This window comes from Ochotona curzoniae, unplaced genomic scaffold, assembly GCF_017591425.1.
Source record: "Ochotona curzoniae isolate NIBS_2020 unplaced genomic scaffold, NIBS_Ocur_1.0 contig_1274, whole genome shotgun sequence".
NCBI lineage: Eukaryota > Metazoa > Chordata > Mammalia > Lagomorpha > Ochotonidae > Ochotona > Ochotona curzoniae.
Window position 1 is genome coordinate 10,031,608 of NW_024465023.1, and position 144,179 is coordinate 10,175,786.

The following is a 144,179-nucleotide window of genomic DNA, read 5'->3' on the forward strand; positions in this document are numbered from 1 at the left end:
ATTTGAGAGGGAGGGAGGGAGAGAGAGAGAGAGAGAGAGAGAGCAAGAGAAATCCCATCTGCTAGTTTATTCTCCAAAGGTCTCCACTAGCTGGAGTTGAGCCAAGCTGAGGGCAGGATTTGGGAGTTGCATCCAGGTCTCCCTTCCCTGCAGCAGGGGACCACTTACTTAAGCTCTCCCTGCTGTCTCCAGAGCTCTGGATTAGCAAGAAGCTGGAGCTAGGAGCCAGATCTGGTATTTGAATCCAAATCCTCCACTGTATGATGAAGGCATCTTAATTGGTGTCTTAACTGCTTATTAATCCTGCCTTCAGTTTATACCATGCTGGAATGCAAGTTACAAAGAAAAGTGTGATCTAAATTTTGTTGAGTAAAATATACATGTATGAAGTGTCCAGGAACAATTTCTAAAATGTTGACAGTAGTTATCTTCGAGTGGAGACCTCAAATCCCTCTTTTTGCTTTTTACCTTCTAACATTAAGTCTTAATTATTTGTGGATTAGGAATGAAAAACTACGAAAATGAAAAACTAGTGTCGCACTGAGGCCGAGGTGAAGAGGCTGTCAGCAAGGTGTGGATGAAGAGGGTCTTTTGATGTGGTTTGCACGAAGGAGACAAACCAGAGCTGAGATATCCCATTTAGGGGGAATGACACAGGTTAATGCTGGGAGCATTCCAGACCCAAGGCCATCCCTACGGGGTGAACATGGCAGCGCCTCCATGACAGCCATTTGCCCCTCAGCCTAGAACATTCACATGCAAGGCAGGGGGACAGGCTGGTGGCTGGACTGTCACTGCCCTGTGCAGTCAGCTCTATGTGCAGCTGACAACTGCTGTGCATGCCCCCCCAACCACACCCACCCAAACCATAAACTCCTCATTGGCCACCACCTCCCTGCTCCCATCCATCACTTCCTCTTTGATTAGCACTTGAAATCTGATGGCCAAAGGGCTTCTGTTGCAGGGTTAACAGCAGCGATTCCAGCAGCAGCATTGGGACAACAGGGAGCAGCTCCCTGTGGTTTGGCAACTCATGCTCAGGCCCCGCTCCCATAAGCACCCAAATGAGGCCACAGATCTGCATGGTAGCATACTGAGACACTGCTGTGATGTTCCAAAAGCAAAAACTGCAAACAACACTTGTTGCACTCTGGTCAGGAGGGTAGGAGACTCAACCTTTGAGTCCCCTCTCCACAGGTGTAATGCTGAAACTACGAGGCTGACTTGCAGGCAGAAATCAACAGTGGCAAGAGAATGGGCCACATGGCGTAGTAGCAGCGGAGAACTAAGTCCCTGGTGATTGGTCATGATCCTTGTAGCTGCAACAGTAGCACACTCGTCTGGACCACTTGTGGCTTCTATCTCCAACTCCCCCAACAGACATCACGCTGTCTACTGTCACATGGTGCTTGCGGCAGTTGAATGAGAGGCCTGCTGTTTTTCAGTCGAAGAGTCCAAAGGGCTCCGCAGGTGCAGCCCATCCAAGACTTGCTGTCCCATGAGCCTCCTTGCTCTGCCCTGAGGATGCAAGTCAGGGCTCGGGGCAGAGGTTTCTTTGACTGGCTTCACAGGAGAGTTTTTATTCTCAAGGAGGCAGGGCAAAGAATTCACAGATACCTCAGCTGGGACCTCCGCAGGGCAAAGAATTCACAGACAGATACCTCAGCTGGGACCTCCACATCTTTGCTTCTGCTCCAGGGAAATCACTTTGTGACACGTGGGTTTGTCGGATTAAGTGAGGAAGGCCAGGTGTTCAGGCACAGGTACTGTAGCGCTGGGGAGAGCAATCTGGCCAGGGTGTGACCTCACACTTCTTACAGGGATCACTTAGTGTGACAGGTCTCTGGGCAGGTGACCCTGGATGACGTGAGGAGAATGGCCACATCCTGAGGGCCAGAGTCCTGCCGTGCAACCCCATTCTGTTCTGTTGCTGCGCCTCTGCTGCCCGAAATCACTTTTCCTGCTCCTGTCCGCTCTAGGGAACAGGAAAACGTCAAGGCTGTTCGGCCAGTGGCAGACAAGGGCGTGGTCCTCCAGTGGCCGGAGTGGGGTCATCCGGAGGCAGACCTGGGTCAGGCTGGAGCATCCTGAGAGAAGGGGCATGGCTCCAGTATGGAAAATGACCTGCGGTGCTGGCTTGGGAGCCAGGATGCAGATGAGTAACCTCTGGGAAGGGAAGAAGTTTTCCTGAAGGCTTCCGCTCAATCAGAAGTCATTCCAGGTTCCAGGAACTGCAGCTGCCCTGGCAGAATCTGTTGGATTTTTTTTTTTTAATCAAATATGTCCCTTTAAGGAGAGCAGAATCCTGCCCTCTGAGCAGATCATCAGTGAGCATATGGCCTGCCAGAAAGGCCTTGGAGCCTTGAGGGAAGTTTTTGTTTTGTCTCCATGACTGTGGGACAGGAGCCAAATGAGTGCTGGGTTTTTGATGCGCATTGACAGGCAGCAGGGCACCAGGTACCAAGCACATGTCCTTGCAGGGTTCTTTCACTGCACATATCTCTTGTGCTGGGAAATAATTGTGAGATCCACCAGACAATTTCCATTTCAATCTGCACCTTTTTCTTCTTTCTTTTTTCATTGGTCAAGTTAGCTCACTCACGTTTCCCATGTGGGGTTTGCGAAGCCGGTATAAGACATCTCCTGGGACATTCTAGGATCAGAGCCTGTTTTTACTTGAACATTTGCACAAAGAATTATTTGGCCACTTGGCATTGCGTGTACATGTGTGAATGATGGTCAGGTTTAAAAGGACTAGTGTACTTATTTCCAAAGGGGAGGTGACCTGGTAACTTTTTCGGACATCACCGGGCAGGATAGGATTACTGAAATGATACAGGCCCGAGGTCATCAGCAAAATCTCGGTAGGTAAAGCACCTGCTCTTTGGTTTTTAGCCACATACTCCTCGTGTTTTGAATTGCAGGAACAAGTGCTTGCCAGGAAGGAAGAGAACCTGAGGCATTGGATGTGTTTTGGAGCTCAGAAATGAAGAAATATGTGAAGGAGTTTTCCCAATCCTCCCTATGCCTTTGGGATCTACTAATCCATCAGACCGGAAGGCTCAGCTGCACCTTGGGCCTCAGTGCACTGGATTCTGCCACAGCCAAGGACCACTTACTGCAAGTGGCCGCTGTTCCTGTCCCAAGGAGCCTCTCTGGAGCACCAATCCCAGGACTAACATGTGGCAGGCACCTGGAGAATGATGCTGGCTTCTCTTGTCCTCTCCCACACAGTGTCAGCTGCTAGATGTTTTCATATTGTGGACTTCCATTTTGCCATTGCCCAGCAAAACGGTTGCTTCTGTTTGGCAACTGACTTATCCAGGATCACCTTTTTATATCCAGACACTACATATTTGAAAGCAGAAATTACCCTTCATATTGAATTGGGATTTTTTTTCTTCTCTATGCTTTTATTATTCTTATTAATTTATTTTTATAGCAAAGTCAGATATATACAGAGAGGAGGAGAGACAGAGAGAAATATCTTCTGTCTGATGATTCACTCCCCAAGTGACCATAGCAGCCGGTGCTACGCTGATCCGAAGCCAGAAGCCTGGAGCTTCTTCCAGGTCTCCCGCGTGGGTGCAGGGTCCCAAGGCTTTGGGCCATCCTCGACTGCTTTCCCAGGCCACAAGCAGGGAGCTGCATGGGAAGCAGGGCTGTTGGGGTTAGAACTGGTGCCCATATGGGATCCTGGTTTGCAAGGCAAGGACTTTAGCCGCTAGGCTACCATGCTGGGCCCCTGGGTCATGGTTCTTTTTCCCCTAGCTGAGGTATAACATTGTTGTAAGAGTCCCTGACACCTTCCTATTTCTGGGTGTTTTTCTCCTGCAATGAATGTGGGGACAAACCCATGCCAAAGGCCATTAGAGAAAGATGTATGCAGCTTGAGATGGAATAAGAAAGTACATTGGGAATCTTAGAATGGGAGTTTCCTGTGGTGACACCACAAGACAGTCTGCGATTAGCAAAGCCAAGCGCACAAGACCATGGCATGTGACAAAGCTCCTGGTTGACAAAGTCAGGCCAAGGGGAGGGGGGCAGTCTCAAGATAGTAAGCTCAAAGAGTTTGCCCAGCTCGAGGTATATCCTAGCTCCTCTCTTGAGTTCTGCAGTCATGTGGTGGCTCTGAACACGCGTCAGCTCTAAGGCTGCCAACGCCTTCCCTGAGAATAAAAGAGCCAGGCAGAGCTGAGAAGCAGTCTCTTCTTGAGCTTGCTCAGACACTTCTAGAATTCTGCTTCAAATCTAATCTTATTTCCTTTCTTAATTGCGTGCCACTCGCCCTTCCCCCCGTACATTGCCATGTGGGTCGCAGCAGACACATGAGGCGATGTTCCGGTCACGTTCCATCCTTTGAATGGCATATATTCCTGCAGGGCAGGCAAGGCCAGTCAGGAGTGTTTCCCTCCTGGTAGGCTGGTGCTGCTCTATTCGGCGACCACCCCTGTGGATTTCCACAGACGGGAGAACATTCAGCACCAAGTGGAGCTGTCATAGACGATGGGGCTGCTACGGGTTGACTGTGCACCCACAGGGTTCATGAGTAGGAAACTCAGTGTCGAGAAGTGGAGTCTTTAAGACATGATTTTATTATTAGGGTTTGTCCTCATGAATGGATCAATTTCATTCTTGTAGAAGTGGATTCTCTTTTCATCATTGGTGAAGTGTTCTCATGATGGTAAGAGTTGTCTTGTTATAAAACTGAGTTTGCGTCCCTCATGTTCCTCCTCCTCCTCCATGTTCTGAGCTCTAGTTTTTAGTCTCACTACCGCTGGAAAACTTTCAAGATCTGTGATTTTCAGTTGCATCCATTCTGTTGCCAAAAATAGGAAACAACTGGAAATCATTATGGTAAGTAAAATAAATACCATATATATGATCTAATCTGAGGAAGTTAAGATAGAATGCAAAACATGTGTAGAAATGGAATGATTATTTTTGGATCTGATTGTTGTGTTTGGTTCTTGTTTATACTCCTGTGGAACTGGGATCAGCCTGGTTTTTACTTGTTCAAAGTAATGATTTGTGCAGAATTAAACCTGGACGTACAGTGGCTTAAAATTCTGTCTCAGCAAAAACTGATGAAGAGAATTTTAAGAATACGAAATAATAAATCAGCAAAGGATTTTAAAGATAATGTGGATAAAATGGTCCTATTGTTAGAAATATACACATTACCAAAACCCATTCAAGTGGAAATAAAGAATATGATTACAGATATTGAGTTAATAGTTAAAATTCTTCCCCAAAAGTTCAGGTTCAAATGGCTACATAGGCACATTATATGGGACTTTTTTTTTTTTTTAATTAAGACTAATTCTCAGGAACTTTCTGGAATAAGACAAAGGGACACTTTTCAACTGATTTTATGCGACCAGTATTACTTCGTATGAAAACCAGACAAGCACTTTACAAGAAAGAACACATTGACTGATATCCTTTATGAACAGAGATATAATGATCTTCAACAAAATACAAAATACTGATTAAATTCAGTAATGTATGAAAAAGATGTGACCCAGGGTGTCCCGAGAATGTAAGATTTGGGATGGGCGTTTGGTGCAGTGGTTAAGACACAGGTTGAGATGTTCCATCCCATATCGGAGTGCCCGTCTGATTCCCACTTCAGGCTAATGTGCACTTTGAAAAGCAACAGTGATGGTTCAAGCCGCCCACAAGGGAGATCCAGATTCAGTTTCTGAGGACGTTTGGAGATTCGACCAGCAGATGGCGCTCTCTGTCTATTTTCTGACTGTCTTAAAAAAAAGTACATCCACTAAATCAGGATGTAATTTTTAAAAAAGAATGCACTGCTGATTTAGCTGCTGAAAACCAATTAACATAACAAGCTATATTAATAAGATAAAGATTAAAATGTATAATCATCTCGATAAACACAGAAGACTTTTGGTAAAATCAAATACACATTTGCGATTTTTTTAAAAAAAAGTCCAAAATGCTCAAAAACTAGAAATAGAAGGGAAATTTTAACACCTGTGAAACAACTACAGCTACAATCACATTTCATGTTGAAAGCCAGAATTTTTTTAGCTGAATTGGAAACAAAGCAAGAATGCTTACTCTAACCACTTTATTTAGCATTAACTGAGGTTCAAGCCCCTGCAACAAGGGAGAAAAATGAAAAGTATCTATATTGGAAAGAAAGCAGTAAAATTGTTGGTCCTGGAGCGGTGGCCTAGTGGCTAAAACCTTCGCCTCGCATGTGCCAGGATACCCATCCAGTTCTTATCCCGGCTGCTCCACTTCCCATCCAGCTCCCTGCTTGTGGCCTGGGAAAGCACTGGAGGAGGGCCCAAAGCCTTGGGACCCTGCACCTGTGTGGGAGACCTGGAAGAGGCTCCTGGCTCCTGGGTTAGGATAAGCTCAGCTCTGGCCATAATGACCACTTGGGGAGTGAACCAGTGGATGAAAGATCTTTCTCTCTGTAGATCTGACTTTCGAATAAAAATAAATACATTTTTAAAAAGAAGCAAAATTGTCTTTATTTGCAAATGATATGCTCCTGTATGTGAAAAAATCCAGGATTTCATAAAAACATTTGCTAGACTAAATGAGTTGAGAGTAAGGTTGCAGGACAGAATATCAATACCAAAAAGTCCGTTATATTTCTATATGCTAGTAATAAACAAAGAAAATGTAATAAAACAATTCCACATTGGCATGAAAAGCAGTAAAACACTTAGAAAGAAATGAACCTGAATAAGTACACGAATTGTGCTCTGGGAGTTCAAAGCACTGCTGAGAAATTAAAGCAGAGCTAAGTAAAATGAAGATAATCTCTTGTTCATAAATTGAAAAACCAAACACCATTAGTTACGCATATAGAATGGTATAGGTATTGAATAGGTGTGTAGATTCAACCAACATTTCTAAGTATCATAGTTTTTTTTTGAGAAGTTTAAATGCTGACCCTAAAAGGAATAATAAAAGATATTTTTGAAAAAGAAAAATGTTGAAAGAATTTTACTTCTGAGCATAAAATTTTATTATAAAGCTGCAGTAACCAGGACAGTGTTAATTAAAGGATGTCACTTTTTCAGCTACACAGTGGGAATAAATGTAAGAAGCCTGTGGTAGAACCTAGTGATTATAATTAATAAGACTGTGTAGATTACTCAAAAGTTACTGAGAGTGTATTTTAGACAGTCTAACCACAAAGAAATGCTGGGCATGCAAAATAACTTATATGTTAATTAATTTCATTTAGCCATTCCACAATGTATACATATTTCAAAACATCATATTGTATACTAGAAACATATGCATTTTTATTTGTCGATTAAAAACTAGTGAGGCGGGCCCGGCGCGGTGGCGCAAGTGGTTAAAGGTCCTCGCCTTGCACGCCCGGGATCCCATATGGGCGCCGGTTCTAATCCCGGCAGCTCCGCTTCCCTTCCAGCTCCCTGCCTGTGGCCCGGGAAGGCAGTCGAGGACGGCCCAAAGCTTTGGGAACCTGCACCCGCGTGGGAGACCCAGAAGAGGCTCCTGGCTTCGGATCGGCATAGTATCGGCCCGTTGCGCTCACTTGGGGAGTGAATCATCGGACGGAAGATCTTCCTCTCTGTCTCTCCTCTCTGTATATCCGCCTTTCCAATGAAAAAATAATAAAAATAAATCTTTAAAAAAAAAAAAAAAAAAAAAAAAAACTAGTGAGGCACAAATATTAATTACTTTGAATTGATCTCTATATATTATATACATGTATTAAAATATACTGTATTCAACAAACAAATACAATTATTGCTAATCAAGATACATTTATTTTGGGACATTGGGTTAAGCCAACATTTGAGATGTCTTTATCTCTTTTTTTCATTTTCATAGGCCCTGGGATTTCTCCTACCTCTTCCCATAATCCCATTCCCCCCTCCACTGAGTTCTCCCGTATCCTTACAACAGCATAGTTCCTGATGACAAACAGTCATAAGTCCATCATTTTAGGCGTGGACAATGGCAGAGTCCAGCATCCTGTTGTCAAGACACATTTAACTGTTTCACTGGGAGTCCATCCTCGATCTGGAAGTAGAGATGCACAGTGCACAGTATCCTCACACCTGGATATATCAGTCTCCACTACACTGTCACTATAAATCCCCCCAAGTGAAAAGCTACAAAACAAAATCAATAACAGGAAGAAAAACAAAAGTTTACAATGCGGTGTAGTTAAGCAACACGACACTGGATATGACAGTCTCCATTACACAGTTACTATACATTGCCTTAAATGAAAAGCCACAAAACAAAATCAACAACAGGAAGGAAAAAAGGAATTAAAAATGCCATGAAGTTAAATAACATGTTACTCAATGACTAATGTGTCGCTGATGGAATGAAAATCAAGAATCTTCTCGAAGCAAATGATACTGGTGTATGATTTATGAGTCAATGAAGAATTTAATGAGAAAAAAATGTCTTGAAGAGAGGACACTAAAAACAATCACAATTCAAGAGATATAGTTCCCGCTGATCTTTGTTGGTGGAATGTGTCTCCTGTAGGCAATGGATAAATGTTTTATTAATCCAGTTTACTAATCTATGATGTTTGATGATGAGTTTAAGCCTTTTACATTCAGGGTTAATATGAATGGGGGATAACTTGATCCAGTCATTTTAGCAATAGGTTGTTCATTGATTTAGTCTTCTGTTGTCATTTTACTGGGATGTTCTTCACATTTGCCTTTGGTTTTGGTGGGTGCTATTCCTCTTCTCTGTCAAGAGAACATCTTGAAGTATGATTTGTAGGGAGCACACTGGGAGTAGTCTCTCTCTCTAAATAAAAAATAAGGAATGCATTTTTTTTTTGTTTCTTGTGTCCAGAGTCTTCAGATTTAAAGACCTTGTGGATAAAAGTAAATTCCCACATTGAATAAGAAATTAATTAAAAATTTAAAATATTCTAGAAAAAGAGGAAAAGGCAGTATAGTATTATCCTAAGAACAGAGTATGGCATAGGAGTGAGAGTCTAGAAATGAACTCTTACATTCATGATCAGTTGATTTTTGGTAAAAGTGCCACAGACAAATCAAAGAAGAAAGGATGAACTTATCTATGATAGTGCGGAGACCAATAATTTTCTATCCTTATCTCACAGCATACACAAAATTCACTAAAAACGGATTATAGAGCTATATGTAAGCTAAAACTATGGAAATTCTGAAGGAAAAACATAAGAGAGTATCTTGATGACACTGGGTTAGGTAAAAAAAAATCTCTTAGATACAATACTAAACATGTAATGCACAAGAGAAAAAGTTCACAAGTTGAACCTCATCAAAATAATAAAACTTTTGTACTTTAAAGGACACTGTTATGAAAATGAAAAGGTAATCCACAGTTCAGAAAAAAATACTTGTAATTCACATTCCTGGAAGGACCAGTTTCCAGAATGTACAAAGAACTCTTGTAATTCAGTAACAAGAAGGCAAACAACTCAATTTTAAGAATGGGAAAAATTTGAGAATACACATTTCAACACAGAAAATATGCAAATAGCAGATAAGTCCATGAGAAGTTGCTTTATGCCATTTATCTTTAGGAAAATGCAAATAAAAATCACAATGAGACACTGTTTCATAACTATTAGAGGGTTGGTGAGCATGAGGAGGAACAAGAACCTTTGCTCATTGTTTGATGGGGAATGTAAAATGAAACACCTGCTTTGGAAAAAGTTTTAAAACAATAAAATCCAGTTATTCTCCAGGTATCTGCTCAGTGGAAACGTAACATACAAAGCTTGTACACCAATGTTTGTTGGAACAGTACTTAGAGTAAGCAGAAAGTGGAAAGAATCCAGAGGTCCTTCAACTCATAATGGGTAAACAAAACATGCTCTTTTCCAATCAGTGGAATATTGCTCAAAAAACTACGATTTGGCAATGAAAAGGATGAAATATCGATACATTCTATAATTTGGTTGAATTTCAAAAACATTGTGCTAGGGAAAAGAAGCCAAGAGCAAAAAACCACCTGTTATGTGGTTCTAAAAATGAAATGTTCGTAACAGGGAAACCTATGGGGGCAGAGAGCGTGTCAGTGAATCTCCAGATTGGGTTGGGATGTGGCATTGCAAACGTCATGCAGCATCTTTTTAGAGGGCTAGAAATATTTTTTTAAAAAAAACATTGGGTTGTGCTTATGGTTTCCCAACTCTACAAATGTATTAAAAATCATTAAATTGTACTCTCAAATGTGTGATGTAGTAGTTATGTATTAATAATTTTTTAAGAAGTCAAAGAGTGTATGGTACAAAGTGCTTGTGAGGAGACAGAGAAATGCGCCAATAAATGTGATCTTTTCGTTTAGCTTCGTTTACAGAACTGTGGCAACTGTTAGCATAAGATAAAACCGGAAATCATTTGTTGTGTTTGAGTGCTTTTGTACAAGCGAACAAATCATCCTGGTTATTCTCAGTCTTTTCTGGGTCAAGGAAAGATGAACTTTTGGGGTAGAAAGTTCCTAGACTGAAAGAAATGTGCATGATAAAGAGAATAAAGTAAATATTCCAGGGAAGAGAAATAGTTATGGGGGAAGAGTTTGACTCTGTGGTTGTTAGGCTATGTGGGCAGAACAAATGCGTTTGCCTGGGAAAGCTTATTCCACAGCAGAGTTTAAGGAGTGTGTGTAGGATGGAGAGGATTTCAGTTGAAGAGGACCTGGAAAGAACCAATTTGGAATTTGGTTGAGATTCGTCACGAATTTCAGTACACGTGACTAAGCCACTGGTTGAAATTGTTTGCAGAATTTGTTCACTGACTTCCTACAAATCAGTTTTTCGAAGAGTCTGGACACGGCAGAAACATGTGGAGTTTACAATGCAAGGATGAAGGCTTGCAGTTCAAAAAGGATAAGTCAGATTTTACCACTGCGATCTTATAGGCTTTCACCCGCCGCTCCAGGGATTTAAACGGTTTTTCCATTTTAATCATAGGATTTAATCATGGGATTGAAACTAATGACCCAGAAAGGTAAAAACCTTTTATGCGAGACGGTAGGCTTTCCCATCCAAATTCTTCCTTTCACAGTTTGGTCTGATTAGTGTATGACATGCATTTTCACATTGATTGCAGAGAGCAGAGGGTGAATGTAGCCACACAGGGGCAGCAGATACCTGGCTTACTAAACTTGGTTTCAAGGAGCTGTGCTAAGAAGGGAGAGAAATTTCATATGAAACTTTTTGGTCTAAAATGTCTTTTCCAGACTACCAAATGGTAAGAGAAGTAACTATCTTTAAAACACTAACAACAGAAAGCTCACATTCTAATCAGAAGTTGGCAAGGGCTTGCTGTGTGTGTGTGTGTGTGTGTGTGTGTGTGTGTGTGTGTGTGTAAAGGACCATTTTGTAGACACCAGGATTTCCTGGGACAACAAGAAGGCCTGCCATCCAGTGAGAGCTCCATCAGTGTTCCTCCAGGAGCTGGCATTGTGGCACAGCGGCTTAAACCACCATCTGTGACATTGCCATCCTATATGGGTGCGGTTTGATTTCTGGCTTCTCCACTTCTGATCCAGCTACCTACAAATGCACTTAGCAAAGCAGCGGAAGGATGGCCTGAGTGTAAGTACCCTGTTCACTCACATGACTCAGGTGGAGTTCCAGATTCCTGAGTTTGATCTGGCCCAGCCTGGGGCTGCTGTGGCTATTTGAGGAGTGAACCATGGTATGGAAGATGTCTCTCCCACTACCCTCCACCCTGGCCACGCCTCTCTTTTGCACTTTCTCATCTTTCACCCCTCACTCATTAACTACTCTTCTAATAAATAAATCTTTAAAAAGAAAGAAGAAAGAAGGGAACTCTTCCAGGTTACCAAAGTGCATTCTGGGGGTCCCAGACTGTCTCGGGCACCATCCCACTCACCTTTCTCTGTGTTGGGATGGTGCTTCACGAAGCCTGTGTTTCTGGTCTCTGTCCTGAATACCCTTTTTTTCCCTCTCAGCTTGATTCCTGTGAATGTGTCTACCATCCAGTTCAAGGCACGCCCATGTTCTGGAAACGCCAGTACAATTTCGATAGCTCCACAACCAATCTTCTCTCCCGCACCTGGTCTTGTCCTCAGTGTGCTGCAGTGCTTACAGACTTCTGCTTTTCTTGTGAAACTATCAGCTCCCTGAGAACAGCACTCCATCACTCTTGGCTTTGCACCCTCAGAGCCAAGAAGAGTTTAGGCACGTGGGAGTTTGTGAAATGAACAAATGAACTAGCCCATAAATCCCGATATGAGATGTCTCTCTTTGCTTCCGTTTGCCTTCATTAAAATGCTTTCTGGGAGAAAAATCTCTCTTAAGAAATTATTTTCTTTCCTTTTTTTTTTAGAAATTATTTTCAAAATAAGCAGTTATCTTCTATTTCCTATGCGAGGAATATCAATGAATATGAACGAGCCATCAGTCACAAGTGGGATCTGCTGGAGGGGGAATTTTTGGAGTGTGAACCTCTGTCAACATCCTAGGTCCTGTGGGGTCTTCTGGGGATGTGAGTTGAGCTCCAGGCATCTAGTTCTGAGAGATGCAATAGGCAATGCTAGTAGCATGAAGGTGAACAGCTTGCAGAAGGCTCCCTGTGTTCTAAGGATGCTCGCAATTTTTGTGAAGAGTAAAGGTAGAGAAACAGAATTCCTCTCCCCCTCTCTCATTTTCTCTTTGGAGTTCGAGGGTAAGAATCCAGAGAAAAGTTAAGTGAATTGCCTAACATCACTTAAAAGAGAACAGTTAAGCCAGGACTCTGTCTGGTGCTCATTCCATAAATCTGTGCTTCCTGTAACTTAAACAGGTCTGCGTTTTAATTAATTCATGGCATATGGGCCACAATAATCAAAGCGACTGGCATTTCCTGGAATTTATGTTCTAGTGGGGAATAGGTTGTTTTCTACTTTTGAGTGACTTCTCACATGCCTTAGCTTTGGAGTTAAGAAACTTGACATTAAGTGAAAAAAGCTTCTGAAATAAGTAGCGCTTCTTTTTCTCTCTTTCTCTCTCTCTGTTATCTGTATCCATATCTCCTTCCCTCTTCAAATGTCATCCCCACCCACAAGCTATCATCATTGCTCCTTTCCTGGCGTTTTAAGAGTGAGTGACAGCATAGTGTGCTCGAAGTGTGTCATGGGAGAGGAAAATATTTTGTTTGCTATCTTCTTCTTGGACAGAGAGACATTCACAATCCTTCATCATCCATCACCTCTGGTGACCTACTGTTGTTAGATGCCTGTCTGTAGACAATAAGCTTTCCTCTTGACCAGGATTTGTATTTTGATTTCCAAACAGCCTTGTTGATCTAGCTGCCAGTGAAAATCTGTGAATTCAGAAACAGCCAGACCAACATGCTTGCTCCCTCTCCACAGAGTCTTCCAGTTTTCCTTGAATGGGAGACTAGCAGGTGGTTTACCCGGGATCTATTTGATCCCATTTGCTGAGAAAGTCACCATGGAATATTTTTTTTTTGTGGGTATTTCATTTGTAATGAACGTTATTAGCAATTGATAGCAGCGAGCTTAGAGAAACACCCTTGCCATCGGTGGTAATGTGTGTGATGTTCTCCAAGTGAATTGGAGTTCTCCCAATGTCCAGCAAGTCTCTGGTTGCAATGGATGGCGCTTTTTTAAGGACCTCAAACTATCTCTTAAGGAGCCTTTGCCATGCTTCCACCCCACTTCCTAAGGTCTTATGCATGCCATTCTTGCTGGTTTATAAGAAACCTTTAAAATGGAATTCCTGAACATTTCTGTGAAATGTATTCTTTTTCTGAGACAGACTGTCATTGGAGCTATTTGGAGCCCACATCACTCAGAGCTACACGGCTGCACGATGAACTTTTCCAAGTGTATCCTTAACTCAAACTGTAAAGACTTCAGCTTGCTGAGTATTTTCAAACCCCTGGGCAATGTCAGCCAAATGTAGATCGTCAAGGTCTTCTTTTGTGCTAAAAGCCTTCCAGAAGTACCCCCTAAATTTCTAGAATAAGTTCTCAGTACACCAAAGGCCCTTGGCAGGTCCCTGGGTTCACTGGCATTCAAGGAAGGTCCTTTTCTCTGCATGGAAGTTATCCCTATAACATGCTAAAGTGAAAACGTATGGAATTTCCAAGCTAATGTATTAACAAGGAAACCTCTAGTTTCAAAGATCTCTGTTTAAATGTAAACATTGGGAAAATGAAGTCCCCTGGGTTTTGGATTCATTACAGATGTGCAAGTCCTGGGGTACCTTGGGGATTCACAAAGTCCTCTTCTTATTGAGAGGGAAAACAAGAAGAGCATGTTCCCAGGGACTCAATCAGGGAAGGTACACAGTATCTCTGCTGGACTGCGTGAGTGCTTGTTGAGGCAAGAGTGTCCCCATGGTAATTGCATGAAGTTAACTAGCTGTGACAGGGGAAAGTGATAGCCACGTGATTCATGAATGTGCAGGACCGAACTGTCCCAGGCTGGCTCATGGATCACATAAAGACCAGTGCCTGAGGTCAAATTTCGGGTTGCTGCATGTGCTATCCTGTAAGCAAGAGCGAAGAGAAACAGTAAGCGTCAACTTGAATAATATGCTTGAAAATGCTTGATTCATCACTAGTTAGGAAGGGAATTTCTAGAGGCATAACACGAAAACACTTTCCCTTCTGCTGCTGCATGTGAATGGCCTAAGAGAGAAAGAGAAAGTGCCTAAGTTTGCTTGGATTTCATGAGTGTAGGCTGGCATCATTTAATTTATTTGGATTTTTTTTTAAGTTTTTTTTTTTTTTATTGGAAAGGCGGATATACAGAGAGGAGGAGAGACAGAGAGGAAGATCTTCCATCTGATGATTCACTCCCCAAGTGGCTGCAACTGCTGGAGCTGTGCCAATCTGAAGCCAGGAGCCAGGAGCCTCTTCCGGGTCTCCCACGTGGGTGCAGGGTCCCAAGGCTTTGGGCCGTCCTCTACTGCTTTCCCAGGCCACAAGCAAGGAGCTGGATGGGAAGTAGAGCAGCCAGGATTAGAACCGGCGCCCGTATTGGATCCTGGACGAGTTCAAGGTGAGGACTTTAGCTGCTAGGCCACACCACCGGGCCCCAAAACAACTTCTTGAATCCTACATGACCCAGGGAAAATGTATAATTTTTTTTTTTTGCATCAGCATTTCAAAACATTTAAGCTTCTGTAATGACTGTATGATTTAATTCCAAATGCATTACCTCCTACAAAATAGAACATGAGAGCAGGAATTAACCTGGTAAATAGTATAGATCAAATGATGGAGGTCCAGTGACTTGCCTAAATTAATTAAGTGGTAACCCCCAAACTAGAACATCAGAATGCATGGCTTAGTCTCCTAAACAAGACTGCTTTGGTTTTACCTTCCTTTAGCCACACCCCCAGCAAACAGTGTTACATTTTGAGTTCACACATTTAAAATCTAGCCATTCAGTAGCATTTTGCTCCTTTTCTTACAGTCAATAGTACAGCAAAGAACTGCTGAAATTTTACTCTCTGCTCTGCAGTTCATATATTACATCACTTGAAGCATGTATACAATTAAAGAAGTCACTTTTGTGCACTTTTATAATGTTAGGTTCTAAAAATCTTAGTGGGATAGATATGCTTGTGTTCTTGAAATATTTTTGAATTTAGCTACTTACGTGCTGAGGAACTACTGTTTAAGGCAGTATTTGATAAAATTTGATTTCCTATAGGCACACAGGCTTAGAAGAAGCTGAAGCCAACGTGGGGCAGATTTAGCAGCTGAAGTTCAAGAGGCATTGTTGATCTAATTTTAGCATGTTTCTCTTTTGACAGTCACATGTATACATTATTTACTTTCATGCAGATTCCAATTAGGCTGATCTGTTACTTGAGACTGTTTCACCCGGTAGCGTAAGTTTTGCTCTTTGCATTCAATTAGTCCCACGGCTGATAGGGAATGTCCTCATTTATGCTACAAGACAATTTATTTTATTTTTTTAACACTTACTTTGGTATTTTATGCGTGCAATAATATGATATTTTTGCTTACTGGAGGAATTGTCAAATGCCCTTTATCCTTTGTCAGAGCAGTTCAAAGAGTAGTTCTTTTGTGGGGTATTATTGATTTCTACTCTTCCACAGATATCAGAATAAATTCCTGCCCTTTGGACATTCTCAAGACTATTTAATTATGCCTCTGTGCTATTAGTAAAACATGCTTTCTGGATTCATTTGTTTGTTGAATATCTCCTATGTTCTAGGCACTAATCTAGGCCTAGGGATAGAATAATGAACAAAATAGACAAAGTCTTCTTCCCAGAAAGATTATCTTCTAATGCATATAGACAGACAATAAAATGAACAAGTAGGGGAATCAGGGAGTGCCAGGAAAAGGTGGCTTGCCACATTGTATTGTGGAGTTAGAGGATGCCTTGCTGGGAAAAGGACATTTGATCAGAAACTATAAAGAAAGGAGGGAGTGAGCTATGTAGATCTTTTGGGGGAAGGACATTGCAAGCAGAGGGAATAGCAACCACCAAGGCCCCGGGGCAGGATTCTGCTTGGCAAGCTTGAGGAATAGCAATGTAGACAGTAGTGTGCAGGGAGTGAGGGGTAAAACAGAAGGGGATAAGACCAGACTATGGAAAGGACTTGGGATTTTATTCGCAATAGAGAATGAAGTCATTGGATGGTGTTGAAGCTTCAGTGTTGAAAATGCAGCATGAGTGAGCAAACTGGAAAGAGGAGATAATGGTGATTTGCCCAAGGGAGTGATGAGAAGGGTTCACATCTTGGGTAGATTCTGAAGGTAGAGCAGAATTGCATAATGAATTGGGCAGGGGGAATTGTAAGTCAAAGATGGCTCCAATGATTTTGCTCTAAGTAGCTGGAAAAAATGGAGTTCCTAGATATCAATAAAGGGAAGATGGTATAATGAGCAGACAAGGGGAGAGGTGACAAGAGCAGTCATTTTTGTTTGTAGATTTGGGGGGAGTGGTATTGTGGCATAGTGGGTTAAGCCACATCCTGTGATTCTGGCATCCCATATGAGCACTGATGTGAGTTTTGGCTGCTCCATTTCTGATCCAGCTCTGGGAGCTGGATGAGAAGTGGAGCTGCCGGGATTAGAACTGGCGCTCATATAGGATCCTGGCGCATTCAAGGCGAGGACTTTAGCCATTAGGCCACCGTTCCGGGCCCAGGCTTCCTTCACTTCTTACATGTTGCTATCATGGACTTCATGAAGATGGCTGTGATGAACAGGCTCCATGGGTGACAGGTGGTTCATGGTTGCCATTGGAGTTTGGTTTTAGATGTTGATTTCCTTCAGAATTCTCCTAAAGATGAGTTCTGACTTGAGTTTTGTGCTACCTAGGTTCCTTCCTGTAAAATTAGGTCTCTATGTGAGTAATCAGTCTTGATTTTATGTATCAATGATAAATAGATTTTATATATCAATGATGGAGAGTTGGCTTATAGGGGAGTTTTAAGGAGGATACAAGAATTTTCTCTGTCTCCCATGCAGATGATCTCCTTTTAATAAAAGTTTCTTGTTTTTGCTTGAAAGACACAGTTCCAGAGAGGAGAGACAGATAGAGATCTTCTACCCATGGTTCACTCCCCAAATGGCTGCAGCCACCCAATCTGGGCTGGCCCAAACTTGGAAGCCATGAGCTTGTTCTGAATCTCTATGGGTGCAGGAGCCCAAGGACTTGAGCTATTCTCCCCTGCTCTCCCATGCCAAAAGCTGGGAGCTGGATGAAAAGTAGAGCAGCTGGGACATGAACTGGCACTCACATGGGGTGCCTGTGCCACAGGCAGAGGTTTAGCTTATTATGCCCTGGCACCAGCCATGAAATGATGTCTTAATAATGGAACAGTAATTCCTTTCCTTTGTACGATGTTGTCACTCTTTCAAAATAGCACATTCATAGATTAAATGAATTTTATTGACAAAATATTTCTTGCAAAAAAATAGTTCATGGTAGATGTATTCTAACTGCTTTTAGAAATGACTTTTCAAATATCCTTTGTTTTGCAAATGTTTTCTCACATATTTTTGGCCTTTTAAGTTTTAAGGCAAGTCTCAATAATTAAGGTACTGTGTAATATTTATTTCTTGAGGTAAGGCATACTTAGGGGAACATTTGGGCAGGGACAAAGTATATTCAGGTCAACTGATTTAACATAGGTTAATAATTGTTAATCTAGTTGTACAGATAACAGGCATGTCTCCATGTAACTTATATTCCAGCGGGAGTAGAAGGACACAGAAATTTAAGAAGCGAAACTGAAGAACTCTAAGTGCTAAAGGAGATCAGAATATATTACACTTTCATAAGCATTATTCAGAGTTGAAGGCAATTGAGAAACTGAATACACTAGAGGAACTCTGTGCCCTCCCCCTTTCTTCTTAAGAGTATGGCATAAATTTCCATTTTGAAGTCATGTCTCAGGGCCAGCACTGTGGTACAATAGATTGCACCTATGATGCTGGGCATCCTACATGAGCTCAGCTGCTTCACTTACGATCCAGTTCCATCTGCCTGGGAAAGTAGTAGAAGACGACCCAAGTGTCTGGACAACTGCCATATAGGAGACCAGGATGGAGTTCCAGGATTCTGACTTTGGTGTGGGCCAACCTTGGTAGTTGTGGCCATTTGGGAAGTGAACCAGCAGATGGAAAATCTCTCTCTCTCTGTTTCTTCCTCTGGATGTATTTTCCTCTCTCTAACTCTGCCTTTCAAATTAATTAGTATTTTAAAAAGATCTCTCTCTCTCTCTCTCTCTCTCATAGCAGGAAAAGAATGGTTCTTATTGGTGATGGCATAGACTTGAGACTGTATAACAACTGGACCAAAAAAATTTAGTTTCTATATTCCCACAATTTGCTACCCCCAGGAGTTCAAACCCTCTTACCTCCATCTAACTATTTCTCCGTAATTCATCACATCTTTGTTAAAGCCCCCAGCTCTAACTGCCTCAATGAAGCTTTCCCTAACTCCCTCAGGCTATGCATTTAAAGCTAAAAACACTGATTAAATGTGCATGTCTTTTTCTCCTAAAAATGTCTTTTGTCATTTAAATTCACAGTTCTCAGTAAAGGAAGAGTTTTTTCTTCCCTACATTAGTGATACCCATTATGAAGAAAACAACAAGAAGAAATGAAATAGTGGGTTAAAGAAGGTGATTTAGGATAAGTTAGGGAAATGTTGCTGCTGCTGGTCCATGGAGTGCTCTTTGGGAACTACTGTTAAGCTAACAGAAGGACATTTAGATTTTATTTCAATCAATTTATCTCAAGCAGGATTTTAAGCAGGCTTAAAAGTATATTTTTAAGAGGTTCAGAGCATGTCACAGCAAAATATGTCACTCTAGCATATTGATTATTTTGAGCTAAAATGTATTGAGAACCAGCCAAGGGGAAAAAAGTTATTTACCTCCCCCTTAACTTCTTAAAATAAAGTATGAAGTCCCTCTTTGGAAAGGAAATTAGTATTTATAAGGAAAACTTCATTGGTAAAGTATCTACCCCAGGAAGAGAATTACTCCTAGAGTGTTTTTCTCATCTAAAAGATTCTCATTTACATCACAAGGCAACTTTTATGCACCATTTATGTTCTCCATTCACCCACTCCTAATTTGCTTCTACCTACCCATGTCTTAACCTATTTTCTGATGCTGTAACAAAATGCCTGAGGCTGCATACCATATGAAGGAAAGAGGTTTATTTAGCTCATAGTTCTGTAGATTCAAGAGCATGATGTTGGCATCTGCTTGGCTCTGGTTAGGGTTAATGGCTAATGGCATCAGAATGGGGGAAGCACACATGGAAGAAACCACATGGTGAGAAATGAAAGAGAGCAAGCTGCGAACAGCTGAAATGGCTGAACTTGCTTTATAACAATCCATTCTCATAGGAACTAATCCAGTCCCATGAGATTTGCATTAATCCTTTCTGCATAAATGTGTCAATGACTTAATTACCTTCTTCTCCCAGGCCCTACCTCTGAATGGTTCTACTACTTCGACACCACTACACTGGAGAACAAACAACCAGCACATGAATCTTCAGGGAACACACTCAAAACATATCCAAACCATAACATTCCAAAAGCTGCAAATCTATGTTCCTTTCTATAGCCTAGGATAATATGCAAGCCTTAATCAGTTCTCCATTTCCTGAAGTCTTATGTATTTGTGGAAATGATGTGTGCAGTTATAAAGCTGAACTAATTGTTCTCCTATTAAATTGTCTAATGTCAATTTAATTTGTAGACCAGCCAAATGCCCTAGGAGGGTAGAAGGAAGCAACTTTTCCTTCCTTAGGGTTCAAGTGGCTACAAAGTCCTCCCTTTGCTGGTGTTTGGAGAACATATTGCAAATGGAGAAGAAAAAAAAGCAGAGACCATCATATTTAGTCTTGGATGAACTTCAGGTAATTGAATTTGAGGTTTTTTCCTACTATTGTTAGAGGCAGACTATAGCTGGATATAATTAAAGTGGCAAAACCAGATTTTATTCATGACTATTACAATAAGGGAAAAGAGACCTCAGCATGGGACTGGACTCAATTCTAAACGCAACAAGGAAAAGTTGAAGGTACAGGCAAAGAGCACAGACTAACAGAAACGACTAACAGAAACCATTAGGGGTAAAGGGAATTTTGGCAAAATTGACCTAGCAGGATTCTTGCTGAAGGGTGAAAAGACATTACCTGGGAGGTGGTGGAAGAGAGGTACCATACTGATAATAAGGTGGATCAGATGCAGGTGATGGGGAATTCTGGTCAAACTACTTAGCAGGATTCTTGCTAAACGGTGTGTGTGTGTGTGTTTGCTTGTTTTATTTTTTAAAATGGACATGAAAATTCAAGAGTCAAGTGCTGAGAAGAGTATTCAGAGGAGCCCTACTAAAATTTAGTTAAGAGAGATTTTATGTTGCTAGAGAAGTACAGATTCATGGTAAAAATAAATAAATAAGAAACTTCCTTTCTCCACAAATACATCCTATCAAACTAAGCACCTACCAAACTAAGAATCTGCCTACTTGCCATCTGAACCACCTTGCATGATAAGTATCTTTAACTTAATTTCAGTGAACATATCTTGAACTTTTGCTATGTCTTAAAGGATGAAATAACTGGAGGACAACTCGAGTGAATATAGGCAGTTGTGGTATAAGCTACCTAGTCATTTGTATAAGCTACCTATCCATTTCACCATAGTATTCCCTGTATAGCTTAGTATCAAGCATACAGTAGCATCACACTATTTGCTGAAAAATTCCATGAGTAAGTACTGACCTTGGAATCACATGAACTATGTTCTCATCCTATTCTGATACTTCTTGAAAGAAACCATTGATACCACCAAGTCTTAATTTTCTACTTGAACATTGAACATCACAAATAAAGCCTTTTCAGTGGGTTAAATTATCTCTTGTATGTGCTGGAACTGGAAGCATTTGAAGTCTTCATGTTTATTAGCAAAGGTTACATTTCTGGCTGCAAAAAAGAGGAAATCACGAATGTAGTTGTGGAATATGGTAAGTCAAAGACAGATACAAGGAAATGAGAAGGAGGAGGCAGGGAGAGTTGAAGGCAGAGATGGTTTTATAAAAATTAAACATGTGTTAAATTGAGAACCCAACTTTGTCCAGAGGTTAGATTTTTCAGACTGAACTTGAACTCCTTAATCTTGAATTCACTTATTCATGGACTTGTATCACTTTCATCTTTTAAGAAATAACTCTGTTCAATGCTCAAAAGGCTTCTGTCAGAAGAGACCAGTAAGCAACTCCTAAAGCTTTTTTGAAGTAGAAATTATTAGGATTAGCCAAGATTTTACCACCAGGGGAGAGAATTTAGTGAGGCTCACATTAGTGGCTTTTGATTATACCCCTAATGCTGATAGCAGCTAGGAATGTAAAGATATTTGATAATAATGTAGGTATATGGGAACAGTCAGTATTTGTCTAATTTTCCTTTTTAAAGATTTATTTATTTATTTGAAAGGCAGAGCTACAGAGAAAGATGTAAAGAGAGATCTTCCATCTGTTGCCTCATTCCCCAAATGGCTACAACGTCCAGAGCTACACTGCTACCAAGCCAGGAGTCAGGAGCTTCTTCTGAGTCTCCCCAGTTGAATTAGAGGGGCCCAAATCCTTGGCTTGTTCTCCTCTGTTTTTCCAGGCACATTAGCAGGGAGCTGGATATAAAGTGAAGCAGTTAGGACACAAACCTGTACCTATGTGGTATGCCATGTACCAGCAGGTGGCTTTACCTGCTATCTCACGGTGCCAGTCCCCATCTAATCTTTGATAACACAGTTGAAAAAAATGGATGTGGAAAAGAGGTAGGTGTGTGTGTGTGTGTGTGTGTGTGTGTGTGTGTTGTCACGTATGTGCAGGCTACATCTGCTTCTAGTCCTGATGCCAGTACGAGGAAACCTACCTGTTCCTTTTGGAAGATGAAAGTGAAGGTGGAAGTTGAATATTTCTGTCTTCTGAACACCAGTCCTCACATATTTCCAAGGGCAGACAAGCTAACACTGTAATAGTTTTGTGCTTAGGAAATTCTTTGGTACCTTGGGTTAGTAAGAGATTAGTGGTAACCCTCCAGTGTCTTGTGTTTGATTTTTTCCAAGCTAGAATTGGATGACAGAACTGGATGACAGTGGAATTTTCTTTGAAGATTTCAAGGAAAGAGTAGTTTCCTTTTGTACGGGAATAGGATCTGTGTTAAGCTTTATGGTGTAGGCTATGTCACGATTTAGAGGTATATATAAAGTGGTTTGTCCAACATTAAAAGAAAAATGTGTGTGGATAGGGTGTAAGGGGCAGGACTGAAAACGACCTTTCTTAAGTATCCCTTAATGAAATTTAAATATCCTTGGAGTGAAACCATGGAAAACACAGAAATCCCCATCCCTTGCTAAGCAGAAGATTTCCTGAGGCTGCCTAACATTCTAACAGCCCTTAATAGTCATTGGCCTATGTGTTGCCTAGTAACATCAATCCCAGAATAGTTGTCTTCACTTAAAAAAAAATGTAGTGAGCTATTTTTCCAGAGTTCCTGATAAAATTGGGTAGAACTGGCTTCAGCCTACCTGTAGCTGGCCTGTGCAGATGGATTTAGACTAATGGGAGAGTTACCTTGTGATTGATTGTGATGCTAAAGGACAAACTTGCAATGATGTTTCAGTAGCCATCTTTGAACATAGCATGCATGAAAAGAAGCCATGTGCTCAGAGGACTTTCCTCTGTATTTATCATTTTTCTGTCACTTTGTTTCATCCAGTTCTACCTCAGTTACTCTAACTGCATGAATTCAAAACCTGTCTAAAAGGGGAGATTGAGTTGGGCTCTGACATGGCCTCCATGCCGTTTCTCTTACAGATCTGTGGTAAGTAAAACATAATCTGTTTCTTAGAAGGTGAATTTAGTGTTCTAATATCAGTTATAGTGTACACACAAGTAGGAGGGCATGCCATCTGATGACAAAAGTCTGTCATACAATAAATTCTGATTAGGTAATAGAGATTGAGATTGGACATTTAGAACGGGCATAGTGAGAACCCATGAAGAGAAAATGGGCTCATATCAAGAGTGGTCAGTGGTGCTAAAGGACAGACTTGGACTACTTCCAAGATTGGCCTGGAGCTCTCTTCTTTACCTTGAAATTGGCAGACTCTACATGGTAATGAAAGAAGCTTTATATAGTACCCAGTTTGTTGAGATTGGAGACTGTGACTCCATTGTGATGCCATGTTGATCAAACTTTTGTTGTTGTTTTGCATTGAATAGAATACATATTTACCCAATCTGTTTTCTCACTATTGAATACTTTCCTGCCTATTAAACCTTGAATTCTAGGATTCTCCTCAGGCCTCTTCTGATCTCCTTTCCTGTTCTCAATTACCAAAGTAAAAAGAAAACGAAAACGATATTGAAAAAGAGCTTTTCACAGTGAAATTGGGAGGCAGCAGGACTTATGCACGCCTTCAGTGTCTGCCTGGAATGTGAGCTTTGGTCACCTCCACCTTTTGACCATGGACATCTGAAAGTGACCACGATGACTGGACAGTTGCATTGCCCTCAGAGGATCAATATGCATACCAAGAGCTTATCAGACTCTTGTTTTCTGAACATTTCCATTCTATTTATATATTCTTTATGTTCCATCAGTCACATAGCCTTTGCTCCTTCTCAACCATCAAATAGCTCAACCATCAAATAACTTCTGTTTTCACCCCTCTTTCTTGGAACATCGATTCAGAGCTATCTGAATCTGTGCCTCTTGAATTGCAATCCCTAAAAATATAAAGAAACCGGGCCCGGCGCGGTGGCGCAAGTGGTTAAAGGTCCTCGCCTTGCACGCACGGGATCCCATATGGGCGCCGGTTCTAATCCCGGCAGCCCCGCTTCCCTTCCAGCTCCCTGCCTGTGGCCTGGGAAAGCAGTCGAGGACGGCCCAAAGCTTTGGGACCCTGCACCCACGTGGGAGACCCGGAAGAGGCTCCTGGCTTCGGATTGGCATAGTATCGGCCCGTTGCGCTCACTTGGGGAGTGAATCATCGGACGGAAGATCTTCCTCTCTGTCTCTCCTCTCTGTATATCCGCCTTTCCAATGAAAAAATAATAAAAATAAATCTTAAAAAAAAATATAAAGAAACCCCTTTGGCGTCTATAGTTTCTGACTTTAAACTGATTGATGCAAGACTTCACTGAGTCAACTCTTGGAACAGGGGAGCCACCATGAAAAGGTCAGGATGGGAAAACCTGAATGGCAGGCACAGCAGGTGAACTAGGGAGGTAGTAAATGTAGGGTAGGAGATATCTTTTTCCCTACAGCCTTCTATTTTTAAAGGTTGGAACTTGCAAATCAAACTGATGACAGTGATTAAAAAGAGAAAAAAAGTCAATTTACATTCTTATGAGCGTTTCACAAAGAAATGAGAGTCAAGGAGGCAGTCAGTTATTGAGACTTATATATACTATCTGGCTAAATAATGGAAAAGGAGTTTTGAGTTTCTGGGTAGGGGAGGCATATTAAGAAAAAATGAGGGGGAGAACAAGGAAAACAAATAAAGGTTGTCTTGTTATGCAAATGGAAGTTTCTTGTTTAATAACAGCTGCCTCCTCTAGAAGCTCTCTTTCTTAAAAGAGGTATCTTCAAAATTGGAGATGTCTTTTGTAAGTGTAAAAACATCTTTTAAAAGGGGAAATTTTGTTCTAGTTTTAGAAAGGAAAAGGTAGAGAACTTCCCCTGCATCTGTTGGGTGTCAATTATCTTTGGCTCAAAATAATTTATATGGCAAAAAAAGTATACTTTGGGTTGCCAGTTTCTGGTAACTTTACTAGAAAAAGAACTTATGCTGCAGAGTTGAATAAAAAAAATTTAGCTCTGTGGTTACAGAGTCTGTGATATTGTTGTGTGTGTGTGTGTGTTGGGGGGGCTAGTGAATCCTCTTATGAAAGAATTATAGGAGGATATATAGAGAGGGTTGAACAGGAAAGCAAGATTTATTTAAAAGCAAAGGGAAGGGGATGGGAGAATCACAGAGCCTATGAATCTGTGTCACAGAATGCAATGTAATTAATAATAATAATAATAATAAAGCAAAGGGAAAATACACACTCAAATAGGAATACAGGCAAGCTCAGAAAAGAGAATGAACTGCAATCAGCAAAGTTCCTGGCCATTTCTTTATAAGTTAGGGGGTGGTGAATTGAGTTTGGTTTAATTGAATATTTAAATAAGTGCAGCATTTTAACAAGGCTTGAGAGTATCACTTGGAGCCTTAGCTGCTCCACTTCAGATCTAGCTCCCTACTAATGTACATGGGAGAGCAGTGGAGGATGGCTCAAGTACTTGGGTGCCTGCATCCATGTGGGAGAACTGGAAGAAGGTCCTGGCTCCTGATTTTAGACTGGCCCATCTCTGGGCCATTGTGGCTATTTAGGGAATAAACCAGCAGATGGACGATTCAGTCTCTCTCTGTCTTTCCAAATAAATAATTCTTAAAAAGCCCAATATAACTGACTAATTGAGGGAGGGCCATGAGCACTACAGATCAATTCTTGCCTGGTAACAGGGATCCCCAGCTGGATTTATTCCAAGTTTTAGTCTCAGCATGAGAAGAAAATTCAAAGGTGCAACAATGAGAGCAACACTTAGAGATTCAATAAGTGTGCGCAGAGATGAATGTGGCCAACCCCACGAGGGAGAATCAGCATTGCCTCAGTTCAGTCACTCCTTTTTTCAAGTCTCCAGTTTAGTCACTCCCTTTTTCAAGTCTGTGTGGTACTTTAACTGAACACATATGTTATGGAGTTTGAGTGGGGTTCAATGTGTCGCAGTCTCTGGGAAGTTTTCGTGTCATCTCCATGTTCAGCTCAGCACACTTGGACTCACTATGGCAACACTGGAATGATGGAGGAGGCTTAGGTGCATCATGGAAAAATGGGTGTGTTGAATTGGCATGAAACTGGATGGGAATTTAGTGAAGCAGTTCTGTGGCAAGGAGACAACCGGCAGCCTCTTAATTCCTTTCTTTACTAGGTAGCTCCCCTCAAAGCCAGGAACTTGACATGTGCTGGACATGTAACACTCAACCACAGCTTCAATCTTCAGAACCTCCACCACTAACTCCTCCAGAAACTTGAGAATTAGGTGATAACTATCTAGCTTCTTACTCAGTGCTTTGCAATAAATATCTACTTTTTATCATTGCCCTAGTGTCAATCATTGGTCTGCAGTGTGAAGGGTGAAAAGATTCAGTTTTGAGGATTCTATAGCAATTCAGTTTTGGGGGTGTTCTACAATAGCAATAACTGACTCAAAGGTCAAAAACCAATTGTTCCTTTTCTTCTGTGGGAAAGTCATCATTTGATCAGGGAAAATTTTAAAAATGCTTTTGAAAGGAATACAAAAAAGACTTTTGTGTTGCTTCAATTCTTTTTTTCAACTGTAAAAATAATAAATGCTCATTGGAAAAATTTTGAAAATGCTGTCAAGGACAAAATGCACTGAACAATTAAGGAGATGATTTTATTCAGCTATTGCAGTGGGGAGGGGAATATTTATTGCTTAACTTTTCATCAGGAAAGAAGAACACCTGAAATTACTTTTACAGGCAAAAAAGAAAGTCATTAGATTTATACAGGCAAGTAGAAAAGGAAGTCACAAGGAAGAGTGAGCAGGGAATTTTGTGGAAGTCATGAGCAAGGGTAGGGATGGGTCTTATTTCTGTAGAGCACTGCAGATATACATGGTAACAAATTCCACTTGTTTTTCTCTGGTGAATCTGTCTTTTGTTACAAGAGAGTTCCATTAGGAGTTATGAGGGTAGGGAAAATTTATTTTTTTCTATCTTAACAGCGTTGCTTTGATAAAACCAGATGGGGATGTGATGGGGATGGTGAGTTGCTTCAGTTTCAAAGATCAGGCCTTTCAAAGGAGGGATAGCTAAAGTGAAAAAGAGGAGCGCTGGTATGAAAATAAAGGTTATATTAACCTAAAGAATCAGGAATTGAAACTGAGGATAGCCAGTACATTGGATTCTAAGAAATGGACGAAGGAAAGTCTTCAGTTCCTTAGGACAATTGTAATTATTCAAAAGCATTCTTTGTTGGTATCTTCAATGGAATTAAGATGTCCGATAAGTTTGAGGGAACAGCAGGTAGGGCTGTGGTTTTTGTCTATCATACATGCACTTCTCCTGGAGGCCAAAATGGAGCAGTAGTCGGTCAAAACTGAGTAGCAGTTGGAAAGAAGTTTGCTTTCTTGAAGCTCTTGAAGCTATGGTGTCTTCTTGGTGATTTTTGTCCATAGTCTTGGTTATTTCTCACATAAGAGCTTGCATAACCTAGGCATGTCCTTGAATTTCTTGATGATCCAGAGGATGACTTGCCCAGGTACAATTCTGACCCAGGCAGGGTCCTCTGTGGTAGTGAGTCCTCTGGGGCTTCTATTCTGTCTTTGATAGTTAACCTGCATCAGCCTGCAATTTTTGGGTCCTAGGGAAATGGGGACAGCTGCACCAGATCTTAGAACTTCAATAAGGATCTGGACAGTCCGGTTTTAATCCTTAGTGACATTGAGTCAAACAAGAGGGAGACAAATTAGAAATGTGTGTTTGGATGGTTGTAATTCCAGATATTGAAGACAAGTGAAAGAATTAAAAATTGAGTAAAAACCCCAACTGGTTTTGTCAGAGGAAGAAGTCAATTGAATCTCCCTTTAGACATCAGAACTGGCATGCCTGTGAGTTTGCTGAAATTTACAAAGATGTGCACAGTGGTTCAAAGACAATGAACAGAACTGGAATCCAATATCCCAAAAGGGTATGTAATTGATGATGTATAATTTTCCATTGAAACAAAATTTTTGTCTCCAATACTAAAAAAAGTATTCACTTGCCAGTTACTGTGAATATTTTTCATGTAGTTGAGATGCTAATGAATATTCAGCTCAGTGTTCTAACTTATTTTTATGTTCCCTTTTCTCAATTAGAAAGGAATTCTTTAGAAGGGGAAATGCTATATATGTGCAGAATGGCACATTACTCTGAAAACAGAATTTGTTTTTTAGTGCCAAAAAATTAGCAAATGAAGTTCAAAAATCACCATGATATGAATAGAGAGGAATAGAGAGCAAGAAAGTGATAGTACAAAATGGCTAATATTTATGGACTGGACTCTTGGGCGTGACTTTCCACTTATTTGTTTTTGTAGTTCTCAGCAGGAGCATGGACATCAGTCCTGAGAAGTTCATTATTGAAGCACAGGAATGATTGTGTTTGAATCCTAATTAGAAACAGTGTTTGTCTGCTTTGTTGAAAGGAGAAACCGAAGAACACAGCAGTCATTGTTCCTGATAAATCAGCGTTCTGATCAGCAAACTACAGCCCCTGGGCCAAATCTGGCCTGCTGCCTGCTTTTATAAATAAAGTTTTATTGGAATACAGCCGTGCCTGTTTGCTTATATATATGTATTTCCCAGGCTGCCAGAGAGCATAGGGTTCACAAAGACTAAACTGACTATTGTTATTGAAAACGTTTACTGATTCATGATTTTACAGTAGGGACACATTTTGAAACTGAGCCCCTACACAGTGCCTTGAATGCAGGTGATAGATACTATGAGGCAATGGTCTCATGTTCTCCTATCCTCCCTCTCTTAGTTTAGTGTCTTTGTCTTGCCTTAATGATGGCAAAGCAAACACTCAGATCAGCTCACTGAATTGAGGGAGTGACACAGTTAACTTTACAAAGAGCCTTCATTCCCACCCTCAAGAGGTCATTGATTTCTTCTATAAAACATCTTCAGACTGACTGGAGTCCATTTTGCCATCATTGAAATTTTCTCTAAAGACCGCAGTATTACTGACCATAGGAAGACCACAAGCAACTGCCATTTAACCATATTCCTGGATGGCACTGAGCATGCATCTCTCAACTCCAATTTCAATCTACAAGAACCTTTTCCCCTAGCCTCTCGGAAAGCCTGGGAATTATGCAATAGGTGCCTGGTTTCTTGCTTTGCAATCAGCATTTCCTTTCTTTCACCACTCTGGTGTCAGCAATTGGCCTGGTGCTTGGTCGGCAAATAGATCCACTTCTAGGGGTTCTATAGTAATTTCTCCCACCAGTTTGGGGGATGTTATACATCAATTTTTTTTCCTAAACATGAAAAGCTACCATGGATAAAAGCAAGTATACAAAGATGTATTGGACAGTCTGATCATTGATTATAAATTTCAGTTTAGTGCCTACTTCTCTTGAAGTCTTAGTAAGTGCCCAACTCCATGCTGGCAACGGTCCCTGGGCCCACCAGGGGTTTTTCTATCAATATGTTTGTAATCTGAGGCAGCTGATGGAAGTACTGGGACTGAGAGGCAGTCATGCAGGGGATGAGGCTGTGAGGATTATCAGAGAAGGATGGTGAAGAAGGAAATAATAGTACATAGGTAAGTCTGGGAATAAAGGACATGCCACACATTCATTCAGCAAATGTTTATGGCATACCAAATAAATTTTGCTTCTTTATGGAGCTTCTGTGTTAGACAGTATTAAGTGATTTGAAGTGAAAACTGCCTTAGTAGGAGAATGTAAGGCATTTTAGAGAGATAGTACATTTTCTTCTGGTATGAAAAGTAAACAAGAGGTCAGATCCTGCAGGGCCTTTAATGCCAAACCAACAAATGTTGGTTTTTTTTTTTTTTTTTGTCTTGTAGAGTTTTGTTTCTCTCTGGCAACAGAAACTACCGAAGGTTTTGGAGATGGTCTGTGTGCTTCATGGCAAAAGAACACAGTGCTGTGGGAGAGAAATTCCAGCGTAATATGTTAGAGGATAGGAAGCCCTGCAGGGAGGGAAGAAAACTGCTTCAGAGGCAAGAGTTAAGAAGGATCTGAACTAGGATATGAGTAACTGCAAAGGGAAAGAAAGGGCGGGGGGGGGAACCACAGAGACAGAATTACAGTAATTAGCGATTGGTAGAACATAGAACTGTTTCAGTGGTTTCAAGCCAAAGAGAAAAATTACTGCTTTTGAAAAGAGTGGAAGCCTGGAGAGTGAAATTGATGTGTGTCAGGTAGGAGATTATCTCCCCTGCCTCCCTCTCCCCCACCAGAGGACAATCCAGAACGTCACAGTGCCACAATGTGAGCTTTACCTGGATAAGTCCATTAAACGAATTGCTTTTTCTAAGTGATTTGAACAAGCTGTTCTCATCTCTGATCTTGAACTTCTGAGCCTAAAAAAAATGATTTTAATCATTCTCACATATTTAGCAGTTTTGAAACCTATACTTTTCCATTTTAATTTAAAATAAAACCAGTTTTACCAGTGCTTTTAGAAATGGAATACAGTAGCCAATAAAAAAAAAACAGCACTCAGTCACAGCTTAAAACATGGTGAATTATATAGGATTGGCTTTGAGTTCTTTTTTTCACACTGATATTTTGACTTCTCAAAATGAAAAAAAATTAACTCGGTGAGTTTTGGGATGACACTTTCCTATGCTGGATGAGTTAAACATGATATTGCACGTTGAATGTGTGTCGGGAACAGCTTTGTGGACCTGTGAGGGAATAAGCATAGCCGAACACAGGGAGGCAATGTTGCTTAAGGGGAAGTGTTAGGAAGGCATGGAGATCTGCTACTTCTAGCTGTTAGCCTCTGTACAATTGGCCTGACAGGTCTCCTGAGGCTGCTTTCTTCTCATCTTTAAGATGAACCTAAATATCTACTTCAGATGGTAGTCACCAGAGTTAAGTGAGAAAGTGAAGATCAAGCAGCTGGTTCAGGGTCTGGCCTAACCATGACCCCATTTCTGCTGGTTGCTGTTAGCCAATGGGTTGAGAACCACTATTGTTTTTATTTTATTTTTTTTAACTCATTAGTGTAGTGATGCTAAATCTTAGTGTGAATGCCAAAGCTCCTTTTAGAGACATCACCCTTCAAATTTTCATTTCCTTGATTAAGAATACCATGTTAGGGACTGGCATTAAGCTGCCACCTGCAATATGGGCATCCTATATGCAAGCAATGGCTCAAGTCCTAGCTCTTCCACTTTTGATCCAGCTACCTTAGAATGTGGCTGGGAGGCAACAGATGTTAGCTCAAGTGCTTGGACCTCTGCCATCTACATGCAAGATCCAGATGGAATTACTGAGTGCTGGCTTCAGCCTGCCCAGCCCTGACCATCATGGCCATTTGGGGAGTAAACCAGTGGATCAAAGGTCTCTCTCTCTCTCTCTCTCTCTTCATGTCTCTCAGCCTGTATCTCTCTGTCTGCCTCTCTCTCTCTTTAATTCTGCCTTTCAAATAAACATTTTTTTTAAAGGGTGCTCTTCTGTCTCTCTTGGGAAAGATTGTTTAGGTATGGAAGAGAGAGATTTTGTTTTGTTTTGGTAAGACAGAGATTTTGTTCAGTAGGGTATGGTTTCCACATTTCCAAGTATAGTTAACCATTCTTACCAAAGCTCAGATTATACAGAATGTAAGTTTGGTGCTGAGGTCAGGATGAGATAGCTACTGACAGTTGTTTTATCGGAGACTGCAAGTTTCTATGTCATCCCTATGAGTATTGGAAAAATTCGAATCAACCCCTTCCACTATGGAATTTAGAGGATGCTCTTTCAAGAGTATGTAGATCACCAGGTGCTATAGAAAAAAAAATACTGTTACTGCTCAATAAACGCATTGGTCATTTAAGTGGAAGGGCTTTCTAGTTTCAGTTGTGTGGGTTTGATGGGAGAAAATGATCCCTTTAAATAAATAGTTGATAGCTAACAGAAAAATCTTTTTTTCATTCCCCTCCATTCCTACCCACACAAGAAAATAGTAGTGCTAAATATATACATATATATACGAAAGGGAACCTGTTCTGTTGTGCTTTTAAAAATTGTTTTAAAAAATTTAACAGAAATATAAAAATTATGTGGTTGTGAAGTACCATGTGATGCTTCAATATATATATACATTGTGCCATGTGCAATCACAAGGCAAACGTTTTCACAATGTAAACATTTAACATTCTTTTTTGCATAAATATCCCAAATCCTATCTTTACATCTTTTTTGTTTCCATACAGAAATATATAGTCAACCTGTGGGGGAGTGGACTCACTGAACTTTTTATTCTTGTCTAGCTATAATTTAATAATCTTCTAGTTCCTTGGATTCTTTTGGCCTTGTTTTTATGGGATTTGGAAGTTTGTCAACAAACAGGCTAGGGTTATTTGCTTTGGGCAATTACTTGTCCTCTTGTACTTGTGAAATGAAGAATGAGGGAGAATAGAGAAAGGGCTGTGGCCTTGCAACCATCTCACTTTGTAAGTGGGATGATTCTGGTCCAAGCCCAACTATTAGGAAGGAAAAAGACGGATTGGATGTTGGAACTGCACCTTTAATTAAAATGAATCTTTCTCCACATTTGGAGAAACAATTCACATGACCATTCATACAGGCTCCAGTTGTCCATTGAAGTAGTGTTGTTGCCTGTGTATTCTCCCCATCACTCTTTCAGAGAACTAGAAAATTCTACCTTCTTGTGGATCACTGGCCTTTGTGATAGAGAAAAGATATGTGTCTAGACAGTATGTAGAAGTTGCATTTTTAAAAGTTTATTTGTTTTTATTGGAAAGGCAGATTTACAGGGAGAAGGAGAGACAGAAAGATCTTCCAACCACTGGTTCACTCTCCAAGTGGCTGCAACAGCTGGAGCTGAGCCAATCTGAAGCCAAGAGCAAGGAACTTCTTTTGCATCTCCCACACAGTGCAGGGTCCCAAGGCTTTGTGCCATCCTCTACTGCTATCCCAGACCACAAGCAGGGAGTTGGAAGTGAAGTGGAACAGCCAGGATGTGAACTGGAACCCATATGGAATCCTGGCAGGTGCAGTGCAAGGATTTAGCCGCTGAGCCATCATGCCAGGCCCAGAAGTTTCCTGTTTTGTACCTGCTTTGAATTCATAGCACAATGTATTTGAGAATGGTTAGCTGAAGATTTGTAAACTTTGTTCTTCACTCATTTCTTATTTTGGCACAGTTTTGAGCATGCTCTTCACTAGGAATTCTTGTTACAGAGCAAAGCAGAGTGTCTCTGTTCACTCTCACATGCTTTAATTAAGGTGTGTTTAGCTTCCAGACAATTCTCATCACTGAGCTTTGACGCCAATATTAGTTGGCCCATTGCAGCAATTGTACATATTCATTTTCTCTTCCAACATGATTCCATTTGCATTTTGTTCTCCCGCATGAGTATTCTCGAAGGATGACATTGCCTCGAAGACTCCTTATCTTCCCAGGCACTTCTGTGTGAATTAGCTAAACCCATGTTTAACTCAACAAAACACTTCAGTTGATTTGCCTAATTGTATGAAAATAGCTTTACTCTTTCTTGGTGAGAAACATTCTTTCTCCAACTCTTCAATTTAATATCCAATTTTATTATTAGTTTCTCTGTTATTGTGCAAAGGCCTAATGAATGACCCAGCGAAAGCTATTCTTGAGAGTGAAGAGATCCAATCTTGTCAAAGGTATCTCAAGTGAGGGAAAATCTGACATTCTCCCCTAAGCAGTCATAGTTCAAACATGTTGGTTTGTGTTCCCTGAGATCTGGTTTATTTTTCCAGTTTGTGCAGTCTGTAAGCATTCCTCTCAGTTCATGTATACATGACATGTACGCAGACACCCCAAACAATGCAAGCTTCCTTACTTGGCTAATAAAATTAAGTAACCGACAGAATTTATTTTTCAAAGTTAAGGTAAGCTGACTGATACTGAAAGGGAGGAAAGGGCAGCTACTGTGATCTGTTTGCTGGTCAAAGCCAGGCATGAGGGAACAGATCCCATAAGCACACGGCAGCCATCCTGACTCTTGCTGACACATGTCACAGACTTCAGCAGGAGAAAAACTTCTCCTTGGGGTGCTCTGATAATGCCTGACAGCAATTGAGGAATGGTGAAATAGAGAAGCTCCTTTTGTAGTCATTTCTTTCTCTCACAGAAACAATACATCCAATGGTTAATGGAGTATATCAGTCTTGATTTGTACAAGACACTGTGATGCATTAGCTCAAAACAGGCATTTCCCAAAATAGACAAGGTCAACCCTTACAATAAAAGGAAATTGTGCTAAACCCACTGTCCATATTTTGACAGTTATTTGACTTAAATATTGACATTTTGGACTACTGAATGTAAATAGAAGCCAATAACAATGTCATTGGCAGAGATCACATATTTCTATTATTATTTTTAACCATTTCTAAAACATGACTCCTTTTAGTTTATCTCATTAATATTGCTTATGTCAGTAATATATGATAACAAAGTTAAGTTCATGCTTTCTATACTTTGTAAAACAGAGCTCTCCTCTGCATATGTACTGACTATTTAGTCAGAATTTTACCTGACAAAATCTATTACTTTTCTCAATTCATTCACTCAATGACACTTTCTAACCAACTACTATGGTGAGGCAGAGAACCAGGCACATTAAAGGATGCAATTTGAAGTTTCTATTGTCTGTTCCTGGAACATACCTTGTCCTTTTCTATTTTAATGATTTCTCTTAACTCTGTCTTGTCCACCTGTAATGACCCTCACCTATCTATTTATTTTTGTTTTTTTATTTGAAAGGCAGGTTTTACACAAAAAGAAAATCTGCTATCTGCTGGTTCATTCCCTTGATGTTCTCAATGGCCAGAGCTGAGCTGATCTGGAGTTGTGAACCTGGAGTTTCTTCGTGGTCTCCCATGGATGCAGGGTTCACAGGACTTGGTCCATCCTCTGCTGCTTTCCCTGGCCATAAATAGGGAGCTGCATTGGAAGTGGAGTAGTTGGGACATGAACTGGTACCACTGGGTGAAGGATTAGCCTGCTAAGCCGTTGTGCAAGCCCTACAATCTCCACCTGTCTAAATCCTACTCATTCCTGTAGGCTAAGTGTTGGCTTGGCAAATCCTTTCCAAAATGATTCACGGGCTCAGTGATTTGTCCCTTTGAAAAACTCTTTGGCAATCAGCTAGTGATTAGTTCTTATGCATTCATTACTGATGACATTTATTTTACCTAATACATGAGAGGACTTTAAAAATAGAACTAAAAGATGTTTGTTTTGGTGCAAATAAATTTGAAACCCATTGGTGATTTTTTCACAATAATACTCTTTCTGTGCACATTTTAAAGATCCCTTGCATTTGTTGTTTTGTTTAATTAAATAAATAGGGAGTCCTGTGGGCAAGGTGGACTTGAGGTCAAGGGTAGAAACAACAGCTTTTATTGTGTTTCTCATAGTGGCTTGTCCCATAAACATTGCCCCCTCAACCACCACCATCACTAAGAAGTAATTTGGGAGTTCAAAGAAAGCAATTAGTCCTGGGGGTAAAGTTAAAGTAGGGTTCAAGAAGGTGAGACTTGAGTTTTATCTTGTAGACTAGGTAAGAGTTAGGTAAGGCGAGAAGGCGGAGATGATATTTCCAAAGGATGTTGAGCGCAGGGCAAATGTGAGTGAAAATAAGGATGCAAAGTGCATCAACCAGAAATGAACACTCTTGAACAGCTAAAGCCTGACAAGAAGATGGGTAGCTTATGGAACACATTGGTATATTAGCTTCCTGAAGTGCACTGCTTAACCCCAGTAAAGGAAAAATTTCCTGATCTGAATAAAGAATTGGGAAACAATACCCAGGAGGGACACAGAATTCTTAACAGGGTTGACCAAAGGTATCTTCACCATGACACATGATCATCAAGCTCTCTTCAATCAAACAAGGATCCTTAAATGTGCACGTGGAAAAAAAAAAACTGACATAGAGGAATGGCAATCAGACTCTCAGCTGACCTCTCCCAGGAAACTCCACAGGCCAGAAGAGAATGGAGTGACAAATTTCAGATTCTAGAAGCAAAAAATTGTTGGTCCAGGATAATGTACCCAGCAACACTTTCCTTTGTCTTTGAAAATGAAATAAAATCCTTCCACAGTAAACAAAAGCTCAAAAAATGTACTTCTTCTAGACCTGCCTACAAATGATGCTTCAAGATGTTCTCTTGACAGAGAAGAGGAATAGCACCCACTAAAACCAAAGGCAAATATGAAGAACATCTCAGTAAAATAACAACAGAATACTAAATCAATGAACAACCTATTGCTAAAATGACCGGATCAATTAGGTTGATGGTGGGGCTGATCTTGCTGGAACCTGTTGGCCGTTAAGTCTGAGGTTCACCTAGATCTATTTTGAGTCACAGAATATGATAGTGTGTATTATTTTCACTGCAGCACCACACTGTTGTCTCCACTGCTTTTCTGTTTCTGTGGATCTCGGGGTGCCCTCTGCTATCAGCCTGTCATTTCCCATTTCTTGGAGTGTGCCTTATCCGCTTCAGCCTGGGTAATGATTCTTTGTCTGCTTAAACGTGTTCTTACCTTATTCCACCATTTTGATTCTCCCAATTAAATAATTAAAAAATACATTTTTCCTAGACAACAACTTTTTAATAAAGCTGAGTTGCATGCAATTCATGTCTGTTATGTATTCATTCAGTAAATATTTATTGAATACTTACTGAGTATAGGCACTCTTGTTTTTTTTAAAAAAATAGATTTATTAGAAAGACAGATTTAATGAGAGAAGGAGATATAAAGAGAAAGATTTTCCATCTGCAAGCTCATTCCCTAAGTGTCCATAATGGCCAGAGTTGAGCTGATCTGAAACCAGGATCCAGGTGCTTCTTCTGTGTCTCCCACATGATTGTTGGTTCCCAATCCTTTATGCCATCCTCTACTGCTTTCCCAAGCTGTAAGCAAACAGCTGGATGGGAGGAGGAGGAGCTGTGACATGAAGCAGTGAGCATATAGGATCCTGACACTTGCAAGGGGTGGATTAGCCAATTGAGCCATCGTGACAGGTCCAGACGCTGTTTTGGGAATATAACAGTTAGAGAAGAACTGCGCTTACTTCTAAAAGGGGGAGGCAATTGATAAAAGCAAAATTGAATAAATACATACTATGGAGCTAGTGCTTTATATTTTTAAACAAGAACAGAAAAAGTGAAGAAATAAGGTATTACATAATAAAGAAACAAGATTTTTTTTTGTGATGGATGGCCTCATCGAGAATATTTGAGATGGCAAACACAGCATCATAAAATTTTAAGTGAACAGTTCATAAGAATGTTGTGCGAATCAAAACACAAACATTGAGTCTTCCCATCCATTAACTTATGGTATCTGTTCTCTCATTCAGATGTTCTTTGATGAAATTTGTTACTATCTTTAATATATGACTTATTGATTTTTGGTCAAAATTATACTTAGGTTTTAAAATGCGTTTGCTTCCAGTGTGAATGGAGCCTTCTCCCCTTGTAGTTTCTCTTTGACTAAGATTGACATGGGAAGGCTATTGATTTTCTAATGTTTATCTTGTGCAGCTTAAGAGTTATTTAACTGTCTTCTACCTGGTCAGTTTTGGGAATTTCTAGGGAGATAATCACATTGCTCCATTTTTATTGCATTGACTGTATTCCCTAAGAGCAAAATGGACTCTTAGCAGTCATGATGATCATCTTTCTAAAGCCCTGACATTAATGGGATTCTTCCTTCCAATATTTATTTCACTAGTCGGTGATGCTTTCCGCTGCTTGTTTACATATGAACCTCTTTTTCTGAGTTCTTTCAGTTATGTAATTGTTCATTTGCTAAGAGTTTTATCAGAATTCACTGGTAATTGTTTTTACCATTATCTTTTGGTGACTTAACATTGACATGAGATTTTTTTTCATCTAATGTATATGCAGTATGAAATTAGAAAGCATGGTTGCTTTCATGGGATAAATCCTTTTGCATATATCAAAATGGATTAATTTTGTAATGTACTTGGCACTGTATCTATATCATCTGTGTTCATTAGTAAGATTGGTATATAATGTTTGCACGTGCATGTGCATTGGTGTGTGTTCATTCATCTTATATGGTTTTCATGGCACAATTTTGCACAATGTAGGATGGGTTGTATGACTTTCAGTATTTGATTTCCCAATTGAAACTGGGACTTCTTGAAATTTTGATAGAACGTGCCTCTGAACTCATCATTGTCTGGTGTTGTTGCTTTTTAAAGAACACAGTAACTTCAAATTTTCCTGTGGTCATTAGGAAACACTGTTGCTCTGTCTCATTTCCAGTCAGTATTTGTACTTTGAATGGAAAAGGTTATTTGTAAACATACGCAAATAAATATAGCAGAAGAGAAAGATTGGCAGACAGAATATATGAACAATGCTTCTAGTGGTTGTCTTGTTTAATCTGGTTTTATTCTGACTCAACTTTATTCAAATGTTTTATTCAAATGTCTTTATTCAAATGGTTATTCAGGCTATTCAGAATTTTACCAAATTCACAGTTATGATTTTTCTCTGGGGATACAGGAAGTGAGAAGTGGAGATGTGCATCCTGCTTGTTTGGACACATCATCATTTACTTGGTCTTTATTTGTAAACAATGCATTTTCTCAGTTTCTGTTTTCTCTTAAACTTGAGTTACTCAGCAGAGTTTTAAAACGTAATAATTTCCAAGTGCATCACCCCCTTTTGGCTATTCTTTTGTTGTTAGTGTCTAGTTTCATTGCTTGTTGTGAAATTTTGAGCCTGCATTATATTGATATTTTGGAATCCGTTGGGATTTTCTTCGAGCCATAATGTGTGGTTTGTTTCAGTGACTGCTTCATTGATTGAAAAGAGTAAGTAGTCTCTCTTTGTTGGATTTAATATTCTATGCAGGTTTGTTAAGTTAAACTTGTAGTTGGATTCAAATCCTTCATATTCCAATGTATTTTATGTTATTCAATCAGTTAATGTATGAATGAGGTTGTAAAGTACCTATTGAGATTTACTTCTTCATTCATAAGATATTCATCAAAGATCTGTCATGTGTTCGGTTGTTTTAGGTGCTGGGTAAATAGCAGTGAATGAAACAAACTTCATACTCTTGAGAAACTTACCTTCTTGTTGGACGTAAGTGAATAACATTTTATATATATATATATATTGCTTCAAGTAAGAAGACAGTAAAAGGGATGGTCAATGACAGTGATGGTAAAGCTGGGGGATGGTTGCTGTTTTTTCAGTGTGGGAATTAAACCTCTTTGATTAGATGACATTTGAGTAGGTGGGTAAGAGAGGTGGGGAATCCAGCAGAAACAGCTGACTCAGCATTCCAGATGGGGCTCCAAAAATTATAAAGGGGCAGGCTTTAGGCACAGAGATTGAAAGACCTGCATTCTTAATCAGAGTGAACAGAACGTTCTGTTCCTCATTCCAGCTCCCTGCTAATGCCCTGGGAAGAAATAGATGATGTCTCTAGTACTTGAGACCTTGCCACCCATGTGAGATTGCCTACATTGAGTTCTAATCTACTGGCTTTCATCTGGCCCAACCTCATCTAATAAGTGTACTTGAGGAATAAGCAACAAGATGGAAGATCTTTGTCTGCGTTTCAAATAAATAAAACTAAATAAATTTAAAAATTGAATACCCATGAAAATCCCACAAAATTATTTTTACTTCATCTGTTTGTGCACCACCTTGAAATTGTTTCAGGGGTCCTGTACTTGAGCAGGGGTCTGAATGAAGGGAGAGGACAATACATGTAATTATTTGGAGGAAGTATGGGCCAAGCAGGGAAGGTAGACTGTGCAGAGGCTTGTGAAATGACAGAGTCAGCCACAGTCAGGAAGTGGTAGTTCAAGGTCCCTAGGGTCAAAAGCAAAGTCATAGCTTTGTTCTACTGTTGCCAACTGTTTGCCTTGTATCAATCAGTTTTTATATTATCTCGTTCAATATTCATTACTCTTAAAAATCCTTCTTGATCTCCAAATACAAATTAAAGACAGTTATAGCTTCTTAGTCAATTGTACCTTTCTTTTTAAAAAGCTATTTGTTTTTGAGGGTGACAGAGAAAGAGATCTACCTCCTGGTTCACTCTGCAAATGGTGCCAATACCCAAGGATGGACCAGAATCCTGAGACTCCATCCAGATTTCTCACATGGATGGCAGGGGCACTATTTGGGCCATCTTCCACTGCTTTCTAGCACATTAACAGGGGAGCAGAGCAGGCAGGACTTGATCGAGGGCTCTAATATGGGATGCTGGTGTTGTATTTGAAGGTTTAACACATTGTGCCACAATACTAGTCCCCAACTGTACCTTTTAAAAATACAATTCTTTTTGTTTAATACTTTTCTAGTCAATTTAATTTTCTGATATTGTATTGATAATACTTTAATATATTTTTCATGGTATAGCTTTAACACTTATTTATTATTGACATTTCTGAAATTTTCCCAGAAAAATGTTCAGGTTCTTTGTTCAAGTTTAATTACGTTATTTTTTTTAAGATTTTTTTTTTATTTGAAAGCCAGAGTTAAAGAAAGACAAAGGGAAAAACACACAGAGAAAGATCTTCTATCTGCTGGCTCACTCCTCAAATGGCTGCAACCGCCAGAGCTGAATTAATCTGAAATCAAGAGCCAGGAGTTTCTTCCTGGTCTCCCACTAGGGTGCAGGGGCCTAAGGTCTTGGGCCATCCTAACTGCCTTCCCAAGCCATTAGCAAGGTTTTGGGCCGTCCTCGTTGCTGTCACTTGGGGAGTGAATCATTGGAAGCAAGATCTTCCTCCCTGTCTCTCCTCCTCTCTGTATATCTGACTTTGCAATAACAATAAATAAATCTTTTTTAAAAAGCCAATTAGTAAATTTGTTAGGTATCTTAGTGATACACAAGGTGACATAAATGATAAAAGAAAATGAAATTAATTTCTTTTTAAAATGTTTGTGATAATGGTTGATTCATATGGGATTTTAAAAGATAATACAGAGAGAAAATCTGCATACCCATTACCTACTTGCATTCATGATAAAATCTTGCAAAACTGTGATAAAAATGAACAAATTCATAGGGACAAAAATGTACAATAAGGTTACCAGGGGCAATAGGGATTAGAAAATTGGGAGTTATTACTTAACGGTAAAACAATTTTGAGTGGTGGACAAGTTTTAGAAATAAATGATAGTGATTGTTATACAACCTTGCAGATATACTTAATGTCCCTAGATTTTACACTTCAAAAATAGCCACAATGCTAAAATTTACATCATGCATATTTAACTAAGATGATTTTTGAAAACCTCTTGTTATAGACTGAATATCTGTGCCTCTCTTCCCTTACCAAAACACACATGTATAGGCTTTAACCTCCAATGGGATGGTACTTGGAGATGTAGCCTTTGGGAGGTGATTAGGTTAGATGGCAGGGACGAAATTATGAGAGCAGTGTCCTTACAGAAATGGGAGGAGAAAGCACAGGATTATTTTCAACATGCGAACACATACTGAGAAGGTGGTAGTCTGCAAACCAGGAAGAGAGACTGTATTAGTTGACTTTATTATAATAAGCTATGCGAGACAACCAATTTTATCAGCAGAAATGTTACATTTAGTTCACAGTTTTGGAAGTTCAAGACTGGGCAGTTGTAATGGTTTGCCCTGTGATGTGGACAATGGGTGACAATGACAGGGCACTTGCCTTGGAAAGATGGCATGGTGATCCAAGAAGCAGAGGGAGAGTGGGTCCACAACAGGCTTTCACAATCAACCCCCTTGTAAGAACTACCTTATGAAGACATGACCTCAGTGACCTAATACCCACTAGAAACACATCCTAAAAGCTTCACCATTTCCCATCCGTGCCATCCTAGGGACCAAGCCTTTAACAGGAGGACCTTTAGAGGACACTTGACATACAAGTTAATATCCAAATCATGGCAGAGACTTCTAGTAACAACTGAATTTGCTGGCATATTGATCTTGTACTTCCTGCCTTCAATATTGTGGAAAATAAATATCTGTGACTTAACTTAAAGCCATTCAAGTTATAGCAGCCTGAGTGGACTAACACAAACCTGCAAGTACAATATCAGAACCACGATACTGACATTGATAGCTGGAAATGATTGGGAATTTGCGGAATAAGTATGTGGAGAGCACTCTAAATGGGCTAAGAATCTGAATATCTTTGTGTCCTATGTGAATGATCAACAAAAGCTGACCTATCAACTATTCAGCTGACCTATTCTGTGGACCAGTGATTCTTTTTCGCCAGGTATCCCCTGTATTGTACACGTTGAGGCAGAAGTTCAGCTTCCTCTGTGTTCCCATCAACACCTTCCTAAGGCAAACATGGCCCTGGTTCATGTCATCAGAGTATCAGTGGGCAAAGTGTGCTCAGATTTTCTTTGTTCTCTGCTGACACCAGTGAGGGAGAGGCCTAGAGCTGACTCATTTTGACTTTCAGCTTCAGAGCGAAGGTGGTAACTCAGCTTTGTGTTAGGCTTCTGCAGACAGAAGAGAGGGAAAAGAAACTGAAATGCCAGCAAACTTCATTTATTACCACCTGCCTCTGCCTCATCCATGCCTGCTTGAGATGGAGCCTCATCTTCCAACATACAACATAAAGGGAGGGAGGAAGTAAAGATTGGAGGAGCCTACTTCACATGATCTAATTCTGTCTTAGTATTGGGTGCAATTGGAGGCTCAGCTCTCCAGGGGAACCTGTTGATATTAGGAGTAAGGTGGGCACATTAGTACCCAGTTCACATAACCTTATTAATTTAGACTTGTTGCTGTTGGGTTAATTAAGAAGTTCAACTATGTTTTGGTTCCTGCAAACATGAAAGGATGGGACATGATATATAGCTGAGTGCTGACCAGGTCTGACTGGCATTGGTTCAGTTTTGTTGATACCAATTGGGAGATGGATACTTAGCTTTCCACTGCTTGACCCTGCTTAAGCTTGTAGTAAGATGTAATCAAAGCACTGACTAGCCACATTTCTCTCTGCCTCCCTAAGTCCTAGTATCTCCTGCTGACACTAACCTGTGAAGGAATCCCAGAATGGTGTACTTCCATTTGGCAAAAAACAGAAGCCCAGCTCCCCCATCTGTCTTACCAATAACTTGGCATAGGAGTAGGAACGTCAGAAACTTCTGTTGAGTAGGCATCGGAACATCCAACAGAAGGGAGGCATGCAGTTTTACTAATAATGTTTGGTTGGTCTAGGACAGATATTGTCAAGTACATTGCCTATTGTTCTGCCATTCTTATTCTTTCGGCTAGTGACATTAGTTTTCCTTGGGGTTTTCTTGTTAATCTGTGCTTGTTGGCAGTTCTGTGTTGGAAGCTTCTGCAGTGCCCTATCTGGAATGTAATGGAGGCAATAAGGAAATCCAGGAAATTCACTGTTGTGTTGTTCTTGAAGTTCAGGGTCCGTAGGAAATCTGTCTTCCTCTTTGAACATTTCAAAGTCTTCCTGTGCTTATTTACTGTTGTTTTCAGGGTTTCTTAGGAGAAGGCCCAGAAAGGAATGGGCTACTCCATCTGGGCCAGAAATAAAAGTTCCATGTGATTCTTTCTCAAACAAGAATATGGAAAGTTTTCTTGAACTTTGTTTCAAGATTCAGGATCTATCAATAAAGTATGAACAGATTTTTTTTTTTTTTTTTTTTTTTTTTGCTAAAACCCAAATCATGATTAGTTGTAAAATGAAGAACCTGGAGAAAATACTTGAGATTCCTATCTAATGCATAAAGCTTCTATCTGTTGATCTATACGTCATCTGTATGTCTACCTAAAAGATTAGTCTCCTTAAAAACTAAAGAGATCTCTAAAAACTAAGAATAAACAGACTAAAAGTGGGCAAAAGGCATAGAAAGTTCAAGAGAAGTGCAAATGAACATTTCAAGAGTTGGTCCTTTTCATTCACAATAACAGAAATTTCAATGAAAACTGTATTGTTACCATTTCACACAAATCAGATTGGCGAAAATCCCAAAGTTTTAAAAAACACTCTTCTGATTAGGCTGTGGAGAAACAAGTACTTTCATGCAACTCTGGTGGGAGTGTAAAATGGTACAATTCCCAAGGAGAGGAATTTGGCAATCTGTAACAAGATTTCATTTACCTCTTGACCTAGCAATTCCACTTGTAGGTATTTATCTTGAAAATATGCCTCAATAATTATGAAATAATAAATCTATAACGTTATTTATTATGGTATTTAAATATTATCTATTTATGTGAAATTCAGAGAAAGAGAGAGAGAGTTCTTTCATCTACTGGACTACCTACCAAATGGACATAACATCTAGGGCTGGCCAGACAGAAGCCAGGAATAAGGAACTCAATCCAGGTTTTCCAAGTGGGTGGCAGGAATCCAACCACCTGGGTCATGCCTGCTGATCCACAGCGTGTATATTAGCATGAAGCCAAATTAGAAATGGAGGATCTGGCAGTCAAACTCAGGCACTCTGATATAGAATGCAGGTATCACAAGCAGTATCTTCACTGCTATGCCAAATGGCCACCCCCCCCCCAGTGGCATAGTTTTAACAGTAAAAATTGGAAGTATCAGAGATAGCCATGAAAAAAGAACTTATAGATAAATGAAGCTCTGATCTCATAATGAAGTAATTTACAGGTGTATAAAAAGAATGAGCAGCTGCCTGTGGACTGATAGAGTATCGAGTGAAACATAAAGGTATAGAACATATATACATTGATTTATCATTCACACTAAAAAGAAGAAAATACATATTTGCTAGCCCCTACCTTCCTCACCCCAATCCTGGAAGATTAAATAGAAACCTGAAGAAATAATTATCTACAGAGGACTTTGAAGGGCCTAAAGATGGGCAAGAAGTGGGTGGGCCTTGTGGTCCAGCACGTTAAGCTACCTCTAGGCAAATACACACAAGCTGTATCAGGGTATTGTGTGCAATTCCAGCTACTGTGAGCTTCCAATTCAACTTCCTACTACCACATATGGATGAGAGGAACACAAAAACTTGAGCTGCTCCAGATGGGAGACTCAGATGGAATTCCTGACTCCTGGGATGGATTTCCTGACTTCCGGTTTCAGACTGGCATTTGGGAAGTGAATGACTAGATAAAAGCTCATTCTCTGTTACTTTGTCTTTAAAAATGTATATTTATTCATTGCTATTGGAAAGTCAGACTTACAGAGAGAAAGAGAGAACAATCTTCCATTTGCTGGTTCACTCCCAAAGCAGTTGCAACGGCTGGAGCTGAGCCAATCTGAAGCCAGAAGCCAGGAGCTTCTTCCAGGTCTCCCACATGGATGCAGGGTGCCAAGGCTTTGGTTATCTTCTACTGCTTTCCTAAGCTACAGGCAGGGAGCTGGAAGGGAAGTGGAGTAGCTGGGGCACGAACTGGCTCCCATATGGGATCCTACCTCACGCAAGGTGAGGATTCAACAACTAGGCCACCTTGCTGGGTCCTCAAATGAATACATCTTTTGTTTTTTGAAGATTTCTTTATTTTTATTGCAAAGTCATATATACAGAGAGGAGCGACAGAGAAGATCTTCCTTCTGATGATTCACTCCCCAAGTGACCGCAACGGCCGGTGCTGCGCTGATCTGAAGCCAGGAGCCAGGACCTTCCTCCAGGTTCCCCATGTGGGTGCAGGGTCCCAAGGCGTTGGGCCGTCATCAACTGCACATCACATCAGTCTAGTTTACAAGCTGGCACGAAGAGGTCATAATAACAATTAGGCTGAATCAAGAACACATATTTCTCATGTTTACATGCCAGAGTCCTGTGTGAGCTTATATACTTGCTCCTTCGGTATCCCATGAAATAGAACATTCTATGTCAGGGGAGATCTTCATTTTTCCTTTTAACCTTTCAGAATCCGCTTTGTCTTGATCTCTTCTGGTCAGCTCCAGGCAGTCTCCAGGACAAAACACAAGATAAATGCTCTTATATTTGCTTTTAAAATCAGTATGACATCATAGGAAGGTAAAAAGTAAGATTCATGCTAATAATTTAGCATTCTAACCTTTCTTTATTTGAACAAGTTTAGATAACAAATAAAAGTACCATGACAAAATGAGGAAATGAGAGGCTGTGGGGAAAAAAATAACTGTTTACATTTCAGTAATCTAAAGGCACTTTACCACTACTTTTTAAACAAGTGAACATGCATTTTCATTTTGTCACCAGACTTGAAAATACACTGAGGCTTTAAAATATGTGTGAAAAGTAGTATTAAGTGCAGGCATAATTTTTCAAAGTTCATATATCCTATGTACTTTTTGAAGACAGTATATGTATGCAAGTAGGTATGTATACTGTTCATCTATATATGAATCATGAGATCTGCTATAGTTTAAATGTGGCTGATCTCCACCAAAAGCTGATTTGAAAGGTGACCAGTGTCAGTGTTGGGAAGGACAATCTCACCACACACATTTGGACCACTGAGGCAAAGCCCTTACACATGCATTGTTGTCTTTCTCTTGCTCTTACAGGGCAGGCTTAGTTACTGCTAAGCAGTTAGCAGGTTGTTATAAAGCAAATACACCCTACCTGTTCTTTCTGTTTTAAGCAACCGCCCCCCTCCTTCCACTTTATACCACAAGTTGACATAGCATGAAGACCTCAATAAATGCAGCTGACCAGAGCTGTGAGCTAAATAAACTTCTTTTCTCTACAGATTATTCAGAGTCAAATAGTCTATTATAGTCCACATTTGAAAATGAACTTAGAGATCATACAGATATTTTCCACTTAAATTTAACATCACAGGACCCAGTGTGGTAGCCTACTGGCTGAAGTACTTGCCTTGCACGTTCTGGAATCCCATATGGGTGCCAGTTCAGGTGCTGGCTGCTCCACTTCCCTTCCAGTTCCCTGCTGGTGGCCTGGGAAGGCAAGTGAGGACAGTTCAAAGCCTTGGGACCTTGCACTTGCATGGGAGACATAGAAGTTCCTGGCTCCTGGCTTCAGATTGGCTCAGTTCTGGCCATTGTGGTTACTTGGGAGGTGAAGCAGCAGATGGAGGATCTTTCTCTCTGTATTTCCTTCTCTCTGTAAGTCTGATTTTCCTATAAAAAATAAAAATAAAGTTTTAAAAAATTAACATGCTTATTTTATACATATACATCCTCTTCCTTGCAAATTTTAATTTCTCATATCACAGAATTATTTTTTCATTTAGAACATGTACACATATGCTTCAAAATTTAATACCAACATTACTACCAAGTGGTATTTAAAATTTATTTTAACTTCTCTTTTCAACTTCAGAAAAGTCATAATAATTTGAAATTATCTGAAATGGTTCTTGTCTTTATGACTCTGTTACCTTTGATCTAGAGTTAATTTCATTTGTTTTAGGTTTTAGGTTTCAATTTTTCTTTAAGTTTAATTTTGTGTTTTGGATGTGAAATACTTTATACATCAGAACCATTTAAAATAACATACAAGGGAAATCAAGCCAGGCATTTTTCCCTCCCCATGTGTCCACTATCACAACGCAAATGGCAAATGGGAAACATCCAAGCATATTGCAGCTTCCATGTTGGTGGAGTATACTAAGTATCTGGAGGATGGAGGGTGATAGGCGACCCATGCATCAGCATGATGTGCTGAATATGATGTGGCATTGTAAACCCCTGTAGGAACACTGCCACCATGCCTAGCCCCAAGATGTCGCAGAGCAAGCTCTGACTTCTTTTCATTCACATACAAAGTCCCATTGGGAACAAAGGGTGATAGCAGTTGCTTGTTAGGAAGGGTTGGATATAGAGAGAGTAGCCAGGAATCCGAGTCTCAGAGAACAGGGGAGCAGTTCCTGTAAACCCATCTCGGGGAGGTCAGGGAGCTATTTATTCATGAGCCAAATTTCCATGCCCCTGATGCTCTTATAAAAAAAAAATCTAGGGCTTAAAATCCCAAATAATTTCAAAATAATGATTACAAAGCATTTGACCACAAACACCAGGCTGTACTGGTAATAGGAAGCTGGCTCTTTTGAGCAGAAAGCTCAAAATCAGGCTTGGGGTCTAAGCACCATTCCCTGATAAAAACACAAACCATGCTTCTGGGAGAAATGGCTGATTCCTGGCTTGGTACAAGCACTAGGTAAGGCAATGACTTTCTGTACCAGAAAACAAGAAAGTTCCAAAAAACCAACGAGGTTGCAATTAAAGTACACAATTTCTGACAATTGAACATCAAGAAGAATAGTGACTGTAATTATTTTTAATCAATAACTAAATTAAAACCATGAGTCTATTATGATATTCAAACAAGAGAAAAACTCAGTAGTTGATGACAGCTATTATACCAATACCTTTTCCTGAAAATTGGAGATTAAACAGAAGATTTATGAACTCACCCTGACTTTTTAGTTCATTTTCTGTTTGATTCTTTATAAAGCAATACCAGCTATGATTGCAACTCTAGTTTTTACAATATTGTCATTTTGTCATCTTCCAAGGAAAGAATCAATTCAGGAAAAAATTATCAATGACTGCTAAGACAATTGGGTAGCAAATTGATGAAGACAGTGTAGTCATGTAGCACCAAACTTTGCTCTTTAAGTTACTTTTGGATTGTTCAGGAAAAAATGCAGTTTGATTGTCATTGCCTTGACCCAGTGATTACACTTAATATCACTTGTGAGACATGGTGGCATGTGCATTCTGTAGTGGTGAAATATCAGTTGAACAAAATAACCCATATTCTAACAGTCTTGCCAGAATTGTTGAACCTGAACCTAACTTGACTGCTAGAACTACAATGCAGTCTACAGGTATTTTAGTCTACCAGGGCTACTGAAAGTATCTCAAAAACTGCATAGGAAAAGCAACAGAAATGTGTTGTCTCACAGCTCCAAGTCTGGAATTAAGGTGCTGGCAGCATTAGTTCCTTTTGACAGATGTGAGAGACGAAACTACTCCAAAACTCTGGTAAGGGAGGGGCTCAGTGGCTGAGAGTCCAGTGAATTAAACCGAGAAAAGACATATGATCAAGAGAAAAAATGGGATTAATCATACATTTGTATATGTGTGCTTATATATGTATGTATATATACATCGACTCATGGATGTATATATACACACACACATATATAAAATACACACAAATGGAGTTCACAAAGAAATGAGAATTGAGGAGGGAATTAGAATTTGGGGTTTATACTATATATTGTCAGATTAGACGAAGAAAAAAGATGATTTGGGCTTCTTGGGGGGATGGTAAGTTACAGGAAGAGGAGGAAATACATGGTAAATCAGGGTGTACCTGTTATGCATTTAAGGGCCATCTCAGTGCTTCATGGTTTTCTAGTACAGAGAGGAAGACATCTTAAGAATGAAAAGTTATGTCCTGCTTTCAGATGGAAGGGCAGTGGCAGTGAGCTCATTGCTCTTCACTTAAACCAAAGTGGCCTCTTTGAGGTGGTGTATTCTGGTTGTTTTCACTTGCTTTTGGCTTCTGGTGATCTGTTGGTAATCTTACACATTCCTTGTCATGTGGAAACATCACTCTAATCCCTGCCTTCATATTCCTAGGATCTTCTCTGTCTCTCTCTCTCTGTGTTCCTGTCTGTCTCCACATTTCTTCTTTCTCTAAGGATACCCATCACCTTGGGTTAGGGGTCCACCATACAGTATTATGACCTTGTCTTAACTAATTACTTCTGCAGTGCCCCCCAAAGAAGGTTGCAATATGAGGTGCTGAAGGTTAGGACTTGAACATGAATTTTGGAGGATGCACACAATTCAAATCCAGGGGATAATAGAACAAGAACACTACAAAGAATTAATAAGAAAATTCAGAGAGTGGGACTTTCTATAATATCTTTTTAAAAAGACACTGCAATTCAAATAGTGGTACTATTTCAAAAATACTTTAAAAACCAAGTATATGTACTATGCTTGGATCCTACCACCCTGAGACATAATAAAATTGGGATTCTGGGAGTTTCAATGGTATTGGAAATTGCTGCTGATTTTCTTAGGAGTAATAACTGTGACATAAAAAGTGAATTTATTATTAAGAGTTGCAGGTTAAATTATTTGAGGTAAAATATAATGTTTCCAATTTACTTTGAAAAATTATTTATTTCAAAGAGTTCCAGGGGACGGGGGGAGTGAGAGCAAGAGAATGAGATTGTCAACCAGGATTCCCACCTGAATGGCAGGCGCCCTAGCACTGCTTTGTTCTGGGAGCTGGATCAGAAGAAGTAGAGCAGCCAGGACACAAACTGGCACTCATGTGGGCACCAGTGGCATTGCATCTAGTGCCTGCATCCACAATGCTGCCCCTGCCTCCAATTTATTTTTAAATCAGTTAGCAAAGTCTGTCTATCATCGACCTGTGGGCTTTTCAAAATGTTCATGTTATGATGAAAAGATGCACGCATTTCAAAAGTTTTTGCACTAGACATTTTATTTCCATTTTCCACAAACTTTTTGAGGTAGCCTCATGTACGTGCGCGCTTGTGTGTATGAAACAAATTCGTAGATTTGTATATAAAAAGCAAGCATATTTATTGAAAACTTTCATGACTCAAAATCGACAAATGAAGAAAAGTAATTCCTTGCTTATTTTGGAAAAATGTGTCCACCTTTGTCCTGAAAATGCAGTGTGAAGAAAAAAATCATTAGTTTTAAGGTGTACAAGAAGAAACTCAAGGAAAGAGAAAACGTTTTTACTGGCGCAGTTGCTGCCCAGTTGGGCTGCTCTCCAAGTGCTTCCTTTCCTAAAAGACTTGATTCCAGCGAGTTAGAGGTTAGAGCCCAAGGCTCTCAATCAAGAGTGATTTAAGAACCTCAACAACCCTGCTGAACTCCCAAGTATCTCTCCCACTGGCTTCCCTTGTGGCCTGAAATGCTTGTAACCTGGGTCAATTCTTAAGGATCAAGCATTTTCCTCACTCTTCGGAGCAGGGGGGTGCCCCCTTTTAAAATGAAAATCTGGGAGGATGCCTGGGCCCCTTAACTAGGAACAATTGTGTGAGGAGCCAGCACCTGCCCCTGAGCCTGCAATTCTGACAGCTTCTTCCCCAACCCTTTGCCACCACTGAGACTGGACAATATGTGCTTGAGGAAATTGAAATCAGACAATGCGAGCGCTAAGAAACGTCTTAGGTGACAATACCATTTCAAGAATGCTGATTTTCTGTGAATAAAATGGAGTGTATGGGGCCATTGTTGTTTTTACTTTGTAAACTGGGTGGCCTTTGAAAGCGTCTTAGAACACTTCAAAGGAAGCCTCCAGCCCCTCACCCGCTTCCCTTTGTTACTGAATCCTTACTGACCCCAAAGTTTTTCACTGAATTAAGAGTTTCCAAGGGGTTTCAAAAAATACCTGAGACAATGAGGGACATGAAAACCAGGAGGTCAATATGAATCAACCCTTGGTGGAAGATTTTACATAAATGGGTCCAAACCTCTGGCTGTGAATAAAAGATAAAAATGCCCCCATTGGGGTCAGAATCGCAGTTCAAGGGCATTTGCAGGGTCAAGCCTGGCTTCTTCACTATGTGAGGAATTCGAGGAATGCCAGTGATCATTGTGTGTTGGCAGGGTGCAAGGGTTTGCAGCCAGGCCAGCAAAAACACAGCTCTGCCCACTGGGTGAAATGGTAGCTCTCCCACGCAGCAGCTAGGAGAGTGTGGGAAACTGCTATCAATTCTCCCTTGGCAAAACAAAACAAAACACAAAACAAAAACCAACTGGTTGCAAGAATTGCTATATAACCTCAAAATTGGATCTGTTTGACACGCAACAAGTCCATCACTGATGCTGGTATGGCGGAAATAAGCAGGTGCTCATTGCACAACGCAAAACAAGGAGTCAGGCAGCTAAAGCTCCATCCCTGGACACCCAAAGGTAGTAATGACAATGGATTTCACAGCTTAAAATTGGAGATGAGTGGTGCAACATCAGCTGATGTGGGGGTCCTCTAGCTGGTCCATAGTGCTGTGACCTCCCTGTGATTGGTCAGTGAGGAGGGCTAGTGTGGCAAAGGTAGGTCCTGGTCTGCCTGGGTCTAAGGAAAGATTGGGGATTAGCTTCTTTAATCAGTGCCTAGAGTTCGTGACCTCAGAATAGTGGCTAGCATTGAGATGTCAGCTATAGGAGTAATTCACGTCTTTATGAATCAGGGTCTCATACCCTTGCGTCACTCCCTTAATGAGTTAATTTTTACAGAGGAGCGGCAAGCTCAGGATCTGATAAACTGACCACCAAAGGCACTAGCAGTAAGGGGCTTGCTTCAGTTCCCTCCCCGCTTTTCATGTAACTCTTCAATCCTGATGTGTTTAGAGGTGGTGATCATTCCAGCAAATTGTTCCTGAAATACAGCAGCATAGGAATTTTCAGGACTGGGGTGATGAAGCTATAGATATGTCTTCTTCAGAAAAGTTTCTCTTCTCAGGTTCAACCACGGACAATATGTGTTTCAAATATTCCTAAACCTAAATTGTAGAAATTAGCAGAAATACCAGCAGGTTTGTTTCCAAGGAGTTTCAGTCTCAAACCAGGAGTAAAGGTATTGATGAAGATTCAGTGTGGGGTCTCAGTCTCTGGCTGAGAAAATGTTCCCAGGGTTCCTGGGGCTGTACACGCAAAATCCTGTATGAATGAAGGTAGAGATTCCCCACTTTGGTGACTGTGAGGGTGGTTGGGCCATTTGGTTTTGGAAGACTGCCTTTCACAGTGAAAAACAAACAAACAAAAACAAAAAATAAAAAATCTTTTGTATCGATGGGGCCAGTGTTGTGGTATAGTGCATAAAACTGCTGCCTGGGATGCTGACAGCCCCTGTTGGCAAATTAGTGGAAGTCCCTGGTGCTCCACTTTCATTTATTTCTCTGTTAATGGCCTGGGGAAACCAGTGGAAAATGGCCCAATTGCTTCTGTCTGCTGATTTACTCTTCAGATGGCCACAACAACCAGGGCTAGACCAGACTGGAGCCAGAAGCCAGAAATTTATTCTGGATCTCCCAGGTGGGTACCAGGACCCAAGCACTTGGTCTATGATCTGCTGCATTCCCAGGCACATTAACAAGGAGCTGGATTAGAGGTGGAGCAGGTGAGATAAGAACCAGTGCCCATACCAGATGCTGGCACTGCAGGTGGTGGCTTAACTCACCATGTCACAATGTTGGTTCCTTTCTTAGATTTCACTCCCACTTTTTGTCTCTGTGTGAGTTAAGAATTCAAAGCATGGGCATATGTAAAATACAGTAGCACGAGCAAGATTTGCTTAAAGTGAGAAAGTGAATATACATTTAGGCATGGATGGAGGCATATCTGTGAGGAAAAATACTTTCCATGACAGGGCTGGAGAGGGAAATGGGATCCTGGGACTTTGTGCACCCACAAAGAGACAGCATGAGAGAAGGCCGAAAAGGGCCATCTGCGCATCCAGTGATCTATGTTACACGATTAGAGCTGGCACCCTAGTTGAATATAAAAGCAGCATGGAGTTTGGTGTATGTGAAATATTTTGAGGATTTTGTGGTACCTTTCCATAGACCATTTATTTAAGTGCACCATGGGAAAATGAGTACACTGCGTTGGCATATTTAGGTGCAGGGCTAAGGCCAGAAATTGTGGGAGAAAAAATTCCAGCTCATTTATTCCTATCCAACTTCTTGCCTATTTGGGTTCCCATATCCTTACTATGGCATATTCAGCTTTCTTGATTTCCCTAGCTTAGGAAGTTGCTTTCATCTATGAAGAATTCTAGGTCTGAAATATTTAAGGAGACATTGGTCAGGTCTGGCCTGCTGAAATACTCTGTTTGATATCGTGTAAACAGTCCTGCCTAGGCTCCCTAGAGAGGTCTGGAAATAAATCAACTGTATTTAATGATGATATGATTTTTAGAGTGATGTTTAGATTATCAAATAATGTGGTTGGTAGCTCCTTCAAGTGGGCAGATGGCAGTAACTTCCTTGTTGTTCTAGGAGTGGTAGCTCCCGATGAAATGGGCTGCTGGAGATTTTGACTACTTTGCCACCTGCAATATACTACAGGTGGTTGCTACTGGATGACAATGTCCAAATTATTTGAAACATATTCCATTGGTGGTTTCATTTTTCTGATTTGCAGTCAGGACTCTAAGTCCTAATCTTTGTCTCTTGTGTACCAGGGGGTCACAGCGATTTCTGTGGTCTGGCAATCCCCGTGTGAGGGGTACAATGAGATTCTAGCAGGAGGTGTGATGATTTCATGAATCATGTCTACTTAGCATCTCTCTTTTGAAATTGTGGCCTCTAGAGATTGTAGCTCTAACTGAATCTTTTGAGATACTTAGCATCAGGTAATCATACATAAGGATTCTTTCATCACAGCTTCTTTGATATATTTTAGTGAAGGGTTGGCACCATTTTTTTATTTGAAAGGCAGATTTACACAGAGAGAAGGAAAGAGAGAGAGGGAGGGAGAGAAAAAGGGGTCTTCCATCTGCTGGCTCACTCCTCAAATGATTGCAATGGTCCGAGCTGGGCTAGTTTGAAGCCGCAAGCCAGGAGCTTCTTTCCAGCTCACCCATATGGATACAGGAGCAGGACTTGGGTCATCCCCTCTGCCTTCCAAGACACATAAACAGGGTGCTAGATTGGAAATGGAGGAGCTGGGACATGAACTGGTCCCCTATGGGATGTGGGCACAGCAGGTGGAGACTTACGGTACCACACTATGGTGACAATCCCCTTTCTTTCAAGTTTTAAACTCTACAAGACTGGGAGCACTTGAAGTCAAGCATTCTGTGCATATTTTCAGATTGCCAATGTCTCAAATGTATTTTATCATGAAGAAAGAGCAGATTCCTAAAGAATTTATGCAAATAATTTTGTTGCCACAAAATCTAAAGTTACTCATAAGTGGTTTTTAGATTTTGGAGAAATTCAGTAGGAAGCGAAGGTAAATGTTTTTATCTTTATTTACAACAACCTGCTTTAAAAAAATGTTGAAAACTCCAGCAATCTCAAGGAAAATTTTCTGTAGTCCAAGAAAGACAAAACATACAAATATAGAATCAATTGTGTTTTGAGCAAAACACAAAGAATCCTACTAATTTCTCCTGTTCATTGACTCTCATGTCATTACCTCCCATATTGTTTGATCTGAATTAGCATTTTCATTTTCTTCATTAGAGTGCAGGGAATCTTTCACTTTGCCCGCTGATCTTTTTTGTCAGGAACTTAATTTACAAATATTTGTTAGTTTCTCCTGATGGTAAATGTTTCCCAAAACAGAAGCAGAACTGTAGGTGATAAAAGACTTCCAACCATCATGATTTGGATAACTGCAAAAAATCAGCCAGGCGATTTAATTATTCTCATTGCATACTACATGGTAGAAAACACAGCTGTTTTCCACAAAAGTATTCCATCCTTTCAGCTCTCCGGGTATGTGGTGGGAGGGGTCAGTCTTAAGGATTTTTGAATGGCCTCTTAGATTTTCTTTTCATTCACATTACATTGATGACTGATAAAGTCTCACCATGAACACCAGACCTCTACAGACATCATATAAGCTCTGGAATATTTACATTACATCAACAACAGATCTACATAAACACAATTTAATGCCTAGCATCATTTTCTAACCCAGGAATGCACTCTATACAACTCAAAGGAGCATAATTAGTTATTATCTCTACAAGATGAGACCAGCATCCTTTCAGGATCTTCAGGGGCCCAGAGTGGAAGCACTGGAAATCTCACAGTCAACGACTTTACTTAGAATTTCGAATCTGAACACATCTATGAAAGAGGGTTAAAACGTTGCTCTAAATAATATCCCAGAGCATTCTTGAAATAAGTCATCCATTTAATCAGGGTGTTTTAACCAAAGGTATTGCCAGATTTACCCTAAGTTATAAACTGATTACTCAAACATTAAAAAAAAAAAAAGGAGATGTCCCCAAAACAATCTTAACTCTTTTAAACTCTGTTTTTTTCATCCCAAGTAATCAGAACCTAATAAAGATAGCAGAGAGCACAAATGGTTGTTTCCTTGGTTAGTCACCAAAAAGGCAAGGAGAAACTTTGAATAAAAAAATTAGCAGGTGAACCTATCCCATTGCTTGGAACAATTTAAATACTTCAAAAAAAAAAAAGGTCAGAAGTAAAGACTTTTAAGATTTTAAAAGACTTTTCAGATAAACACCTTTGTTGTCAGGTCATAAAGATTCAGGATTAGGGATAAAAAAGAGCTTAGATACATAGTTCATCAAAACCAGAGATCAAGAAGCTGGTGTTATGGCATAGTGGATTCTGCCATAAGCAGTGTCTGCAACCCATATAGCTGCTAGTTCAAGTCCGGGTTGTTCTACTTCTGATCCAGCGTCTTGATAATGTGCCTGGGAAAGCAGCAGAAGATGGTTCAACTCCTTGGGCCCCTGAATCCCTGTAGGAGAACTTGAAGAAGCTCCTGGTTCCTGACTTCAGCCTAGCCCTGGTAGTTGTGGCCATTTTGGGGAGTGAACCAGTGAATGGAAGATCTCTCTTCTCTTCTTTCTCTGTTTAACTGTCTCTTTCAAACAAAATTAATCATCAAAAAGTTAGAGATCAGGACTTTTGTATACATTTGCTAATGTATCAGTATTTTTTTAATAAAGATTTATTTATTTTTATTGGAAAGGCAGATATACAGAGAGGAGGAGAAACAGAGAGGAAGATCTTCCTTCTGATGATTTACTCCCCAAGTGGCTGCAACAGCTGGGCTGAGCCAATCCGAAGCCAGGAGCCCAGAGTTTCCTCTGGGTTTCCCACACAAGTGCAGGGTTCCAAGACCTTGGGCTGTCTTCGACTGCTTTCCCAGGCCACAGGCGGGGAGCTGGATGGGAAGCAGGGAAACCAAGATTAGAAACTGCGCCCATATGGGATCATGGTGCATTCAAGGCGGGGACCCCAGGCACTAGGCTATTGCACCAGGCCCTTAACCAATAATTTTAAAACACCTGTCACCAGAGTCTTACTTAACTCACATGAACCAAAAGTGCTTTGGGTTGATTTTAATTTAATTTATGTGGATGTTTTTCATGCATAAGTATACCAAAAATATAAAATTTTAGGGAATTTTGCCATAAAGATTACAAAGGACATATACAAATGACATGTACAAATGCAAAAATGTAACCGTTTCACTCCAGAAAAATTATGAATACCACATGGATACTACAAATCATAAGAAAGTTTGGACAAATAGCAAATACCAGATGGATTGAATCTGAACCCCCAACCTTCCACAGGGGTTAACTGGGAGCATCCCAGCAAGTAAGTTCAATTCTGCCCCTGTTTGGGGGATGGTTTATCTCTCACCTGGTCAAAATGGGCCAAAATCAACTAAGGGTTAATCCAGAATTAACGAAGGGTTAACCCAGACCTAGGGAAAGGCTGACCAGACAGATCTGGAGGGGGACAAATTGCTTTGAGGTCACTCACCCCGAGTGAAGTTACCAAACTGGTTTGTCAAGTTACAGGGCAATCTCTAAAAGCAAGGATCTCTAGTTGCAAAAGGGAAAGTCCAAAATCCGTCACCATGCAGATTGTTGCCAAAGGTCAAAGGTATATCCACACTCCAAGCCAAATCCAAGCTTAGCTTTTTCCACCCTGAAAAAAATGCCCTAGGTCAATGATGCCCCTTCATCAGTCAGTCACTAGAAGGCTTCCCCTGAGTCAAAAGTTGTTCAGATAGCTGCAGGAGAGCCCCTACCCGGGGTGACTTCTGGTCAGAGGCTAGGCCAGACAGCCACTCAGTCCCTTTGTAGCCATCATTTTGCTAGAGAGCCCTCCACGAAGTGGGTCTGCTTACCTGATGCACAGTAAGCCAATTATTTGACAGTACTGCTGGGGTGGTGAAAAAAAGCAGGGGTTTCCTGAAAAGCACAGAGCATATAGATAGCTAATGTTCAATTCCCAGACTTCCCGAGAGAGTAAAGGCAGTGAATCTTAATAATTTGAAGTATGGGATCAGGTCACATATTGGCCTCTGGTTGGTCCACAGTGGGTGTGATCTCCCTTTGATTCATCTATTATACAGACCAACATGTTTCCTTTGGAATGGTAAAGGTGGGCTCTGGACAGTGTGGGCCTGAGGATAGATGGTGATTATTTCTTTGTAGCCTCCTGCAAAGCCTCTTGGAACAGTGGTTATTACTGAATGTGAAAATGTGAATTATTGTTAAGGATGGGGCAATTCTAGTCTTGATTCAGTCTCTTATCCTTATGGCACTCCCTTAACTTGATGTGTTTCTCTTTACAGAGGAACTGTGGGCTAAGAGAGAGGTATTGAATGCTGCTAATATGAACATTAAGTATACTAGAAGTAAGGTGCTCCACTCCAAAACCAGAGAGTTGAGAAGTTACCCAGATATAAAAATGGACATGTATTAAAGATTTCGTTGTACTCATATGAGTGAGGGGAACAAGCACATGTCATATTGTGTTTTACATAAATATATATAAAGCAACAGTTCAGAGTTATAAAGGGTAAAGAAAGGGATGCTGACATGAATTGCAAATGGAGGTAAACTGTGTATTGTTTGTCTCCACTGTAGGACAGGGGAACTGATTGAACCAGCCAGAATATAATTTGCATACCCATCAGTGACTTACAATTTTCAAAATAGGTAAAATGGCTCCTATAGAATCAGAATTCTATAAACCTAGGAAGCATATACTATAGATACTGCTCCACTAAAGTGTGAATTTTTTTTAAACAAGGACAAGAACATTTGCTTTCTAAATATGAGGGCACCTAACTCCCAACAGGGTCTACCTTACTTGATTTCCCTGTCATAGGCAAGTGCTTCATGGCTGCACAATTCCTCGGTGAGATGAGGATGACAAAGAGGCTGATTTGACTGCATCACCTCACCAGGAAAATGGGATGGAGGAACTGCTTGCCCTGTAGCTGTTTCAGCCAGCACGCGTCCCAATGTTGATGACCATCCTGAGCATGAGACCAAATTGCTTACATACTGCTTGGAATATAGATGCTAAACACTAAGGAATCCTAATCTTTCAGGATCCCCTAGGCCCCCTCTCTGAGTTTTAAGTTTTTCTTGCCCTGCTTTCACTAAAATCAGCTCACCAAATTAAAGAGTGGGGCAATTGGCCCCACAAGGTCTCTAATTATCCAACTCATTACATCATTTATTTCCTCTGTAAATGATACCTTGATGTTTGATCTTGTCTTGAATGGCTCACATCTGCATGTGGCTCCTAGATTAACTAGATTCCATTCTACCATCAACAAAATTCCTTCAAATAACATGATATTGCCAACCAATCAAAGGAAGACCCAAACACTACAGATCAACCAAGAAACTAGACATGTGTGGAATGGAACATTCACTTCTAAATGCTAACTTCATTAGGTAAGAAACTTCTTTGCTCCTTGCTTTGTGCTTTGCAATAAATACCCACTTTCACCACTCTAGTGTCAGTAATTTACTTGCTGCTAATATGGTGAGTGGATTCAGTTTTAAGGGGGTCTTAGGAGTGTCTTAGAACTGGTTCATGTTGCTAAGCATGTGTGAAGTGACCTAATATATCATATGAAACAAAGAACAGAGATGTTTTTAGTTTTCCTGCTTAGAGGACAAACTTCTTTCATATTACACCAAAGTAATTGGGTCTGTGTTCTTCTCTTGGGAGGCCAAGGTCAAGGTCCTAGCACCTTACTTCTGTCTGGCCCAACCTTGCATTTGGGAAATGAAATCAGCAGAGTTAAGATCTCTCACTTATTCAAATTAGTAAAAATAAAAAAGGGAGATCTGTCCAGCTTTCTGAGAACATTGACTCTAATGTGATATCTAAAAGAGATGGAAATTTGAGCTCTTTTGATGTAAATCTTTTCCCCATACCTAAGTGAGGAGGCTGACATTTAAAATGAGGTCCCTGAGGGGAGTTAAATCTCATTTCTGGATTTCTTTTCTTATTTTTATATTGTCACAGAAGAAATCTACTCCAAAATAGCATTTGGTTTCAAATTTGAGGAATCTTGTTCCAGGCTCATTAATTTAAAAACAACAGAAATACCCAAACTCAAGAGCCCATCTCTTCACTGGCATAGCCTTCTCCCATTTTCCTCGGGAGCAATGATTATTGGGCTACTGCAAGAATTTTACTCTATTATCTATCGGACAAACCACAGGATGGTGATGCTAAGAGTGAGATGGAGAGAAAACAGGATATCACAGTGAGAACACACTTCTGCTCTGAGAGCTTTCTCCAAAAGCAAACCCGAGGGTACTTCTGGGAGTTCATGGAAGGTGGGGTGAAAAGATTATTGAAGAATTTGAGATCCCTGTATCACTGTTTCATCATACATGTTTCCATGGAAGAATTCTGGCAAGTGTCCTGTAGTTCTGGACAGCACAGGACAGATTCTCCCAAGAGAAACATTGCTCTCAGTAGTGCTTGTAAAACCCTGATCTGTGTGGAGGAATTTACACTGGGTACTCTTCACCTTGGCATGCGGGTATGCAGGTGTGTGTTAGCAGACATTCCTTTCTGACTCATTACCCACGATGCTCCTGCTCCTGAACCCCTGAGCTCTGGAGGCATTTTTTTCCAGCTTTCCCTAGGCCAGGAGGGTGGAGATTGATGGTATCTTGGCACTATCCAAAAGAGAAACTGACTGTGCCCCGCTGCACTTTCCTTTTGTGGCTAGTCCTTAAGAGTTGCTGCCAAACCTCTGTTGAATGTCTCCCTCTCCAGTACCAGGAAGAGAGCTCCTCCTGAGACAACCTTCAGCGGCCGAGATGTTTTTTATTTGCATAATAAATTTTAATAAATAACCCTTATTTGTCATACCTTTCCTAGTCACTTTCCCACACTTCTGCCCCATTCCATGAAGCCCCAAATCTTATTTTGTCTGTCTAGCTTACCGTGGTATTTGGCCTCTATTGGGCTCAGAAATTGATACGCCAGGCAACAGTGCCTTGGATTGTGGAATACTTTGCAGTAGAAGATGGAAGGGCCTCAAAGTCAAAGTCACTTTGAGCTTCTTGCATCCCTCTTCATCCCTCAATGTGAGTTACAGAGACCACAATTCCTCTTCCCCAAGGTTGTTCACAGAAATCAAAAACCCCTGTTTCCTATAGCCACCAAAAAACCCCTACAAAGATCATGTTCTCCTGGGTCCAACACCATGGCATATTAGACTAACCTTCTGCCTATGTTGTCAGCATCCCATATGGATATTGGTTTGAGTACCACTGTTTCACCTCTGATCCAGCTCTGTGCTTACGGTCTTAAAAAGTAGCAGAGGATGGCTCAAATCCTTGGACCTTTGCACCCTGTATGGGAAACCCAGAAGAAACTCCTGGCTCCTGGCTTCGAATCAGCTTAGCTCTGGATGTTGATTGCATTTGAGGAATGAGTCAGTGGATGGAAGATCTCTCTGTCTCTCCTCATTCTTTAAATCTGCCTTTCAAACAAAAATTGAGAAATTTTAAAAGGTTCACTTTCTCCTGTCTTCTCAGAAGTTCCTCATTCAAGAGATGTATTGCCCTGTACCCAGATGAAGGAATGATGTATAGGGATGCCAAGATGAAGCTGAGCAGACACAGCTTGTTGAGTTACTGTCCCACCCCCAACACCCTGTTCTGCTACCATTAGATCACATCCTTTTGTCCAATCACATTTCTGCAAGGTTATCCTTCTTTCATCAAAGAAAAGACCTTTGTGATTCATTTCTGAATGCTCCTGAGTTACATAAAACTTTGAATGAATTTGCCATGCTTTTTTCTTGTGATCCTGCCTTTTATCGTAGAAGTGATGGCTGTAACCCTTTATGATGGAGAGAAAAGGATTAGACATTTCTGTTCTATACTCCGAATTCTAGCTTTCTCCTTGAGTCACATTTCTTCGTGAACTCCTGCGATTATGTAATGAAATCTGTTTCTCCCCTCTCACCCCCTTCCTGGTAATGTTTCCTATAAGTTTGATTTGCAAACTCAAGTAACTGAAGTGGGTTTCTAGCATAGCTCATACATCTAAGAAGCCACGGTAAATGATGCCATCTTCCTCTATGTCAGTGGAAGATTCAGGACCTGAGGTAGGGGTGGGGAGGAAGAGGGAAGAGGAGTGTCAAAATCAGGAATGGAATCCAGGGAAGAGAAGAAGCTCCGAGAAAAGGGCTTGAGAAAAGGGACCTAGGTTTAGCACTGCAGGTGCTGCAAGAAAAAGGTTAAGGAAGAGCAGAAGCTAAAGAAAGGAGTAATGTCATAGGGTTTTGCTTCTGTGCCTTGAACGTGGGGAAGTTTCTCATTGGCTTTTGTGTCCTGTTGTTCTGCATATTCCCCCCAAGGAAAGATGAAATTTGTTCCCTACAGGTTATTGGTCTCAGGAAATGCTACCAGGACATACAGTGGGTTGTTGTGTTGGGGAACAGCACAAGTGAAAGGACCTTCATGTGAGAGATGTTTTGTTGCTACCTGGGGGAAAGAAGGGACACTCTTATCTGTGCAGAGGGACAGAAAGAGGAATCAGCAGAAACAGACAGTGCAAAGTCCCTTGTAAACATTACATTATACTCTTTGCCCTATTGTGCTTCTCTGTGACTGTCTACTCCTCATCAAATGTAACTTAAAAATAAAATTTACCAACTTTGGGCCTCCATTTCCTTGTGAAGACTGTTGTGACATACAAAACTAACACGAAATCTCTCTGCATACTTTTCTTTTATTAATCTGTATTTTGTTATAGAAGCCTTATCGATGAGAATAGGCTACATGGAAAGAAATGGTTTTTTCCCTGCCTTACATGGGTCCAAATACAACACTTATTAGTTGTTCTTTGTTGGACTCTGAGTGCTCAAGAAAAACTGTTGGACTTACCCCTCCCCTTCTATTGAACTTGGAGTTAGCATTGTGCCAGAAGAATAATTTGAACTCTCCATGCCTCTTTTCATCATTCTTTGGTACAGGTACGTATCCCAGGCTGTTTCGTGGACATCACATGACTCAAATGTTGCTTTGTCTCTAGTTTTGTAAAACATCAATGAGTTTGTAATGTTTTACAGCCCTTCCTCAGAATGCTATTTCATCTCTTGCTAGTTTTTGTCTTGGGGTCCTGACCTATTGTATCTGTGATGAAAATAGGTATGGTGTATGCATAAGTAAATTCAAAACCAAAAACAAAAGAAAAATAAAGATTCCAGTAACTTAGGAGAACCTACCAGATTCTAACTGTCTGCTTACCATCTTCTAATTTCTGTACCTCTCGGTGTCTGGTGATCATAAAGAGGATTGCAGCCCTGGGCCCTGATCATAAAGAGGATTGCAGCCCTGGGCCCCTGATTATTATCACAAAGCCAGTTTTCTTTGCAGGTGCCTTGGTTGTGGAGATAGAGAAATCATGAGATCAGATAAAGCCATGCAGAGGGCTGAGACTTGGTTGGAATGACACTGAGGGCACGGTTTATGCTGGTGGAGCATTTCCTGTGCGCCCTTTGAAATTTGTGAACTCAGCTCTTCAAAGTGAGAGCTAACATAATCTGTCTTTTTCTCTGAACAAACATATTTACCGCTTACCGTTTTTTTTTTTTTTCTGGTCACCTCTCCCCTTGATTGACTTAGCCAACACTGACCTATCAAAGCCAAAGCATTTGCTTCAACTGAGCCATAAGTTACACTTTTACCTGACATTCTCTGGCCCTTCAGAAAAACATAGACCCAATGGAGGTGTTTATGTACAGGTCTACACACATGTACACATGTGTGCCTTTCTATTTGTTTCATTCATTCAGCTCTTAATGCTTCCGCCTTTTGCTTCCTCAACTCACCTGCTCCTACTCATGGGAGTTTCCTAAAGGGTTGTGATTGCTTATGGGCCACAGGATAATGTTTTCCAAGTTGGACCCTGTGAACATCGGTTACAGGTGCTTATTTGTCCAAAGTGTCTCCTTCCAAAACTAGGTTTTAGGTAAGAGATTCTGGTTTCTCTTGAGAGACGCACTGAGGTAAGAAGAAACTGAAGCTGATCTCTAGGTGGGGATTTGTGTTAGTTTGCTGTACAATCAAAGGTGGATATAGGTCAATAAAAACTGCTCTTTGATGTAGTGTCACAAAGGATCCCTTATAAATACCTTACTGGACAAGATTACAGCTTTGCAACTGCCCCTTGCCAACAGTGCTGTGTACTAACCGGTAGCATATGCAAGAAGTGATGGAGCTTCAGCCTGCCTGGGTTGTACTTTGCTTATTTGTTGATTTTTTAAATGGGCACCTGTAATATATTTTCCTTTGGGGAGTTGCCGTAGAAGTGTAGCACTTGGGCAGAGAAATAGCCTGAAAACAAAAATAATATCAGAAACAAAAACTTGACAATAAGAAGATAACAAAACCGAACAAGGCTAATGTTTCTAGAGATAACTATTAGAATTAACTCACGTTGTTATGTATCTTAGCACTGATCAAGACTTTGTAAAGGATGCAAGAAAATATGATCAATGATCTTAAGATACACTCAAGTTATGGGATGAAATTATGGAATATATCATAGTGACTAAAATGGGAATAAAATGAATGTGATATGCCTGGAACAATGTATTATTGCAGAGGAAGGAGAAGAGTATTGATAGTTGTGGCTAACAACTTGGCAGGATTCAAATAGTGAAAGAGGTTCACACACTAAGCTCAAGGGGTTTCATGCTATCCTGCAGGTTGGCGGGGTGGTTAAGCACTGAATGAATTCAAGAATGATATAACAAGAGCCACATTTTAGAAAAATAACTGTTGTGGAGAATGGAATTGAAAGACAAAAAAGTCTTCATCTGTGAAGTTGCATACTCATTTAGGCTAGCAGAGACAACTAAGAGTTAAGATTCTGAAATTAAATATACACTTCTATATTATGCACCTCATTTGATAATTACATATGGAGATATTGCTTCTTTAAGATGTAAATTTATGAGAAAGAGATATATATAGAGAGAACCTCCATTTGCTGGTTGATTCCCCAAGTGATTTTAAAGCCAAGAGCCTTAAACTCTCTCCGGGTCTCCCACATGAGTGGCAGGGACCCAAGCACTTGGGTACCATCTGCTGCTTTCCCAGGTGTACCAGGAGGGAGCTGGATCAGAAGAAGAGCAGCTGGGACTAGAAATACACTCTAATATGGAATGCTGGTAACCCAAGTGACAGCCTAATCTGCTTTATTACAATGCTAGTCCTTAATCTATATAACTAAGTAGCAATGCAGAACACCCAGTTGAAAAAGTCATTATTTAAACAAATAAAGCATATCTGGGCATGACAAACTATGGTGGCTGGAGATTTTGTCATAAACCCTACTGACTGCTGGTTTGAGGCCCATGGGGACTAGAGCAGGCTCTGTGGGAGAATGGGGGAAAGAGCTTGATTCTAAAATGAAAATAATATGCCCTTAGCTGAGTAGGTTTTTAAGGTCACCACCTGAGTTTTTTTCTTAAATGTCTAGTGAGACTGGAGGGCAAACTGGAGCTCAAAAATATCATCCCAAGTTGTTTGTCTAGATAAATAAAAGCATTATTCTCCACCCCCATATCTCCTTCATTCCATCTGTTCAGAGGAAAATCTTTCCCTCCAGTCCTTAGACTCAAATACCTGCTTCTTGCAAATCAAAGTGACAAAAGCTAAATTAGCAAGAGAAAAGGTATGCATTCATTTAACACTTTTATGTTCCTGGGAGTTCATAGAAAATATGTGAAAGTCAAATAAAGGATTATAATAGGGGCTTATATATTGTTTTAACAAAGGACATTATTCACAAATTATTCAAACTGATATCTGGATCAACTCTTCTACAGTTATTCTCCTCTTCTTAATGGAAGGATTCTTTCTCATTGCAAAGTTACGCTGTTTATAACCAGAGGCCAGGAGGACAGAGGACTTTCGTGAAATTTACTGATTCTAGTTGAAGTGACATATTTTGGGGTTGCCTATACTAAGCCCTTTCACTTCCATTGTTTCATTTTCTTTGGGAGATGTGTCTGGATATGTGGTTAATAGTTGGGAAGGTGTGGGTCATAAAATCTTTAACAGAAGGTGGTTTGTGTTCTATGGAAAAAGATGTCACCTCTCAGATCCTATTGACCTTCCATCACTGAAGAGTTTATACTGCTTTCTTGCTGACATAGTCTTCAACTACAGGCCTGTCACTTAAGCTGACTTGATCACCTAACACATGATAATGCTTATGAAAGCATTTATAACCCAGAAAGTGCTAAGGAAATATAAATTAACTATTTTCAATGTTTATATTATTTTTAAATTATTTGAGAGAGAGAGAGACAGCAAACTTTTACAACTGGAGCTGGAGCTGGGCTGGTCCAAAGCCAGGAGCCAGGAGTGTCTTCCAGGTTTCCCACATAGGTGCAGGGACCCAAATACTTGGACCATCTTCCACTGCCTTTACAGGTGCATTAGCAGGGAGCTGGATAAGAATTGGAGGAGCTGAGACTTGAACCTGTGCCTCATATGGGATGCTGGCACTGTAGGTGGAGGCTTTACCTGCTGTGTCACAGAAGTGACCTTTTTAAATATTCTTAATCCCTTTCAACATGACTTCCTTGCTGTTTCCTGTAAAGATAGTGTCACTCTCTTCTCCCACCAACCCCTTAATCTGAGTCATTGGGGGAATGATGGAGTAAGAGCACTGGCTTTTTCTGGTTCACAGTGAAAATCACCAGGGGCTAGTTCTTCAGTCTGAATTGGTCACTCTCTTTAATTCTATTCTTTAATTACTTGCCTTGGTTTACATTGTAATCAGCATGTGTCTCATGATCAAGCCATAATTGAACTGTACAATTGCTGTAGTGATAACCTTGAATCTATTCTAATCTGTGAAACAGTGCATCATTTAGAAATTTCTACACTTTATTATTATTAACAAGTTACTTATGATTAACTTCACATATAATCCCAGTAACAATTGTGATTGTGACTAGCTGTTCCCAGTTTCCCAGTCTGGTAACCAGGATTATTCTTTTACTTTGCTTGACTTTACTTCTAAGAGGCTTTTAGGTTCCTTCAGTTTAGTATGTTTCTATTAGATTCCGCAAACATCGAGTACCTACTGTGCTCAGATGCTTATGGCCTTCAGGCCATAAAGCAGGTCTGATTTGCACCATCCTGATGTGCACAATATACAGCCAAGTTGCTTCATTAGTGCTCTTTCCATCTCCCTCTCCCCTCCATGGGTCCCCTCTTGTTCCAGATTATATGTTTCTCTCACTGTAGAGTTCCCATCGAGGCTTGTAGGAGAGATTTCAGAGATATGTAATATTCCTCTGGGCTGGTACAATGGCTCAACTGGCTAATCCTCCACTTCCAACTGCGACATCCCCTATGGTTGCTGGTTTGTGTCCTGGATGCTCCATTTCTCATCCACCTACCTGTGTATGGCTTGGGAAAGAAGCAGAGAATGGCTCAAGTCACTGGAAATCTGCATCTGTGTGGGGGACTTGGAGGAAGCTCCTGGCTCTGGCTTCTGATCAGATCAGCTCTGGCTGTTGTGGCCTTTTGGGGAGTGAACCAACAGATGGAAGACCTTTCTGTCTCTGCTTCTCTGTGTAAATCTACCTTTACAATATAAAGAAATACTAAAAAAAAAAAAAAAAAAGGCTCAGTGGCTAAATCCTTGCTCTGCATGTACCAGGATCTCATATGGGTGCCAGTTCATGTCCTGGCAGCCCTACTTCCCATCCAGCTCCCTGCTTGTGACCTGGGAAAGCAGTGGAGGATGTCCCAAGTCCTTGGGACCCTGTACCCACATTGGGGGACCCGGGGGAAGCTCCTGGCTCATGGTTTCAGATTGGTTTAGCTCTGACGATTGTGGCCACTTGGGGAGTGAACCAGTATTTTAGTCTCTCCTTTTCTGTGAATTCGCTTTTCCAATAAAATAAATAAAATTTTTAAAAAATATTCCTCACTACTTTCTTAGTTTTCTGGATTTACCAAAATGCATTGTATTGCATCTTACTGTTTATGCCAGGTACCAGGTGTTTATTACTATTTTATCTTCCTAACCTATGCCATTAGTGCAGATGAGGAAACCAAAGCTTAAAAAGTCAAGTAGAAAGAAGCAGTAAAAGAGTTCTGTCTTGTCCTAAGCAGCTAGTCTATAATTATTTTCTATCCTAGGAGTTAGGTAAAACTTGGTATCTATGACAAATATTTTTTTTTTTAAAAATACACATTTGTATTTATGTTGTACTCCACCCATCCCAAAGGCGTATCGGATGTACTAGCCTGACTGGAAAGTGCATTTCTTGTGAGATTTATCAACCCATTGGTGACAAAGGTTCCCATACCAGAGCCCAGACAACAGATCTGAACATGGGACAGAGGCCCAGAATATGATAAAAAGCTTTTGTGGAGAAGCATCATGCACGCTCTCTCTATATATGAACAAGAGTGGTTTTGTTTCATTTCTGTTGTGAGAACCAAGGGATGGTTGATAGCACATAAATTGGAATGAGTGAGAAGGACATCTCAACAAATGGAGACATCAGTATTAGCTGTGGGCTTAATCTGCAGCACCTACCACCTGTGACCCTTCATGAAGCTTTGAATTTTGTAGATACAAATGGAGTTTTCATTTCACTTTGCATTTAAAATTGCTCCAATCTGGAAGAAATTGGTGGTTGCCATGGTAGCCAGCACACAGAGCAGAAGATTTTTAATGTATTATGTTCTTTCCATGGACTTCAATTAATAACTCATGGGGAGCTTCTACAGACTCTCAATATGCTTAGATTCAAAGGTGAACAAATGAGCACATAATCCCTCTTCCATCTATGAGAGGCGAAGGTCAAGGACTAGACAAGCTAAGCAGGAGACCTGGAGGGTTTCTCAACTCTATACATTTTAGGTGTAAGTGATGTGAAGAGGCAACCAGGGCTAGTACAGGAAAAAGAAACCCAAGAGGAATCCACAGCCATCATGCTTTCAAGAATGCTTATGTATATACAAAAATATAGGCCTAGTGTTGGGAAAGTAAGGTTTAGCATTCTACTTAAAAGCTCATTTATGAAGTAGGCTGTCTCATGTAATTTTCATTTCTTTGTTCTTTCTTTACTGCCTTTTTTTTTGTATAGTAGTGTATGTATAATTTCTAATGCTCCACCTTAATTTCTTTATAGATTTCTAAGCTACTCTGAGGTTTTTTATTTCAGTGGTTTCTCTGGGGTTTACAACATATATTTTAATTTCTTAGAATACACAGCAGAACTCTGGTAAACACAGTCATATTTTCACAGCAGAGCTTCTTAACACTTACCACCCCCCTTTTGCGTTACTGTGTTACAAAGAATTTAGTTACCCAAAGAGAGCTATCTGGCTTTTGCCCTTGACTTCTAGGAGGTTATCTCAAAAACCTTTGTAATACATACTTGAGAGGACATTTTTTTTGTGTGCCTTCAAAGGTTGGTCATACAAGAAAGTCTAACAATGTGATTTAGAGAAATGCAATCATGAAGTATTGCTTTGACCTCCCGAGGTCCTGGAAACTGAGATTAGCTGTATGGGCAGTCATTGATGTCTACATGATGGTAGACATCCAATAAGAACTCTTGACACCAATTCCTGGTTGCTAATGCCTTGTGTGTGTTCTCATACATCACTGAAGGAGAAAAACAGTCTGCCCATGAGCACAAGCAAAAGACAGCAGAAACTCTGCATTGGAACTTTTCCTAGACTCTGTCTCATGCAGTTCTTCCCTTGCTTGGTTGATTTAAATTTGTATCCTTTCAGTATCATAATCTATAAACCATGAACGTAGCAGCTTTGGTGAGTTCTAAGTCCTTCTAGTGAATTTCAACCCCAAGGGTGATTTGGGGGAATCCTTAAACTTGCAATTGATGTCCAAAGTGAAGGCAGTCTTTTATAGCCTGTTCCTCCCAGTTGTGCAGTTGGCTGACTTTAGTGGCTTTTATTGTCATCTATAACCTGACAATACATGTTGTAACCTTATAGTTCAGTATTACACTTACTGTTTTATGTGCGCATATGAGGAGCTTCTTAGCAATAAAGGTTTATTTTAACTTACAACTTGGGAGATTCACAGTCCAACACTGGGTGATTCAATTAGCCTGGTGTCTGTTGAGGGTGGTAGAATGCGGGTGGAAGGAGATCATATGAATCATATGGTGAACCCAGAAGCAAGGAGAAGCACAAAACACAGCTTATATAATCAACTGTCTCCTAAGAAAAACTTCCCAATGACGTAAAGCCTACCTTTGAGGCGCATCTCCCAGCTTTCATAATTAGCATAAATTTGTATCCTCAAATTGTTATCCATTAGTATTAAACCTTGAGATTTAAGCGTCTACATGAATTTGGGAGAAAAACTGTTCAAATTATAGCGTATAGGTATAATGGCTTTATGTTGATGATGATGATTTGCCAGTTTTGGGACCTCTGATTTCATGGCTTAGAATTAATCATCGTTATTTCCTCTTCCTAATATAACTTCATATCCTATTTCCTATTCCTTTTAAGATTAGCTTATTGATCAGCCTGTGATTGCTAAGCAGTTGTGCTTCTGCCCCTTGAACTAGGAAGACTTCCACTCTTTGTTGGATCTGTATGTGGCTTAGAGATTATTTTCATAAGGAGAATTTACAGGTATGCTCCACATACATCCAGTACCTGGAAGCTCACAAGTATTCTCTCTGTCTGCCATTCTGACTGCCTTTACTAGTATCATGGAGCTAATTATTTTTTTTTTAAAGATTTATTTTTATTATTTTTTTATTGGAAAGGCGGATATACAGAGAGGAGAGACAGAGAGGAAGATCTTCCGTCCGATGATTCACTCCCCAAGTGAGCGCAACGGGCCGATACTATGCCGATCCGAAGCCAGGAGCCTCTTCTGGGTCTCCCACGCGGGTGCAGGTTCCCAAAGCTTTGGGCCGTCCTCGACTGCTTTCCCAGGCCACAGGCAGGGAGCTGGAAGGGAAGCGGGGCTGCCGGGATTAGAACCGGCGCCCATATGGGATCCCGGGCGTGCAAGGCGAGGACCTTTAACCACTTGCGCCACCGCGCCGGGCCCGGAGCTAATTATTTTTAATTAATAGTGAGCTGATATCTTTTTTCAAAGATTTATTTTTATTGGAAAGGCAAATTTAAGGAGAGGAGAGCCAGAGATAAAGAGCTTGCATCTGCTAGTTCACTCCCCAAATGGCCACAGTGGCTGCATCAAGCCAATCTGAAGCCAGGAGCCAGGAACTTCTTCCTGGTGTTTCATACTGGTGCAGGGTCCCAAGGCTTTGGAGCCACCTTCTTCTGGCTTTTGGGTTGTTCTCTGCTGTCTTCCCAGGCCACAAGCAGGGATTTGGAAGGGAAGTGGAGCAGCTGGGACATGAACTGACTCCCATATGGGATCCTGGCACTTGCAAGGGGAGGATTAGTCAGTTGAACCATCATGCCAAGCCCCTTGATCTCCTTTTTTTTTTTTTTTAAAGCAAAGGCATAGGAACTGATATGACATAGCATGTAAAGTCATCATCTGAGGCCCTGGCATCCTGGTCACTCAAATTCCAATCCAGATCCTTGCAAACAGCCTGGGAAAGGCAGCAGATGGCCCAAGGTTTTGAGTCCCTGCATCCACATGAGAGTCCTGGGATGAAACTCTTGGCTCCTGACTTTTGCCTGCTTTGGCCTGTTTCAGCCCCAGCTGTTGCAGTCATCTTGAATATGAACCAGTGGATGGTAGATTCTTTCTTTGACTCTCTCTCTCTGTGTCTATACTCTGACGTTCAAAAAAAATGAATACATCTTTTAAAAAATCTAAAAGCATTAACATCTCCACACTCTGTTAATAAGTCATCGCCCTCAGACAGGATCTCAGATCCTCAGTTGTCAGTTTCCCACATTCCCAAACCACAGGGAGCTTGGAGCCATGTGAAAGTAGGGGAGCTGTTGTTCTTCATGGTTTCTTTTTTCTTTCCAGAGTGTACTCTATGCTGTGTTGCTATATAGGGTGGGGATGGGGTAGGTGCTATCATTGGTCATCATGTGTTGCCTCGCAACCTGGAACCTGGGCTGAAGGAAGATGGTAACTACAAGTCTTCATGAATTGCTGACTCAGCCAGAACATATCCCCCAAAACGGAGAGCTGAAGGTGCTGTGACGTTGCTCATACTGAAGTCAGTAAATCTGCTTGAGTTAACTGTTTGCAGTGTATTGTTTGCTCTTGACAGTCCCATTCCTCCCACCTCCAATTTTCTCACTGTTTCTCTGGGGAGAAGATCTGAATTGTCCGTTTTCCTTATCCTGAGATATTTAGATGACCACAACTGAATGCTTCCTTTTCTTGGAAAGGGTAAGTGGGAAGGAATTTTGGGGAAAACAATCACCTAAGTTCTCAGGGAAATTTGTAGGATAGTTCCCTCTGGTTTACGCCCTGCTGAAGTATGCTGTTTGCACCACTGACAGAAGTGGATAGCTTTTGTTACACCTGCAGGGACCCCAACTGATCCTCCAAGTGAGCTTTCATACATTGACCTTGGCCGTTTGCTATATGTGCAAATCCATTTTTGAAAACCTTAGAAGCTTACTATCTGGGAAATCTTCTTTTTAAAATGATTTATTATTTTTTGAAGGGTGGATTTAGAAAGAGAAGTAGAGACTGAGAAAGATCCCATATGGGCACTGGGTCAAGTCCCGGTTGCCCCACTTCCCATCCAGCTCCCTGCTTGTGCCTGAGAAAGCAGTGGAGATGGCCTAGTACCTTGGAATCGTGCACCAGTGTGGGAGGCTGGGAAGAATCTCCTGACTTCAGATTGGCTCAACTTTGGCTGTTGTAGTCACTCGGGAAGTGAATTTTTATAATTTGCAGCTTCTTTGAAGATTTATTTACTTTCATTGGAAAGACAGATTTACAGAGAGGAATAGAGAGAGAAAGATGGTTCATTTCCTAAATGGCTGCAATGGCTAGAGCTGAGCAAAAATGTTAGTCATTTTATGTATTTCAATTTTATCAAGACTCCAAATGTCTACAGCCCCAGCAGACGTTATATAGATAGACATCAAAGAATTGCCCTTGCCTAAAGAAGAGTTTTGTCTTTGTCCAGCTTCTGGGAGTTAACCTTTAAGCCCTTGCAATGTCCTGTTTGATTTGTTTATTTGGGGGTTATACCAGTACTAGATGGCTATTGCTTATGATATGAGTACTGTGCAGACTTTGTAGGGATTAGAGACTATGGTCCTCTATGCAGAAGCTTTACCTACATGACTGGGTTCTCATACAGATTTTGATTTCTCTGGTTGGCAATATTTCCCACATCTTGCCACCCATCAATGCAGAAGCAGTAAGTGAGAGCCTAGTAACTCCACTGGAGAGGACCACTAGAAACTAATTCTTGTTTTTTTTTTTTTTTTTCATTCTACCATAGTTTCCTCTTTCCTTTCCTGATTTTAAATTATATCTTTTCACTGTAATAAACAATAAACATGAGCTTTACAGAGCTTTGTGAGTCTTTCTCATTGAACCTGATGTTGGTATAGGGAACCCAGAAAAACAATAGAGAAGAAATACTGCTCAGCTGAGCCCAGTCAGCTTGTGGGATTGTAACAGTAAGTGGTTGTTGTTCTTGTCTTAAATTATTAAGTTTTGGAGTAGTTTGTTGTGCAGCAGTAGATAACTCAGACACCTGCCTTCTCTACTCATTGGTAAGATTTTTGAGAGCCAAGATAACTGCAGTTCCCATGGTGCTGGTGCAGCACTTACGCATTGCAGGCATTCCCCAAACATTGGTTACATTGAGTTGTTAAATTGGAGGGCAGACTTCTTCATAGAGTGACATAGACTAACTCAGATCACGGACTTGCATAATGTTGCTCCTTCCGTGTGAAATGTAAAGATAATTGCAATTTCTCAAGAGAGTTGCACTAGTAAAGATTCTTTTTTCTCTCTTTCTCAGAAGAGCTTCATCACAGAACTGTTTGGAATACATCAGTTCAAGTCCCAGTTCTGCCTTTGCACACTGCTTTTTTGAACTTGGTAAAGTTTCCCCACCATTCTGAATCTCACATTGAAGCAGGGATCATAATTGCAATCCCACCAGGGTGTCAGTGGGGTTTTAATGCATTCAAAAATGCGTTGAGAGCTATAAAGTGGCATGTAGGTATAAAAAATCATTGTGTGGGTTGATGGTACTTTGTATTCTTTTTAGCCCTTCTATCCTGTTGTATATCACAAATTCTTTTAAATGTGGCCAGCATTTCAAGAACACAGGAAAATTGCAAAGTAACAAAAAAGCAACTTTTATGAAGTAGTTTTTCCTACTTCTTCACTATAAAAACTACTCCACTTGATTAAAAAAAAAAAAAACTGGAGAAAGTCCTCAGAAAAGGTGGCATAAGAAAGAATTCTTTTCTCCCAAGTCTGTTATCAATGTGTCTCTTAATGCAATAGAGAGCAACTGCAAAAAAAAAAAAATGTTAACAAGATACTTTATTTTATGCCTCCACATCCTCAGTTAACTTGGATAGTGTTAGGTGGTGATGCTTCATGCACTTTGGAACTGGTCCATTGGGCTTATGGGAGCTAGTTTTGAGTTCTTCAGGTTCACACTAGGGCTCAGAGACTAGATTCCAAAAGGACTGCCAAAGCCTTTCTGTGAATTTTTTTTTTAAGATTTATTTTATTGGAAAGGCAGATGTACAGAATGGAGGAGAGACAGAGAGGAAGATCTTCTGTCCTTGACTGCTTTCCCAGGTCACAAGCAGAGAGCTGGATGGGAAGTGGAGCTGCCGGGATTAGAACCGGCGCTGCGCCCATAGTGGATCCCGGCGCACTCAAGGGGAGGTATTTTAACCATCACACTATCACGCCAGGCCCTCTGTGAATCTTCTTAAAGATGCTATAGTTCCCCAGGGTCATCCCAAGTGTACTGTTTTGATGCCATATACAAAACATTGGTTGCCTTTCTGAGTCTTTCAGTGTCCCTTGCACTTACATGCATCCTACTATGCTTTAGTAACTTGAAGTATCTGCAAGTTTTTAACATAATAAAATGAAAGAAAAACAGGGCTGAAAGGGACCTTAGAGATTTGAGATTCGGCCTAGACTTCAGTTACAATTTAAGTGGCAAGGGCAAGGAACGGCATACAGCAGGAGTGTGTGGAGAGGTTTTAAGAACCTAACATGACCTAGTTTAAAGCAGAACCTAGAGATAGAGATAGGGATCACAGAAATGAGGAGCATTTAAAACAAGTTAAAAAATGTCAAATAAAATTCAGGATTAAATATTGTCTGATAGCCTAAAATAATTAGTGAAAATAAGAGAAAATAAGAGAAAAATTTCCAGCAGAAAGGAAACAATAATACTTTCTGTAGATTCTAACTCAGCCGGGTATAAAAGAAATCCTGCAAAGTACTTACATTTCTAGGAAATCAGTCTTGGGACATCATGCTCTGTAATGTGAAGGCTGTCTTAGGATGCATAAATTAAGTCAAGAACAATGAAATGAATAGTCCTGCTTTGCTCTGCCTGAGTTATGTGTAGGTTGTATTCTATTCTTAACACTATTTTTAGCTGTATAGATACATTTAGATTGTGCCTTGAGAAGGATGTAGTATGGTGAAAGGTTCAGAGATGACTTCACTTGGTGAGCTAAAGTGGGCAAATTGTTAGATAAAGGGAGATGATGAGTGCGACAGTTGTTTTCAACAATGAGAGGAACTGTCATATGAAAGAAGACTTGGACTTATTTAGATGAGTCTTCAAGATAAAATTTTGCTAATTGGATGGAAGCTACAATGGGAAAACTAGGGCTTTAGTGAAGGTGAGATGAGAAGACTACAGTGTAAGTTGCTCAGAAATGAAGCAGACAATGGCTTGAGGAAGGCACACTATTCATTGGGGGAAAGTGCTCAAAAAATTCGGGATGGGCACCTGCCAGAAACTGTATTCCTCATCTTGGAGGAAGGAAGGGTGAACCACACAATCTTTCAAATTTCATAGTCCTATAATATCTTGCACTAAATCCACATTGCAGATGCTCAAAATTTTTCCAAAGGCGGCCTAGCATGCCAACCTGCTACAGAATTTGGTTGCAGGTTGGCCAACAAAATTTCTAGCAGGCCCAGTGTCAGTGTAAAATGCTACACAACCCATGCATAAGCTCCTGAACTTAAATTAGTTGTAAACTTCTTGGAAGGCAGAGGTACTGCTTGATTTACTTGTATAGCAGTGTCTGGCACAGAAAATCCATTTGTAAAAGATGTTTTCAGAATAAATGAATGAAGAAATTAATGTTTGGGCCACACATTAACTTCTTAGGACTACATAACAAATCATCATGGATTTGGTGGCATAAAACAACCTAACTTTGTTCTCTCAAAGTCCTGAAGGCTAGGAGTCTGAAATCAAGTTGTGGGCAGAGCCACATTCCCTCAGAAGGCTCTAGAGGAGGATATTCTTGCCTTTTGCAGGGTCTGGTGGCTCCAGGAATGCTTTGGTTTGCAGCTGCATTGTTTTAATCTCTGCCCCTGTAGTCATGTTGTTTTTGTTCTGTCTTCTTCCTCTGTTTGACTTCTAAGTATACTTGTTGTTGGATCTAGGACCCATTCGGATAAGCTCCATGTCTCAAGATTATTGATTTAATTACATCTGAAAAGATCCCTTTTCCAAATTAGGTAACATTCACAGATTTTTTTGAATTAGGACATGAGCTTATTTTGTGACCCACCATTCAACCCAATACACCCATTAAAAAACTTTTTTTCAGCTTATTTGAAGGCTGAATGACATAGACAGAAAGAGAGACACAGAGAAGGAATCTTCTACCCACTGGTTCATTCCCAAATAACTGCACTGGTTGGGGCTGAGCCAGTGCCTTCAACTCCATCCTGGTCTCCCTCATGGGTAGCAGATCCATCCATGACTCTTCCAGGTACTTTAGCAGGGAGTTGGACTGGAAAACAGAGGAGCTGAGACCCAAGGTACTCTAATATGGGATGCCAGCATTATAAGTGGCAGCTTAACCCATTGTATCACAGCGCTGACCCCAATATATTCATTTATTTTTTTAAAGATATTTTTTACTTGAAAGGTAGAGTTACAGAGAAGAGAGGCAGAGAAAGAGATCTTTCTTCTGATGGTTTACTCCTCAATGGCTGGAACTGAGTCAATCTGAAGCCAGGAGCAAGGAGTTTCTTCCGGGTCTCCCACATGGGTGCAGGGTCCCAAGGACTTGAGCCATCCTCCGCTGCTTTCTCAGGCCACAAGCAGGGAGCTGGATGGGAAGTGGGGCCACTGGGAGATGATGCAACTAGAAACCATTAAGCTTAGTGAACTAAGTCAATCTCAGACAAATATCATGTTTTCCCCGATCTGTGGTAACTCACATAGAATACAAAAATGTAATTCATATGAACAAAATTGACATTTTGAGGTTTGATTATTGCTTACAGTCTTTGTCCATACTCTTGAGGAACAGGATGTTTTTTCCTACTTGTTATTTGTTGAATTCTTTACCTATTGAAGTATTAAGCCTGTGATTGTGACATGAACTGAAAGTGTATTATGGTAAAACTTTAAAAAAATAGATAAATTAAAAAGTATAGAGCAGGAGAAACCATGGGAACATGGGTGGGATGGAGGACACGGTGAGGTGTATCACTATGCTCCTAAATCTGTATTGTGAAATACATGAAATTTGTTCAGCTTACATAAATAAAACAATAAAAACTGGAAAAAGTAACGTATTGTTTGTATGGAGTACTGGAAGAGAAATGTTGGTAGACAACAAATACAAAGAGTAGGTAACAAAATGGAAAGGCCGTTTGCCCAGTTCTAACTCATTTTGATTGTAAAGATATTTTGAAATACTGCGCCATACCCCATAAAGATCTAAAATTATTATGTGTTAACTAGAACAAAACTAAAATAAAGAGAAGATGGAGAGAATTTGAAAGAGCTTAGGACAAGAATTGTCACAGGAGCTTCCAGGGATGAGGGTAAGAAAAAAGAGACTGGAGAATAGCAATATGCTTCTTCCAGAAATTCTGAGAAATAACTGGGGATGTTTTGGATGCTAAAGATGTTCTGGTGGGGACGACGAGAACACATCAGTGGGATTTGGATTCCTACCACTCAATCAGAGAATTGTGTAGCTAGTTACATATGACTCCCTTTCTATTCTCTCTACTCTTCCACGAGAGGCTACAGTTGCTTATATTTGTGGTCAAGTGGTGTACATATTTTACCTCACATATTCATTATGATAAACCCAATATATAGTTGAAGAAACTGGGGGTCCATGAAGTCAACTAGTTTACTTCCTGCACATGACTAGTAAGTGTCAGGCTTGGAATTCGAGCCTTAATTTGTCCAACTAGGGAGGACATGCTTGTTTACATTCCTGCCTTAAGATAACAGGTAACATAAACACCTGTGCATATGTGGGTGTGCATAAACAAACAGTTTGAACCTGGAAACACATTTCAAGTTAACAATAATATTGAGAAACTGAAATCATAACCACATATTAGATTACATGAGATGCTAAAGTTCGTCAAGAGACTTTTTTAAAACAACCCCAGCAGAATTTAAAACAAGGATATAAAAACTGCAATAAATGAAAGCATGGCACACCTTTATCTTTTCTGCTAAGGTGAATAACATTACTTCCTTTATACTGATGTCTTTTACAGGGTGGTGGAGGAAATCTGATTCCATAAGTCAGAGGGATCATTTTCCTTGTCTGGGATTTAGTGAACTTTTTCAGGACCCTTAACTTTTCGTTTTCTAAAATGGACACCCAAACCACTCAATAAACAGAGACCAAATGCTGTTAGTGGGATCTCTTGATTGTGCTAAAAGCTCTAGCAGCGTCTCCCTCATTGTTATTATATCAATCACAAAGTTGGTTTTATTTTTGGGGTTTCCACTTAAATGTTAGTCTAGGATGCCTTTGAGAAGGAGGAAGGAAAGAAAAGAAATAAAGGTTGGGGTGTGGGAGTAAAGAAATTTATGCTGTCAAATATCTAGAGTGAGCAGAATCCAAGTGCCACCAAGTAAGATATTTAAAGTGTTGGGATCTTCTATTCTCCTTAGTTTTGGCAACTAGTATGTCAAAGATGTAAATAAATGCCTGAATAAGTACATGCAGAAAATACAAGCCCAAATCTTCCATGATGCTAATGTATCGGTAAGGAATACCAGCTAATTTTAATATGATCTTAAAACAGCATGGTTAATAAAATTATAAGCATTCATTATGGGTTCAGCAGTATTCTTTGTCATATATCCTCTTACTTTGTTATCAGAAAAGGCTTCTCCCCTCCAGCTCATGCAGGTTTTACTTTCAGTTGAATAACCTGGAGCATAGAGACTTTAGCTCCCAAAAGTCTTATGGCTTCTAAATGGTGGAACTGAAATGTTTATTGAAGCAGCCAGACTTTAGAACTTGCTTTCCAAGATGAACTTGCTCTATTGCTTCCATGTATGCTAGAGCATACGTCAGGTTATAAAATATTTTTTTTGGAAATGTGAAGTTGCATAAACTGTTATTAGGTTAACTTTTTCTTCTTACTATTCCTTGTCTTTGAGAATACATTTCTACAATATTAGATTCATGCCTCCCTGCTGGTGTGCTGGACTATGTTTTGCCGGACTCTGTATTCCCAGTACAAGATAGTTTGTTGCTGCGCAGAGAATAATGGAGGTATTTTGCTGATTGAATGCATGATCCATTCCTCTATTTCTCTTTGTAAATGGAGAGAAAGTCGAATTGCCGAGGAAAAATACATCATTTTAATTGATTTATTTCTGTAACTGTGGTGCCCTGCCCTGCTAGCTCTTAACGCTTGTAATATCTAATTATTCAGAAGACAACATTTGTTAGCTGCCTTAATTTAGGCAGAATATCAGCTCTACGATGCAAATTATGTTTTCATATTCATAGGGTTCAAAAATGTACCTTTTGAAATGTTCATGGGGGTGTTATTTTAAATGTGCTTTAAATGCTGCACTCAAAAAAGAACTATTTTTGGCTTTGACTTTCGGCAGACTGGCTTTTCCTAGGCATGACTGAGACACTAACAAACCTACCCTTTCAATAGTAACAAGAAAATACTTTGAAAAGTTTATGGAAAATGGGATTAAAACCTAAGTTTGTTTTGTGCAAAAAAAAAGGGAGGGGGGTCCAAAATAACAGAATCTGAGGTTGTGTGATGGCTTAGCAAATTAAGCAGCTATTTGGGACATCTACATCCCTGTGTCAGAATGTTTGGCTACTATGTGCTTCTGATCCACTTCCAACTAATAGATGCAGAAGTTGTTCCAGGAGTTCCTGCTCTCCATGTGGGAGACTTGAATGGGGAGTTCCTGGCTCCTTGCTTGTTGCAGGCATTTGGGGAGTGAACCAGCAGACGAAAGGTCTCTGTCTCTGCTTTACCTTCTCTGCCTTTACTCTTCCTCTGCCTTTGAAATAAGATAACTACATCTATAAAAATGTGTAATCCATCTATAGTTTTTCATAAAATGCTTGTTACATAAACTTTTAAAAAATGGCATTTTCATTTGAAAAGTATTTTTATTTACTTAGAGGGAGGAAGAGAGGAAGAAAAGGGACGAGGAAAGGAGAGAGAGAGAGAGAGAGGGAGGTTGGAAGAGAAGGAGAACTCACATTCACTGGTTCACTCTGTGAATGTCCACACCTGGGGTTAGGCTAGGCTGAAGCCCGGAACTCCAATGCAGGCCGCCTATCACCACTATTTCCCAGGGTGTGCATTAGCAGGAAGCTGGAATCAGAAGCGGAGCTGGAATTGAAATGCAGGCATTATAATAGAAGATATAGGCACCCCTAAGTGGCTTCATATTATGGAGGCTTCTCACCCATGAGCAACGAACGCCTTCTGTTCATTTCAAATTTCCTTAACGTCCCTTGGTGATTTATAATTTTGATTTCACATCTTGACATTCTTCTGTTAAATCCATTCCTACATTCTGATTCCTTTTGGTGATATTATGGATGAAATTATTTCCTGAATTTCACTTTTCAGTCATTCACACTTCATATACATAGAAAACACAATGATTTTCTAAATGTGGTTTTATATCTTGCAACCTTGCTGAATTTGGTTATTGGTTTTAACAGAGTTTTGGATATTTCTTGAGATTTTTCATACACAGGATAATATGATTTTGTGCAGTTTTACCATTTCCTCTCAAATCTAAATGCTTTCTTCTGCTTTTTTCCTCCCATGATTGCACTGGCCAGACTTTCAGTGCCATGTGGTAAGGTGGGTATCCTTTTCTTGTTCTTGACCCTATAGGGAAAACATTCAGTATTTCATCACGGAATACAATGGTGACTCTAGTTTTTTTTTTTTTTTAAGGATGCCTTTTCTTCGATTGGTGAAGTTCTCTTTTCAGTGTGAGAGGTTTTTATCTTGAGAGAGTGCTGAGTTTTGTAAAATGTGTGCTTTCTACTTGCTACATTAAATGAATTTTGGCTTTAACCAAGCTTGCATTTTTTATGGGACATAATCCTTTTTATGTCTAACTATATCGGTTTGCTAATATTTTCTAGAAGATTATGAGGTCTATGTGCATGAAAGATCATGGTCAGTAGTTTTCTTGTGTTTTTGGCATTAGTAGAATAGTAATGATGGCTTCAGAGCGTGAGTTAGAAGTCTTTCTTTATCAGAAGAGGTTTTTTTTAGAAGATTGTGATATTATTTCTATCTTTAAATATTTCATAGAATTTGTCAGTGGATTCATATGGTTTGTTGCTTTGTGGGAAGATTTTAAATCACGAGTTCTATTTTTTTTTACTTGTTTTAGAGCTATTTAGATTTGTCTTTCACCAGTTTTACTACCAATGTCTTCCTTTATATTTACACATCTAAATTGTTGAATTTCTGGTGATGGGATCATTCGAAGTGCTGGGAAGTCAGCAGTAAGGCCCCGTCTTTCATTCTGCTTCTGGTGACTTGTATCTTCTTTCCTTTTATCCTGCTCAGTTTAGCTGAAGGTGTATCAGCTTTGTCGATCTTTTCAGAGAATTAACGTTGGTTTAAACGATTTTCCTAGAATCATTTTTTCGTTTTGCATTTCATTGATTCCCACTGTAGTTTTTTTTTTTTTTTGTTATTTCCTCCCTTTCTGTTGGACTTGTTTTTAATTTGCTAATTTTTTTCAACATTTATAAGGTGAAAGACTATCACATTGATTTGAGATTTTTCCTATTCTCTAGCATAACTATTTATAGATAAAAATTTCTCTCTTAGCACCGCTTTAGTTCTCTCCTACATTTTGATATGGTGTGATTTCACTCTCATTCAGTTCAGAAACACATTTTTCTTATAATTTCCTCTTGAACCTACAGGTAATTTTTGTGGATTTTCTTTTTTTCTGCTTTTACACTTATAATTCAAGTTTTGGAATTCTTTTGTGGTTCACAGAATATATTTTACAGGATTTTAATTCTTTCCAATTGGTTGGCTTTGGTCTTCTTTCTTAGAATATGGTCTATTCTGCAAAAATGTTCTACATTGTCATTTGTTAGAGTATTCTATCAATGTCACATCAAGTTGTTTTCTAGTGTTATATATATATAAGACACAGCCAATTTAAGTCCTCTCAATGCTGGGCATGTGCTTGCAATAAAGGAATCTCAACTGAGCTTGAACTGTAGTCCTTAGTGATTTTCTGGACTAGACTAGTCACCCTATCAATTGTAAAGGATCAAATAATGGAGTCTCTGAATTTCTTTCTGCATTTTGTATTTATTTTTGTATGTTGTACTCATAATAAATTCTCTCCAAATGTGCTTGATTCATGATTCCTGGAACTGGTAAATACATTACTGGGAAAACCAGAATGAAGGTGTAGGAGACTGAGTTAAGGTGGATAATCAGCTGACCTTAACAAGTTCTAAAGAGGCACTGAATCTAAAATGAATCATCATACCCTCCTGTCCACACAACCAGAACTAAATTAGAAGACCATGTACTGAGTTCATAGAGTAAGGTATCAAGATGCAGTATCCCATTCATCATGTCTAGAAGCAAAAGATTTGGGGTTTTCTTCTGCTTTCTGACATTGACCAAACTATTCACATGCATTAAGCCTTGATTTTTTAATCTTTAAAATATATCTTATTTATTTCAGGATAATACACATTAAATACTCGAGCTCCTGAAAGAGATGTCAAGAAATAGAGTGAGTTAAATTGCAGACTGCAGGTATCCCATATTGGAGCACTGGTTGGAGACTGGGTCACTCTACTTCTGATCCAACTCCCTGTTAATGCCTGAGAAGCAGTTTGAATACCTGGGCTCCTGCCACCTATGTGGAAGACCTGGTCAAGTCCCAGTCATGTCAGTGACCAGCAAGTGCAAGATCTCTCTTTCTCTCTCTCCCCACTACCCCACTCTCTCTTTCCATCACCTTGCCTTTCAAATCAATAAAATAAACCCCTTAAAAAAGTAAGTAAAAACAATGCAAAACTTCTTTTTATGCAATAAAAGAGAGGTGACATTTTTAGAGAACATTTATTGCCCGGGTACAGGGAACAGCAACTTTTTTTTTTCTAACCAAAATGCCAAGGGTTAAACATGGGGAAAGCTTCAGATTGTTTTGTAGCTCGCAACAAATGACATTTGAGGCCCATTTTGATTGCCTTTCACATTCTGTACACTTTGCTCTGAGGGAGAATTGCCACACTCAGGCTCCTGAAAACCTTTTTGCTGCCATGGTGAAGCTGTACTTCCTCCCCACCCGCAGCTCTTCAGCATTTGGCATGGAAAATGTCAGACGAGAGTGTCTTGGCGTTTGTTTCTGTGACTTTCATACCGAGAGTGAGCCCCTCCGAAAAGCCAATGACCACTTCTTTGTCTGAAATCTGATGCGTTCTTAATTGGGCCTTGTCACTGCCGTCTGCTCTGCAGCGATTTCCTTTCCTCCCCGCACTCCTGCTAGCACATACCTACTCATGCAGTGCACACCCGCACCGTGACTCCAACGTGAAGTGTGGGCTTGTGAAGTGGCAGACGTTTTGCAAACCACAAATGCAGATCTCAAGGCGCTCTCCAGTTACATAAATCACGGGGGGCCTGTTGCAGAATAAAAACGCAAGGCCCCTTGTTCACAACGCAGAAACCAACTTCTGTTAAAGAAAGGAACTGAAGTGAAAGCTTTGTCCTTTTTACATGGAGGGTTTTTTTTTCCCCCAACTTATGCTGCTTTTCACTTATTCTTTATTTAACATTGCTTTAACTAAAGATAAATGAAATTGTAAATTATTAGTATAAATCTGACAACTCATATTTAACATCACCAAGATGCTATTTCAAACTGTAAGAATATTTGACCTGGATGTACAATCACCTAAATTATGAAATGAATATAATTAATACTTAATGGTTCATTCATGCAAATGTATTTCATTCTTAGCAAAACAGTGGGAATACAATCTAAACAAAAGCAAAATATGAAGGGTCCTCTAGAAGTTCATGGAAAATGTGTACTATGAAATGACCACAGAATGGATTTAAAAATTTTTTTGCACCAAAAAAAAGCCTATTTTTTGTTCAACTTTTTCACTAACTTCCTGATGCAGTCCTCATTTTAATTTTACTTCTTGATGTGCACACATTGTACCAATACTATCTTTGGCTTACAGATGACTAAGGAGAAGTTGAAAGGAAAAGGAACAGGTTGCCCTATCTTTCCCTTTCTTTCTGTGTCATTATTTTCACAGTGGGCGGTTGGCTAATAAAATACAGCAATGAGGGTAAGAAAGGTTAGAACAAGATCCCTTGGTTGTGTTTCTTGCAAGTTCGTCACTTTGCAACTTCTGGTTCAAATGTTAAATGTGTAGGGCTGTGAGTACCCTTACTTACTCACTTGGAGATGTGAACCTCTATCTTGACTCACTTTTAGTGCCATTGAACTTTTTTTGTCTCTTTTCTCCTTTTTTCCTTAAAGATGTATTTATTTAAAAGGCAAAATTAGAGGAGAGAGAAAGAGGAGAGGGAGGAAGAGAGAGAAAGAGAGAGAGCTGCTTCACTTCCTAAATGGTCAAGGTTGTGTCAGGACCCTGAAATTCCCTCCTGCTCTCCCACATAGGAGGTAGGGGATCAAGTAGTTGTGAGCCATTTTCTACTACCTCCCAGATGCACTAACAAGAAGCTGAATTGGGAGTAGAAGAGCCTGGGCTCAAACCAGTGCTCCTGTGACATATAGGAGTCCGAGGCAGTAGCTCGGTACTCATAGTACTGCATTTCCAACTGAAGTGTCACTGATCTTTTGACACACCATAGATCTACTGCAACTCTGTGCTCATGAGGCATCATGTACGTTGTATGTAGCGCAGTGACAAGGACCAGTTGGTATTCATTGTCACCCCTGCCTTTCTTTGCCCATGCTTCATGTGATTTCACATAAAAATATCAGATTGAAGATGAACATATCAAGAATTTTGAGCTAGCAACAGCATAGCATTAAGCCAAACATAAGCTTCTCCTGCATGTGGGGTCCTCTGTAACTACCTGGGTGGCATCTTTAGGAAGGTGCTTGTGAGGCAATCTTTTCTTTCAACTTCCTCCTCTTCAGCTGGCACATCAGCTTTGCTACTTACTCCCTGAGGGAATGACATCCCCAAGAAGTATTTATCTGCATGTGTGTTTCCACCCCTGTTGGGTGATAGGCCAAGGAACACATACTCCCAGCAGTGCTGTTCCTTCTCCTACTTTGCCCCACAAATTATAACCGTGCTGTATGTCTTGGGAGGCTATCTGGAAAAGAATATCCCGGCTTTTGCAATCCCTTATTGCACTATGAGATTATACTGTTGGTTTCATAAGATGGCAACAGTAGCCCCTGGGCTTTGATCTTGGTATCACTCAAGAGGCCAAGTTCCTTCCCTATACAGAAGTTGTTGCTGGAAAGTGTTCCCACCTCATATTTTTTTCTTGCATTTCGTTATCAATACGCCCACATCTATTTATTTGCAAGAGAAAGCCCATTCATTGGTTCACTCTTGGAATGTCTACAATAGCCTGAGTTAGGCTGGCTTTCCCTGAATCTGGGAGCTGGAAACCCAATTGAAGTGTCCCATGTGGGTGGTGGGAACTGACTAACCTGCGCCATGGCTGCTGCTGCCTCCCAGGGGCTGCACTAGGAAGAAGCTGGAGTTAGGAACCAGAGCTGAGTTATGAAGCCAGGTAAGATGTCAGTATCTTAACTGTGTATAACTTCTAGACTAACTACTCTCTCCCTTTCTCATCCCTTTCAAGTATTGGGATGTGAGTGTCTTTAGAGGTGTTGCAAGCTGCTGTGCCAAAGTATCTGTCTACATTTCTTATATTTTAAAAAAATTATTTTTATTTCAAAGGCAGAGTTACATAGAGAGAAGAGGTGATGTAGAGAGGTCCTCCATCCTCTAGTTTACCCCCTAAATGGCTGCAATGGCTGGAACTGAGTTGATCTTGAAGCCAGGAACCAGGGGTTTTCTCCAGGTCTCACAGGTGGACCCAGGAGGCCAAGGACTTGATCCATCCTTTGCTATCTTCCCAGGACACAAGCAGAGAAGTGGAACAGATGAAACATGAACAGGCACCCATGCAGGTTGCCAGTATCACAGGCAGAGGAGTAGGTTATATGGAGAAATGGTCAATAGAAGTAGGATATATGGAGAAATGTCGAATGTAAACTTTGCCCAATTTTTAATTGAGTCTTTTGATTTTTTTATTTGTAGTTATACTTTGTATTGTAACATCTGCTCTTATATTTTAGCATTTTGATGTTATTCTAAATAAAATTTTTCTTTATTTCACTTCACATTTTTATTATTACTGCAGAAATATAAATGATTTTGTATATTGACATTGTATTTTGCAACCATGTTGTAATTGTTTACTAGTGCTAATAATTTTGACAAGATTCCTCATGACTTTCTGTGTCTCAGACCTTGTTATCTCTGAACAGAGAGAGAGTTCTACTTCTTTTTTTCTAGTCTATCTAATTTTCCTGGCTACAACCTCCATTACAAATCAGATAGAAGCTGAGCATCCTTGCTTTGTTCTTGCTTTTATGGGGGAAAGAGTTTAGTCTTTCACCTTTAACTATGATACCAGCCATGGGATTTTGTAGATGTTTTTTCTTAGGTTGAGAAAATCTCTTCTATTCTGTTTCTGGACCTGCAGGCAAACCATCACATTCACATGGCCTTCTAAATTTCTTGGAATACATTAGAGCCAATATGTATTGTTTAACCTCAATTGGTTCTGTTACCCTAGTCAACTGTGATGTTAAATGATTGTTGATTACCTAGAAACCCTTCTTCTACTCACCTGAAATTTTGCCAACCATTTTGAATCATGGATCAATGACAGATACATGCTTTATGCTATCCTCAACCTTTATTCTGCCATGGCACAAGTAACTCTCTGGATGCCCTCGGGGTGATGAACACTTACTTTACCATCCACTGGCTCTCCCAGTGTGGAAAACATGTTAGAAAAAAAGTTGGCAGCTGTCTCAGATTGGAATATCCCAGGACAAAAACTGAGACAGGGATTAAAGTGTTCATTATTAACTTTTGGAGGAATCCCAGAAAGTACTGGTTGAGGGTGGAGGATATAAACCAGGGATAGGAAGCAAGATGCAAGAGTGTGTCTTCTAGCAAGTTGTCACTGTGGACAACTGGAGTATAGTGCTACTGGAGAACTTTGGGAGTTAGTGTAGAAGACACACCTGACAGTTGTCCTAATAAAACAGATAGGAGGCTGGGATATGTGTCTTTCATCTCCCATCCTTTATTGGTTGAGATTTTCTAGATTTTCCTTTTTGACATTCATAGGGCTCTGCCATCTCTGCTTGCTGGCAAAACTCTCAGAGTTGCAGATACTCAGAGTAAAAAACCTTTACTATATAGAAGTAGGGCCGAAGGGATTTGGATGGGGTAATAATGGTGCCTGGTACAACACTAAAATTTATTATTGGGATGACTTTGGATTTTGTGCAGTAAGTAAATAATTCATGTATCTTATTATTTAACTTTTATATATCTTACAGGAAAGAATGAGGTTCACTGTTGTAAAAGACATCTAAAAAAAGCATAGATCAAACACATTCTATTAAGAATTTTGGTGACAGTTACACTAAGCTAGAAATTATAACAGCTATGATAAAGATGCAGTTGGTCAGTAGGCTTATACCAGTCTAATGAATGTATGACAGATTCCCTTGTTATACAGTTAAGAATTATGTGTTCTTACTTGGTAATAGACTCTTACTCTCTGCTAATACTCATGGAGGATTTTCCTTCATAGCCCAAACATCATGTGAATTATATTCCTCATGTCTCCCAGTCACTTTTTCCCCGCAAAAGATCCATTTATTTTATTGGAAAGGCAGATATACAGAGAGGAAGATCTTCTGTCCGATGATTCACTCCCCAAGTGGCCACAATGGCTGGAGCCGCACCAATCTGCAACCAGGAGCCAGGAACCTCTTTTGGGTCTCCCACATGGGTGCAGGGTCCCAAGGCCTTGGGCTGTGCTCGACTGCCTTCAGTCCCAGCCACTTAAAAAAAAAAAGATTTATTTATTTGTTTGAAAATCATAGTTACACACTCATGGCATAGGATGTGGGGAAGGCAGAGAGCGAGAGCAAGTGAGAGAGAGATCTTCCATTTATTGGTTCTCTCTCCAAATGGCCACATCAGGCAGGATTGGAGCAGGCTGAAGTCAGAAGCCAGTAACTTAAAATGATTCTCTTATGTGAATGGCAGGGGTCCAAAGCACTTGGGTCATCTGCTGCTGCTTTCCCGGGTGTATTAGCATGGAGCTGAACCGTAAGTGAAACATCTGGTGCTCATATGGCATGCTGGCATTGCAGGTACTGGCTTAACTTGTGCCACAGTTGCAGTCCCTCCCCCATTCAGTTATCCTTCAAAAGTCTGAAGTTTATAACAGATTTCAAGGTGACTATTTCATTTTGGATTCTCACATTTTCTCCCCTCCCTATGGTGAGAGTCTAGCAATATGGGCCTTTGAAAGAAGACTCGAGAAACCAATTTGGCTAGGTGGCTGTTAGGCACACTAAGGTGGCTCCACTGTCAGCTCAAGAGTGGTACTGAATCAAGTTTGTGGGACACAGCTATTTTGTGTGATGGGAAATTCTGGAATTCTTGTGAGGGGAGGCTTCACGATTATAAGAAATTAATGCATTCATGCTCCTAGGCAGGACAAGACTTAGGCAATACATGAAAATGTTGGCCAAGAGAATTAGCTCTAGAGGATTATAGGTAACATCATAGATTTGGCTTGAATCTTAGGCCCAGCCTGTAGTAGTCCTAGTATTTCAGAGACACTCTAAACCTGAGTTTCTACATCTATACAATGGGAATAACAATAGTATTTACTATTATTATAGGATTTGGGGAAAGGTTCCATGAGACTTAGGACATAGTAAATGCTCAAAAAAGTCAACTTTATAGGACTCCTATCTTAGCTGAGAAATAGGGTGGCCAGTCAACGAAACAAAAGCAGAAGATATGGCATCTGAGCATTTGACAGAAATGCTCAAGGAAACAAAAGCATTTGAGCCATGGCATCGCTGCTTTATTTCTCCAAATAACTGGAGCTGGGCCAGGTTGAAGTTAGGAGTCTAGAACTCCATCCGGGTCTCCCACATGAGTGACAGGGGCCCGAGTACCTGGGCTGTCTTCTGCTGCTTTTCCAGATGCTTTAGCAAGGATTGGAAGCAGAGCAGCTGGGAATGAACAGGGACTCTGATAAGGGTTGCTCACTTTCCAAGCAAAGATTTAACTCACTGGACCATGATGCCTGACCCTTCATGAGGTTTTTACTTCTGATCTAGCTCCTTGCTAATGTGCCTGCAAAAGCAGTGGAAGAAGACACAAGTGCCTGGGCATCTGCCATCCACATAGGAGAACTGAATGGAACACCTGTGTTCTGGCTTCGGCCTGCCCCTTCCCTGGAATTGTAGCCATCTGGGGGAGTGAACTAGTGAGTGTGAGATTCTCTCTCCCCACACTCTCTCTGCCTCTCACCTTTTCTCTCTAACTCTTTCAAGTACATAAATAAAGCTTCAAAAGAAAATTAGAAGTCAAATCTAACAATATCCTTTCTTAGAGATTGGATCACTGAAGTATGGACTAGACAGAATTAGAGCTAGATTAATATCTATTTTTCTTTAAAATTCTAGACTCTTCATTTTTATTAATCTTATTTAATACAAACCGCTTTATTAAAATCCAATTTTCAATATAAAATCTTCTACTTATTAAGAAGCACAGAGAGTAAAAATTTAAAAGTACAATTAACTCACCTCTCATCCAGATAGCAGGAAAGGACGAAGTTTCTGAATTTAGCTCAGTAGACATCAATATCAAATGCTTCAGGTAAAAAAAAAAATATATGGTGCCCTCATTTTGCCTATAAGAATGTTCTTGGTGACTTTCCCCAGGGTGGAGATATGAGATACGACAAAGCTGTAGGAGAGAGCTAATGAGAGAACATGAAATGGAGACAGTGTGTGGAAATAATTACTTAGAACTGCATATTCCCTAGAGTGAATCTCACGCCATCGCCTGCAAAGATCAGGGACATATGATTATTCTGTGTTTTGAAAGCTCCTTTTGTAGAAAATGAAGTGAAGACAGAGACTTTTTTGTTTTGTTTATTTACTTTAAATTTTTTAAAAATACTTATTTTACTTGAAAGATTTACAGAGAGGGAAAGACAAAGACATCTTCTATCCCCTGGTTCACCACCTAACCCAAATGACTGCAATGGCCAGAGCTGGGCTGATCCAAAGCCAGAAGAAGGAGCATCTTCTGAGTCTCCCATTTGAAAACAGGGTCCCAAGGACTTGTGCCATTCTTCAACTTTTTCAAGCTATAAGCAGAGAGCTGGATCAGAAGTAGAGCAGCCAGGACCTGAACTGGCACTGATGTGATATGCTGTCACTGCAGGTGGAGGATTAGCTTGCTACACCACTATGCTGTCCTCTTTGTTTATTTTAAACCCATGATACATAGCATGGTGCATAATAGGTATAGGAGTTGAGGATATGTCTGTTACTCTAAACTACGGCAACTTCGTTTGTTGATTATTTTGAGCTGAATGCATTTGAGAAGCAGTAAATACAGAAAGAACAATTTGACCTGTCCTTTACTACTTTCAGTGAGCCATAAAAATTCTTGTGAGAAAGAAGCCTTCCTTGTACTAAGATTAGAAGTTAACCCTTATCACCAGTGCCTGGGAATTGATGCTTTAATGGGCCTATATAAATAAACTTACTACACTAACCCTTGTACTAGTTTTACTTCCCTCTGTATAACTCCTAGGGCACTTAAAAGAATTTACTGCTTCTAGCCCCGATCCCATTATCTTGTCATTTCTTCAAAAATTTATTGCTGTTTGTCTAAAATATGTAGAAGCTTTCTGTTTTCACCATTGGCTTGGATCTCCCCTCTCTTGTGAGGGTCCTCATGTACTATGTAAAAATAAAACTTGCATGCTTCTTCTGTTAATCTGCCCCATGTCAATTTGGTTCCTAGATTCAGCAGAGTCATAATTAAATAATCAAGATGGGATCGGGAGTTTAGTTGGTTTCATTTGAGGTGCCAAGCCTCCGAATATTACGAAACATCTTTTACAATCTCAGACGGAGTATATGGCTCAACATTCTTCATAGCAACTGCCCGTTGGAGTGTTTGGATTTGAGTCTGGGTTTTGCTCTTGATTTCAGCTTCCTCTTAATGTGCACCTTGGGGAAGCAGCGATGATGGCTCAAGGATTCGACACTCACAGGAGAGACCTGGTTTGAGGTCCTTGCTCCTGGCTTTGGCCTGGCCCATCTCTGGCTGTTGGAAGCATTTGCAGCGGGGAGGGAGAATGAATTCGTGGATGGAAACTGTCTCTGTCTCTCTTTCTCTCTAACTCTGTATCTCAAATTTTTTATTTGAAAAATTCTAAGATGAGGAGAGGCGAATTTTAGCCTATTTTATATATTTATTAAAAATTACTGCAAATTTCACCATAGGCAAAACAGAGAAGGAGAATAAACTGAGATCCCACAGATTAGTGGCTCAAAAATACTGTAATTGACACACTTTGTAGATACACTCTCATTCAAAATTGGTCCCCGAGGGCCAGGTCTGGGTTCTCTTCATCCAGATTCTTATGTCAGATCTTGCTGCCCTCAACCATTGGAGTTGGGGAGGAGGGACATGTAATACATTGACGGGTATGTGTTCTTTCCATGACATTCTTACCTGGCTCTTAGTAGTGAAATTTCCCTTTCCTCTTCATTGCTGGAGCCATCAGTATTTGAGTTTATAACTACCAATGACTTTACTGTCTATTTTGGAAATAAAGTGCACTTATAGTAGGAAAGAAAGATCAAAGCAAAAATGATGAGATAAGCAGAGGACAGGCCTCAAAGAGTTGGAGTCCCTAGAAGAATTATCCCCGAGACCAGCACATCTGTGGCTGGGTCATCTGACTTACTAAGTACTCCCTCTCCTCTACTCCATTTTGCTTGAGTTTATCCAAGTTGAGTTACTGGCATTTTTTTCTTAAAAGAGCTGGCAAAAGGCAGGGTTACCACGAGAAGTCAAATCTTTCCCCCACAGTCTGTGTCTCTCATAAAGGGTGCTAGTAAGAGACCAAAAATCAGTCCCTGTCTTATAAGAGGATAGATGGAAACCACAGCACCTTGTTCTTACTTCATTTTTACTTTTATAAATTTTATTTGAGAGAGAGAGAGAGAGAGAGAGAGAGCGCTTCCATCCACTGGTTCACTTCCTGAATGGCTGCAGTGGCCAGAGCTTTAGTCTGAAATTAGGAGTCAGGAGCTTCTTCTGGATCTCCCACATGGGTGCAGGGTTCCAAAGCTTTGCGCCATCCTCTCCCTGTTTTCCAGGCATATTAGCAGGGGAATGTGGATGGAAAGTCGAGCAGCCAGAACTGAAAAAGTCACCTCTCCAGGATGCTGGAGTTGTAGGTAGATTTAACAGCTACGAGACAGTGCTAGACCCCTGTTCTTGTAAATTAAATTGTACTGGGATGTAGCTTTGTCCATTTATTTATATAGTATCTGTGACTGCTTTTGTGCTATGTTAAGAGTTGAATGATTATGATGGAGACTACATGACCTGTAAAATCAAGAATGACTTACCATCTAACCCTTTATGAAGACTGGCTAGTTTACAGAAAAAGATAATAGGGGAAAGGGTAGGTAGTGGATGCTATGGATGCTTCACTAGACTCCCTTTTATTGCCCTTACAGTTCTGTTCCAACTGTTAAGACCATTAGCTGGACAACTCAGTGCTGCCTTCTCCAGATGTCCCCCTCTTCAAAGAAAAGTGCTGGTAATCTTACTAATGACCCTGGCCAATGACTGACTATTATAGGAGTACACTTTGCACTCTAGAACTTTATTGTGGGATCAGGCTGAAGGCAGTCCACTTAGATTCCAGGTCTTACTCTTCTTGTCGGCTCTCCTTGTCTTCCTAGAGTCTGGCTTCAATAAATCATTTCAACATGAATTTCTGGGTCGGCACTGTTCAAAGGGACAAAGCCATCCCTATCCCTACCCTGCCAAGGTAGAGGGCAGAGGATCCTTTGCATGTATGGCTTGGCCTCTGAGGATGGCATGACCTCCCTAAATTCCTGGCAAGGTGGCCTGATCAAAGAAGTTACCCACATGCTTATTCTGATGTACTTTTTCCTTGCGCATGTATATCCTGTTGGTCAAAGCCCTTTCTTGATCTGACGTACTTCAAAGTTAAACATAAAAAGAAAGAAAAAAACCCCTAAATCATCTTTCTAACATCAGAACCAGAGCAAGTATGAATAAGATGAAATATTGGGTTAGGGCTGCACTAGTGTCCTTTTCCTTTTTCTTTTTTTGAAAGATATATTTTATTTTTTGTTTGAAAGGCAAATTACAGAGAGAGAAGGAGAGAAAGAGAGATATATCTGCTGGTTTGCCCCTCAGATAGCCGAGATAGCCAGTGTTGGGCCAGATCAAAACCAGGAGCCAGGAACTTCTTCTGGGTTTCCCACATGTGTGCAGCATCCCAAGGACTTGAGCCATCCTCCAGTGCTTTCACAGGCCATAAGCAAGGAGCTAGATGAGAAGTGGAGCAGTTGGGACACAAACTTCCATCCATTTGGGTAGCTGGTGCTGCTGGCAGAGGACTAGTCTGTTGAGCCACTGCACTCGCCCATGCACCAGAGGCTTTTGTGAGAAGCCATGCTATTTTGACTGACGTATTTGATCAATCAGGAATTTAGATGTCAGGTTCTCTCCTTCTGTTTAGAAATTTGTGTTTATTTTCACTTTGAGATAGAAAAGAGATCTTGCATCTACTTGTTCACTCCCTGTGCATCCCAACAGCCAGGGCTGGGTCAGTCTCTGTAGCTGGGAGTCCAGAACTCAGTCTACATTCCCCATGGAAGAAGCTGGTACTCATGGACTTGGGTCATCGCCTTATGCCTCCTAGGATACATATTAGCAGAAAGCTGAATTGGAATTAGAGGAGCCAGAACTTGAACTCAAGTACTCCAATATGGAATTGGGGTGACCCAAGGCAATGTTTTAACCCTCACATCATAAGCCATTGCATTTAAGGATTGAATATTTAGGTTCTGTGAAGACTGGCCTTAGCTATTTTTCAGAGAACACATTGCTGAGCAAACACATGTACAAATAAAGCTGCACAGCTATTTGTTCACAGCTAGATGTTTATTCATTTTAGCATTCACTGAAGCAGGTTCCCAGTAGCTGCTTGGTGCCCCGCTGCTGGGCAGTGACATGTGAGGCTGTGTGAAGCGCTCACGTTCTTAGCCTCAGTGAAGGAGGGGAAGAGATCAGAGGAGCTTATTTCTTCACAGACACAGGTGTTTCTCAGATCTGAACTTGGCTGCTGGCACAGTGTGTGAATTCCTTGTCCAGGAGTGGCACATGGCTCAGGGTGGGGCAAGGGCGTGGCCAGGCAGAACTCAGGAATGCATTGTTCCAGAAAATGTGTCCAAATAGTTTCAGTAATAGAAAACTGGCCCATTAAAGGTTTCCTTTAACTACGGTTGCCAGAGGACTCTTGGGAAAGAGACCAAGTCGTTTCATTTCCTTGCTATATTTGGGAGGGCCATTGCCAGGGGCCTACTAAATGGAAAGCACAGACTCAAACCCGATTCTTACCTTGTAAAGGAGTAATATCCTGAGGAGGTCATGCCTCTAAATGAACTCAGGTTAACATTTTCTATTATAAAATTTAAAACAGGTCCTCCCCCTTTTTTCTTATTTAGCTTTTTTCTTCCTTACCTTCCCCATTCTATCCTCTCGTCCTGTTGTTTTCTTTCCCCTGGGAACTTCCCAGATCATTAACTGGCATTAGACAGCTAACAGAAAACTGTCAAGATAGCCCCCCCAGAGAAAATTCATTAGTGATCCTGAGAAAGTACCATGAAAACCAATTTTTCCCAACCTTTCCAACTGTAATTTTTTTCAAACAGATATAGATAAAGCATACTGTAACCTGTGATAGCACCAAAAATCATACCCTTCTCTTCTTGCTCTGACAACTCCAATCCTGCTCAGTTTGGGAAGTTGTCTCATTCTAAGGTGCTTCCTGTTGTACATTGGCTGAATAACGTCTTTTACCTCTTTTTGAATCACTTTATCTTTTTTTTCATGTTGTGACTGGATAAAATCTGGGTGACTCCTGGTTTCTGCTGTTGTTTCAGATAAAAGTAGAATGTTCTTTGGAACCCCCTCCTCCCCCCTTCTGGGGGTTCTACTGTTCAGTTGAGAGGTACGTGTTGTCCTGATCCTGTGCTTGGGTTCTTCCTTGCAACACAGAGGCTTCAGGTTTTGATGCTTTGAAAGGGCTACCTTAATGTCTGACAGGTCACTGTATCTATCTTCATCTTTTAGAAACCTATGGGCAAGCAGTAGAGCAGTTGATGCTCTGAAGTAGGACAAAGTCCCATTCCTTTCTTCTATCTGCAGCTTCTTTTGCTATGGGAAACACAATCCACCCAGCCTTCAACTCCAGTGGATTCCCACAGGAACACGCTCTGCCTTTGTAGTGTCCTGTTCCTTTCCACGTAGTGAGACTTCAGTAAAAGGAAGACAGAGGAAGTTTTGAAGCTGATATGCCTTCAGTAGAACAGTACTTAGAATACTAAAATTTGCTGATTCTTAGGCTAGTGCTTTTTCCCTATCCTGTCTGTCCAGGTTGGGTGGTAGCAGGGAACAGAGTACCTGGTAGTACCTCCCCAATCCTCAGGGATCTGAAAGGGAAATCATTATCATTCGATGGTACATTGTGCTGCTGAGTTCAGATGTGCTATAGTTAATCTGTATAATATACATGTTTTGCATTGAATATTTTCAACTTCTGATGGGTTTATTGAGATGCAACCTCACTGTAAGTTAAAGAGCAACTCTGCTAACTACAATTCTTCTTTGGGGTTCTTGGGACAAGTTAAAACCTATATATTCACTTGCTGCCTTAGGCCAAATGAAGATAAACAGCTAACTTTCCATGTGTGGTTTTCTTTAATCTGTAAGTCATTGCTGAGAGAAGAATCAATTTAGGCTGACTCCAGTCTATGCAGCTCTGTTAAGCAACCTCATCCTTCTCCCTTTATAAACACCTGCCCTCTTCTGTCTAACTCTACTTGTACCTCCTATAACCTCCTGTTCTTTCTAACCTTTCTGCTTTTCTGTTGTCTGCTCTTCCTTTTGCTTCTCTCTTCTTTCTTTTGCCTGTCCCAGCTCTTGTCACCTTTGATTCCCTACCCAGAAGTTGTTAACCAAATCTGCCTCAATCATTATTTTCAAGCCCTAACTTTGAGTTGATCTCCATGCTGTAGTCAATGATTTTCCAAATCTTCAAAAAGAAAGGAATGTATTAAGCTATTCAGGATAATTAGGACATATATTCTTACGGCTCCCAGTCTCTATCTTTTAGTAAGTCCAGGGGATTTTTGAACCTGGTTCAGCAAGGTCAAATGGCCACCATAAATGAGGATATGGTAAAGTCATAGAGATAGAGCAATTAAAACAGGATATAAATATTGAAAAGCAAAGTTTCAGAGAGACAGAAAGGAAGCAAGAGGGAGAGTGAACCTCTTGGACGGGGCCAGGCAAAGACAGGAGATTAGGACTCCATCTGGATTTCCTTCATGGATGGCAGGTGCCCAAATACTTGGACCATCTCCTACTGCTTTCCTGGATGTATTAGGAAGAAGCTGAATCAGGAATGGAGCAGCTGACACTTGAACTGATTCCCATAGGGAATGCCAGTATTACAGATGTCTGCTTCATCTGCTGTGCCACAATGCTGCACCCATAATATTTCTAAAGCTGTTCTCCCTTACATTGGAAAAGAACCCAATCCTGTCCATGAATCTGTCTCTAATACGAGGGACTAAGATCACTCCAGACTTGTAATCTCCACTTTTTATTGTTAGTGGCCTTAAGCCTGAAATATCAGATACTGTTCAGAAGCTTAACATAGGCCAGCAGACCATATCTATCCACAAATGACACAACTTAGCCCACCATTTTGAGAATTACCTGATAAACAAAGGAAAAACTCAATGGATGCATCACAGTGTGCAGGAAGCAGAGGATCTTCCATAAATGCAATGCCTCTTGCTGTCTCTGAAGACCCTTACTTTTTCAATATGAGACTCTTTGGGAGGTGTTTCCACCCTGCTTGCCTTCAACAATGTTGCGATGGGATTTACTCATCTGAAGTTTTCTGCATTTCCCTGACTAGAGTGACCCAGCACATCATCTTATGGTATCTTTCCTTGGCTTTACTGTTTGTGTCTCCAGCTCTTCTCCCCCTGTGGAATTCCCTCAATATTCTGTTTTTCCTTTCTTCAGTTTCCAGTATCCTCTGGTACTTAACAAACTACAAATGAAGAGAAAGGAAAATAAAAGCAGATTTACAAAGAGAAAGAGACACAGAAAGATCTTCCATCCTCCGGTTCACTTCTCAAATGGCTGCCGTGTCTGGAGCTGAGCTTTATCCAAAGCTGGGGGCCAGGAACTTCCTCTTGGTCTGCTGCATGGGTGCGGGGTCCTAAGGCTTTGGAGTGTCTACTACTGCTTTTCCGGGCCAGCAACTGGGAATTAGATTGGAAGTGGAGCAGCTGGAACTAGAACTGGTGCCTATGAGCGGCTGGCCCTGCTAAGGAGGAGGGTTAGCTTTTTGAGCCATCACGCTGACCTCACATTTACACAATTTTTTAACCACCCCTTGCAGCCTTTCTGATAGAAATGCTTAATGGCTTCGTAGAACACTTAATGGCTATAAATACTGTAGTGCAACTATAGTTCCTTCACCCCTGGTCCCCCGCACCTGCCCCTCCAAATTCAATGTATTTCACAGCAGTAAATCAATTCAGCCTGCTTACTTAACTGGAGCTTTCAGTTTCTTGAAATACTCTGAAATAGGTGGTGACACAAAGGAGATAGTTTTCATTAAGAAAATTGGTATGAGCCCATGGGCTTCCGTAGTAAATAGCTCCTGTCCAACATGCCAGAATGATATCCAGTCCTAATTTTATTTAAAAATGCTTTACTAACAGCAATGGTACATATTGATGGTGTGATGGATGTATACAGTTTAACATAAATATGTAGTTTTACATATTTGCTGTGATAGCTCAAAACGTGTATCCAGTGTATCCGGTATGTATAGACCAAAGCAGGATAAAAAGTATTTTCCCTTCTTTGACAGTATTCTATGACTGGGTGGGAGGTTGTAGCATGTTTCTTTGATTTGTTCATACAGTAACTAGGCTATGGTGAATTACAGTCTCCCTACTGTGCTGTTAATCCATTTGGGGGATGAACCAGAGGATGGAAGACTTTCTTGCTCTGTCTCTCCTTCTCTCCCTGTAGCTCTGCCTTTCAAATAAATAAAATAAATCTTAAGAAATTCTGAAGCAAAGAGTAAAAAAAAATAAGTTGGCTGTACGTAGGTGAATTAATTTCTGAGCTCTTGATTACCTTCTAACGATTTATGTGCTGGTTTTTATGCCAGGACCATAATGTTTTAATTACTACATGCTCTAGTTAAGTTTTGAAATCAGGTATTAATGATGACTCCAACCTCATTTTTTGGCTCAGAATTTTTGGCTCTCTCTAGATCTCTTGTCATTTAATATGAATTTTATGATTTTAAAAAAGTTGTGATGGTTTTCTGATACAAATGGAGTTGAATATACAGCATTGTAGTAGATCTTTTACCTGCTTGGTTAGATTAAGTTAGCTTTTAGTAGCTGTTTTCAGTGTGATTTCTTCCATTTCAGAAAGATTATTCTAGATGTATGAAAGTGCTATTGTTTTTTGTATATTTATTTTGTGTTTTGAAACTTTGTTTTAATTTATTTCAAGAGATTTTAGACTCCTTTTTAACTCACTGGTCATTGAGGAGCCTTATTTTTCAATATCTATGAATCTGCAAATTTTATATTTTTCTTCCTCTTGTTGTTTTTCATGTTTTATTCCTTTATGGCTTCAAAATTACATGATATGATTTCATTTTTAAAATTTTTACTAAGACCTTGTTTGTGTCTTAATACATGGTATACCCTTGAAAATATTCCATATGGTGATAAGAAAAATGTATATTCTGTTGATATTTTATGAAATGTTTGGTGTTTGTTAGATGTATTTGCTCTGCAAATAGTACAACTCTCATGTTGATTTTTGCTTGGATGATCTGTCCCTTGATATCAATGGCATGTTGAAGTCCTCCACTATTATTATACTGGAGTCTATCTAGCCTTTGCAGTTAAATAATATTTGCTTTATATATTTGGGCATTCTTGTGCTTTATATATATATTTTATATAAAAATATAGAATTGCTATATCTTATCTTAAAAGATTTGTGCTTTTTTTGGAACAGTTACCAGGATGGAGGAAGAGAGAAAAAGAAAGAGAATTTTTCTATCCTCTGGTTCACTCCCAAAGATGGCTACAATGTCCAGGAGGGGTCTTCTGGGTCTTCCCCATGAATGATAGCGTCCTAAGCTCTTGAGCCATCCTCAACTGCTTTTTATAAGATATTTACAAGGAGCTGTGTTAGAAGTGGAGCAGCTAGGAATCAAAATGGTAGCTATATGGGAGGCTGGCCTTCAGGTTGCAGCTTAACTCTCTTCTCCACAATGCCTGCCCCATGCATTATATAATATTTCAAAGATTAGATAATTTCTATGCCGCAATGTTGTTTTGATTGTTATATCTTCTTGCTGAATCGATACTCATCAATTTAAAATGTTCTTCTTTGTATTTACAGCTTTTGATTAAAATCTGTTTTATGTGATGTCAGTATCCTACTTGCTTTTGATGTTGATTTGTATGACATCTTTTTCCATTGTTCGTTTTCAGTCTATGTGTAACTTTCCCTGTGACGTTTGCTTTTCTAGCTAGCACATGGGTCATGCTTTAATTTTTTAAAATTCATTTGGTAAACATACACCTTTTTATAAAAAGGATGAAGTTAGTTTTTTGAAAGGCAGATTTACAGAGAGTGAAAAAGATTTTATATACTGTTTTACTTCTCAAATGGCCATAATGGCCATAGCTGGGAATGTCTGGAACAGTGAAATGTAGATAGTGTCATTCTCAGATCCCACAGGGAGAAGTCAGGGGACTTTGTAGATTCCACAGTAGCCCCAGTCCCAGAGCTGCAGAACTCAGAAAATATATTAACTAGGTCCCATATGATGCATGCACTGTGTATGGGGGACTGTGGATTAGCAAGTGCAGGCTTGCAGCACAATAATGGAGATAGCTTATTTTTATTTGAAAGGTAGAATTACAGAGAGAAGGATAGATAGAGAAAGATCTTCCATTCATTATTTCACTCCCTTAATGGGGGCAATGGCTGGAGTTGGGCCCATCTGAAGGCAGAAGCTTGGAGCCTCTTCAGGGTCTCCATGGGCTATCTTCTGCCCCACCCCAGGCCATAAACGAAACTGGATTGGAAGTGGAGACAGCTGGGACACAAAATAGTGCCCATATGGGATGCTAGCACTTGTTGGTGCAGAATTAGCCTGTTCAGCCAAAGCACTGGCCTCAGTTTCTGGTATTTTTTTTTAACTGACTTTTCCCCTCAGTCAATCTTCTGGAAATGTCCTTTCTTTGGGATTTTGGCTCTTCTCTGTGGTGGTGGTAAATGCCATTTTAGAGACAACTCCCAATTTTACTGTCCCCTACCCTACCTTTACCCTAGCTTTGTTTCCCTTTCTTTAATTTCTGACTTATGAATTGGACCTCTCTGTGAAGAGTATTGAAGTATTGATCATAGAAATGCTTCTTATCTTGTTTCTCTCTTCTTTTCTGTCCCACTCTCTCTCCTCTTCCTTCCTCAATATTAGAAATTTTGGGTCATTTTGTGACTCAGATTTATAGTCATGAAGCTAATGGCAACTATGATCTTAAATATGCTTGCCTTCTTTCCTTTTTCCGTCAGCCCCTTTATTTATTTGTTTGTTTATTTTTATGAATATCTGTCTATTTTCTGAGATAAATTTATCTACTGTTACAGTTTGCCATTGGGACCAGGTAAGTTGGATCTCCAAGAAATCTCTAAGATTAGCACAACCTACCTTGTATACTTGCAGAGGAGAGGGGCCCAATTTTTCCCAGGAGGTGACATTTGTTTCTAATGATTAATTCATGAGCCTGAGCAATTAAAAATGAAACCTGCCAGGCCCAGATTAGCAGCATGATTATCATTGGGCCAGATTCACCCAGGAGAGTTATAATAATAATATACAACTCTGAATCTTCCAAAATATTAATATTTGTGAGTGTGTGTCCATTGCTTTATTTCTCTGCCAGTAAGCTGGACAGGCCTATGTGATTTTGCCCATGGAAACTTTTCACCTCTTTAGGCCAGGAGTAAAACTCCTCCCAAAACCAGAGAAATCCACCATAATGCTTTCTGCAAAAACATCTGCTCTTAGTAAGTCATGACAAGAAAGTTAAAAGACTTTGAATCATTGTACATGTGTTTACTGCTACATGGGTTGAATTTTATGCTGCAGTTCTCCTTGAAGGAGCAACTCTGAAGATTCCTGGAACTTTCTATGCAATGTCTGAATTCCCGATAAAGTCACACACATCACCAACAATGCCACCAAAAATACTGAAACAAATACTCAAGAAATGCTGGTGCTCCAGAGGCTGTTTTCTTTCATTGACTGTCATTAAACATCATCCTGGCATGTAGGAGATGCACTTGTGTAATTGTGCATTTGACAGTGACAACTGCTGCAATATGTGTCTGCAAGCCTTTCTGATATTTTGCTGTTAAATCGACAGATCTATGAACTTGACCAAAGCATTTGTTGAGCAAATGATGTGTTTCTGACTTGTGGACTATTGTCAGATTGCTGTGGAAAAAAAAATAAAGCTTCCCTGACTATTTCAATAAGTGAGCTACACTTTACCCAATGGCTGAGGATCATTTTAATTTTTCTTGTAACAGAAACGTGTCTTCTCAGGTGCATCCAGTAACATTTAGTCAAGACCAGAAGCACTTTCCTGTCCAGATAGACAATTCAAACCATGGTTAAGCATGGAAGACTGTATTTCCAATTCACTGTGGAAACCTTTCTGACTTAATTCCTGATCCTTACATATCCTAGTAATGTTGTTTCCTTTCTCATAATATTTGGTGTAGTGAAAGTGTTTGTCTTGGCCCAGAGGAGGGACCAAGTTAGGGTTAGGGTTAGAGTTAGAAATGGTCCCGGAGAAGGGACCAGAAAAGAACTGAAGTGGCACCTTGATTATGCCTGTGACTATCACCTTTCGTCTTTTCCATGTTTCCCATTTCTATCTTCTGGAGCTTAGCTGATATTAGGCAGCTTACAGTCAGTTGTCAGGACTTAGAAAGATGGCTCTTGAGATAACTGCTCTCTTAACTGCCCAAAATGGATTTCACTAATGATCCCAGTGGCAGGAAATCCATCCTATCACAAGCTTTCCAACTAAACATTTTAGAGCAGTTACAGATAAAGAAAACGACCACCTGGGACCAATATCAGATAACCCTCCCTTGTCCAGTTTTGCCTTAGTTCAGACAACTTTAATTTTGAGACACCCATGATGTGAATCATCAATATAAATAAAACTTGTAACTTCCACTGACTCACTTTTTTCCCCTTGATTTTATAAGCTCTTTCCCCAAACATGTACCATCATAAAGGTGAATTAAGGTATTTATTTATATGGAGGGTCAATATTGTGGCAGAGCAGGTAAAATAACACTTCTTATGAAGCCTGCATCCAATATGGGTACTGGTTTGGGTCTCGGCCATCCAACTTTTGCTCCAACTCTTGGCTAATGGACTGGGAAAAGCAGTGGAAGATGGTCTAAGCATTTGAACCCCTGTTATCTATGTGAGGGACCCAGATGAAGCTCTTGGCTTCTACCTGACCCAGCCCTGGCTGTTTTGGTTCTCTTTGGGACTGAACCAGTGGCCAGAAGATCTTTCTGTGTCTGTCTCTTCCTCTTTTCCCATAACTCTGTCTTTCAAATAAAGAAATCTTTTCTAAAAAGTGTTTATCTGGCTGTTACCGGCACAGCATGACTCTTTCTCTACACACTTTTCCTTCTATTTTATTTTTAATTTTATGATACAAGTCTATAGGTTCTGGGATTTCCTTTACTGCCTTCCCAAACACCCTCCTCTCAACTGATTTCCGCTATACCATTACAATAGTGTGGTCCTTCACAAACAATTCTAAGTTCATCATTCTGCAATTTAGGCGTATCCTGACATTGCAGATACTGACAATAGCAGACAGTCCAGCATCCTATTGTCAAGATATATGCAACAGTTTCACTGGGAGTCCATCTTTGATTTGGAAGTAGAGATGCATACTACATTGTATCCTCACATCTGGATATGTTAGTCTTCATTTCAGTTACTATACATCCCGTTAAATGAAAAGTCACAATACAAAATCAACAGTAGGAAGAAAAATAGAAATTTACAATGTCATGAAGTTAAATAACACATTACTAGATATGACAGTCTCTATTACACAGCTACTATACATTCCCCTAAGTGAAAAGACACAAAACAAAATCATCAACAGGAAGAAAAAGAATCTGAATTTTTAAAAGAACCTGCATTTTCCTATTAACATATTGGTTAATCAATACCATGTCAATTAATGCCATAATGTTGTAAATTGTTGTTGATGCTATGTTGGGGCTTTTAATTGATTGGGATGATACTTTGCCGGCTTTACCTTCAGACCAGGGATGGTCTCACCAAGAAATCGGTGAACTCACCAGGATAATAAGATGCTGGACTTTATGCTTGGTAAATACTTCCAATGAAAGAATCTCAACTGAATTTGAACAGTGGTAATGCAACAAGGTGGAGAAATCCACCATCAGGGGGAGGGTTTGGGGAGGAGTGGGGGGTATCCCAGTGCCTATAACACTGTGTCACATGATGCAATGCAATCAATAATAATAATAATAAAAAGAAATAATTCAGCAGAGGACAGTCCAAACACATGGACAAAAAAAATTTATTGGGGGTTTCCCCTCCTCCCCCGCCACATTGTTCTCCTCTCCAGTCTTTCAATACATATCTTTCAAGTACCCTCAGAATTCCATCATACTGCCATTGAGATGCCTGCCAACAATGTGGGCTTAGATTGGCTCAGCATTGGCTGTTGTGGCCATTTGGGGAGTAGATGGACGATCTTAATCTCTGTCTCTCCTTCTCTCTGTAAATCTGATTTTTCAATAAAACTAAACTAAATAAATCTTTCTTTAAAAATTGTTTCAAAAATTTATCTATTTGAAAGGTAGAGAGATAGAGGATGGGACACACACACACACACACACAGATTGAGAGAGAGAGAGAGAGAGAGGTCTTTCATCCATTGATTCACTGCTCAAATTGCCACAATTGCCAGGACAGAGCTGGATAGAGGGCAGGAGCCTAAAACTCTAACTAGAGCTCCAACATGGGTGCAGGGGCCCACATACTTGGGTCGTCTTTATTGTTTTCCCAGATATATTAACAAGGAGTTGGAAAGGAAGAGGAGTGGACTCATTTGTTTCCTGATGGAACTCTGATATAGTCCCTTTGGCCTGCACCTGAGCCACTGGTTGGAAGAGATGCTGATAAAATTGTGGTTTTTTTTTTCCTTGATAGCTTGAATAGGATTTTGAAAATGACAGAGCATTTTTGAAACTCAAGTGACAAATTGCTTCTAATTATTTGCAAGATGCTCAGTTCTATCGAGTCCGAGGTAATGTTTTTCTTGTTCATTGCTAAATCCTCTATTAATATCGTCTGTTTACTGAGGGCTCACTCTATGCCAGATACTATTCTTAGTTTTATCCTTACCTACGTTCTGCAAATTAACTATTATTTTTATCTTTGCCTCTTAAAGATGGCTCAGCTGAGACACAGATGAGCTAAGTTATTCTTCCAAGGCAGGAAGGCTGATAAACAAGAGCCAAGATTTGAATCCAGGTAATTTGACTCCAGGGTCCATGTTCATGGACAATTCATCACCCTGACTTCCTAGTTCTTAGCACCTGACCCATAGAATGAGTGCCATGAATATTTGAGTGAACAAGTAAAGGAGAAATAAATGAAAGGTTAGAAGGTGGGTCACTGACCTTGTCAGTGTCTGGGAATCTACCAGGTTTGGGACAACCAGGAGTGGAAAGCTCTGCCAGGGATGCAGATATTTTTCTGGTCGGTGACAGCTATGGACAGGTTTCTCTACAAAGCTTGTTGGAACATGAACATGAGCAAGAGAGAATGGGTAAGAAAAAGGAGGAAGTGGTGAATGTTGCATGGAGACTACAAAGCGTCAGTCTTGTTTCTGTGTTCATGGGAGCCACTGTTGGAGGACTTCTCAGAAATAATGGGGGAAATACGCAGCAAGGCTGATTTTCAGAAAATAGTCTACCATGGCATTTGTTATAGTATGTGTTCTTTAAATTAAATTTCACTTTATATTCAAGATATACACATACAGACTGAGGGTATGCAGGTAATAGCATGAGAAGGGATCCATTTGCTTCCTTTTAATTCAACACAATATTCCACAAATGTGCAGAGATTCACATTCAATCCTGGTTTTTGTACAAACACAGCTGTGTGGCTCAAAGCAAGTTACTTACTTGCTCTGAATTTTAGCTTCTTTACAATGACAGAGTTTGAACAAGTTTGTCACTGAAGTTCTCTGAACCTTGGCATTTTCTGATAAATGCTTTCTGAGTTAGTGAGTCAGGGGAAGAACGCGTGGAGTTATTGCTAAACAAATCACGTTAGAACAGAGGTTTTGAATTCACTGAATTCTATTCTCAATCTACAAAGACAAAGGGCCAGAGAAGAGAGAACGAAAATAGGAGACAGTATTAAGGAATTTCAGAGATCATTTACCCAAGAGACATGGAATCCAAATGTGTGTGTCTTCAAAACTCATCTGTTCAGTTTTTTTTTTTTCTCTGAAGGGCAAGAACTTCAATATTTTAGGCTTCGCAGACTAAATAATTGTCTTTGCTGTGTAATTGTGCTCCTGTGGTAGAAAGGCAGCCTGGATGACATGTTTGACTATATACTACAAAACTCTGATGCACAAAAGTTGGTGCAAAGATGAATTTGTCCTACAGGCTATAGTTCACCAAGCTCTGCTCTTTGTTTTTTTGTCCACGTTCTCACAGGTGATTCTGCAGTCTAGCTGGACAGAGCTTACCCCTAGTCCCAGCACTTGTCAGCTGATGCTGCAGCAAAACCCAACCAGCTTGTCCTTACTCTGGCTCATGCCTGCACCAGTGGATACAGTCAGTTAGCCCAGCTTGGGTCTTCCCCTAACTTAGTTCACATGCAAACTACCAGGTGTTGTGGCCCTGCCCTGGTCTGCCCCCAGTACCAGCTCTCACACTCACCCGCAGGAGCAGTGGCCCAGCAGGGGAATCCCCACAGCTCCCCTACCAGGCTTGCTCTACATCCCAGTTCTCATGTGTGCTGGTGGGTGCTGTGGCTGTCTGGCATGGCCCACCTTGGCAAGTGCCAGCGAGTGCTATAGGCTGGCCTGACCTGTCCCAGTTCCAGCCATTAGGTGCTGGAGCCTAGTCCAGCCCAGCCAGTCTCCAATCCTAGTCCTAATGGGAACTGGCTGGTGCTGCAGCAAAACCTGGTCTGTCCTGTACCTGTCCTGGTTATCCTTATCTGCCAATGGGTATTATGAACTGGCCCAGCGTGACCCGCCCATAGACCTGACCTATATGTATGCTGGTAGGTACTGTAACCAGACCTGATCTGATCTGTTCTTGCGCTCTCCTGTTCTGTCAGGTCTCTTATCAGTAGCAGATCCCACACACACTGCTGGTCCTTGGCCCAGATTGATTTAGTCCACCTGTAGTCATGGAAAGCACAGTGGCCTTGCCCAAACGGCCTATACTTATTCTGGTTTTTATTGTTGGGTGTTACAGCCCAGCCACATCTGGTTGGACCATCTTTTAATGCTTTTCTAGGCAAATTAGCAGGGAGCTGGATAGCAAGCAGAGCAGACAGGACTTGAACCAGTGCTCTGGTATGGGATGCTGATGTTACAAGTGATGACTTAATCCATTGAGCCACAATGCTAATCCCCAGAGTAATCTTCCTAAAGTAAAAACAGATGATGTTACTATGCTGTTCAAATCTTTCAGTCAGTTTCCATCAAAGTTAAAATAAGCATAAAGTCCATATCATAGTCCATATCATGAGTTTCCTTCTGCCTATTTGTTCAACCTGATTATTCCAAATCCACTGGACTTGAACCGCATTGATCTTACTGCAATGTACCCTAGGGAATTAGTATAAGACCAACAATCCTGTTAATAATTATTCCCCCTAATCTCGGAATGGTTTGTTCTCTAATTTTTTTTTTTTTGCGGGGGGGGTCTCTGCTAAAGTTTCCCATTCTTGGATATATTCCCTGACTTTCCTTTCCCTCTCATACCCCTATCATTCTGCTTTGACTTTCTTTCTGGTACCCAACATCGAATGAAATGGTGTTACATATTTATTAGCTTATTATCTGTATTCTTACCAAAATGTTCTGGGAGAGCCATGATTCATCAGTGCCTCATAATACTCCTGTTCTAAAGGTAGTCCTCAGCAAATAATGAATGAGTGAGTGAGTTTCTGTATTAGCCAGGGTGCTGACAACAAATAATCCTATTCAGGTGGTTTAAAAGATTTTAATGAAAGTACTCATGGAAAAAGTCTAGATTAAGGCAGTTTCATAGATATGTTGAGGCCCCAGAGACCAGAAACAGCAGGAAATCATTACTATCCCAAGATCTGAAGGGACAAGTGTGAGATAACTGTAACTGGAGCCACCATGGGAAGGAATTAAACAAGTAAATATCAGGAGTCATAGATTTCTGGGAGTCACCGTGGAAGTTGCTGATTGCACCAAGATCCTGGATCCTTATGATAGACTATGCTAGCTCGAGTGGAGTGAAAACAAAGAGGTCCTTCTCAGCAATGAATGGACTGATGCAAAGGGCTCTAAGGCGATCACATTTCATGGCTGGAGAAACACAAATAAGCCCAGTATGTATCACTGCTCTCCAAAAGTATCCCTGGCCATGGTTTACACAGCATCTAAGGACTCGAGCAGTAAGGTTCCAGGCACAATCTGCAGCTTTTCTGGTTTCAAAGACCAATCAGCAAGGTCAAAATCACCCAGAGATTCTTCTATCTTGCTTAAAATGTACCATGTCAGAATTTAAGCATGCTATGTACTTGTAATGTGTTTGGGATCCACCATGAAGTCGCATGGGCATTGAGGTAAGATCATTCAGCCTGTAACTAAAGTTAAGAGTCTGGTTCAGACTGTTGAACAGATTAAATGAGAGTAAGTTGGGTGCATTATTGTAGATTTTCAAAGGCATGGTGATAAAACACATCCATGCAGCTCATATTTATATTTTACTATTAATTAATTAATGGCTGTTTCACTACTTGCCTTGAAATTATAAGAAGAAAATTATGGAACTCCTTGGGATACAGTGGGCTAAATAAAATGCACAAAGAGTGATTTTATAATAAAATCAATTCTAATCTTCTTGTTATTGAATGAATTGGTCTTGAAAGGCTCAGAGATGTGAGGAAACTTCTGCCAGCTTCAAGTGAAAGATGAGAAAATGCTACACGTAAAAGCTTTCCCAGGCTATAAATGTTCAATATCATCTTCCTTTCTTTGTCTTTTATTTTGTATCAGGCTAAACTGAAAAATCATTTGTATGTTATACTATAGTCTGAACCACAACTCTAAGGCGTTTGATAGAGTAACCTCTTTGCTATGAAGATGGTTAAAAATTGCCTTTTGTCATCTCCTGAGGGATTTCTGATTTCCACGTGAGGATGTAGAAACCTGGAAAGATTCATTCCCCTACACACATTGGAATATCAAGGGGAAAATGGAAAAGCTGCCTGGTCAGGTCCTTTCCAGTCCCATCTCTCACATGAATTGATGAGTGTTGTGGCCTAGCCCAGCTCAGCACAGTCTGCCACAGACCCAGTTTTCATGCACACCAGTCAGTCCCACAGCTTAGTCTGGGCAACCCCCAACAATCCCCACTACATCTGCCCCCAGCCGAAGTTTTTTTGCATATGCTGGCAAGTGGCATTGCCTAGTCTCTCCCACATCTCACCTGGCTTTCATGCACACTCATGGGTGCTACTGCGTTGAAAAGGCTGGACTGCCCCCAGCCCTGGCTCTCATGTTCCCCAGCAGGAGATAAGGCCTAGAAGGGAAGTTTCCCAAATTTTCCCATCAGGTCTGTTCCCAGCCCGGGATCTCATATATGCTGGTAGTATGCTGTAGCCTTGCTTGGCATGATCTGCTCTCAGTCCTGGCCTTTGCATATGTTGGCAAGTGCTACCGCTTGGTCTAGCACAGCCTCCTTCCAGTCTTGGCCCAACCTGTAACCAACCCCCGTTCTCCACGCAAACTGATGGGTACTGCAGTCCCACAGAGGTGATCCCATAAATCCCTACAGAATCTGCCCCCAGATCTGGTTCTCTTGTGTTCTGGTGGGTGCCGTTGCCCAGCCTGTTGTGACCCACCCCCAGTTCTGCTAATTATAGGCAGGTATTGCAGCTTAATCCAGCCAGACATGCCCTCCAGTTCCAGTTTTTGCATGTACAGTGGGAGGTGAGATATATTTAGCCCAGTCCCAGGTTTCCCACATGGGCAGGTGCCTTGGTCTGACCAGTACATGCCCTCCAGTTTTGCCCCTCCAAACGATCTGCTATCAGTTCCCTCGCATATGTGTGAGTATGCTGGCATAGTCTGTGAATACCCAGAGGTCATCCCTCAGCTCTCAGACATACCCTCAGTCTCTCCCATTCTAATAGGTCCCCAGATGCCCCTCCTCAGGTGATCTACAGCATCCCACCTCAGGGCCAGCACCTTCCACACATATCTTAAAAAAAAAAAAAAAGAATGGATAACTATGCTGGAACATTGGTATTGTTAACACAAATTTGGCATTTGCCAGGCCCAGAATGCCTGCCAGCTATTGGTTGCTTTTATCCCATCACTGTAACACTTGGCTAGGTGCAAGGTAGCTGCAAGGCCAACTTTTGATGGAAAGAAGGCAGGTGGAACGTTTATGGAAATTGAGTTGAACTTACAGTTAAATTTTGTGTGTGTTAACATTTAAACAAAACATCTTTTAGTCCATGAATGTGGGATGTCTTTCTATGTATTATGATCATGAATTTCTTTCAATAATGTTTTGATATTATTTTAAATGTACTTGGTTTTTAAAATTTCATTTTTGGGTTATTCATCTCAGGTAATAACAATCGATTTTTGTTTGTCTTCTGTTTTGCAACTTGTCTGAACTTAATTGGTTTTAACAATTATTTTTAAAGATTTATTTATTTTGAAAGCCAGAGGTACAGAGAGGTAGAGAGAGAGAGAGAGCGTGCGCTTCCATGCACTGGTTCGCTTCACAGATGGCCACAATGGTCAGTGCTTGGCCAGGAAATAGTCAAGAGCCAGGTAGGCAGGAGTTGGGAGCCAGGAGCTTTTTCAGGTTTGCCATGTGGATGCAGGGGCTCAAGGATTTGAGCTACTCTCTGCTGGTTTCCCAGGCCATAAGCACAGAGTTGGATTGGAAGTAGTGCATTTGGGACAGGATTCTGCAGCCATATAGGTTTCCAGTATTGCAGACAGCAGACTTAATTCACTACATCACAACAATAGCCCCCTAACAGTTTTTTTTTTAGGTGTATACTATAGGAGTTTCTTACTAAATACAAGATTATGTTATCTGAGAATGGAGATTGTTTTACCTCTTACTTTACGATCTGCGTTAAACTTAGAACTGATAAGTTGGATAGTACTAAAATTTGAAACTTTTGTTCTGTGTGAAACACTGCTAAGAAAATAAAAAGGAAAAGATACACACAGGGAGAAAATATTTGCAAATTACATTTCTGTCAGAGGACTTCTACTCATAGTAGATAAGAAAAATCAAGTCAAGAAAGTGAACCATTCACTAAAAATGTGTTAAAAAAAATCTGACCTAAACTTCAATGAAGATATAAAAAAAAGGTAAATAAGCAATGGAAACACACTTACCATTATTGATCATTTGGGAAATTCAAAACAGGACAAAAATGAATTTAACTCTACAAGTGTTATAATATAGATAAATAAAAAAAATGTTAGCTATGGATACCCAATAGCTAACATCATTATCAAGTGCTAGTGGACATATAGGGAAATTAGAACTCACATTGTTGGTGGGACTGTTAAACTATTTCACTCTGGAAATTAACTTAGTAGTCCTAAAATTGAACACACACATGCTATTATGACCTAGCAATCTTGTTTCTGGGATTTTACCCTAGTGAGGTTAAAACTTACATTCCTGCTAAAACTTGTGTTGTGCACAAGTGATTATGATAGGCAAACTATCAACTCACACAACAATGAAGATATAACTTAAATGCATTTTGCTAAGTCAAAGGAGCAAAACCAAAATTTACATGTTGTGAGAGTTTGCTTATGTAACAATATGTTCAGGGAGAAACCATGAAGAAGGAAAGTATTTTAGTGATATTCAGAGTTTGTAGGGGGTAATGGAGGATCTATTACAAAGGGCAGCATGAAGGAGTTTTTGTTGTGTTGAAGTTGCTCTGTATCAGGAATGTAGCATCATTTAGATGACTCCATGTACTGTATAAAACTCACAGACCTGAAATTTATCAAATTTGACTGTATACAATGTAAAAAGTGAATGAAACAAGTTTTACTATAGGCCATTAAAAGTCAATAAGGATGTGGTAGGAACCCTGTTTGGAATATAAATGAAAAACATAATCATATTGAGGGGCATGAGGAAGAAAGGGATTAACTAAAATATTTTTGGGAGACAGTGCTTTCACTGGACAGTGGAAAGCCAAGGACATTAGAGATTGCACACAAATATGGTATATGGTATGATGTTAGTAAACCTGGCTGTCACAGGAAATGGGCTAACAATTTTGAAGTAACTTCACAAATTTAGGACTGAACTATTAAGCAAACATTTTATAGATGATAAAACTTGATTTCACTGATGAAGAAATATGACACAAATAATGTAAGAGGAAAAACTATGATGCATGGTGTGGAATTGGAATTATAGTTCTCAGTGTGAACTCACGAGTTTTAAATATACTTGCTCCTCTATTTTCCTGGGTTCCATATCCCTGAATTCAATTAATTGATGATAAAAATATCTAAGAAGAAAAAATAATCACATTTGTCCTGGAAATTTAGTAGTATTGTTCCTGGCATTATTTCTTAAACACTATATTATGATAACTATGGATAAGGTATTTAGATTTTATTAAGTTAACATATCAAAGGATGCATGTAAGTTTCATGCAAATATTATTTTTTTATGAGGGATTTACTTGGACATCCACATCCTTGATGTCTTCAAAGAGACCTGAAACCAATTCCCTATGGATAACAAAAGATGATTGTATCCCCACAGAGAAATCAATACAGAAATAAAAATATACACATATGTGTGGGTTGACATACATACACAAATTTCCTAGCTATGTCCACTTAGAAGGATTAGAAGCAGAGACACACCTTAGCATGTAGATCTTGGCTTCTAAAACATCATTCTCCATTAAAAATGGTTAGCTCCTGGGAAAAGTGCTTGGGGTGGTGTAGGGTAGAGTGGGGTGCTATGGTCGAGAGAACGCAAGATGAGCTTGTGGGATCATGCATGCAAGAAAAAACTGAAGCTCTAACAAAAAATATGATTCTTGTCCAAAGATCACAAGAACTAGCTTGATGATTCTCCTAATGACCAAAATGTGGACACTTCTAACAAGAGAATGAGTAACAATAGTATTGAATCCTAAACCACAAGATAAAACACAGCCATGGATCTGATGTAAGTAAATGATAGAGTAATATGTGGAGAAGCAGAGAAAGCTCTTCCTTACAGAATAGTTCCCTTAATAAATGTGGAAGGAATGAGTGAAGTAGAAAGCCACTATTAGAACACCACAGTAATAATTGTGTAGGCAAGATATCCACCAATGGACACTTGGATTAGTCCATGCCAATTTGAGGAGTAAGCCAACTTTTCACCACTACATTGGAATACCTGAGATAAGCCATTTATGAAGGAAAGGTTAATTAACCATATAGTTTTGGAGGCTAAAATTCCAAGCTACATGGTACAGACTTCGATAAATTCTCAGTAGATGATGGCATGAGTGAGAGGAAGGGTCACACTGTAAGAGTGGTTGGGCCCAGCCTTAGGATTTTATATTAACCCTTTCTTGAAAATTGGCTTCTGAGGGCAAGCCCCTGGTGATTTAAAGACCTCCCATCAAGCTTACTTCCTAAAGATTCTATAACCTGTAAATGGTATCATCCTGGGGAGCCAATGCTTTAACACATGGGCTTTTAGGGAAGTTTAGACTTTCAGACTATACCCAAACCATAGCAAGGACATTTTTTCATATCATATCCTGAAAGTTTTTCTCCAAAAATATTTGTTAGCCACAAAGGACAAATAGTTATTTTCTAATAGAGAAATTCAGCAGACATCACTTAAAATAAGTGATAGAAGTAAACCTAACATATTGAGATTATGTGGCCTCAGATGTGATGTACTGAGAGGACCACAGCATCACTTCTGTGATGTCTTTGCCAAAATGTCATATCCTTAATATAGTCACAAGGCATGAGATGAATTTTCATTGGTGGTGCATTATGTAACATAATTATGTTTGTAAAGGTGTCAGGATCAAAAGATCAGAAAATAGTGAGGAAATATACCAAACTTGAGGAGACTAATGAGACATGATGATTAAATGAAACGTGGGACACTCATTTGGATTTTGGAACAGAAAATATACATCTGTGAAGAAACTGGTGAAATGAAAATAAAAGTGTGTCACATGTTAATGTTTTTGTGCCAATTTCAGTTTTTTGGTTTTGGTAATTGCACTATTGTTATATAAGATGTTAACATTAGTGGAAGGTGGGCGAAGAGCATAGGGAAATTCTTACCATTCTTGCAACATTTCTCTATATCTAAAATTATTTCTCTATAGCTAGAGTTAAGATTAAAAAAAACTCTCCAAAAAAGTCAAGATGTGGCAGAGCTACAAGAAAGAAAAAATAATCAGAAAGCAAAAATCTTTTTTCTTTAGATTTGAGGAAAGAAAGAACAAAGAATACTAGAGAAAACAGCTTCTGGAATTCTTGAATGGCTGTTTTCCAAATCTGGGGTTACTTTAGGTCAAAAAAGTTTGCTAGTGGAGCAACAAGAATAAATCAACATTGTACTATATAAATACCTTTAAACAGGTTGGTGCAGTTTGGGACAGGTACATACATAGTTTGTCCTGCCCTAGGCCATAGCTGATTAACACAATTACTGGTAGAATGTACCTCAGTACATTACACTAGAAAGATGAAAATGAATGTTCTTTGTATTCATTGAGTAAAGATTGATTAGTGCTTCTTCTGGGGAATCTAGAAGTTGGTGGAAAATCAATGCAGAAAACCTGCAACAAGCATTTGTGTTCAGTTCAGACAAATGGGCAAGAGTCACATGAATGCTGAACTGAATTGTGATGTTATGAGGGAAGCACAGAAAGAGGAATTCGCTTCAAGCAAATATTTACAAAGCAGTTACTATGTGCATGATGCTAAATAATTGCTTGGTTCGTATAGCACTTTTCCAGTCACCAAGTTCATTGGCATAATTAATCCCATCAGATGCTCACAGAAATCAAGAGCAGTATGCAAGGCCTTATCTGGTTTTCACACTGGGGAACAATTTTATAGAGCCAGTTTTGTGAGGGTTACCCATGAGACAGACCGGGGATAGAATGCCGATCCTCCAATTCTTAGCTCCTTCTGAGAAGTCCATTTTTTAAAAAATGAAAATAACCTCTCGTCTGTATTTCTCAATGAAGGCTAAATGAGCATACACCAGAGATTTGAGTTTGCCTATACTTTGAAAATTAGTTTGAAATGTTCTACACTGGACAAAATCCAGGATATATTTGAAAAAGACACATTTTCTCCTTAAGTACTAAAATTTATGTCCTTATGACAGATGAACTCCATATGCTCCTAATCAATTTGCATTTACTGTAATTCATTAAAAAGCTGCTTTGGAAGTTATTGAGTATTTGCGTATATTTGAGTCTCATTCCAAGTATTGGAATACAGTTCTGTTGATAGTCTTAGAAGCAATGTGAAGTTCTCTGTGTAAGTGCAGATTTATTTTTAGGAGAATGATCCCCAAACAAGTGTTGAAGATTTTGACTTTATCCTGTGTCCCAGTCCTAGAGTGGAAGATGTGCCTCAAACAGGAGTGAGGAAGCCATTTGCCCTTTGAGAACCCATAGTTCCGTTGACGTGAAACTTAATGTGTTACACTGCTAAGTATGTCTAAATCTACAAAACCCAATCACGTTCCGTCCATCCATCCAATCATTCAAAATAACATCTATTGGAGTCCTACTGTGGTAGAAGCCTGCCCCAGGTCAGGAAAAAAAAAAACAAACCAGAGTGAGAATGAAATATGTTTGCCGTCTCTCCTCATTGCCAGTAACTATTTCAGTCCCAGCTTGTCTGCACAGAACAATGTGCATATAAAAAAACCAGCGTTAGCTCAGTATGTGTGGGAGACAAATTTTAGGTTTATTAGGGGAAACTAGTTAAACCTTATCAGTAACTGAGTATACATGCGCAGTTTTGTACCAATTCCTGTAGCCACCATGTCGTATTAAGACATCCAATCAAATATGTATGTAGCCATAAATGAGGGACAAAGAAGCTGAAAGGATATATAATGAAGCATCCCTCTTTGGGGCTCAGTCTTTTGGGGTATGAATGTGACTGAACCTTATGTAGTTGGCATCATCATCATCATCATTTTGTTTGTCTCCTGTTAAAGGAGCCTCCAGAGCAATCTGCATTTGGATAGTCTTTGCAGTAACTCTCTGAGCCTCGTTTCATCAGGCCTGGGGTTTGGACCCAGTGTTCCAAAAGAGCAGAAGTGGTTTTTGTTGTTGTTGTTGTTTGTTTGTTTCTGTTTTTTTTTTTCGGGGGTGGTTTACTAGGGTGGTAGTGTGTTATGGCGATTGGAGCCCAATAAAGCTGGAGGTAAATTCTTATTCTGATATTTCCTTGTTGCATAAACTTGAACTTGAAGATGTTACATGATCTTTCCGAAATTCCTGTCCTCAGAAAGCGAAGATATTGACACATACTTGATCTGATTATTGTTAGGATGTATGAGCATTTATGGCTTATTTAGGTACCACTACAAAACTACCCTTATTATCTGCACTTTAATAGTGATGTTTTTCTATCATTTGAATTTCTGCAGTGTATGTATACAGTTGTTTAGTGATCACGAAAATTGGATCCGAAGATTTTTTTTTGCTTTGAAATCCTTCCCAGGTGAAGAGAACCGTGTATAGGTAATTCCCTTTAATACATTATACATTCCCATTACTTACCAAAGACTTTAACATGTTGCAGATAAAGCTTTTGCTCCTCCAACTAAGCAGTGCTAAGATAAAATTATCTTGAGGCAATTGTTTTAAAATATTTTTATAAATATTCTGGTGTTGGAGCAAACATTAAGTAAAACCAAGATGTAAATAAAAGCCCATGTGCAAATAATTTATTATGGGATAACAAGAATAAGAGTGAATACTAAACAGAGGTATTAGTGCCTTTCTGTGGTTTGAGGTAGTCTTGTGCCAAAGAACTCAGAGAAGGAAATGAGTCTGTTTTAGAATATGTTTAGAAATTGCCGTTATTCTCTGAAGAACCAGAAGAGAATGGCCTCTAGGGTCTTGAATAGAAATAAAAGGCAGCTACTGACCGTCAAACTGTTGCTTCTGGCTCCAGGATGTAGCTGTGCCCCTTAACCATCGCTCTGGTCCACATTTCATCTGCTTCTGAAACTCATCTGTCTTGACCTGTTTATGGTACTAACATCCTGGCGATCCACCCCTAGATTCTTAGTGAATCACTAGCATTGCCCCATTTCTATCTTGTCTTCCCATTTGTAAATCATGATAACATCTACCCTATGACTTGATATGATCCTCAATTTAAAAAATAATTCTTACTCTCTTTCTGCAAACATCCTTGACTTAATAATCATATGTTGGCAGCACAGAATTCTGGTGCAACTGGATGAGCCAAAGGAAATTATCTCTGAGCCTCAGTTGTCTTACCTGCAAAACGGGTTTGTTGTCTTACCTGCAAAATGGTACAATTATATTTACTTTAAGGGCTATTGGACAACAGAACCAGTGATATATGCATTGCTGTCTGAATTTGACCTGGCCCAATTTCGAGGAAATGGCTGATCATTTAGCAAGGTGCTTATAACCCTTTCCTTTCTAATTAATCATGCACTACAGACAGAGCTCCAGATGGTTTCAAAATAGAACGTGCCACATTTGTAAAGCTAGATCGTGTAATTGACATGCAGTTCATGCTTTTCCATGTAGGGCTGATCATATTAGGTTTATAAGAGATGCAGATTCCAGAGACATTTTTTTAGTGAGGAAAATATTTATTTTTGATGTTTGACACGAAGAATATCAGCAACAATTAGTATTACACATAGAATTTATCTTTCCTTTTTTGATAGATGTAAATGTTTTGAAATTGACCTCTCTTACAGATAATTGCTTTTCTTATTGAATGCCCACATCAAGTAGTTCTTTCTCCCCTTATTCTGATAGACAATGTCAGGGTTTGTTTTGTTCTTTTGTAAAAGCAATTTGGTTGAGGAATGACTGATGCACAGTAAAACTACACACATTTCACGTGTATAGTTCAACATCATCTATATACCTATGAAAACATCATCACAATCATGATAATGAAGTATGCATCACTCCTAAAATATTCTTTGTATCCGTTTGAAATTCATTCCTTCCATACTTTCTTGTCTTTTGTGTCTTCCGCGGGCAACCACTGACCCATTTTCTGTTATAGGTTCCCTTACATTTTGTGCAGTTTTTATGTAAAAGGAACCATGAAGGATATGCTATTTTCTCTCTTTCGTTTAGCACAATTATTGTGAGACTCATGTTTACATCCACAGTTCTTTATTTTATATTGCTGAATAATAGCCATTGAATGGATATACCACTGCTTATCCATATACCAGTTGAAAAAAGAACTGGGTTGGAATTTGAATATTATAATTATAGCGTCTGATGTGCAAGTCTTTGTATAGACATGTGCTTTCACTTCTCTTGGGCAAATATCTATGAATGGAATAACTAGGCCATATGGTAGATGTATGCTTGACCTTTGAAAGTTCTAAATTGTTCCACATGTTTGCTCACATTTTAAGTTTGCTACTCTTAAATTTCAGCTACTGTTGAAACTATGCATTGAGACCTCCTTGTGGCTTTCATTTGTATTTCCCCAGTGACTTTTTAAAATTTTTATTATTATTTTTAAAAAGATTTACTTATTTTTATTGCAAAGTCAGATATACAGAGAGGAGGAGAGAGGAAGATCTGTCCCATGGTTCTCTCCCCAAGAGGCCACAACAGCTAGAGCTGAGCCAATCTGAAACCAGGAACTGAGAGCCTCTTCTGTGTCTCCCACGTGGGTGCAGGGTCCCAAGGCTTTGGATCATCTTAGACTGCTTTCCCAGACCACAAACAGGGAGCTGGATGGGGAGCAGGGCTGCTGGGATTAGAACCGGCATCTATATGGATGCTGAATTTATTTTTCATAAACATCCCTTACCACACTTTTAATATACATAGAATCTATAGCAAATCCCACTTTCTGATTTGTGCTATTGATTATTTATCTTTTTTCTAATTAATCTGGCTATATTATACATTTTATATTAATTTTATGGCTCTTCTCCAAGAACTACTTTTTGTGTTTGTTGATTTATTTCCTTTCTAATATTTATTTTGTGCTTTCTTTTTAGTTCCTATATTTAGAAAAGAACTCAAATCAATGACCGCAACTTCTCCAAAGCATTGCTTAAGCAGAATCTCAGTTTTCTGTTATGTATGCCTTTTAATTTGGTTCAAAATTTTTCCAATTTTACTTTTGATTTAATTTTGTCTAGTTTTAATGGTGAAGCAAGGAACTAGTTACCCTTGGAAGGGTCACATGGAGGAGAAGCAAGATGTTATACTTCCAAAGGGAAATTTCACCAAAGACCAGAGACCCTAACTAACTGTTAGCGCATCTGGCCCTTGACATACCTTGACCTATGTTTTTACCATTCATTTGTGTAAATTCTTATTTTTATCTGCTACAATTTTTCTTTCTTAAGCATATCTATTAATATTTTTATAGTTTAACTTTAGTGTTGAGCAATTGTTTTATCTTTTGTATTTCTGAAAAATTCTTTTAAGTTTCCTCTGTTTTTGCAAGACATTTTCATTGAGTATTGATTTCTGTTAACTTTTTTCTTTTAGTACTTTGAAAACATTACTTCATAGTCTTCTACCATTTGTCTTGTTTCTGATAATCTATCATGTTTATCCTTGTTCCTCGGTAAATAATGTGTCTTTTTTCCCTCTTACTGTATTTATGATTTTATCTTTCTTAATGTTTTTGCATCGATTTGTTTAGGATGTACCTAGTTTTACTCATGTTCCTTATGAATAGGTTCTTAGATCTGGAAATTTGGAAAAATATGGTCAAAATCTCAATATGTCTTTTGCATCTTTCACTTTCTTATTTCATGGATTCTAATCACATATATTTTATTGTTCCTTGATGTCAGAGTTAAATGAGTTTTGGTTCTATTTTTTAAGCTAATTTTAAAAAGAAAACTTTCTGTGTTTAGTTTGGATAAATTTATAGATATGTTTCATGTTTGCTATTTGTTTTAATTTGACGTGAATACCCTACAGTAAATTTTTAAATCCCCTATATTTTAATTTTAATCTCTGTAACTTTTATTAGATCTTTAAAAACATCTTTTAACTGGCCTGTTGCAATGTCTCAGTGTTTAAATCCTTGTGTTTGCATTCCGGGATCCCATATGGGTGTTGGTTCATATCCCAGTTGCTCCACTTCCCATCTGGCTCCCTACTTGTGGCCTGGGAAAGCAGTAGAGGATGGCCCAAAGCCTTGGGTTCCTGCATTCACATGGGAGACCCGGAAGAAGCTCTTGGCTCCTGACTTGAGATAGGCTCAGCTCTGACTGTGTGGCCACTTGAAGAGAGAACCAGCAGATGGAAGATCTTTCAGTCTCTCCTTCTTTCTATGAATCTGTCTTTCCAATGAGAATAAAATAAAACTTAAAAATATTTCAACTAACTAATCACTACAAGCAGAATCAATTTGGATCACATTTTCCTGAATATGTCTGTCAATTTTATGTCTGATGTTAGGCACTTTGAATTTTTTTGGCAGTACTGGATATTTTGTATTCTAGATTTATTCTTAGTTCTCTTCAGGTATGTAATCAAGTCACTTGAAAATTATTTCATTATTTTGGATTTTGCTTTTACCTTTGGTAACCATCATTAAAGATATTTTTTACTCTAGGGGTAATGATTCACCACTACTGTGCAAGGTACTTCTGAATGTATTTCAGCCAATGCACTTTGGATGTTGAGGCTTTTCATTCTGGGTGTTGGGATCAGGTGCTATTACCAGTGTTTTGTGACTATATGATATTGTTCTCTCTTTTTCTTCTGAGTGATTCTTTCCCTGGCCTTTGGTACTTTCTTTATACAAGGGAACTGATTGTTACTCATCTGAACACTTCCAGGGCATCATCCTCAGAGCCCTGGAACTCCATCAAAATTCTAGCTTTCTTGATCTTTCCATACTTTCATATTTGTTTACCCAGTTCAGGAAATCGTTGGATTCTGCCTGCATTTACACTTCCTGAAATATGGCTTGGACAATCTCTCAAGGCCATAAGCTGGTGAAATTGTAGGGCTCATCTCTTTTGTTTTTCATCACTCACAGACCTATTTTATCTCAGCTAGAGATAGACACTTCATAGGATCCTTTCCATGCTCTATATGTGGCATTATGCCTTCCATTTTTTTCATTAATAACTGCACAGTTACAATTCCTTACAGAGAGTCTAGAAGCTCTGTCAATGGCTATTATTAACCTTGAAATTTACCTGTCACTCTAGATAGTGTTCTCTCTTCTTGCTATTAAATTGTATAACTAAATTGGCAGAGGGAATAATATTGCAAATGCTATCTGACCGAAACAAAATGCAAGAAAATGAGCTCCTATTAATGATCTATTGCTGCATAACAACTTATCAAAATTTCGCAGCTTAATGCTCATTATTATGTAAGTTTCTGTGAGTGAGCATGAACCAGCTAGGTTCTCTACATCAGAGTCTGTAATAAAGTTGCCATCACAGTGTCAGCTAATCTTGAGGTCTCATCTGGAGGTCTGAATGCAGAAGTATCTACTTCTAAACTCTTATGGTTGTTGACAGGATTTGTTTCCTGAAGGGTTGTGAGCTCAATTCCTCAAGTCTTTGCTGACTATTTGTTAAAGAACATCTTCAGTTCTTTGCCAGTTGGTAATTTCCACTGGGTAGCTCACAATGTGATGTTTTGTTTTTATCATACCAAATAAAACAGATGGTTAGTTAGCAAGACTAAAGTTGTAATTATTTGTAATATAGTCACAATGTGGTATCCTATCACCTTGGCTATATTCTAATTGTTAGAAGTGAATCCATATTCTGAGCAAGAGGTAATACAAATATATAACCTACCAAGGGGTTAGGATCATTAAGGGCCATCTTAGAGTCTGTTCATCATCTATATCTATCTATATTTATATCACCTATATCTATATGTATCTATATTTATCTACATACACACTTAAGCCTAGCAGAAAATGAATGAACAGAAATCTACAGTGCTAGAAATGGAGAATTGGGGTGTTTTCTGGGAAGTAAGCCTATGTCCTAGTTTTCCTAATTACCTTAGAGGGAGACAATTTGATGGTTTGTTTAATCCTACCTCCTGTCATGCTGTCCTTTTTGCAGTATGGTTTTTTATTCCTGGAAAATAATCTTGACATAAGAAATAATTTAAAATGCTCTAATCCTTACAACATTCAAAAACCATTTATTAGATATATGTGCCCTGTAACAGTCTCCATCCTGGATGCTGTCCTCCTAGAATAATAATAATAATAATAATAATAATAATAATAATAATAAATAGATACTAAAACAGCATGGCAAATGTACCAAAGGAAATTCCCCCAAGGTGCCTGATTGTCACGTAAGTAAGATTGCCTAACTCCCAGGAGCAGCGGAGCCAAAGAAACATCTAGAATTTCATAACAAGCAAATGATTTTTCATTAACCCTTCCACTGGGTCTTTTCTACATTGACAATAGATGTTATCTCTCTATTTGTAGAGCCTAGAACCCTGTCTGGTACATAATATTCCTAGATCCATCCAAAATATTTATTGTATTCAACTATAAGAATCAAAAGTTGGGAATTCAGTATGATCTATTTGACGATGACTGAATGTTGAATAAAATGAGGTCTCTACTTGCTGGGTAATCCCTGTGGCTCTCTGTGGACAAAAAAGATTTGAGATCTTAGGGTAGATGAAGCCCACAGGCTTACAAACACTTTCCTGTTGAAGCTTTGTATGAGTCAAAAAGCCGGTTGTTTCCATGGAAGCAAAATGGACTTGCAGAGATGTGGAAAGCACGAAGGTGTTCTAGTTCTGCAGAGGGTGTGTTGCTTTTAGATTTGGAGGCCTTCTTCAGTTCTTGGTAATCCAAAGAGTTTGTTACTCTCTCGCCTTTCATTCACCAATTTCTTTACAAAAAAAATCATAAAGTGACAGAGGTCTGTATGACTCAAGACTTAGGTAAACTTTTGCTTTTGAAACACTCAATTTCTCTGTTGTGATCTTCTAACCTCTGTCAAAGAAAAGGGCATGAGTAACTTGACTATTGCTCTTTAGTTTATCCTCAATGTTACCTTTGTCATTTTTAAGCATTTATTCTTGAATCAAATGTAATTGGTCACCTATTAAGTATCAGAATGGAAACATAATGAGAGCTAGAGGCACACAAAAAAATTCTGAACAAATTAGACAACTACCCCAGCCAAAAAATGACAGCAAAAATCTGCTTGAATGGAGTCTTGAAGTCAACTATGTCAGCCAATGGACATTGGGAGGGCTGCTTCACCCTTGGACTGGTGAAATCGACTGCATTTGAGAACTATAGAAACTATAGAAACCACTTGGGCAGAACCCTGGGAAAATGGACCCTGGGTTGATAGTGGGTGGCAATTGCCCACCTCTGGGCCATTTGGGAGACTGGATGTGAATTCTCTCTTTATCTTTCCTCTTTCCCCAGAGACAAAAAGAAACAGAAAATCTGGAAACAATGATTTCACCCACTTTTCCCTGATCCTCAATCCTTCCTACCCTGATACACCATGTAATCCTCATCAAAAATAGTTTAAAAATATAAGTTTCATATCAAGCCTACAGCTGTGTAGTTTTCATACCAAATATGAGCATTTGACTGAGATGTTGTCTTCCAATCTTTGACAGATGGGGCAAGCAACTTCTACAAACGTCATTCTTATTAATAAAACAGGAGTTCTCAAACTGTAGTTTTTGACTTTTGGTGCCATGGACCTCTCTAACCAAGTTATTCAAAATTGTGTGTATATTTTTTTTCTATTTTTCATAGAGTGACATGTGATTTTCAGTGATGTATGGGACCTATAATGTTTAAACTTGTTGCATTTAAAGACTTTTTGAAGTCACTTCAAGTCTGCTGAATTAGGAAGGACATAAATCATCCATAAATAAACTGCCTAACAAATAAATGAGAAGAAATTGCAGGCACTAGAAATTAAGTTATTTTTGGTTACATGGCATTTTTCATCTTTTAATGTCACACCAAGTAAATAAATGCCAACACTATTAGTTATCTAAACCTTTTTCTTATCTAAGATTTATCTGGTAACCTTCATCTATGTCTTGGGAAAAAAATAAGTCTGGCAATGTATTATGCTGTACTGCAGTGTGTTAAGCAAGAGCTTTGAAGTTATATATTTCTGGACTCTAATCCTAGTTTTAGAACCGGTTAACTTAGGGCCTTGGTTTCCTCTTTAGTAAAATGAGATAATAACACATTGCAGGAAGCCTTGCATTACTAGATAAGGTATGCAAGGTACCTGGTGCATAGTAACCCCTCAGTAAATTAAGCTGCCACTTTAGATGCCTGCATTCTGTATCAGAGTGACCAGTTAGTCTGCTTGTGAAGCAGCTTCCTGCTTACACACCCAAGATAGCAGTGGATGATAGCCCAAGTATTTGGGTCCCTGACACCAGTATGGAAGACCCAGATGGAGTTTCTGGCTCCTGGCTTCAGACAACTTTCAGCTAATGTTACATTTGGAAAGTGAGCCAGCAGATGGGACATATTTCTTTCTCTGTTGCCCCTCTCTGTCATTTCTGCCTTTCAAAAAAGATGTAAATAAAAACATTTATAAACAACGAGATAATGTTTCACATCTTTTTAATGGCTATAGTAAGAAAAATACAGTTATAACTGTTCACAAGGATGTGGAGAAAATACAGATTTCATATATTTCTGATGGGAATATAAAATGATACATGCAGTTTTTGGAACAGTTCAGCAGCTTCCTCAAACGTTAAAAAGTCTACCATATGACCCAGAAACTTCATTCTTAGTTAGCTACCTGAGAGAAGTGAAAGCAGATTTTCATAAAGGCTCATATGCAAATGTTCATGGCAGCATTATTTGTAACAACCAATGCAAATGTCTATCAGCTTGTAGATCATGAAACCATCTATATAATGGAATAATATTCAGCTGTCTAAAGCAGCAAAATACTGGTGCATTTTACAGCATGGCGGACACTCAAAAACATGCTTCATGAAAGAAGCCAGGTAAAAAAGACCAAGTACTGGGCCTGGTGTGGTAGCTTAGTGGCTAAAATCTTCGTATTACACGAGGCACGAATTTAAGTCTTGGCTGCTCCACTTTCCATCCAGCTCCCTGTTTGTGGCCTGGGAAAAAAGTAGTAGATGACCCAAAGTTACCTGTACCCACTTGGGTGATTCAGAAGACGCTCCTGGCTGTTGTGGTCACTTGGGGAGTGAGCCAGCAGATAGAAGATCTTCCTCTCAGTCTTTCTTTCTCTCTGTAAATCTGCCTTTCCAAGAAAAAAAAGAAGACCAAGTATTATATGATTCCATTTACAGGAAATATCCAAGGAAGACAAATCTATCAATATCAAGAGTGGATTTTTGGTTGCCTGAGGCTGGGGGCAATTTTTATTGCTAAAGATACATATGGACCCATTTTTACCTATTGTCTTGGTGAGCTCTTGCAGGACAGTGAATGCTAAGAGGCAGTTTCTGGCTTGCTGGAAAGAGGAAAATCTATTCTGAATGAATATATGTCTGTAAAAAACAAAAAGGTAAATTTGTGACATTATATTCTTTTCCACCAATTTGCTGAAGAATGTGTTTTTTTTAATTAAAATGTATCTGCACTGTATTTTCCCCAAGAGTGTATTTATAAATTTTTGCTTTTGAATATCTGGTTTCATCTCCCATTCTCCAAGCAAGAAACAGTTCCGTCCCGGCCTTGCTCGCAAGTATGTATTAACCTTTGACTCCGTCCTTTTCACAATGCTTTCAATTATGTAGATGTATTTTGGTCACGGAAAAAGTATGACTAGCTCTTGAGAGGAAGTGAGTGGGTGGTTCCCCGACCTGTGTAAAACTTGGACCTCTGGGGTTATCTACATCAAGGTAAACTTTCGTCCTTTCTTTTGACACGTTCCTCGAACCCCTCCTATTGTTCTGCGCAAGGGGTAAGGAATGGGGAAAATCAGGTTCCAAAAATGCTTTCTTACTTGTTTGATTATTGACTTTTACATGATATCCTTGTACCTATGGGTGTAGGAATGCAGGCAGCTGACAGGCTGTCCTGCTTAGGCATGGGTCAAGGGCAAACTTGGAACTTTGTTGAATTAAGTTATTCAGGGAGGAATTGTGAACATTAGATTTTCTCGAATTCTGGTTCATTGTTGAGTTCACTACATTTGGACTACTGTCCATCCATTGCTAGATTACTTGATAACAGTTTTTTTTTAAAAGATGTTTGTTTTTAAGCATTCTGAAAATCATCTCTAAAACAGATCTGTACTCTTCAAAGGTAAATGAGAGTGGAAAGCTGAAACAACTACAGCCTTCATAATACAATGGAGTTTGTTGTTGTTATTGACTAACCCTGTAACACTCAGCCATAAGTCATTCTTACTATAAGCTGGACCTTGAAGTAATTCATAGAACAATCCTAAGTGTTGTCAGTCAAGAAGTGCCCACCTATTGGTTTCTGCCTCATGCTTTCTAATCACCTGATCAGCGCTTTACATGGAATTTCACCATGGCTACATACATGTCTAATGCTTTATATGAGATGAAGTGTGGCTACCATTCAGAGTAGATTTTGTAAGGCGCACACTAGAAAACTTACTTACACCTGTAATCAGATATAATAATTACCAGGAGCAAAGTAAGAACTTTTAAATAGAGCTGCCTCTAGTGATAATACTGTTGTGCATTCAAGATTAGTTTTCTTCAGTTTAGTGTACTAATACAGATAAATGTATATGTGTTGGGAAGAGGGCTTCCTTTTCTGACCCATTGTTATTTGAAAACCTGGCAAGATATTTGGCAGTTTGAAAAGATCCTCTAAAGTCTCCTGACTTAAGTATTTTTTCTCCTAAAAACAAAGGTTTGCTTTTTAATCAGAGAGCACAGATTCACTGACAGCATCAATTAAGAAATTTAAGTTGGTTGATTCCCTTAAATCACTTTCAGAACCCCTTTACTAAGTCATTTTTTTTCCTGGTGAAATATAATTCACTTAGAAAAAAAAAGCATAGAAAACCCTGAAATACCAAAATTTCTTTAGACAGTGATGGATTTGAATAGGCTTTAGTATGGGAGGATTATTATTGACTGTGGCACAGCTGTACCACTAGGTAACATGTCTTATGGCTGCCAATGCATTTGTTATAAGAAATTGTAAAATGGGAATATGATTTAATAAGGTAGTTATTCACTGACCATTTCCTGCTCATCATTCCCAGCTTAGCTGAGTGTTTCCAATTTGAATTCTAACTGCTGTAGAAAAAGCTTGCTATAAAAAAAGAATTTGAAGTTAGCCAGTGCTATTCTGATGCCACAAATTCTCAACGATGCCACAAATAATTTAGCAACAAAGTAGATGTTCTTATGTGCTATTATATTTTAATGGATTGAATAGAGTATAGAGAGGACTGAAAGGAGAGAAGACTAAAGAGTGATTGAAATGGCAGAATTCTCCTTTAGTGGGATACAGGCTTGGTTTTTATTCAGTCTTCCTTCTCCCCTTTATGGACTTTTCACTTGAATACACGCTCACATCTAAATATTCTCCAATCTGCATACATTATCCCATTTCCATATACCTCTGAACTGCGAAAGTTGTGCTTACAAATGCTGTCCCACCTGTATATACTTCTGAGACTGCATATACTCTCCCAACTTTATATCCCACCCTACCCTCATGCTGTTTCAAATGTATGAATTCTCTCGTGGGCTTAATGACTTATAATGACGTATATGCTGGTCCACCTGCATACTCCTACACACCTGCATATGTTTTCCAACATATATGCGGCCTCACATCTTCAAACAAACTCCTATTTGTGTATTCCACCCACCATCATAAGCTTTTTACACTTTATACATACTCTCATCTAAATATGCATGCCCATTTTAAAGATTCATTTATTTTTATTAGAAAGTCAGATATACAGAGAGAAGGAGAGACAAAGAAGATTTTCCACCCAATGATTCACTCCTCAGGTGGCCACAATTGCCAGAGTTGAGCCAATCCGAAACCAGGAACCAGGAGCTTCTTTCAAGTTTCCCTGCACGTGGGTGCAGGGTCCCAAGGCTTTAGGCTGTCCTCAACTGCTTTCCCAGGTCACAAGTAGGGAGCTGGATGGGAAGTGGGGCTGCCAAGATTGGAACCAGCACCCATATGGGATTGGTACGCACTGCAAGGTGAGGACTTTAGCATTAGGCTATTGTGCTGGGCCCACTTCCCCATTTTAATATGCCATCATATCTGCATCCTCTTCCACCAGCATATACCTCATATTTGCTTAATTCAGATGGCATCCTACTTTGCACAAGATCTTCCAAAATGCACACACTTCTCAACTTCCATGCATCACCCCACATGCATTTCTCCCCACCTTCATCTGCACTCCTGTCTGTAAGTTTCCTTCTATCAGCACGCCTACTCCCACTTGCATATGCTCTCCCATGTACCTTCCCCCGAGAATGTCCCTGTCACCTGGTTACACTCTCTTACATGCACATGACACTGGCCAACATTTGCCATTTCACTTGAATGTGCTCTGTATCTGCACTTGGTCTCTCAGATTCCTTTTCACCTGCATACGCATGTCTAGTGGCATGCATTTTCTTGTGTACATATGCCTTCTCACCCAGATTTGCTATTATTTCTTATCTACATATGTCCATCACTGTCATATACACTCCCACCTCAGGTACTCTTCCATTTGCTTCCCTTCCACATATGCATCTTGCACCTTATAGGCTGTCTTACTTGTATATACACTCTCACCTGCATCAAAATACCAAACGGCACAGATACATCTGCATGTGCTTTCCCACCTCCATGTGCTCTCCCGCATATGTGTTCTCTCCTGATAGTGTTTACAAACCCGCATATGCCTTCCAATCTACATGTGGACTTGTGTCTGCATATCCTTGCCCTCCTGCATGTCCTTATCCTATGCATGCTCTTCTACCTAAATATACTGTCCCAGGGCTGCACACCCTATCCCCACTGTATATACCTTTCCTCCTGCATTTGGCAAACACCTGCATATGACTTGTCATATAACTACTCCCTCTGACCTGCATTTGAATCTTCACCTACACATTTCCTTCATACTGCATGTAACTTTACATATGCACACTCTTCCTTCATACAAGGTCCTCCATTGGAGTATTTCACTCAGCCTTCATAAACTTGCCCACATGCACGTGCTCTTTCATCTGATAACCCTCTTCCACGTGTGAATGTTTTCTCACCTGCATGTACCCTCCTATTTGCATATACCCTTTTGCCTGCTTATACTCTGCTAATGAAATTGTTCCTCCAGTTGCATATTGTGCCCCACAGGCACATGCCATCTCATTTGTGCGTTTTTCTCACCTGTGCTTCCACTTAAATACACCAATTCATCTTCATATATTTCCGACTTGAATTACCTACCACAACTTACATATGTCCTGAACTCCACACTTACATAACACTTACATATAATCTTAGATCTGCACGCACTTTCCCTCTTGCATATTTCCAATTGCATCTATTCTCTCACTCATATGTTCTCAGATTTGTATGTAGTTTTTTCACCTTCATACATTCTCTTGCATGCAAGTGCCTCCTTGCCTGCATGTTTTCCTGTCCACATACGTGCTTAAACATGGATACATTATCGCACTTTAATGTGCTCTGCTGCATGCATATGCCTTCCAACTTGCATATGCCCTTCCATATGCAGATATTCATTCACCTGCTAGCATGTGCCCTGTTTCCTACATAAGTTCTTTTTTCTTCATATATTCTCCAACTCTCATTTGCTCTGCCTCCTTTGTAGTCCTTCCCACTGGCACATCCTCTTCACAGTCACCTTTCCATTGCATAAGCTTTCTCATGTAAATACATTCTTCTATATGTGTGTACACTTCTACCTTTCCCATCTGCATATGCTCTGCCACCTAAACAGGCATTGCACCTGTACACACTCCCTCATCTGCATATAGTTTCTCTCCAGCATTTGTTTCCAACTTAAATATGACAATACACCTGCATTTGCTCTCCAACTTGCACTGTCACCCTCATTTGTTTTCCTAGCTTTATACTCTTTGACCTGCATGCACTGCTCAATGGTATAGTTCTGGAAACCTAAATATGCCATAATTGCAGTTGCATACACACTCCCACCTGCACATGCTCTCTAACCAGCATATGCTCTCCAATCAAAATATTTCCTCTTTCTTTCACATACTCTTCCGTTTGCATACACTCTTCCACTGACACAAGCGTTCCCAACTTCATATGCCATTTGCCTTCATGAAGCCTCTGACACACATGTACTGTTACATCTGCATATATTCTCCCATATCTATGCTTCCTACCAGCATATGTCCTTCCTTTGCATAGATCATTCCACTTGCATATGCTCTCTCAACTAAATTGGTTCTTGCATCTGAACACATTACCCCACCTACATATGCTCTCTCACATGCATACACTCTCTGACTTGAATACATCAATGCACTTGCCCCCTCCATGGATACAAACCCTTTCATTTACATATGCTTTCCCACGACAAAAAGTACTCCCACATTTATGTGTCCTACCACATTCGAATATTCTCCCAGCTGCAAATGCCTTCTTCTTGATGCACCCTTTTGTATGCATGTGCCCTCCCACCTGCGGATACTCTTTCTGCATATTCCTTCTCAATCTCACATGCTCTCTTCCCTACTGGCATATCTCTTCGATGGACATTTATGCTTCATTGAAATAAGCTCTTCCTTGTAAATATGACTTTCCACGTGCATAAACCCTTCCACCTGCATACATTCTCTCACCCGCATCTGCTTTCCAGTTTAAATACGCCAAATGCACCTGCATTTGTCCTCCCACCAGCATATGTTCTCAGGAGAGTATCTCCCAACTGAATAGTCTTTGTTACCTACACATGTGCTGTCACTCTCATTTGTGCTCCCACATGTACATCTCTTTGATCTGCATATGCTGCCCAAATGTGTAAAAGTTCCATCTAAATATGTAATCGCAGTTACATTTGGTTTCCCATCTGCAGATGTCAGTCTATTTTACATAAAACCCAAATGCACGTCTTCTTCCACTTTCATACAATTTTCATGTACGTGTTCCCTCCAATCAACATATGCCTTTCCATCAGCATGTTTTCTTCTGCATAAATATGCCATTCCAATAGCATATATTTCCCATCTATATCATACATCTCACCTGAATAAAGTCTTCTACTTAAATACGCCACCTCATATGTGTATGCTTTCTCACTTGGCATATGCCTTGCCCATCTGCATACACTCTATCCAATTGTATATGATTTGCTACTTATATATCTGCATCTACAAAAATCTACCATTTCATACATTTTTCCACCTGCATACTCACTTCTATCTGCATATATGTCTACTAGGGTGGAGTCGACATGATTCAATCATGGTGGGTTTATAAGGAGGGTCTACAAGGACTTGGAGGACATGTATGCTTGCTTCCTGTCACTGCTTCCTGGATTTCCGTATGACCCTTTCTATGTCCATGTTCTGTGACCCACCTCCCTCATTGGATGCCAGATAAATGAGTCATTTAATCCTGGACTGTGGCTCACGCTAAGCATGGAAGCCAAAATAAGCCTTCTTCCTTCATAAGTGACTCCATTCAGGCATCTGTTGTACCGACAAAAAGCTGAAAAATGCACTCTCCCACCTGCGATATGCCCTTCTACTCTCATAAGGTCCCCCGCAGAAATACATTCTCACAGCTGCATGTGCCAGCCCCCCACCTATCTCCCTCCTCTATGCACTCTTTCGCTTAAATATGCCATCGCCCGTGCATATCCTCTCTCATTTGCTAACTTTCCCACCTGGATTATGCTCTCTCTGCTGCATACCTGATCGCAGCTGAGTATGCCCTGCCACTTGCCTGTGATCTCACATTCATATGTCTCCCCAACCACATATGCTTCCTCATCTACATGCATTCTTCTGTCTGCATACACTCTCCTATCAGGATGTTTCTTCCCAGCTACCTGCACTCTATTGCCAGCATTATGCCCTCTTAATTGCATATGGCTATCTTGCAAGCCCTCTTTCAAATGCTTGTATGCACGGACCTTCCCATTTACCTATATTCTTCCTTTAGACCAAGCACTTACACCTAAAAATGTACCCCCACCTGCAAAAGTCTCAGCATATGTCATCCTACTTGCATATATTATCTTACCTCCATATTCACTCCCATTTGTGCCTACTCTTCACCCTGCATACACTCTTCCGCTGACATATGGACTCCCTTCTACATGCACTTTCCCATCTGCATATGCTCACCTGTCTGCCCAGGCCCACTTTTCTTCCTTCATTCTTCCTTCTCCCAGGTTGTCTCTTCCTGAGCAATGCACTGAATATGAGCTTTTCTTGGAATCTTGAATATGTCAGGCTAAATCAGGATGTTACTTAGTAAATGTGACGTCAATTGGCTTTTAATGAAATCGTTTATGATCATTCTGCATCAGAACTCTTATATGGCAGCAGAAGCCTTCTTCTGTTCTGCTTTCCTAGTCATGTTCACAGAGCCACTTGTTGTGATCCAGAAAATTGTACCCACTCTTCAATACCCTTATTTCCCTTATTTTCTCACATCCCACCCAAAATGAAAATAATTACCATTGCTCTAATAGTCTGAAATTATTGCCTGTCTTGCCATTTTCCTAAGCTAAAGCTCTTAACGCCCATTTATCTAACATGGAAGAATTTTATCAGCAAAAATGATGCTACAAACTTCAGTATTAAGATGGCTGGTTATGGCAAAAAAAAATGTTCAGAGGCCAAAATATTTGCAAAGTATTACATTAGAGGCACAGCATAAATGTTCTATCTGGAAATATCTGGTTCAACAATAAGATGATAAAAGGAAAGTTCTTCAGAGTGAAACAGTAAAAGACAGAACAAAGACATTTGAATATCCGTCTTTTGAAGTGGCTTTTTATTATGAAGGCATTACTCCAAAATCAACAAAGGAAGTTGGCAAGGATGTAATCAACATGGTGAACAGATAGTATCCATTAGTTCCACTGGGTACTAAAGACTTTTGTAGCTCAATACCTGCATCTATGGGTGCTCAGTCTCTCAGAGACAATTCCATATACCAGAGATAAAGGGGTGTGTGGAATTCCAGAGACTTTAGAGCTCTGAAAGAATGCTCATTTCTTTGTCAGTAAAGGTGAGCTTTCACCTGTCTCTGTTTCAGTCATTTGGTTTTGGTATTGTAATGTCTGCACAGCTCTGCTTTCACTAAGCCAGTGCAAGCTTGTCAGGGTTGACTGGTCTAATTGCATTTAAATTTATCTTTCAGCAGATCAAATATCAAAATCAAAGGGTATTTCTGTAACTTAAGGAGGCTTAATGCCCCTACCTTTGCCTTTCTCATGTCCTCAAATGGTAGGAATCCACGTTTACACTATCGGCTTTCACTGGCACTTGAGTCATACATGGTCACTGCCATATATTTCTGGTAACATTAATGGCATTTGTGGCCTTATTCACTGCTGTATGCACACACGTGGCATTATTTTTAATTTTTTATTTGAAATGATTTTAGAGTCACAGGAAAAGTTGCAAAAGTAGTACAAATGGCGGAGGTATATACTTCACCCAACTTCCTCTTATGTTAATATCTTATTTAAGTAGGTGATAATTATCCAGAGCATGAATTTAACATCAGCACTGTCACTATATGGTTAACCAAGCTGCCAAGTTCATTTGGATTTTACCGGTTTTCTTCCCAAATGTCTTTTGTTGTTGTTGTTCCAGACCCCCTATGTTGCATGTCTCTCTTTTGTCCGCTCTAACGCAGGATAGTTCTTCGATCTTTCCGTATCTTTTATGACAGCAGAGCTTTCAGAGTACTGGCAAATTATTTTGTAGGATGTCCTTAATTTAGGTCTTCATTTTTTCCTCTCATGTTAGGATTATGCATGTGTGATAAGAATAAGTTAAGCTGTATCTTTATTGTTGCATCGTATCAGTGAGTCCATGATGCTAATGAGACTTATTATGCAAATATAAACCTTGGTTGTTTAGGTCTGCCTTAAGTTCTTTATTGGAAGGTTACTATTTATTTCCCTTTGCAGGTGATAAATATCCTGCAGGAGATATTTTTGGATTATACTGATGTCCTGTGGTTCCTTAGGCATTCACCCATTAATTTCAGCATTCATTGGTGGCTCTAACCAGCAACAATTATCACAGTGGTGTTTTGCCACATGGTGAGTTTGTGTTTCTTTCATTTTTTCCCCGTATTTCTTCACCTGGCATTCTTCAGGGAGAAAAAGTAGTTCATTCTCACTTACTTTTTTTTTTTGTTCTCACTCACTTCCTTATGTATTTATTTTTGTGCACACAGACTTGCAGAAATTATTTTATTCTGAAGACTATTATTCAACATTATTATTGATTTTATTTCTCTGAAATTGCTTCCTCTTTGGCTGTTGGGAACTTGTTTCTTGCTCTGTAAAATCTGCCTTTAAAAATAAATACATTTAAAAAAAATTCTTGCATTGCCATTAACAATACGTAAGAGTGCGCATAGCTCTGCATCCTCACCAACATTTGATATGGTTGGTCGTTTTAATTTTAATCATTCTATTGTGTATGTAGTAGAATTTCATTATGGCTTTGGTTTGCATTTTCACAATGACTAAAGATACTGAACATGTTTTAATGTGTTTGCTTGCTTCTCTTAAAGGAATGTCTGTTCACATTTTTTGTTTACTTTTATCCATTTTTTTTGTTTTCTTTTCACCGAGTAAACTAAAAGAGAGAAAAGAATATATTTCTTTCTTTATTGAGGTCTTCTTTAATTTCTGTCAGCAATGTTTTATTGTTTGTAGTACTTGCGTATTATGTTAATCTTAATTTCCCATTATTCTTCACTATAACAGAGGTATGCAACTAATTTCTGAATGATAATCTAGTTATCACCTTGCTAAACCAACACTTACCAGGTATTTTTCTCCTTACATTTCATAGGAATGCTCATATTAAATGATACTGCCTACAAATAATGAATGGTTTCTAATCTGGACAGTCTTTATCTGTTAACTTTTGCCTTGTTGCTCTTTTAACTAATTTTTGTGAGTTTAGTGGTTTATAAGCATACAACTCGATTAGCTTAGTGTGCTGCAGGTCATAAATCCGAAATTCTCTATCCAGTTCTGGAGGCTCTGAGATGAGTAGCTGTTTCGTTTTTCAGGTTCTCTGGGTTGCCTGCGTTGCTGGGCTTGTGGCCCACCCTTCATATTCAAAGTCAGCAGCATAGTGACTTGCCTCCATTTACGTCATTCCATCTTCTTCTCAGCCTTGCCCTTCCTCCCTCCCTTGTAGAACGGCCTCTGTGATTATACAGACCTACCTAGACAATAAAGGAAAATCACCACCACCTCCATTACCCTTAATGGAATCATATCTATGAATCCCCTTGTGCTAAGCAATACGCATGCTTGCAGATTTTCCATTCTGTCTGGTGGGAGCAAGAACCGTTCTTTGTGTGAGTTTTGGGGATTGATTCCCCAGCCTTTAAAATGATTGATTCTCTGGCCTTGGGTAATTTCTTCATAGGCATGAGTTGATCGATATTAAGCTAAATACTCTCAGTGGGGAAACTTCTCTGCTGAAGGCCATGTGAATATTTATAACATCCCTCATAGGTCATACAAAATGATCAACTGAAAAATTAGTCTGCTATAGATGTATTGAATGATGCTGAGTCCTGCCTGTGGTTGCTCTGGCAGGGCCAAACCGAATTATTTCACCTGCTTTATTACAGCCCACAGGCATGATCTTCCCCAGCCCTACTCTAGGAGAATGTGTGCAGATCACTATCTAACTCTTATCTGTTAGTTTGCCCTATCTACGCTAAAAATTCTGAAATTTTCAGGATACCTTACTTTTCCTCAATTCGGGGTAGATTATCTGAAGCCCTCTCTAAGCAATGCAGGACAGTTTTTTTTTTTTTTCTTATCTGTTGAGAATCACTGTTCTCCATCCCCTGATGTCTGGTATCTTGAGACTCACAAATTTTCAGTTTTTCAGGAGCTGTATGGTTTGGATGCCCCTTCCAAAACTCATGATGAAAGTTAATAGCCACTGTGATAGAATTGGAAGTTGTGATCTTTGAGAGGAGACGAAGCCATTAATTAGGGCTCAATTTTCACAATGGATTAATGTCCTGGTCTTTGCAGTGGGCTGTTGAGGTGGAAGAAATTGTGTGATCAAAACAAGCTTTCTCGCGCATGCCTCCCCTTGCTCCTGCCACTTGTGAGTCATGTGTTCTTGTTGCCTTTCCACCACGTTATGATGCAACATGAAGATCCTTGCCAGATGTCAGCATCATGCTCTTGGACTTCTCAGACTCCAGAACTGTGAGAAATAAACACCTCTGCAAACTAAGTGATGTGTGGTATTCTGCAGAGCAACAGAGAACACACTAGAACAAGGCAACCATGTGGATCTGGTTAAAATCAGATTGCACCTCAATCTGAGCAGAAGTGAAACAAGAAGTGTGTGATTATCTTAAAATGTACTATATATGGGGTCCGGCAGCTTGGCCTAGCGGCTAAAGTCCTCGCCTTGAACGCGCCAGGATCCCATATGGTCACCAGTTCTAATCCCGGCAGCTCCACTTCCCATCCAGCTCCCTGCTTGTGGCCTGGGGAAGCAGTCAAGGACAGCCCAAAGCCTTGGGACCCTGCACCCATGAGGGAGACCTAGAAGAAGCTCCTGGCTCCTGGCTTCGGATCTGCGCAGCACCGGCTGTCGCGGTCACTTGGGGAGTGAATCATCGGACAGAAGATCTTCCTCTCTGTCTCTCCTCCTCTGTATATCTGACTTTCTAATAAATAAATAAAAATCTTTAAAAAAATGTACTGTATATGAATAAGATTGACATATTTCATTTGAGTACTGTTTCCAGCCCTTTCTTAACCATCCAGCTGAACTACAGCCTTGTTTCTTACTTGTAGAACTCTATTTCATAGAACATCTAAGCCTTTGGCTATACTGTAAATGAAAAATACGTTATCTCAAAAATCAAGAAAAAAAAATCTTGGTATTATGACTGCTATGGCCACAGAAGTTGGTAAAATAGGGCCCTGTACAACAAAAGCAATATTTGATGACAGTTACTGAGAATTTTTAAAAAATAAACTAATAAGCTAGATGCTATAACGGATACAAATATACTGCCTGGTATTGAAGAGCAGGTGTCTACTGTACAGCGGCTACTTACTGGAGCGTCTTCAATCTTGCAGGAAGCACTCAAAAGAATGTGAGTCCCACTTAGTTACACTGTCTGAGGGACAGTCATTTTTACATGAACACGGAGACACAGAAGGGTTTTGAAACATCTCTAGTTCAGATTATTGCACCAGGAAATGGCAGAGCTACTGAAAGGATTTTGCTCCAAAGCCCACAGTATTTTATTTTCTTGCATCATCACAAGAGGCCTCAATTTCAAGTCTGAAAGTCCCTAGTACTGCTTGTGTCCTCTGTTTGCTGACTGGGTTCCTGCTACACAGAATCCCCTGACCTTTGGTTTCTGATTAACTTCCTTGCACTGGAAAATATAATCTTTTCCCTGCCTGGGTGTGACTCCTGGGGCCTTGCTTCATAGTGTCTGAGTATTTTTATACTAGCATGTCCTTCCTCACTCCTGGTCTCCAAGCATTGCTTTGATGTGATTTTTGCTTTTTTAGCCTTTTTTGTGGTCTTGTTTCCAGATTCCTTTGCTCATTCTTGGTGTTGCAACTGGAGGACAGAAACCTTTCTAAACTTCAAGCATTTGCTTTGTGCATAACTTTAGCCGGGTTCCACAGAGCAACCCGTTAGCACACATTTAGCTGTTCAGACATCATGCGATATCTATATACACATGGGTTTTCAACATCTATCCATTCACAAACAGTTTTACTGAGCATCTATTATGTGGCTGACTCTGGGGGTGCCATAATGCATTATCCCAGAGGTAAAGTATCTGGCCCAGAAAACACAGAGGTGTCCTACCAGTCTGACTGACAAACAGTTGAAGGGTACCAATCCTACTGTACTTTCAACAGAAACAGAGGCAGCCACTAGAATGATTCGGGAGAGGTGAAACAGGAGGAAATGCTTCAAAAGAAAATACCCAGGGACCAGTTCAATGGCTGAACTGGCTAATCCTCTACCTCCAAGCACGGGGGTACCATTATGGGCACCTTTTCTGGCAGCCCTGCTTCCCATCCAGCTCCCTGCTTGTGGCCTGGGAAAGCAGTCAAGGATGGCCCAAAGCCTTGGGACCTTGCACCTGCCTGGGATAGCTGGAAGAGGCTCCTGGCTCCTGGCTTTAGATCAGCTCAGCTCTGGCCATTGTGAATGGAAGATCTTTCTGTTTCTCCTCTCTCTAAATCTGCCTTTCCAATGAAAATAAATAAACCTTAAAAAAAAAAAAAGACAAAACACCCAGTGCATTACCTCTGTAGTGTTTATGGGGATGTGGTATGTGCTGTAGCGCTTGGACCTACAATCTTATTCATTTATTAAGGCAGCAAAGGCTGGCTCAAGTGATTGTCCCCTGTAACCACGTGGGAGACTCAGATGAAGTTCTTGATTCTTGACTTCAGCCTAGCCCAACCCCAATTGTTGTAGCCATTTGGAGAGTGGTAAGCAAATGGAAGATCTCTTTCTCTCTGTCTTCTCCACCTTTCAAATAAACAACAAATATTTTTTAAAAGTTGGAACCTGATACTTGTATTTATTTAACAAATCCTCCATTCTTGCACTTAAATTCCTTTTTTTTTTAATTGGAAATTTTCCTTCTGCTGTTCTCAAGTGAAATGTGGAGGGACTTGAAAGGAATCATGTGCAAATCTGTCACCATGCACAGCACCCGAGTAGTGCCATCTTCCTGGAGATGACATCAGACTGGGGAAGAGTCACTGCAGTTTAACTTGGATACATAGCTAGACATCATGCCCTAACGAATCCTGGCATGCGTATTCCTGGAACAATCTGAAACATCTCTGGGCATGTTCAGTGTATCACTGAAAAGGAATGAGACTTGGGGCCTGTCAAATGCTCTTTAAATCTCGCGTCCAACATAAGCCACATAAGAAACCCGCCAGCAACATGCCCCCTCCCGCCCCGACACTCACTTAGGAATCACTCTTAAAACAGACACTTGTATTAGAATCAGGACAGGTTGTGAAAGAGAGCAAGTGTATGAGGAGCAGGGAAGAGTGGGCTGCCGATGGTGAAACTGGACTCCCCTCTCTTCTGGGGATCGAGCAAGCCACACAGACTGGTGAACTTAATTAATGCCATGGTGTTTGTCTCAATCCTGACGGGCTAGGTGGAAGGTTTGGCTTTTTAAAATTGTAACTGTTTGCTAGGCCAATTAATCAAAGTGTACACACAGGACAAGTACCCAAACGCATTTTGTACAATCCAATCTGCCCCTGGTAGCACAGACGTCCCATCCATCAGAGTGTCAGTGACCTGTGGGAATTTATGTGTTTATACACATTTTCTTAAAGCGAGTGTTCTCACTTGGAAGTTAGTGGACATATTAAAATTTTTCTTTTTCTTCTCTGAAAGAATATATACCATTAATGGCTTGAATGAAGAGCTTGTTAGGAACTTGGGACTTCCAAAACATAAGCAAATGTGAAAAGTAGATTGAAATGGCAATTCCCTGGGTAGCTGGGTTTATGCTGTATACATGTATACATTGCATAAAATGTTAAATGTTACACTGGGATAGAAACTTTCTAAAATGAATAAAGTGAATCCTAAACTCAAATTCTAAGTCTGTGACTTATTCGTGCATGATCTTGACCAAGTTATTTAACCTCCCAAGTATCTCAATTTTCTAATTATAATAAATATACCACATAACATAATATTAGAGTACAAAATAGAGATTCTTAAGATCTCAGTGGCAATGTAATTCTATCAGGATGAAGGAATACATTTTCTCTCTTTAAGGTTTGCACTGTATTAACTCAAATTTCTCCAAGTGTGTTCCATAGAACACTTTTTCTAAGATATATTCAGTAAAAGTTGGGTTATTATATACTACATTCTCCCTGAGAGATTCGTTATGTCATTTAGCATGCTGTGGGCTAAGGGGAATTTGGAAAATTCAGTAGAAAAAGCTGATTTGATTTAATTTGGTTTTTCCAGCCTTATTGGAAAGGCCCATGGCTGTCCCCTTTCCCAACTATGATACCTCTAATCTGCTTTTTGAAAGACTCTGTGATGAAACCCGTTATGAAAGTGGATCTTCCAAGGCTCTGTCAAAACGGAAGATCAGTAAATTTAAAGAGAAACAGGAGCATTCACAGTGAAGACCCACTTATTTTCTAGAACGTTGGAAGTCCACACCAATTTGTAGACACCCATGGTTTATGAGGTGGTGACAGAATAGCCTCAAATAATTATCAATGCTTATTCATTTCATTAGCTTTATTCTGCTTTATATATTTTTGTTTTTCATTGGCTTCTGTAGAATTGCAGCTTGTCATTTGCCCTTTATTTTCTCTTTCCTAGGCTTAAGTCTTGATTTCACCTAGTGCGCGTGTGGAAGGGTGGGGTCTCCCATCCTCATACAGCCCCTGAATAATGCAGCTCTCAATAGTGGTGACTCATGAATGACAAGGCCAGGAACACTTGAAGCATTGATTATAACGAGAGAGCAGCAAGTTATTGCTTGATGGAGTTGTTGCCACTAAATGATGAGATTATCTGATTGTTACAGAAAGTCTGACTTGCAGTTTCTTCGAAACTTTTTATAATCCTCTCATAGTTATTTCCTTTATTTTCCTCTAAATTTGATGCCATCACCATAAAACGTAGGGAAATTTTTGCATCAGAATTTCATGGGTTATCAAAAAAATAAAGAAAGTGAATTTAAAAATTAAATATAAGATACCAAAAGTTCAAATAAAAAAGAAAAAATTTAAGAAAAAGCAGGACTCCCCCTTATCCACTTCTTTTCCCTCTAGAAAAAGAGTCTTATCAATCCTGACTCTCTCTTATCCTCATGCAAATAACATTGCAAAAGAACAGCAAAGACTTAAAAAAAAAAAACACACACACACACAAGCAAAAGGTCAATTTGAGAATTGCTACCAAGCATTCTGTAATACAAAGGAAATCGGCAAAGCATGTAATTATGCCTGATAAAAGAAATTGATAGAAGAAAAGAAAATGTTTCTGACCCTTTCTCCTCTGACAGATGGGGAAGGAAATCTGTTCTTGAGTGATGCCAAAAAGACAGAGATTCCACTGAATAGTTCCTCCTTCCCTCCTGAAATAAAGTGCTTGTGTACAGACACTGGAATGGGCAACCCCAAGCCACCAAAATAGAGCACAAATAAATAAAAATATCTATTACAGCATTGTCACAGCTGGGCCAATTCCAATTTGGAATAAGATCTTTGTTGTAAATATTATCCGTTTCTGTTTTGGTCATGGCAAGCCAGGTTACTTGTACCCATCTCTTTTGCAAAAGAAAACTACAAATTCTGGATGAAATGCAAAAAAGATGCAATGCTTTTGAAAAGTACTGAATAGCTTACAAGATACTGAGGAATTCCCATGACAAACCTGAAGAAAAAACAAGAACACAGAGAGGGAAGGGGAACCAAGAGGTCATCAAACATCTTGACCAATCTGGAGAAATTGGAGCTTCAGTTTTTTTAAAAAATTTTTTTGTTTTTTTTATTGTTATTAACATTGTATTATGTGATACAGTTTTATAGGCACTGGGATTCCCTCCACCCCTCCCACATCCCTCCCCCCATAGTGGATTCCTCCACCTTGCTGCATAACCTCCGTTCAAGTTCAGTTGAGATTCCTTCATTGCAAGCATATACCTAGCATAAAGTCCAGCGTCTTATTGTCCAGATAAGTTCAGTGGCCTCTTGGGGAGACCTTCTCTGGTCTGAAGGTAGAGCTAACACAGTAAAGTTCCGGTCAGTTAAAATCCCCAACAGAACATCAGCATCAATATACAACGTTATGGAATTAATTGACATAGTATTGAGTAAACAATATGTTAAAAATAATGCAAGTTCAATTCTTCAAAACATCTAGGTTGAGACAGTATCAATGACAGGTTCAAAAAATAACAAACCACCAAGCAAAAATTACAGGTTAAATCAAGGCAAACATGTGGTATCTAACCTTTTGGGCTTCACTCATTTCCCTTAGCATTATAGTTTCCAGTTGGGCCCATTTAGCCACAAAGAACTGCATTTTGTTTTTTTTAATAGCTGAGTAGTATTCCATGGAGTAGATGAGCCAAAGCTTTCTTATCCAATCTTCTGCTGATGGGCATTTCGGTTGCTTCCATGTTTCTGCAATTACTGATTGTGCTGCTATGAACATAGGGATGCATGTTGGTTTGTCGTGGAACAGGTGTTTTGGATATATTCCTAGGAGTGCTATTGCTGGGTCATATGGTAGGAGCTTCAGTTTTAACAGAAAAATAATATAGCTAGCCTAAAGTGGCATGTTTAAGAGGAGACTGCCCCCAACCCAAACACAAATTTCAAAGAACTATACCCTAAGGGTCAGAGTGAATCAGAAGTAAATTGGCTTTTGAATGTGTTGTTTTAGCTTGAAATCGACATCTTCGTGGGCTGCCAAAACAAATCCCAAATGTTCAAGCTCTGAATTGAATCTGAAATGATCCTGAAAATTATCCTTAGATTTTTGGTATAAGAAAATGCATATTTTCCTTTGAGAAAGCACCTTGTATTCCAGAACTCAAATTACTCCTACAAATAAAATTCTAGAGAAATTTAGCATCACATCAGTGTCATTCTCACAGGAGAAAAGCACAGTGCATGGGAAGAAGCAGTTGAGTGTTGTGAAACAACCGTGTTTCTAATGTTTACCTAAATAAAAGGTAAATGGGAAAAGTGTGCAAACAGGAAATCCTATAAAGTGAAAACAGATTTGAAAAATAGCCAGTTGGAACAAATAGAAAATGTTATGTATAAATGCACAGAAACATGGACATACAGTATGAGTTAACATATAAATTTACTAGCAGATTACTCAAGTATAAAATAGGGAACTGATGAATTTAAAGTTGAATTTGAATTTTTTGAATTTGAATTTTTCCAAACTGATGAGTTTGGAAAAAAGTATCTGGGATACAGCATACAGAAAGTAAAGGATAGAAAAAATACAAAACAGGCATAAAGAGACATGAAAGAATAGTGTGAAGGTGGCTAACATTTTAGTTAGTGCCAGTTGGAGTCCAGGCTAACCCACTTCCAA